Source organism: Amblyraja radiata, chromosome 4 (assembly GCF_010909765.2).
Source record: "Amblyraja radiata isolate CabotCenter1 chromosome 4, sAmbRad1.1.pri, whole genome shotgun sequence".
NCBI lineage: Eukaryota > Metazoa > Chordata > Chondrichthyes > Rajiformes > Rajidae > Amblyraja > Amblyraja radiata.
In genome coordinates this window covers 121,552,017-121,696,195 of record NC_045959.1, presented here as the reverse complement: position 1 = coordinate 121,696,195, position 144,179 = coordinate 121,552,017, and the positions used below count along the sequence as shown (strand labels likewise).

General features: G+C 46.4%; 2 protein-coding genes across 3 annotated transcripts; one reads left to right on the top strand and one right to left on the bottom strand.

Annotated features, from left to right (window-relative positions):
* The first annotated feature begins 28,891 nt into the window (after window positions 1–28,891).
* On the top strand, window positions 28,892–101,357 carry LOC116972546 (protein NDRG1-like). Of its 2 annotated transcripts, XM_033020370.1 has the most exons (16): window positions 28,892–29,046; window positions 45,647–45,730; window positions 50,242–50,277; window positions 72,343–72,448; window positions 75,638–75,758; window positions 77,701–77,763; window positions 83,199–83,259; window positions 85,355–85,441; window positions 86,519–86,575; window positions 87,898–88,001; window positions 91,760–91,822; window positions 93,097–93,148; window positions 94,691–94,738; window positions 99,999–100,034; window positions 100,911–100,962; window positions 101,059–101,357. In XM_033020370.1, exons 2-16 carry the CDS (start codon window positions 45,656–45,658, stop codon window positions 101,274–101,276), a joined length of 1,179 nt encoding a protein of 392 aa, XP_032876261.1. In that variant the 5' UTR covers window positions 28,892–29,046; window positions 45,647–45,655; the 3' UTR covers window positions 101,277–101,357. The 2 variants fall into 2 exon arrangements, with proteins under 2 accessions (XP_032876261.1, XP_032876262.1); XM_033020371.1 differs by lacking the exon at window positions 50,242–50,277.
* A 5,448-nt stretch (window positions 101,358–106,805) lies between these two features.
* ccn4 (cellular communication network factor 4) lies at window positions 106,806–142,494 on the bottom strand. Its single transcript, XM_033020372.1, has 5 exons — window positions 142,236–142,494; window positions 126,456–126,741; window positions 113,307–113,564; window positions 109,619–109,812; window positions 106,806–107,281 (listed from the first exon to the last, which is right to left on the bottom strand). Exons 1-5 carry the CDS (start codon window positions 142,281–142,283, stop codon window positions 106,982–106,984), a joined length of 1,086 nt encoding a protein of 361 aa, XP_032876263.1. The 5' UTR covers window positions 142,284–142,494; the 3' UTR covers window positions 106,806–106,981.
* Between the last annotated feature and the right edge of the window lie 1,685 nt (window positions 142,495–144,179).

Here is a 144,179-nt window from a genome sequence, read left to right as displayed (position 1 = left end):
ATAGAATCCGCATCTAGCAAAGCTCGAAAGAAGAAGTAATAATAAATGTAGTACCAATAGATCAGGGCAGGATTGAAACTTTTAATTAAAATCAGAAGGTCGAGTTGAAAGCATTTCTTTCATGTGACATCTGATCACATGGCTTTAAACAGTGTGGACTATATTTATCTTACAAAGACCAGGACCCATGTATAAAGAATATTTCACTTTGTGGTAGCATATAAAATATCAAACAGTGACTTGGTTGTTTGCATTCAGATCTGGCTTGCTCTTGGCGTATGGATAATATTCAGGCTGGAGGTCTGTGATCACTAGAGTTCTGCCAGGATCGGTGCTGGGACCTCTCCTGTTTGTGATTTTTATAAAAGACTCTGACCTAAATGTAGATTGGTTGGTTATTGAGTTTGCATATGTCACCAACATTGGTGGCGTTGTGAACTAAGTAAGGCTGTCAAAGTATACAGCGGGAGAAAGATCAACTACAGAAATTGATGGACCAATGCATGGCGTTTATTCCGAGCAAGTGTGAGGTGTTGAACTTTGAGAGGTCAAATGTAAATAGAAAATATAGAATTAATGGCATGACCCTTAACGGCATTGATATATAGAGGGATCTTGGGGTCTATAGAGTGGTAAAGAATATATATAATATCTGCTTACCTTCATCATTCAGAGCATTGAATATAAGAGTCAGGAAGTCATGGTATTTGGAGTATATTGTGCAGTTCTGGTCACCCCATTACAGGAAGGAATTGGAAGCTTTGGAGAGGGTGCAGAAGATATTTACCAGAATAATGCCTGGTTTGCAGAATATTAGCTACATGGAGAGGTTGAAAATATGGGGTTAGGGCAGTCTGATTAATAAATTTCAGATGAGACAAAGATTAGTGGAGTTGTGGACTGTAAGGAAGGTTGTCAAAGGATATAATATATACATTTGGGTGGAGCAATGGCAAGTGCCAATAAAAAGGGACAAATGGAGAATGTGTACAAGTAATGGCAGGGCTCTTGGGAGCGATGTTATACAGAGAGATCTTGAGTATAAAAACTGGGAAGTCATGTTGCAGCTTTATAAAACTTTAGTTGAGCCACATTTAGAGTACTGTGTGTAGTTCTGGTCACCCCATTACACAAAGGATGTGGAGGCTTAATCGATGAAGCAGGAGTGGTGCAGCAGTAGAGCTGCTGCCTTACAGGGGCCAGACATCTGGCTTGATCCTGACTACAGATGCTGTGCGGAGTTTACACATTCTCTGGGACCTCTGGGCTAAATAAATGGATGGTACCCAAGATGGTGAACGTTTGCTATGTCCATATCCTAGGTGACAAAATGGCCAGTCTGATTTTCTTCTTAGAAGTTTTATATAACAATTTATTGCAATACCTTTGATTTCTAGGCTTATTTAGGGGACAAATGAAAGTCAAAGAAAGCTAGTCCAAAGCCTCATATCACCCAGAATGGGTAAAGCACAGATTTATTTCAGAAAGGAAGGCAAATGGCTTTTAAGATCCCATTTTAGATGAATGTGTTTTACAACTAAAGATTAATGGGTTTTAAATCTAAAACATTATCATTGCATGAGTGGGCTTTTTATTTTACACAAGATTTATTCCATTAACTAAATTAAAATTCAGGTGGGATTTGAACTCCCACCTCCAGTTCATTCATTGTAGCGGAGTGCAGTTGGTGTGTTAATTAAATTCTGCATTGCAGTTTGATGAATAACCCGGTGCTTGAACCTGTAAAAGCTCAAGATTGTCTGGGGAAAGGTAGCCTGGTCGATTTACAGTACATCCATCTATCACTTTAAATATTCATTCCTTCTCCCACAAGTATCACAGTCACTTGTAACACTTGCAAGATGTACTTTTACAATTCACCAAGGATTCTGGGCAGCACCTTCCAAACCTGTTATTTCTGCCACTTAGGACATTTGCCACCATATTGAAGACCATCTCCTCCCTCCCCAGTTTCCAACCGTCCTGACTTAGTTACATATCATTCCTTCCTTGATCATTCCTTCTGTAAAACTCTGCAACTATTAACATTGAGGACATTTTCACATCCAGATCGCAGTAATTTCAGGAAAGCAGGTCATTGCCACAATCTCAAAGGAATCGCAATGAATTATGCTCATTCTCTGCGGACAGATAATAATGCAGGGGAGCTCATATTTAATGGTTCATTTTGTGCTGATTAGTGATAAACTATGAGGGTGAGATCTTGGAGGAATTTGAACTCAAGAATTTAAAATTTCAAAATCAAAATGCTTCAGGAGATAAAGGAATGAGAAAATTGTCAAAAAACAAGAATAGCTGAAAAATGACACCTTTTGCTGCTCTGTAAATTCTTGCACGTATCCAGAGTTGCTGACTGCACTGTTTATTGATGTGTGTCGTGTTTTGGCCTGGTTTTCTCTTTGACCTGACCTTGAACTGCATTAAAAAGTCATTAAAGTTTACCATTCGAGCGCTTAGAAATATATTCAAGTCTTGAACTCTAGCTGAAAGCTAAATCTGACTCTGCTCACCCCAAAGATGTAGGTTTGCAGGTTAAACTGCTTCTGTAAATTGCCCGCTGGAGTGTAGGGAGTGGATGGGATAACAAAGAATGCGTGTGAACAGGTGATAGATGGTTGGTGTTGGCTTGATGGGCCGAAGGGTCTGTTTCCATGCTGCATCTCAAAACTAAAAGTAAACATGTGCAGCGGTTGAGTTGCTGCCTTACAGCGATTGCAGCGCCAGAGACGCGGGTTCGATCCCGACTACAGGAACTGTCTGTACGGAGTTTGTACGTTCTCCCCGTGACCTGCGTGGGTTTTCTCCGAGATCTTCGGTTTCCTCCCACACTCCAAAGACGTGCGTGTTTGTAGGTTAATTGGCTTGGGTTTGTATACTTGGTATAAGTATAAATTGTCCCTAGTATGTGCAGGATAGTATTAATGTGCGGGGATCGCTGGTCGGCACAGACTCGGTGGGCCGAAGGGCCTGTTTCCGCACTGTATCTCTAAACTAAACTAAATTGCACAGACAGCACAGAAATAGGCCCTTTGGCCCAACTCGTCCAAGGCAATCAAGTTGTCTAACTAAGTTAGTCCCACTTGCCTGAGCCTGGCCTACATCTCTTCGAAACTGTCCTTACCATGTACCTAAACAAGTGTCTTTTAAATATCCTTTATCAACCAGCTTCAGCCTCCAAGTGGCTATGTGCATTCCACCACACATGTCGCTGCCAATGTCTTGTACAACTGTACAGCTGTAGCATGCCTTCTAAACTTCTGTACTCATATCCTGCCCGGTGCCAAATGTCCTGGTCACCACCCTTCGTTACTTTGTCTACCTGCGTCACAACTTTCAAGGAACCATTACTTGCACCCCAAGCTATTTCTGTTCTACAACATTCACCAGGGCCCGACCATTTACTGTCTGAGCCTTGCCCTGGTTTGACTCAACAAGATGCAGCACCTCACGATTATCTGAATTGAACTCAATTCCCAAGGGTGCAGATGTAAACCATTAGAGCACGTAGCTGAAGGTTAGAGGGTAAAGTTCAAAGGACTTGTGCGGAGCAAGTTTTTTGCAGAGGGTGGTGGGTGCCTGGAACGAGCTGTCAGGTGCGGTGGTGGAGGCTGATACAATAGTGGTATTTAAGAGGCTTTCAGATGGACACATGGATATGCAGGGAATGCCATAGGGTCAGACAGCACAGAAGCAGGCCGTTTGGCTCAATTTGCCCATACACTTGTATAGGTTTACTCCTCAGCCTCCTGCACTCCAAGGAATAAATTCATAGTCATACAGCATGGAAACTGGCCCTTCAGCCCAACTTGCCTAGGCCGACCAACATGCCCCATCTACACTAGTCGTATCTACCTGCGTTTGGCCCATATCCCCCTAAGCTTATCCTATCCATGTACCTGTCCCAATGTTTCTTAAACATTGTGTTAGTCGGAGGCAGCTCAACCTCTCCCTATAGCTCAGGCCTCAACGTCTGGCAACATCCTAGTAAACCTTCTCTGCACTCTTTCCAGCTTAACATCCTTCCTCCAGCAAAGTGACCAAAACTGAACACAATATTCCAAATTCCTACTCAACCTCTGCCTATTCCAAATGAGGGATTTGGGTCATGTGCAGACAGAAGAGATTTAACTTGGTATCATAGAGTCATAGAGTGGAAACAGGCCCTTCAGCCCAACTTGCCCAACATGTTCCAGCTACACTAGCCCCACCTCATAGAGTCATAGAGTGATAGTGTGGAAACAGGTTCTTCAGCACAACTTGCCCACACCGGCCAACATAAGGTCATAAGGTCGTGTGATAGGAGTAGAATTAGGTCATTCAGTCCATCAAGTCTACTCCGCCATTCAATCATGGCTGATCTGTCTCTCCCTCCTAACCCCATTCTCCTGCCTTCTCCCCATAACCCCTGACACCCGTACGAATCAAGAATCGATCTATCTCTGCCTTAAAAATATCCACTACAGCCTTCTGTGGCAAAGAATTCCACAGATTCACCACCCCCTGACTAAATAATTTTCCCCTCATCTCCTTCCTAAAAGTACGTCCTTTAATTCTAAGGCTGTGACCTCTAATCTTAGACTCTCCCACTAGTAGAAACATCCTCTCCACATTCACTCTATCCAAGCCTTTTACTATTCTATATGTTTCGATGAGAATTGAAAAATCACCCTCATTCTTCTAAACTCCAGCGATTACAGGACCAGTGCCGACAAATGCTCATCATAGGTTAACCCACTCATTCCTGCAATCATTCTTATAAACCTCTGGACCTTCTACAGATCCTTCCTCAGATATGTTGCCCAAAATTACTCACAATATTCCAAATGCTGCCTGACCAGCGCCTTATGGAGCCTCAGCAATACATCCCTGTTTTTGTATATTAGTAGTAGGCCCCTCGGTCATGACTGACCATGGGTGATACATCCTGGTCGGATGCAAGCCTGGGCGATGTCAAATGGAGGACAGGCTGTTGCCCATGCAGCATGTTCCCCTCTCCACGTCATTGATCGATCCAAAAGAACAGCAGGGCCATTACAGTATACAAGCCCTCTTGAAATAAATGCTAGGATTGAGTTAGCTTTCTTTACTACCGATTCAACTTGCAGATTACATTTTTGGTAATCCTGCACCAGCACTCCCAAGTTCCAATCCCTAAATAATTTGTCCAATCCAATAGCGCGTCCAATCCCTTAATAATTGTATATGTTTCTATAAGATACCCTCTCATCCTTCTAAATTCCAGTGAATACAAGCCCAGCCGCTCCATTCTTTCATCATATGATAGTCCCGCCATCCCGGGAAATAACCTCGTGAATCTACGCTGCACTCCCTCAATAGCAAGAATATCCTTCCTCAAATTAGGAGACCAAAACTGCACACAATACTTCTCACCAGAGCCCTGCACAACTGCAGAAGGACCTCTTTGCTCCTATACTCAACTCCTCATTATGAAGGCCAACATGCCATTAGCTTTCTTCACAGCCTGTTGTACCTGCATGCTTACTTTCAGTAGGTACACAAAAATGCTGGAGAAACTCAGCGGGTGCAGCAGCATCTATGGAGTGAAGGAGATAGGTAAAGTTTCGGGCCGAAACCCTTCTTCAGACTGCTTACTTTCAGTGACTGATGAACAAGGACACCCAGGCTCATTGTACTTCCCCTTTTCCTAACCTGACTCCATTCTGATAATAATCTGCCTTCCCGTTCTTGCCACCAAAGTGGATAACCTCACATTTATCCACATTACACTGCATCTGCCCACTCACCCAACCTGTCCAAATCACTCTGCATCCTCATAGCATCCTCTTCACAGTTTACACTTCCACCCATCTTTGTGTCATCTGCAAATTTGCTAATGTTACTTTTAATCCCTTCATCTAAATCATGAATGTATATTGTAAATAGCTGCGGTCCCAGCACCGACCCTTGTGGTACCCCACTAGTCACTGCCTGGCCTTCTGAAAGGGACCCGTTCTTCTTCTTCTTATCGAGTCCACACACAAGATTAGAAGTTGTTCAGTCGGAGCTGAACACACTTCTCGGCATCTGCATACAATGGTGTCTGTCTTGTTGCTTCTTGTGCTTCATGTGCGTGGTGGTGGAAAGATTGGTGGAAACAGGGCCACGACGTGAACGCTCTTTCCTTGACCCCAGGGACCCGTTAATCCCTCCTCTTTGTTTCCCAACCAATTTTCTATTCATGTCAGCTCTCTTCCCCCAATGCCGTGGGCTTTACCTTGCATTAAATGTTATTCCCTAATCTATACACTGTAAATGGATTGATTGTAATCATATATTGTCTTTCCTCTGACTGGTTAGTACGCAACAAAAGCTTTTCACTGTATATGCGGCAATACACTAAACTGGACTTGAACTGAACTAAAGGAGAACTTTGCATATTCCCTATCGAAGATGTCACCTACTTTCGGTCATCTGAAAACTTACTCATCATGTCTTGTACATTCTCATCCAAATCACTGATATCAGACTAGAGAGCATAGCTTTAAGGTAAAGGGATAAAGTTTAAAGACAATGTGTGGGCAGATAGTGGTGAGTGCAGGGAGCCAAACGTGGTGGTGAAGGTAGGTACATTAGTGCCATTTAAGGCTTTTAGATAGGTGCATGGAGATGCAGTGTGTGGAGGGATATGGATCACGTGTCATCTGCAAACTTATCTTATTTGCATTTTATATTTCTTTATTACAGGTGGAGATGACAAATGCAATGTTGTGTGCAAAGATCATGGGATAGGGAAACACAAAATGTTGGAGTAACTCAGTGGGACAGGCAGCATCTCTGGAGAGAAGGAATGGGTGACGTTTTGGGTTGAGACCCTTCTTCAGACTCTGCTGAATTCTCGTCTGAGATGGGATAGGATCATGGGATAGGGAGTCAGTATCTGCGGCTTTTATTTAAGCTGTAGCTGGTCTTTTCCGAGCTGCAATGGCTAACCTGAGCAAACTGCAGCAGGAGAGCTACAGCCTCCTTAAATTAGGTCGAGTCAGTCTGAAGAAGGGTCTCGACCCAAAACGTCGCATAATCGTTTTCTCCACAAATGCTGCCTGACCCGCTGAGTTACTCCAGCACTCTGTGAAACGTCACCTATCCATGTTCTCCACAAATGCTGCCTGACCCGCTGAGTTACTCCAGCACTCTGTGAAACGTCACCTATCCATGTTCTCCACAGATGCTGCCTGACCCGCTGAGTTACTCCAGCACTCTGTGTCTCTCTTTGGTACAAACCACTATCTGCAGTTGGCTATCTAGACTACACTCCTTCCCACCCTGCTTCCTGTAAGGACTCCATCCCCTACTCCCAATTCCTCCGTCTACGCCGCATCTGCTCCCAGGATGAGGTGTTCCACACCAGGGCATCGGAAATGTCCTCATTCTTCAGGGAACGGGGGTTCCCCTCCCCTACTATAGATGAGGCTCTCCCAGGGTCTCTTCAATACCCCGTAACACTGCTCTCACTCCCCATCCCCCACTCGGAGCAAGGGCAGAGTCCCCCTAGTCCTCACCTTCCACCCCACTAGCCGTCACATACAATAAATAGTCCTTCATCATTTTCGCCACCTCCAACGTGACCCCACTACTCGCCACATCTTCCCATCTCCACCCCTGTCTGCTTTCCCCAAAGACCGCTCCGTCCGTAACTCCCTGGTCAATTCTTCCCTTCCCACCCGCACCACCCCCTCCCCGGGCACTTTCCCTTGCAACCGCAAGAGATGCTACACTTGTCGCTTTACCTCCCCCCTCGACTCCATTCATGGACCCAAACAGTCGTTCCAGGTGCGACAGAGGTACACCTGCATCTCCTCCAACCTCATCTATTGCATCCGCCGCTCTAGATGTCAGCTGATCTACATTGGTGAGACCAAGCGTAGGCTTGGCGATCGTTTCGCCAAACACCTCCGCTAGGTCCGCATTAACCAACCTGATCTCCCGGTGGCTCAGCACTTCATCTCCCTCTCCCATTCCGAATCTGACCTTTCTGTCCTGGGCCCCCTACATGGCCAGAGTGAGCACCACCGGAAATTGGAGGAGCAGCACCTCATATTCTGCTTGGACAGTTTGCACCCTAGCGGCATGAACATTGACTTCTCCAATTTCCGGTAGCCCTTGCTGTCTCCTCCACTTCTCAGCTCTCCCTCAGCCCTCTGGCTCCTCCTCTTCATTTCTTCTTTCCCCCCCCCCCCCCTCCACATCAGTCTGAAGAAGGGTTTCTGCCCGAAACGTTGCCTATTTCGTTTACTCCATAGATGCTGTCTCATCCGCTGAGTTTCTCCAGCACTTTTGTCTACCTGCAATTCTTTGTTTCTTCATTAATTTCCACTCCTGGTGCTTCTCATCCTTCATTTATGTCTTTATAAAATCATTTAATGGTTAGGAGAAATATTAGGAGCATAAAAATGCCACAGAGGCGCTGAAGGCTGTCCAAACATCCCATTCAGTGATGTTAACCAGCAACTAAAAACACTGCTTTAAGATCTTTGTATTTGTTATTGCCAGTTATCTTTACAGATATGAACAAAACAAAGTTCAACATGTCCTGTTTATCAATAATAGAGTCTTTTTTTCAAAGGAAATTGGTTAAGCATGTACCTAAAGTGTTAAAACTCCTTCCATATAAAAGGATTCTTCAAACTGAGAAAACAACAAATTAAGGTATTTATTTAAGGTACACAAAATTGCTGGGGAAACTCAGCGGGTGCAGCAGCATCTATGGAGCGAAGGAAATAGGCGACGTTTCGGGCCGAAACCCTTCTTCACACAAAGGTATTTATTTAATCTGGAGAGCATCATCTTCTTCAAATTCACCTTAATTGGATACACATACATTTCAGTCCAAGATCCAAGATATACATCTTATCAGCTTTTCACCATTTCAATATAGAGCAGTTCAAATGAAGTTTATCAATGTTGACAACAGCAATATCCCATAAAGATTAAAGTAGGCACTTAAAAGGCATGAAAACGATTTATAATCTGTCATAAACCTGAGAAGTTTGGAAAATTAGAGGTTACTAGACTAGGTGCGGACCCGTTGGGCCCTGTCCATATTCCACCAATGTTCCACCACTAACCCATAGCCCCCAACTGCGCAGGTGTGGCTGACGGGGTTCCCGTTGTGAGGCCAGGGATCCCCGTTGTGACGCGAGTCACTATAACCATCCCCCAACTGCGCAAGCGTGGCCGGCAAGTGGGAGCACGACTGCGACGGTTTTAAAGTTCAAAATGGCAATAACTTGTAAAGAATAAGATCAATGTCAACGCATCTCCCTCTTCAGTTCCCTATTCCCCTCCTCAGTTATCCGCTCTCTCCCCACCCTCCACCAACCCTCCTCTGCTTCCTCCCCTCACCCCCTCTCTCCCTTCCTCCCTCTTCCCCCTCCGCTCCACCATTACCTCTCCATCCCTCTTCCTGCCCCTATCCTCCTCCATCCCCCCTCATCCCCAGCACTCCCTCTCCCTCCTCTTCACCCTCCCTCTTCTCTCCCCTCTCCTCCTCCCATCCCCCACACCTCTCCCTCCCTCTCCTTTCCCCTACCTGCAGACACTCCCTCCCTCCCTCCATAACCCCTCTCCCCTCTCTACCCACCTACTCTCGCTCTGTCCTCCTGATCCCCCACTATCCCACCCCCCTACTCTCCCTCCTCACCTCCCCCACTTTCCCCTCAATAGACAACAGACAATAGACAATAGGTGCAGGAGGAGGCCATTCGGCCATTCGAGCCAGCACCACCATTCAATGTGATCATGGCTGATCATCCACAATCAGTACCCCGTTCCTGCCTTCTCCCCATATCCCCTGACTCCGCTATCTTTTCCTCTTCACATACCTAAAGTAGCTTTTACTATCCTCCTTTATATTCTTGGCTAGCTTACCTTCGTACCTCATCTTTTGTACCCGTATTGCCTTTTTAGTTATAATCCCTCTCCCTTCTACCCTCTCTACTGCACTCCTCTCCCTCTATATCCCTGCTCTCCCACTCCTCACCTCCCCACTATCCCAATTGCCACATTGAAAATCACGATTAAAAAAAAGTGATTTTTGTAAAGTTTAAAATGTCAATAACTTGTAAAATATTACATCAATCCAAACTAAACTTATTTCATTGACATCCCAGGACAATGGTGACTAACGTGGGCCAAATATTGTAGCGCTATTGCGTACCGTTTTGGCAGGGTTAACAAGATGAAAGTTTTAGTAGACCAAGGGGGACCTGTTGGGTCCCGTCCCCTCAACGAGCGGTTGCGGTGGGGGGGGGGGGGGGGGGGTGGCCCGTGGCGTCACACACACACACTAACCATCCCCACACACACACCACCCCCCCCCCACACACACGAACAACCTTGATATTATATTAATATAATTCATTCTCTCCTTTTACCACATCCCTACCTATCCACCCACGCATAGCCCCCAACTCGCAGGCGCGTTTGGAGAGGGAGGGGGGCGGAGAGAGGTGGCAGTGAGAGAGGGGGCAGAGACAGAGAGAGAGGGGCAGAGACAGAGAGGGCCAGAGACAGAGAGAGAGGCGCAGAGAGAGAGAGGGGCAGAGACAGAGAGAGAGGGGGGGAGAGAGAGAGAGGGCAGGAGAGAGAGAGGGGGGAGAGAGGGGTAGTAGAGTGGGGGTGGGAGAGGGGGGGAGAGAGGGGTGGAGGGGGTGGGGAGGGGGAGAGAGAGGGAGGGAGGGGGTGGAGAGGAGGGGGGTAGGAGGAGAGGGGGAGAGAGAGAAGAGGGGGGCGTAAGAGAGGGGGAGAGAGGGGTGGAGAGAGGTGGGAGAGAGAGGGGGGAGAGAGGGGGTGGAGGGGGCAGAGAGGGGTGGCAAAGGGGGAGGAGAGCGGGAAAGGAGGGAGAGAGGGTGTGAGAGAGTGGGGGGAGAGGGGAGGGGGGGTGTGGGGGGGAGGGGATGGGGGGAAAGGGAGGGGGAGGGGAGGGGGAAAGGGAAGAGGGTGGAAGGGGGGAGAGGGGGGAGAAGGGGGGGGCGAGGAGGGGTGGAGAGGAGGAGAAGGAGGGAGAGGAGGAGGAGGGGAGGAGAGGACGAGGGGTGGAGAGGAGGAGGAGGAGAGGAGGAGGGGAGGAGAGGAGGAGGGGAGCCGGGCGAGCGGCCAGGTTTGCGAACAGTGCGGCCGGTCTTGCGAGCCGCACGGCCGGGTGACATCACTCGCAGCGCGTGAACACAGCATGCAGCCATTGTGTCGCCATCATGTTATCAGCCAAAGCTAGCGGTTTTATTTTCTAAGTTCTTTCAGATTTTTGAACATTTTGATTAATAACTGGAGAAATAATGCACACCCACACATCCAAGATCAGAGTTTTATAATTATAGAGGTTTAGATATCATTGGCCAGATCCAGATAATTAAAGAAAAGATAACTTTAGTTATTGATGGAGTCCAGAAATCAGGGGCCACAGTCTAAGAATAAAGGGGAGGCCATTTAAAACTGAGATGAGAAAAAAGTTTTTCACCCAGGCAGTTGTGAATTTGTAGAATTCTCTGCCTCAGAGGGCAGTGGAGGCCAATTCAGTGGATGGATTTAAAATAGATTTGGATAGAGCTCTTGGGGCTAGCGGAATCAAGGGATATGGGGAGATATGGGGAGAAGGCAGGCACGGGTTACTGATTGTGGATGATCAGCCATGATCACAATGAATGGCGGTGCCGGTTCGAAGGGCCGAATGGCCTCCTTCTGCACCTATTTTCTATGTTTATTATATCTGAAGAAAGGTCTCAGCCCAAAACGTCATCTGTCCATTCCCTCCACAGTTGCTGCCTGACCCACTCCAATACTTTACTCAATATTGCAGCTCCTGCAGTTCTTTGTGTCTCCACAAGTGGTGGGCAGCAGGGTCTGTTTCCACGCTGTATTTCTAAACGAAACTTTAATTTGCATGTTTCTCCTCAGTTTACTGATGTCACCCCAGGACTCCGATTGGCCTTGGCAGTTCCTTGCCTAAAAGTACTGTGGTAGACAAGTGAAGACGTTTCTCATTGCTATAGGAACCAGAATAGGACACTTAGCCCCTGGAGCTTGCTACACCTTTCTCTGAGGTCATGTCTGATCTCTATCTCAATCCCATTGATGTTTGATTATGAAGTTACAGTGAAAAGCATTTCATATTCTATTAACCTTCTGTGTGGAAGTAATTGCTTCCAATTTCCCTCTTCATTTTCCCAGCAATGGGCCAGAGTTTGTAGACGCTGCTGCTGATTCATCAAAATAACAGAATTTAGAAACAAGCTTAATGTTCCCTTAATGTTCTCTGTCCTGGTGTTAAAGTGTTTATTCCAACCGTCTTTGTCAGGTTGTGAGTAGTCACCCAAAGAGTCGTACCTTGTTCTGGTCGCCGCTGGATTTTCAACATGTTGAACATTTTCGGCGACCTGCAACGACCTATGAAAAAGTCGCGTAAGTGGGACAGGCATTTAAAGCTGCAGTATGTTTATGTGTTCCCCAGACACATACTTCAGTGGGCCGAAGGGCCTGTTTCTGTGCTGTATCTCTAAACTAAACTAAACTGAATTCTCATTTCCAATTTAAGTCTGAAGAAGGGTCTCGACCGGAACCGTCACCCATTCCTTCTCTCCAGAGATGCTGCCTGTCCCGCTGGGTTACTCCAGCATTTTGTGTCTATCTCATTTTCTATAATGTTTATAAAATCAGCATAGATGTCTGAGTTATTTGGTTCAAAACTCTATTTAATAATCTGGAATGTAAAAGAGAAAACAGCTTCCATTAATGTGTGCCTTTCATAATGTCAGGATGCCCTAAAGACGATAAACCTCAGAGATAAGTATTACCTACAATGCCTGGAATAAGTTGGCACTGATATATATTACATGTGCCGAAAGCCAGATGGATATTTGCTTCATTGTTTGGTTCAGTTAACATCCCCGAGCGCTGGGCTACTCGTGCACTCAAGGCTTCAGACGGGAACCTCTATCCACAACTTTCCCACTCAGAGGGCACTAGTTTCATCATTGAGTGAGACCTGACTCCACAGTTGGCCTGGAGATTATTTTACACATGTTGATGTTTATCTCCTCCAATGTTTGTGTTACAGTTTTATTGTGGTTGTGTGTTCTTTATTATTGTATCGCTGCAGACAACCCAAATTTCCACCAGCCTGGCTGTGTGGCAATAAATTATATCTAATCTAATCTCCTTCCAATGTGACTCACTAATAAGCATCTTTCTCATTTTAAACATTTCAACATAAGGTGAATCTTACAGAGTCAGTCATGGAGCTGTACAGCACAGCGAGAGGCCCTTCCGCCCACCTCACACATATTTTGACTTTGGTTTTATGCTTTTACTTGTAAAAGTCTTTAACATTTTCCGTAATTCATTCTTTGTCTTTATACTGTCTTCAGAATTCTTACTTTCTAACTTGTTATTTTCCATACCTTTATTTGTAACATATTTCCTAACCGCTACTCATCTAAAACCTGTTTATTTTCCCTTTGTCAGCTCTGGTGCAATCAGTGTCACACCTGCTTCCACATACCGTAAATTCTGCACCTAGGTCCCACCTGCCTGACATTCCAAAAGCTCAGCACTCTGCGGCCAAAGATACTCGAGCAAGAGTTGAGGCCACGCTGACCATTGCCCAGAGTCCAACTGCTTGAATTTTGCTCTGAAATCCCTTCATCCTATTACATTACGAGTGCAGTATTTATTTTGATGACAGGTTTAAATCCCATCTGCCAAGCAAACATTACAATGGTCACGTCGAGGTATCACAAGGGGTTTTATCATTGATTAGTTGAAGCTCGGACAGATTTATCTGAACAGAAGTTCAAGTAAGTGCTCAGGGGAAATACGAGGAAGATGGAGAAGGGCCGTGGAGGGATGCAAAGAAAAGGGTGAGACTTTTAACATTAAGGTGTGCTTAGCAGGATGAGTCAAGATTCAAGAGTGTTTTATTGTCATATGTCCCAGACAGGACAATGAAATTCTTACTTGCTGCAGCACAACAGAATATGTGAATATGTAAACATTGTATATAACGGGGAAAAAAAGAAAAAGATCAATAAATAACAAATATAGTGCAAATAACAAATAATAATAGTCTTTTGCAGTTCAGAGCTCATAGCTTATTCGTTGTGTTTAATAGCCTGATGGCTGTGGGGAAGAAGTTGTTCCTGAACCTGGACGTTACGGTCTTCAGGCTCCTGTACCTTCTTCCTGATGGCGGTGGTGAGTTGAGTGTGTGGCCAGGGTGGTGTGGGTCCTTTGATGATTTTGGCTGCCTTTTTGAGGCAGCAACTACGATAGATCCCTTCGACGGTGGGGAGGTCAAAGCCGGTGATGGATTGGGCAGTGGTCTTTTTGTAGTCTTTTTCGCTCCTGGACATTCAAGTTGCCAAATAAGGCCACGATGCAACCAGTCAGAATGTTCTCTACCGTGCACCTGTAGAAGTTTAGGAGAATCCTCTTCGACATGCCAAATCTCCATGGTCACCTTAGGATCAAATAGACACAGGGTTGAACACAGGATAGACACAAAATGCTGGAGTAACTCAGCAGGACAGGCAGCATCTCTGGAGAGAAAGAATGGGTGACGTTTTGGGTCGAGACCCTTCTTCAGACCCAAACCGTCACCCATTCCTTCTCTCCAGAGATGCTGCCTGTCCCGCTGAGTTGCTCCAGCTTTTTGTGTCTATCTTCGATTTAAACCAGCATCTGCAGTTGCTTCTTACACAGGGTTGAACACAGCCCTGAGGCAGAAGAAGGGATGTCGCCCATGTTCACTGCACTTCACATCACTCAATTACAACAACTCTGGCACGTCAGGCATCTTTACAAACCTTTGTTATTTAACATTAGTTCATTAATGTTTATATTTTGTCACCGCTTTATATAGTCTAACGTGATAGCACAAATAAGAGCAAAATCCTCTTAACAGCCAGCTGTACATTCCTGCTTATAATGTGGAGCTGAGAACATTACTGGGGTGATGAATGGTCAAGGTCAAACTGTGAGGCATCCCACCTGAAGCAGTATTTGTAGACCATTGGGAGCATTTGATACTCCGCACAGGATTCTACTTTTCATGAACATGGTTGTAAACATTTTGACCAGCTCTCTCCAAGTACCCAAGATGGGCTGGTATATAGACGACCACTACCTTGAACAGTTTGGGCTGCTTCCTCAGAACGGTCCTGTTCTTCATAAACCCAGAGCTCCATTGTCTGTTACAATGGGACAGAGCGTTGAAAAGGGTTTGGGAAAGAAATACACACACCACAGAACCGTAACAGGCACCGTGGTCCACAAGGTGTGTCTGACCCAAACATGATGCCAAGGTAAACTCATCTCCTTGGCCTGCACCTGCTCACTTCCCTATATTACAAAGGATTCTCTGCCCCAAGCAATGGTCTGAGCCACAGTCTGTAGGGTTCTGACTTTAGACAAGGCACCAGGGTGATACTTCCACCATCAGCTTCTGTGTTCATATGGAGTTTTCAGCCGACCCAGAGTGTTCACTCCAAACAAGTTTTCAGTTCAATCTTTGCATAGAAGTGCACTGATTAAACTGTACTGCCTGATCCATCCACAAAATTGTCTATCCGAGAACCTTCACAGCCAGGAGAGGTTTAAGCCTGTACAGTCACAACACATCTAGGGACTGTGCTTGTCCTCATCTCACCAGCAGAGATGTAGCATTGAGCTGAGAGGAACAACAACTAAAGACCAAGCCAAGTCTGTCACTTTCTCCTAACCCATGACCATGTTGCCACGTTGACCATTATGACACAAGAAAAGCAGATGTACAAAACTGTATCTTCCACCAGGACTGGAGACAATAAAGCCGGCAAAGTCACTGCAAACCGTGACTGCCTTTGCAGATTATTTTCCAATATCAGGGTTACTCAACGGTGTCGATACAGTAACAATGCAAAGGAGGAAATAACAAGTATAGCAGCGTTTTCTCGTGAAACATTGCACCTCAGTTGAGGGGCTGACGTTATACAGCATGTCTAAAACAAATATTTGATCTTTAAATGGAAGGAAAGTTAAAAAAATGTAAGTCTGTGCTTGTTATAGTATAGTCAACGGGCCAGACGCATTCAACTATTTCATTGTCAACATCTGCAAGAAGTTCTGACAGACATTTGATGTCCAGGACAGCAGCTTATCCTTCCCATCCACCCTGGTTCCACCCTGGATAGAACTACAGCAGGAAGGGATGATGTTGACTTGGATAAAGGGACAATGTGAATAACTTGGTAAAGCCTGCAGGCCATGATCACTTTATAGTCATCTATCAGTTAACTCTTTACCCTGAAACATGGAACAGTACAGATTAGGAACAGGCCCTTTGGCCCAAAATGTCTGTGCCGAACATAATGCCAAATAAACTAATATCCTTTGTGAACCACATCCCTCCATTCCCTGCACAGCCATTGAATCAAATGATGATCTCATTGTGCTTTAAAACACAATTAAAGAAAATTCAGACTATTGCACCATCTTTCCAAAGCACCGTCCTTTACCCAAACTATATTTCATTAAAGTGCTTAGGGCTAGACCAATTTACACAAAAGAATTTAATGAGCAAATCTCAGAAAGGTAATGTTAAAAGAATCTTATAACCATACAATATATGAATGACTGTGCCTTGTGTTTTCTCTCTAGGTTGCTTCACGTTTGATATGCCCCCTGACAGCTGAGAAGGAGGCTGGGAGATGTGCTGAGTATCTCCAAATACATCAGCCTATCTCTGTATATCTCTGTAACACTCACCCATGTCCTCTGGGGCAAGCCCTCTGGAAACTGAGCCCATTCACTTCTCCATCCTGTTGAAGCTGACCAGAATGAGGTATCCCTTCATTTAAACCCTTCATCACACAGAGAGTGGTGAATCTCTGGAATTCTCTGCCACAGAAGGTAGTTGAGGCCTATATTTAAGAGGGAGTTAGATGTGGCCCTTGTGGCTAAAGGGATCAGGGGGTATGGAGAGAAGGCAGGTACAGGATACTGAGTTGGATGATCAGCCATGATCATATTGAATGGCGGTGCAGGCTCGAAGGGCCGAATGGCCTACTCCTGCACCTATTTTCTATGTTTCTAAACCGCAAACCTATAATCCAGCCCGTTGTTGAAGTTTAGTTTAAAGATATAGCATGGAAACAGGCCCTTTGGCCCACCGACACAATGTCGACCATCGATCACCCGTTCACACTAGTTCTATGCTATTCCATTTTCACATCCACTCCCTACACACTATCGGTAATTTACAGAGGCCAGTTAACCTACAATCCCGCACATCTTTGGGAAGTGGGCGCAAACAAGAGCACTCGGAGGAAACGCATGTGGTCACAGAGAATGTACAAATTCCACACACACAGCACCCAAGGTCAGGATCGAACCCAAGTCTCTGGAGCTGTGAGGCAGCAGCTCTACCAGCTGTCCCATCATGCGGCCTTTTAATATGCAATGACACCAGATCCATCTCTGGCTCCTCATTCTTCTCCTGGGTGGGGTGGAGCATGTCTTTGAACCTGGGGGTGAACCCAGGTCCCCAGAGACTCAATGATGAGGGTAAACAGAAGAGCAAAATGATGGTGTGTGTCTGGTATTCGCAGGAATAATCCTCAGCAGATGTTCACGATTATAAAACATTAACAGAATCTTCATTGCCAGCATGGAAGAAATGATGGTAAACATAAGGTCATAAGGAATAGGAGCAGAATTAGGCCATTCTGCCCATCAAGTCTAGTCTGCCATTCAATCACGGGTGGTCTATCTCTCCCTCCTAACCCCTACCATCGTGTCGATTTTTCATGCGTTCCACAGCAATTACATCCCCAGCTACAGCATGGGAATGAACTCCCAAACTCAAACGCCATCAGCAAGTAGGACCTTTGCCCTGACCTAGTGAGGTTTTGGGGCTGGAGGAGTCCCCACTCAATGGGTTGTAGACAACTTTACCCTGCATGATAATGAGGAACGGTAGTTCCAAACCACTATGATGACATTGATGTTGTACCCAATTGTCATGACTTTCAATATGACAGATATGATATTGAGTGTTAGGCCAGCAGGTTTATAATAGGACAGTTGGGATAACAGCTGCCATTGAGGAATCGATCTGTGTGTGTCTTTGTGCATAATATGTCAAGGAATGGAAGATTTGAATTAAAAGATTCATAGAATCCAAGTCTTGTGGTAATAAAGTTGAAGATTATAAAATCATAGCAGTGTTTAACATGAACTAATGTAGGTCAGTAAATGTAGGACTTTGTAAAGATTGAGCATAGTTTGAAAAAGAAAACACCCAACAAAATATGCTTTTATGTGTTAGCAAAACAGAGAAGTTGTTGAGAGATGATGACAATAGCTGAAATGTCTTTGTGCCTCATGTTCATGCTCACAGGGCACAGTGAAGAAAGAAATACATTTATACAATGGTGGCCACTAATCTGTCTCAAAATGTCTTTGCAATCGATTATTCATGAAATGTCATAATTGTTTCAATGTGGGAAACAACAACGGAGCACAAAAACATACAAACTGGAACACAACGATACTCCCTCCTCCAGTCATGTTTGCTGACCGAGACGGTGGGAATTAATAATAATAATAATAATAATAATAATAATAATAATAATAAATACTTTATTGATCCCCTCAGGGAAATTCAGATGTCCAGAAGCCCCCAACCAACAAACCCACAGATTCAAAATGAACGCAGACAGAAAATACATAGAATACAATGTGAACACTACCTGAGAGCAATAAATACTTTAAAAGACCAATAAATAACAATTAAAAATTAAAAATTGCAAAATGCATCCCCCTACAGCCTAGCGGTCCGAATTATAAAATCTAATGGCTGCAGGGGTGAAGGATCTCCTGAACCGCTCCGTTCTACAGGGCAGGGAGAGAAGCCGGTTGTTGTTCCGAGTGCTCTTTTGACTCTCCAGAATTACATGGAGGGGATGCCCGGGGTTTTTCAGGATGACCTGCACCTTGTGCCTCATATGCCTCTCAAGCACATCCATCCCAGAGTCTACTCTCCCCTCCAGCACTGAGCCAGTTTGACCAGCTTCTTGTTGTTTTTTGCACTAATGCTGTTGCCCCAGCAGACAACAGCGTAGAAAATAACACTTGCAACCACAGTGTTGTAAAACATGTGCAGCATTTCATTACACACATTGAAGGATTTGAGCCTTCTGAGGAAAAAGAGTCTGCGCTGGCCTTTTTTGTAGAGGGAGTCAGAGTTGACAGACCAGTCCAGTTTGTTATCAAGGTGCACTCCAAGGTATTTATATGTCTGCACCACCTCAATGTCAGCCCCTGCAGCGTTGACCGGCTGAAGGGGGAGCTTGCACCTGCCAAAGTTAACTACCATCTCTTTAGTCTTAGTTGTGTTCAGGATGAGACAGTTCTCTTCACTCCAGGCACAAAAGGAATTGGTCAAGTTCCTGTATTCCTCCTCCTGCCCGTTCCTTACACATGCCACAATCGCGGTATCATCTGAATATTTCTGTACGTGGCATGTGTCAGACTTATAGTTAAAGTCTGCTGTATACAAGGTGAAGAGGAACGGGGCCAGAACCGGAGCACAAAAACCAAAACAACAGAGCACAAAAACATACAAACTGGAACACAACGATACTCCCTCCTCCAGTCATGTTTGCTGACCGAGACGGTGGGAATTACTCCCCTGTTTCTCTTCCATGTGGAGACGGAATATTTTAGGGCATTGGTCAGGACTGGTTTCCCTAGCTTTACGATGTCAACCCCTCTGACAGTCCAGGTCTTTCTCAGTATTTGTTATCATGCCTCTTGCTCAGCCATGCCAAAGTATTTCAAAGATTAGAGGGCTCAGCTTTAAGGTGAGAGGGGCAAAGTGTAAAGGTGATGTGCAGGGCAAGTTTTTTCACAGACAGTGCTGAATGCCTCGACTCCACTGCTGGGGGTGAGGCAGATATGATAGAGGTGTTTAAAAGGCTTGTAGACAGACACATGGAAATTGAGGAAATGGAGGGATATGGATCACGTGCAGGCAGATGAGATCAGTTTTTCATCAATTCATAAATCAGGAACAGATTGAGGCCATTCGTTCCATCTACTCTGCTCCACCATTCAATCATGGCTGAGCTGTCTCTCCCTCTTAACCCCATTCTCCTGCCTTTTCCCCATAACTCTTGACACACTAAATCAAGAATCTGTCAATCTCCATCTTATCAATACCCAATGACGATCACCTCAGCCGTCTGTGGCAATGAATTCCACAGATTCACCACCATCTGGCTAAAGAAATTCCTTCTCATCTCCTTTTGAAAGAAACATCCTTTTATTCTAAGGCTGTGCACTCTGGTCCTAGACTCTCCCACGAATGGAAACATCCTCTCCACATTCACTTTGTCCAGCCTTTTACCATTCTGTATGTTTCAATGAGGTCCTCCACAAACTCCAGCGAGTACAGGCCCAGTGCCCATCATACAATAGACAATAGACAATAGATTCAGGAGTAGGCCATTCGGCCCATCGAGCCAGCACCGCCAGCATACGTTAACATAATCACCCCCAGAATCATTCTCGTAAACCTCAGGACCCTATCTAATACCAGTACTTCCTCCCTCAGATATGTGACCCAGAACTGCTCACATTAACTAGGCATCATGTTCAGAACTGATATTGTGGGCCGAATGGCCTGTTCCTGCGCTGTACTGTACTATGGAGGCACAAGGAACTGCAGATGCTGCTTTACAAAAAATTATATAAAGTGTTGGAGTAATTCAGCGAGTCAGGCAGCATCTCGGGATAACATGGATGGGTGACGTTTTGGGTTGGAACCCATCTTCAGACTGATTATGGCAGGGTAGGGGAGAAAGGCAGCAGAGTGGATGGGGTTGTTCTGTGTTCCATGCCCGGGAAGAACCGCAGATAGGTAGGACCAGGTTTGAAAGGACAGTCAATTGGCCTCAGTATTCAAAAAAACTTTGTGTCACAGAGATATGATCAATGCCTCTAGACAATAATTTTTTTCCTTTTGTTTTGGCGATTATTACAAAAGGGATATAATATGTGATATTATCTGATATTGTGTGAGTGTATCGTGACCAAATGTCCCCTGTACACACAGGGCTAGAATGGGCAGAATAGCCTTTGCGGGTGTAATTGGAGGTAGTTACAGAAAAGAGTCCTGAAATTATAACGCATGGGAACATGCCCATCCCATCTGCCAGTACTCGGGCCACTGCTTCTGTGCCCAAGTGATTCATGTGCTTTCCTCAACACTTCTGAAATGTTGTCTTGCATGTTTCAACCATGTTCTCAGGCATTGCATGCCAGCTACTTACTGGGATCTCAGTGAAGAAAGTCCCCACAGATCCTTTCCATATCTCTTTCCTTTACGCTAAATCTTTGTAAACTAATTTTACTTCCTCTGAAATGGTTAAAGGTTTTCTGCAGTCTTCCCTATCTACACCCCTCATAAATTAATACGCCACAATCATGTCCCCTCTCAATCTCCTCAGCTTCAGAGAGTAGCTTCTCCTGTCTTTCATAAGTCATAACTGATTTGCTCCATCCGAGGCAACATTCTGGTGAGTCTACTCTGTACCCTCTCCAGCACGATCATATCCCTCTTATAGTGTAGTGACCAGTACAGTGTGGAGTACCACAGCTGACAGCTCTATCCCTCTTATAGTGTGGTGACCAGTACAGTGTGGAGTGCCCTAACTGATGGCTCACCAACCCTATATAAAAATGAAGCATAACCTCCCTATGTTTGTATTCAGTACCCTGACTAATGAAGGCAAGTATGCCACATCATCTATCTGTGACCACGTTACCTACCTCTGGGATTTATCTATTTGATCACAGTAGGGTTTGCTGGACTGAGTTTGCTACCGATGATTATCTGTCAATGAGGTGGGTCTCCCTAGCTAAGTTGCTCTTCATTCCCCACCACTGAGACTTGCCAATGCATCTGGACATCTGAGATGTGAGAGCCATCCGGATGACTGAGATCCTGGCCCACTCCAGGTCTCTGGAGCTCCTAGGCTGTGGGTTGGGTGGTGGTACGACTGGTATCAGGGGGCATTTGAACACGTGCCTCGTGCTTAGTGAGTACAGCTCATGTATTGTTTGCCCAGAATACCAGCCAATAATTATACAAAAATAGATGGTGATAATTCTGTGAATTAATAAAAAAACATATTATTTTAGAGACCAGGCGTTTGGAAGTGTTCATGATTGGGCAGTGAAATTTGTACGTCGCTGTGCATGTTATTGGGTGACACAGGTAGACGTCCCGTTGGACAGAGCTGCCCACGGTGTTATTGCTTGTGTTTGGTGAGCTGCGGCCAGTGGCCTGTCCGGCAATGGAACCAATCGGAATCCCTCTCTCTATCTCTCTTTCCACTTTGTCTCTTTCTCACTTTCTCTCCTTCTCACTCTAACTCTCTTTTTTGACTCTCCATCCCTCTCTCTCACTGTCTTTTTTCTCACACTCTCTCTGTGCTTCCTTTCTCTTTCCCTCTCTCTTCCCCCTCTCTCTCTTTTGCTCTCCCCCCCCCCCCCCCCCCCCTCCGCCTCTCTCTCTCTCACACACACTCGCTCACTCTCCTCATTTTTGTTTTTGTTGCCACTTTTGATGTTTTGGATGCTGACATTGAAACATTTCTTATATGGAAACATAGAAAATAGATACAGGAGTAGACCAAGTGTTAGAGAGGAGGTTGTGAATTAATAAAAAAACATATTATTTTTCTTCGCTCCATAGATGCTGCTGCACCCGCTGAGTTCCCCCAGCAATTTTGTGTACCTACAGGAGTAGACCATTCGGCCCATAGAGCCAGCACCGCCATTCAATATGATCATGACTGATCATCCAGAATCAGTAATCTGTTCCTGCCTCCCCATATCCCTTGAAACAGCCCTAAGAGCTATATCTAACTCTCTCTTGAAAACATCCAGTGAATTGGCCTACTGTGGCAGAGAATTCCACAGATTCACAACTCTTTGGGTGAAAAAGTTTTTCCTCGTTTGGGGAAATGAGCTGCGCCTGCGCAGTTGGGGGCTGTGGGTGAGTGGTGGAATATTGCATTGGGGGAGCGGATTGCATTGCGGAACCAGGCCTCCTGTGTGCAAAGGACGCAATGGGTCCCACTTAGTCTAGTATTTTCATAAGATTCCTTCTCATCATTCCCTCTGAGTACAAGCCCAGCCGCTCCATTCTTTCATCATGTCAGTCCCGCCATCCCGGGAATTAACCTGGTGAACCTACGCTGCACTCCACTCAATAGCAAGAATGTCCTTCCTCAAATTAGGAGACAAAAATTGTACACAATACTTCAGGTGTGATCTCATCAGGGCCCTGTACAACTGCAGTAGGACTAACTTGCTTTTGCACTCAAATCCTTTCGTTATGAAGGCCAAATAAATGAAGTAATCTTTGCACCCTAAAACCAGCAGGCGCTGTTAATCGCTAAAAATATCTGCTGGAAACCATGAGATTCAAACACAAATTGTCAATGTGGATGGAGCAGGTAATTTACTTCAACTTTTCAAGATCATTTTTCAGTTCAGTGAATGAACATTTTTAAGAAAGGTGATAAAAAATTGAGCTTAATTTTTAAATTGGCAAGTCTGAGGAAAACCCCAGCATCAAAGGAGATGGGATGAAACCTGTGCACAGATAAACATCCCTCATCTTCCCTTTTTTTGTGATCTCCTGAATACTCACTGTCTGAAACCTCTTCCCATGTCGGGCAGGAAGTAACCCCATTTTAATCACTCCGTAGAAACAAAGAACTGCAGATGCTGATTTACAGTATACTAAAGATAGACACAAAGTGATTGAGTAACTCAGCGGGTCAAGGCAGCATCTCTGAAGAAAAAGGATGGGAGACGTTTCGGGTTTGAACCCTTCAGAGTGAAGAAGTAGAAACAGTCTGAAGAAGGGACCTGACCCGAAACGTCACCCTTCCATTTTCTCCTGAGATGCTGCCTGACCTGCTGAGTTACTCCAGCACTCTGTGTTTATCTTTAATCACTCTTTCTTGGTAGCCCTGTTCTAAACTCTTAAAGGATTAAACCCCACACACTCCACTTCTCCTTAAATGCCCTGCTCGACCAAGCTTTTGCTCCCCTAACTTGATTTGCATGAATGGTGAATTTTATTTGATAATGTTCCCATGAAAAGCCTGTCTTTTTCTGAAGTTAAAACTGTTGTAGAAATGTAAATGTTTATTGAGATGGTCTTTCTCCTTCTTGTGCCATTGATGCTGCACTATATTGCTGCCATGTATTGGGGCTTTTCTAGGACAGTCACTACTTATTCTGATATGTACCGCTTTCCTTCCCTCACTATCTCTAATTTGTTTTTTCACATTCAAATTCCGACTAAAATATTTCCCTATTCAGCCTGTGATCTCTGTAACTCACACACCCAGTTCTTTGTTCCACTCATGACAGTGTCCTGTATATTTCACATTCTCCTCACCTCACTACCACAAGTTCTTCGCCTGGGCTCGTCAATTTAAATTCATCTCAAAGGTTATCTTTTCAACTCGATTTCTATTCACTTTTTCTAATTTGTGTCAATTATGCTTACCTCAGTTTGTCACTTGTCATGTTATTTTATGTAAAAAAAACAGATAAAACTAAGCCATTTGCCGTCTAATTTTCTCATGGTTGGAAGGGAAGTTATCCTTGGCCTAATTCTTTTCAATACAGGTTCCACAGCTGCTGACGATCTTGCAGTGAGAAGCTGCCAGAATTAGGCCAAGGATAACTTCCCTTCCAACCATGAGCTTGGGAAAGCATAAAATCTTCCTTAAGTAAAAGGCTGCACCAATAGCTGAGATCAGTCATGAAAGGCAAAAAATATTTCAAGATGGTGCCAAACTCAGGCGACTATTTGCAGTCTAGCCACAGAAGAGAGTGATGGGTATATGGAATGAGCTGCTGGAGGAGGGAGTTGGGCAGAAACTATAACAACATTTATAAGCCATTTGGACAGACACATGGATAAGAAAGGTTTAGAAAGGTGTGGGCCAAGAGTCAAGAGTGTTTTATTGTCATATGTCCCGGATGGGACAATGAAATGACAATATGTCCCGGATGGGACAATGAAAATGAGGGCAGGTAGGGCTGGTGTAGTTGGGGCACCTTGGTTGATATGGGCAAGCTGGGGCAAAGAGCATGTTTCCGTTCTGTATGACTCTATGACCTGATAGAAGTTCATAAAATTATCAGAGGCTTAGATAAGGTTGTCAGTGTTAATCTTTTTCGCCAGGGTGGAGATGTCAAAGACTAGAGGGCATAACTTCAAGGCAAGAGAGGCAAAGTTTAAAGGACATGTGCAGGGAAAGTTTTTTACAGAGTGACGAGTACTTGGAACACGCCGCCGGGGTTGGTAATGGAAGAAGATACAATATTGGCATTTACAAGGTTTTAGAGAGGCACATAAATATACAGGGGATATGCATCACATGGTGGCAGATGACATTACTTTAATTTAGCATCAAGTTTGACACAGACATTGTGGGCCGATATGCCTGTTCCTGTGCTGCACTGTCCTATGTTCTATAATCTATAATGTTTCTATAATCTATGTTCTATGTGAGTGACCTGGAGTTGATTCCACATGTGGTGAAGTTTCCATATGGCCGTTGCCCTTGTCCTTCTTGGTGGCTGAGGTTGTGTGTTTGGGAAGTACTTCTGGAGCAGCTTGGGTGAATTACTGCAGTAGATTTAGTGGATGATAGACTTTTAGTAACCGTACACCAGTCATGGGCATTGCATGTTGAAGGCTGTACCTCAGGAGCTGCAACAAAACAAAGTTCAAAAGACCTTTTCAAAAGAAAATGTATAGATATTTGAAAAACAAACAGTGTGAGAGACAGACCAAGGGAATTGTATTAAATGTAGATCTGACAGTCATCTACAGTGGGTGCTGGCTCAGACAGTTTCTGCAAGTGCTATAAGCTTCCATAATGTATCACACTTTATATCTAAACCTGTTGGCAGCAAACTAGCAAACATTTTGTGTTTCTTGCATTTGTAGCAAGTTCTAACAAGTTGGATGTTTCCGTGATGGTTCCAGAGCAGACTGGGATTGCTGACTGTGCTTGAACATGTTCTCTTGCAAAAGTAGTTTCAGGTTTTCCCAAGATGTGAACCAACATGGAAGAACATGGAATATGAGCAGGAAGACATTGGATGGAAGTGCAGTTGAATAATATAGTTTTCTTTTATTTCAAAAAAATAGTTGACTTATTTTAGTTGACAATTTGCTTGGGTAAAGCATCCCATGCAAGATCTTTCCAGCCTTCACCTCACTTCACACCTTCCATGGAGTATCCGCACCTGCAAACCAGCTGATTATTGCCATTAATCACTTGGGCCAGAGCTCAAGCAGTGTGTCCCCCTGTGAATATACAATGTGGCCGAAATTGTACAATTACATTTTAGGCTTTTTGATAGACACATGGATATGCAAGGAATGAAAGCATATGGGATTATATGCAGGCAGGTAAGAGTAGGTCTTGGCATCATGACATCCTGTGGCGCCGAAGGGCATTGTGGGCCGAAGGGTTTGATCCTGCACTCCACTATATTCCATGACATATTGTATAAAAATGTTAGCCACACAATGAAGCTTTAAATCTGGATACTGATTTGATATTAGAAACATAGCCTTCTTCTCAGTACTTTGTAACTGATATTACTGACAGGAAAACAAGCAAATGTGAAGAAATGTCAACAGAAGCGATGAATTTATTAGAATAGAAAATGGATTTGAAGGTGGAATGGAAACAAAGGTTACCCGGTCAAACAACAGAGACGTGAGCAGCAGGAGAAGCAGCAGTTTTACAGTTCAGTGAAGTCACGCTGATCTATAATCACTTTCCTGCTCTTTCCTGAATTTGGATTCATGTTCACTAAACTAAATGAGCAAGGATTTCAGAAGCATGTTTAAGAAATAAAATGTCCATGCAGCTTGAGAGACATTCACATCACATGTCAACTATAATGATAGTTCTCATGCTTTCTTGACATGGCGGAGGCCATTTGACCCACTACGTCTGTGCTAGCTCTCAGAACATTCTTATCCATCCCATGCTCCTACTTATTTCCCTGCAGCCAATTCTTTTCTCATGTGCTCATCAACTCTTCCTGATTCTCCTCTCAATCATCTGTAATTTACAATCACAAATTAACCCACCTCTAGTTTGTCTTTGTGATGTGGAGTAGGAGGATGCGTGGGAAAACCAGAGCAACTACTTTTGCGTGCGGCCACACAAGCGGTCACAAGCAAAGATCCTAGGATCTTTGGTCACAAGAAGAAGCCTACACGTCAGGCAACTGAAGTCAGGATCAGATGTGCGTCTCCACTGAACTTGATGGTGAGAATCATCACAAAGAAGCAATGAATGTCACCGAGATCTTTCCATAGTGAGGGGAATACATCTGTTCTTGCTGCATGCACTAATATTACATTAAAACTGTGCTAGCTCGAAGGGCCGAATGGCCTACTCCTGCACCCATTTCTATTATATTTTACATTTCTCATACTCAGCTTTCGAACCTTGGTTCTGGAGTTCTGGAAGCAGAGTACTAGGTGACACTTGGTTCACTGGCAGAGTACCAGGTGACACTTGGTTCACATAAAATGCTGGAGTAATTTAGCGGGTCAGGCAGCATTCTAGATAATGATGCCCAGAGATGCTGCCTAAACCCGCTGAGTTACTCCGGTATTTTGTTTCTATCTTCGGTGGAAACCAGCATCTGCAGTTCCTTGTTACACACTAGAATGAGCTACTCAGATTGAGCAACCTCAGGGCGACAGCATGAAGCAGAAGTATGGGGAACACCTATTCCATCAGGGAAGTTGTAGTGCTCCTACAAACACTGTCCAAAAGTGCTTTCACCCGCAAGTAAAAATAACAAATGATAAAATGACAAGTGATCCGAGGAGAGAAAGTGTGGTATCTGTATGCCTACGAGTTCAGAGTGAGGGACCATAAAAACACCAACCATGTGTGGTAACAGGGTAAGGAATGCCAAGAAAATGGAGTGATTGATTCGTCAAAGGGAAGCGAGTTGGACGCATACATCACGGGGGTTTTAATAATATAAAGCAGATACGAATAAGAAAGTTGGGCTGAGAATGGTCCCATGCGTGTAAACATCAGTGCAGTCCAATTGGCCGGCTGTTTGTTTCTGCGTTGTACTTTCTTTGTCAAGTAATTTTAAATTGTGAAAACTATTTTTTAAAGATCTGTTAGGTAGTGGGTATTGACCTACTGCGCCGTACAGCTACACACATCTCGAAACCAGGGAGTTTCTAGTCTGGATATGGATAAACAAAGTCTTCATTTGCGAAGTATCCCATCGTGATTGTATGGTAAACGATTTAGTGTATGCAAGATAAACATCTTCCTGGGTTTTAGTAATCTCTTCCAAATTACATCATCCCGACTACGTGAGGGAATGGCAGGGTGTATGTGCGGACAGTCATGTGCCTGCTGTAATCTGAGAAAATAATTTACATCAGCGCGAACAACATTTAAATTGCATTTGCCTCCTGACCAAAGATCTCAGAGCGGCTACTGACTGCCTTTATTGCCCCAGTCCGGGAATGTTTTCGACAGCACATCCGCCCTTGCGACTAATTCTAGATTTTTAAAATAATCCACAAATATAACTTTCGCGAATTTAATATATGGGTGCTTTTAATATATATTTCAAAACGTTTACGTTGTAAATGAATTATTTTGGTGGTAAATAAAACTGGGGTGAAATGTAAAATATTTGTATTTTCTAATGAAAACCACGTGTGGGTGAGCTGTAAAGCAGGGGCAGGACTGGGGCAGCGAGTGCTTTATAAACCTCCCACATCCGCTCACACCAAAACAGACAGGCACGGGCAAAGCAAAGCAGCGAGCGGAGCGGGGAGGAGGAGAAGAAGGAGAGGAGAGGAGCAGATTGCAAACAGGCGGGGTGCCAGCTGTCTGACTTTACCTACAGATCTTTCTTGAATTCGAGGTAAGTTTAAAACAACTTAATTTTGACAACTTTGAGCAGTTTTAAGTTGTTTTAGACAGATGAATTTCAACCGACGATCGCCAAACCGCGATATTCTTTCAAATGCCACCAATATTTTTCAGAATAAGAAAAGTTCCTTCGAGCACATTTGTCGAGACAAACGTTCTCGTTGTTTCAAAGGGTCAACAACGCAACGCTTGGGAAATGAAAATGTGTGTTGGGGGTGGGGCGGGAAAAGTTGTTTGTGTTCCTCGTTCTGGCCACATGAAGGCTTCGTCAACACTAGGAACTTTTCAAACTGCTCACATCGATCCAACTGTCCGCAGTCTGACTGTCCAGAGCAGTGGTCACAGTGTGACTGTCCAGAGCAGTGGTCACAGTGTGACTGTACAGAGCAGTGGTCAGTGACTGTCCAGAGCAGTGGTCACAGTGTGACTGTCCAGAGCAGTGGTCACAGTGTGACTGTCCAGAGCAGTGGTCACAGTGTGACTGTCCAGAGCAGTGGTCACAGTGTGACTGTCCAGAGCAGTGGTCACAGTGTGACTGTCCAGAGCAGTGGTCACAGTGACTGTCCAGAGCAGTGGTCACAGTGTGACTGTCCAGAGCAGTGGTCACAGTGTGACTGTCCAGAGCAGTGGTCACAGTGTGACTGTCCAGAGCAGTGGTCACAGTGTGACTGTCCAGAGCAGTGGTCACAGTGTGACTGTCCAGAGCAGTGGTCACAGTGTGACTGTCCAGAGCAGTGGTCACAGTGTGACTGTCCAGAGCAGTGGTCAGGGTAACGTAGACAATAGGTGCAGGAGCAGGCCATTCGGCCCTTCGAGCCAGCACCGCCATTCAATGTGATCATGGCAGATCATCCCCAATCAGTTCCCCGTTCCTGCTTTCTCCCCATATCCCGATTCCGTTAGACCTAAGAGCTAAATCTAACTCTCTCTCTTGAAAAGTGTGAGTGGTCAGTGTGAGTGTCCGGAGCAGCGACCCACGCGTCTTTGGGATGTGGGGGTAAAGCCAGGCCGGTGCCGGGTGCCGGGGTGAGTGAGGGTCGCCCCCTGGCCGGCCGGGACTCAGCAACTCCACCACAGCTGGTGCTGGTGACTCTCCAGCTCGGTTATACAGTGTGAACATGGGCCGGCCCTCACTCCCGAGTAGATGCGGCTTGTACCCGGACTGTGGGGACCCTGGCTCGGTACAAGTGGCCCACTGCTAGTCCGGGGCAGTGATACACACACATAGTGAGTGCTGGGGTAATATTGTCAGTGTGGGCACACACTGCTGCAGGCAGTCCTCGCTGTCCCGGGTTACCGGCTGCAGCTGGCGGGAGGCGGCCAGGGATGGGCGGCTGTCCCCGTTACCGTGGGGTGGCACAGAGACTGGGGACTGTTACAGGCACAAGGTGACAGGTTGGGGCGGGAGGGGAATGGCCAGTCGGGTCGGGTCGGGTTGGGCTTCCCGCCGCCTCACCTGGTCCGGAGTTGAGGTGCTGTTTACACCAAGTGCCGGAGTGAGCGGATCGTCGAGGCTGCTGTTGGCGGGAAGACAGGGAGCGCGGGCACGGGCACGAGGGGGGGGCACGGGCACGGGCACGGGCACGAGGGGGCGTGGTGGGCACGAGGGGGCGTGGTGTCCACGCTCGCCACACACATGTCAATCTAATGTGGCCATTCTATTATACTGATGCTGTGAGCCGTTGGGGCGGGTTCGCAGCGCGCGGCCGTTGGCCGTTGGGGGCGGGTTTGAACGTTTGAAGCGCGCGGCCGTTGGCGGGACGGATCCGGATCAACGGCCGCCGCTGCTGCCTGCGCGCGCAGCCGCCACGTGCCCACTGGTGGGGGCGGAGTCACTGCGGCGCCCCCGCCTCCCCCACTAAACTCCATTGGCCGAGGCGGGACAAAGGGTGCGCGGCGGGGTCAGGGCGGGGTCACTCGGTGAGAAACATCAGCGCGCGCCCGTTCCCCCTCAACCATCGTCTACACCGTGCCCGCTCCCTCCACCACAACACCCCCGCTCCCGCGTCCCCTCAACACCCCCGCTCCCCCTCAACCACCATCACCACCGTGTCCGCTCCCTCCACCACAACACCCCCGCTCCCTCCACCACAACACCCCCGCTCCACCACAACACCCCCGCTCCCTCCATCACCACCTCACCCCGCGCCCGTTCCCCCTCAACCACCATCACCACCGTCCTCTACACCGCAACACCCCCGTTCCCGCTCCCTCCCTCCACCTCAACACCGCGTCCGCTCCCTTCACAGCACCCCGGTTCCCCCTCAACACCCGCTCCCTCCCTCCCTCCCTCCACAACACCCCCGCGCCCTCTACACCACCACAACACCCCCCGGCTGTCGGTGAGAAACATCCCCGCATCAGCGGCCGCGGGCTGACGGCGGCGAGTCGGTGAGAAACGGCAGCGGGATCATTAGTGGCTGTGGGTGATAAAGACCAGCGGGACAGCGGCGTATATCGGTGATAAACTTGCCCAATACCCGCGGGCTCCCGGCATCAACATCTCCGGGCACTCCACGCCACAAAACCCGCGGCAACATCGCTGTGAAAACTTCACCCCCGGTCTGTCTGCGCCCTGAACATTCCCGCTCCTTCCCTACAACTTCACGTCTGTTTCCACAGCCAACGTTGGTGATCTCTCTTTGTCAAACGTTAGTGATCTCTCTGGCCAACATTAGCGATCTCTCTGTCTAATATTAGTGATCTCTCTCTGTCCAACAATAGTGATCTCTCTTTGTCAAACGTTAGTGATCTCTCTCTCTGGCCAACATTAGTGATCTCTCTCTGTCTAATATTAGTGATCTCTCTCTGTCTAACATTAGTGATCTCTCTCTGTCTAACATTAGTGATCTCTCTGTCCAACATTAGTGATCTCTCTCTGTCTAACATTAGTGATCTCTCTCTGTCTAACATTAGTGATCTCTCTCTGTCTAATATTAGTGATCTCTCTCTGGCCAACATTAGTGATCCATCTCTGTCTAACATTAGTGATCTCTCTCTGTCCAACATTAGTGATCTCTCTCTGGCCAACGTTGGTACGGGATGGGGTCCATTTGGGAAGAGAATGGGTTAATTGGGGAAAGTCCACATGACTTTATACAGGGCAGGGTTTGTTTTACTTACACGGTGGAGCTTTTTGAAGAGGTGACCAAGGCGATTGATGAGGGTAGAGTGGTGGATGAGTTGCAGACAAGGTTTGGTGGAGTTGCCAACAGTGAGTTTGTCAAAGGATGCAACTGTATATCAGTTGGAAATTTGGGCAGAGAATTGGCAGATTAAGTTTAAATTGTACAGGGGGTAAAGTGATGGATTTGGCAGGTTAAATGCAAGAGGGACGTATTCATAATATGGTATGACCCTTAGGGTGATATGCAGAGAGGTCTGAATCCATTACACCTCAAAATTGTCAACACAATAGATGCAAGGTGATCAAAGACCGTTGGTTGGTGAATGTATCTACATGTTTTTTAGTAAGTCATTTGATAAAGTCCCTGATAGGCTGACCCAGAAGTTTAAAACAGGATTAACAATAACTTGGTTGTATGGTTTACTGAAAGTATTCAGGCTGAGGTTTGGAATGAATGGAGTTCCATTGGGATCTGTGCTGGGACCTCTGCTGTTTGAATGAATGAATGAATAATTTTATTGGCCAAATATGTACACATACAAGGAATTTGCCTTGGTGCTCCACTCGCAAGCAACATCACGACATACAGAATAAAACATTAACAACAAAACACCATAGCTTAAACGTGAATGAAACAAAATACCAGAGCAAAAGGTGGCTGCAGACTTTTGGTTATTGCGTAGAGCTACTACTCGTGGAAATAAATTGTTTTTATGTCTGGCTGCGGCGCCTTTGACAGTCTGGAGTCGCCTTCCAGAGGGAAGTGATTCAAAGAGTTTGTGGCTAGGGTAAGAGGGGTCAGAGTTGATCTTACCCGCTCGCTTCCTGGCCCTTGCAGTGTACTGTTCATCAATGGGGGGAAAGGTTGCAGCCAATAACCTCTGCTGATCGAATGATTTGCTGCAGCCTCCAGATGTCGTGCTTGGTGGCTGCGCCAGACCATGATGGAGAAGGTGAGAACAGACTACAATGGCCGTGTAGAATTGGACCATCATTGCCTGCAGGAGATTGTGTTTCCTCAGCTGCCGCAGGAAGTACATTCTCTGTTGGGCCTTTTTGCCTGTGGAGTCGATGGTGGGCCCCCCCATTTAAGGTCCCTGGAGATGATGGTTCCAAGGAACTTAAAAGACTCCACAGATATGTCTGTGGTGTTGTTGATGGTGAGTGGGGTGAGGGGAGGGGGAGCTCTCCTAAAGTCTGCAATCAATTCCACCATCTTAAGAGCATTGAGCTCTAGGTTGTTGCAGTGGCACCAGGACGCCAGCTGTGTCACTTCCGGTCTGTAGGCAGATTCCTCCCCATCCTGGATCAGTCCAATCAGGGTTGTGTTGTCCACAAACTTGAGAAGCTTGACCGAGGTCGGTGTAGGTGCAGTCGTTGATGTAGAGGAGAGAGTATGCAGCCTTGCGGTGCTCCTATGCTGAGGGTCTGCGGGTCCGAGATGTGCTTTCCCAGCCTCACATGCTGCTTCCTGTCTGTCAGGAAGTTGATGATCCACTGACAGACGGGTTCAGGCACATTCAACTGGGAGAGTTTGGAGTGTAGTAGCTCTAGCACAATGGTGTTGAATGCAGAGCTAAAATCAACAAACAAAATCCTTGCATAGGTTCCGTGGCGGTCTAGGTGCTGGAGGATGAAGTGCAGGCCAAGGTTGACTGCATCATCCCTGGAGATGATGCAGTCAATTGGCCCGGTATGCAAACTGCAGAGGGTCCAGCAGAGAGTTTATATTTTTCAGCTTGGCCAGCATGTCTTTCAAGGGTCTTCATGACTACAGAGGTCAGTAGTCATTAAGATGTGCGATGTTATTAAGTTTGCAGATGACACCAAGATTGCTGGGGATGTGGGATGTGAGGAAGGCTGCATAAGGTTACAGTTTAGCATTTTACAGATACAGCAGGATGTTGACCAGCTACAGAAATAGGCAGAGAAATGTCTGATGGATTTTAATCCGAGCAAGTGTGAGGTGTTGCACTTTGCGAGGTCCAATATAACGGGGAAAATATACAATTAATGGCATGAGCCTCAACAGCATTTATGTACAGAGGGATCTTGGGGTCCAAGCCCATAACTCCCTGTAAATAGCTACAAAACTAGATTTGGAGTGTTAAAGAAGACATGATAAGTAAGTAAGTAAGTAAGTAAACTTTATTTATACAGCACATTTTTAGTCAACTTGCATTGACCCCAAAGTGCTTCACATAATTTAAATAATAAGTTCCATTGCAAACCATAGAAAAAGGTTTAAAAAAAAGAGAATAAAAATGGACACAACATATTATAGAGTTCAACACAAACGTTCCCCCACAGCAGAATTAAAACATTTCCACTGTGGGGGAAAGGCACCAGAAAGTTAAGTCCTCTTCCTCTGTGAAACACCCGAGGTCGGGGCCCATCTGTGGCCGTGCAGCCAGTCCGTTGATTTTCAGGGCCCTCTTGCCGTAAAGATGGAACATCGGTGTCGGGTGGAACATTCCTCAGCGGCTTGGAAAAGTCTGGAGCGGCCGTCCCCTTCCCGGAGACCGGAGACCGCGGCACTCGTAGTCTTCAGGCTGCGCCGGCTGGAGCTCTGACCCCGGCGAACTCGATCCCTGGCTCTGCAGCGCTCATAATCCAGCGCTCATAATAAGCTTGCTTTCAATGGTCCAGGCGTAGAGTATCAGAGGTAGTCATGATGCTACTTTATAGGACTTTGCTTATACCACATTTGGACTATGTGCATTTCTGGTTGGCCCATTACAGGAAGGAAGTGGTTTGTTTGGAAAGGGTGTAGATGAGGATTACCAGAACGAAAGACACAAAACTCAGTGGGACAGGCAGCATCTCCGGAGAGAAGGAATGGGTGACGTTTCGGGTCGAGACCCTTCTTCCGATGCCTGGATAAGGGGATATTAGGGAGAACTTGGACAGACTTGGAATGTTTTGGGTCGAGACCCTTCTTCAGATGCCTGGATAAGGGGTATTAGGGAGAAGTTGGACAGACTTGGAATGTTTTCTCTGTAATGTCGGAGGTTGTGGGAGCATGCACTTGCAGTTTAGTTCTCACTTTAAAACCTGCCTCCAATTCACCCCCGCTCCCCCAGCAGAACATCTCTGATCTGAAGCACAGCTGGATTTTGTATATAAACCATCCTTTTATTATTTATGTCCTTTTTTGTTATTGTATGTTCCTTGGATCCTTATTCATCTGCCAGTGGGAACTCTTTCTCTCCATCTACACTGATTTAATTCTGCATAATTGAAAATACTTGATGTAAATCTTGGATTTGCTGCCTCCACCTTCTCTCTCTTGTTTCCCCCCCCCCCCCCATGTAATTAAGATGGCCTCATCCCTGAAGTAATTCTGGGGAATCTGCACTGTATTGTCTTAACGGTTTCACTTGACTGATTTCTCAACCAGCCGTGGCACATTCATGATTTATTCTCATGCACCCCAGGTCCTCTATTCTTATAACCCTTTGGGTATTGTGCCCTCCAGTTTATATTATTGCTTCTCCTTGTTCCTACTGCAATGTAAATTTGCACTGTTGAGTTTCAGCTCCAAGATTTTGATGTACCACCAGCTTGTCCATATTCTCTTGCACATCAATGCACTTCTCTGATGACCTGCAGCCTGTCAAGAAGCTGGAAGTGTGGTCCTGCATTAATATCCTGCATAATTAACTGAGATAAACCTTCTAGCGTATGCATTAGTATTGCTCTTATGGTTACATCTTGGGGGAAAGTAGAAAATCAAGTTAGTTAAATAGTTTTAGCCTTCAGTCTGGTGGCTTTTTATTATTGCTTATTCAAATTATTATAAATTAGAAAATTTTGTAGAAAGCTCAGTGCTCTTATTTTTAAACTTGTATGTTTATCAATTCTATATTTTCATATTTCTTTACAGTATAGAAAGAGACCTTTTGGCCCATTGATGCTGTTCTGAGACTCAGAGCAACCCTATTACCTGACTATTTCCCCCCAAAAAATAGTATCCTCAGAAGTTCCTGAATTATTGTTTGGATTCTTCTACCACTCACTTGCACTAGATGTATTTTTCACGGGTGAATTAACATGTCGACCAGCACGTGTTTGGGATGTGGGTGTAAACTGGAGCACCTGGGTATAATTCATGCCGGCCAAGGAAGGATACGGGCTTGTTTTCTTTTTAGAATTTGGTAAGACTAATTACAGCAGTAAAACTAAATTCAGTGGATTTCAGCAATTGTCTCAGGCACTAAAAATGGCTATGGTATAAAAAAGATAGCATAGATAAACCCATGGTGGAAATGTCACATACCAGAGGGCATAGCTTTAAGGGGAGAGGAGGTAAGATTAAAGGAGATTTGAGGAATGTTTCCTCTGCAGAGAGTAGGTGCCTGGAGCACGATGCAAGGGGAAGTGGTGAAAGCAGATACGATAGTGGTGTTTCAGAGGCATTTAGCCAGGCAGAGCATGAAGGGATACAGTCCATGTGCTGGCAGGTGGCATTAGTTAGGTGAGCATCATGGTGTCAATGAAAAAAGTCAGTTTGATGGGATTTTTCATGGATGGCAGAATCAAGATCCAAGAAGCATGTAAGTTATTAATAATTTAAAAGCAGTAAATAGGCAAGTGGTGTTGATGGGTAAACCCACTTGTATTGTTAAGCATAATAATCAACAAATGAAGTACGACTGTATAATGTTAAAAGCACCCAAAATAAAAGGAAACTGGGAATCGTTTGACATTCAAATACACGTGAATAAGACATAGATGAGGTTAATAAAATATGTTGCCTTGAACCACAGTAGCCCTTGTAGTGGAGGTACTCATGATGGTGCTGTAGGTAAAGATTTTCACAACTTTTATTCCAAAGTGTTTCCAGTTGGAATGACATCATATGCAAAGGGAAGTAATAAGATTTTATTGTTGGAAATAATTGTTGTCGGATAATAGAAATTCGCCCATACAGAATTAACAAATATCTATGAAAAATCAGAGATACAGATAAAAATTTGCTCTCAGAATCTTAGGCCCTCTTCGGTCATGGCTGACCACGGGTGTCTCCAGGGTGTTATTCCCTATATGGAGGATGCCAGTGCGTGACTTTGTTTAACATGTGGAGAGTGGTGCAGACAGCCACCCCACGGTCCTTGACAGTACTGGGTCAGGATCCAGTGGCATGGAGTCCAAGAGACCGGAGACCCTTTTCTGCTGTAGCCTTCATCTGCCTTCCCAGCCGTTGTGACGCTCCACTAAGGTCAGCCATCGTCTTCTGCCAGTCCCACCGTTGAGGTATTGGTTGGATTGCTCTTTGTCAGAGATCTCTCCCTCGAACTTACCGCTATGGGTGGCCCTACCAGGAGCGTAGCTCCAGACGGCATCGCTCTCAGGATCTCAGGTCCACACAAGCTTCTCCACCACGAAGATTGTTCTCAGAATATTAGTGTCAATTTATACTCTTTCTTGTCAGCTCTGCGCAAGGAAATGGCAGGCGAGTTCAATAGATACTTTGGATCCGTCTTCACTAAGGAAGACACAAACAATCTCCCTGATGTACTAGTGGCCAGAGGGTCTAGGGTGACGGAGGAACGGAAGGAAATTCACATTAGGCTGGAAATGGTGTTGGGTAGACTGATGGGACTGAAGGCTGATAAATCCTCGGGGCCTGAAGGTCTGCATACCAGGGTACTTAAGGAAGTGGCTCTAGAAATCGTGGACGCATTGGTGATCATTTTCCAATGTTCTATAGATTCAGGGTCAGTTCCTGGGGATTGGAGGGTAGCTAATATCCCACTTTTCAAGAAAGGCAGGAGAGAGAAAACAGGGAATTATAGACCAGTTAGCCTGACATCGGTGGTGGGGAAGATGTTGGAGTCAATTAAAAAAGATGAAATAGCGGCACATTTGGATAGCAGTAACAGGATTGTCCGAGTCAGCATGGATTTATGAAGGGGAAATCATGCTTGACTAATCTTCTGTTATTTTTTGAGGATGTAACTAGGAACATTGACAAGGGAGAGCCAGTGCATGTAGTATACCTGGACTTTCAGAAAGCATTTGCTAAGGAACTACATAGGAGATTAGTGGGCAAAACTAGAGCACATGTATTGGGGTAGAGTGCTGACATGGATAGAAAATTGGTTGGCAGACGGAAACAAAGAGTAGGGATTAACAGGTCCCTTTCAGAATGGCAGGCAGTGACTAGTGGGGTACCACAAGGCTCAGTGCTGGGTCCGCAGCTATTTACAATATACATCAATGATTTAGTTGAAGGGATTTAAAGTAACATTAGCAAATTTGCAGCTGACACAAAGCTAAGCATTCAGGGTTTGGACACACTAGAGGCAGGAAACATGTTCCTGATGTTGGGGGAGTCCAGAACCAGGGGCCACAGTTTAAGCATAAGGGGTAGGCCGTTTAGAATGGAGATGAGGAACCCAGAGAGTTGTGAATCTGTGGAGGCCAATTCTCTGGATGCTTTCAAAAGAGAGTTAGATAGAGCTCTTAAAGATAGCGGAGTCGGGGGATATGGGGAGAAGGCAGGAACGGTACTGAATGTGGATGATCAGCCATGATCACAGTGAATGGCGGTGCTGGCTTGAAGGGCCGAATGGCCTACTCCTGCACCTTTTGTCTATTGATGACACATGCACAACAGACATGGCTTCACTTCACCAAGAATGGTGATACGGATGGTTTTCTGTAATGTGACTATCAGTGAATGTAGTTGCCTGTATATCATTGCCTGTATCTTGTCCAAGCCCAGCAGCAGCAACACCTCGGCATTTTCACATAGTCTTGAGACGTGTAGGGAACTGAACTGCTTTTTGAAGATGTTTGGACATTGAGCAGCGTCTGACAGGATTTCTGTTGAGAAGGTTCATTTGCAACATTTATTTTATGCCAGGCATAACTAGCCACGTTTCCCATTGATTTCTCTCACTGGCCTCTTGGTATTAGGATAATCACTGTCCAGTCTTCCATATTTCACGAAATTCACTCTTTTGAGGAAGTTTAGAGATAGATAATGCTAATGGAGCCCATATTTGATGGAATATTTTGAATATCATATTTGAAGGAACAAAAATGGAAATTGAGGCTCTGGTTAAGAGTAAGAAATAACATGGAGCAGGTATAAGCAGCTGAGATCAAGTGCATGCCTGGAGGAGTTTCAGGATCAAAGATGCAAGCTAAAAAAGGAAATCACGAGGGCAAAAAGGGGACAGGAGATAGCTCTGATAGAAAGCATTAAGGATAATCCCATGAGATTTTAGAATTAGGGTTACCATAGAGAGAGAGAATGTGGGACCCTTCAGAAACCAAAACGGTCAACTCAGCATGGAGCGACGGCATGGCATGGGTGCAAATCCTGGGGGGGGGAAACGACATGCTTTGAGGCTCCCGATGTTGAAGCCCCCGCCGGCGCGAACGGGCCGATTCAAGCCCCACGATTCGGGGCAGACACTCCCGGTCTTGTTATTGTCATTTGAATCTGGCACCAGGATGGTCTGTAGGTTTGCACACAAAATGCTGGAGTAACTCAGCGGGATAGGCACCCTCTCTGGAGAGAAGGAGAAGGAATGGGTGACATTTCGGGTCGAGACCCTTCTTCAATCAGTAGATTTATTGTCTTGCCAAAATGAGTGCCTGTCAATCCATTTTTAAAGGGCAATTGAAGAGCCAAGCAGCTTGCTGTGGGACTGGAGTCACACAGAACACTGGGGAAGAATATTGCAGGACAGCAGTGAAGTGTTTGATTAATGCAACCATGTGGTGGTTGTATTATAGATGAGCGTTTAAAAAAAGATTTTTTTTTTTTAAATCTGTTTCTCGGCCACCAGTGAATTCTATTTTGGAATCTTTAATGCAGGGTTTTTGGAGTATTAGTCATGATGTGAATGGCTTGTAAACCATTCAGTGATTCTTCCTCAATGATGAGAAGTTGAGAAACAAAAGGTGTCCTGAAACACACGACTGAATTCCAGTGCACAATTACTGAATTTGTTCAGGAAGGCTAATAGATTGTGGAACTTGCTTTCCCCGGAAGTGATGGTCAAATAACATGGATCATTTCACACAGAAAATAGTCTGAATGGAGGACTTGTTGAAAGATGAAGTAGATGGTTTGTAATGAAATCAGTGTGCAGTGGGAAACAAGTACATTGACAATCGGACCAATGATCTTACTGTTTTATAGTGCTATCAAAATGCTAAAATGCCAGTCACATCATTTCATTCTTTGTTTGTGTGTATCAGCACTTTATCCTCAACCCCCTTTTCCAAAAAATCTTTTGGATGCAGTGACTAAAGTTGGCTGGGCCTGTTTCCGTACTGCACCACTCTATCACCCTTTGTTTGACTCCTTTCTCCAAGCCAATTTTGAATCCAATTGGCTAGCTCACCTTGGATTCGTTGTGTTCAATCCTTCCAGGTAAGGCTACTATATTTTACCTTGTCAAAGTTAATGTAGTAACATCCTTTCCCTTATTGAGCCTTTTATTTAAAAAAAAACTATAAGTCCACGCTGACTGTCTTTAATCAGTCCCTGCTTATCCAAATGCTGGCAGATCCCTCAGAATCCCTCCAACAAATCTCCACCACTGAGGTCCGCAAGTTCCCTGCTTTTCCTTGATGCCCTGCTTGCTGACGATTCTACAAATATAAATATAAATATAAATAAACTGAGTACAAGAATGAACATTTTGTTTGATGGTTCCAGTGTGACTAAATTGGCAGCTGTCTTTGCCAAAGGAATTCAGTGACCCATACTAAATTCTTACCATTTTTATCAGTGCAGGATGTTTACATTGTTCAATGCACATGCAAACATTCAACAGTGCTATTTATTATAGAAGCAGAAATGACAAGTTGGAATTGCTTAAAATCTCTGAAGTGCATAGCCAGTAGTTTTTCCATGTCATTGGTTTGACAGTGCGGTTCAGCGTTAATTCTGGACCTTATTTAATTGAAGCTGATGCATTTATAATGTTGTAGACATCCATTTTGCATATTGTGACTATTTTAGTTCAAATATCCCTAGACAGCAAATGCGAGACCATCTGTAGGGAGGGACATTTTGTATATCTGACCTCGCTAGCATAAAAGCAACATCTGAAATTCCCTGTATGGGCTGCATCTGTGGTGAGAGAAATTGAGAAATCATAAGACCACCCCTCCTCCTTTGCTCCAATGAATAAAGTCCTAGCCTGCTCAACCTCTAGGCTCGAGTCCTATCAACATCCTCATAAATCTTTTTACCGTTTCCAGCTTAACATCTTTCCTATAACACGTTGCACAGAACTGAACGCAATACTCTAAATGCGGTCTCATCAACATCTTATTTAACTACAACATGATCTCCCAACTTTTATACTCAATACTCTCTGACTGATGAAGGCCAATGTGCTGAAAGCCTTCTTGACCATCCCATCTCCCTGTGATTCCACTGTCAACAAACTATGTACCTGTTCTCGAATTCTCTGCTCCACAACACTCCTGAAAGCCCTGCCATTCACTGTGTAGGTCCTTCCCAAAGTGTAACACCTCGCACTCTGTATTCAATTCTATCACCCATTACTCTGCCCAACTGACCAACTCATCAAGATCCTGCTGCAATTTTTGACAACCATCTTCACTATCTACAATACCACTTTAGTGTCATCTGCAAACTTGCTCTTCATTCTCATCCAAATCATTGATATAGATAACAAACAGCAATGGGCCCAGCAACTACGCTTTTTGGTCACATCTTCAAAAACTCAAGATTCCTGAGACATTATCTCACACATACAAAGCCACGCTGATTATCCCTAAACAGCCCTTGTCATATCCTATCCTTCAGAATACTCTGTAGTAACTTTCTGACCACAGATGTCATTCGCTACTTTCCCAGGCTTTTCACTGCATACCTTCTTAAATAGAGGCACAAAATTTGCCACCCTCCAGTCCTCAACCACCTCACCTGTATTTAATGAAGACTCGTAAATATCAGTCAGGGCACCTACAATTTCCTCTCTAGCTTCCTACAATGTCCTCGGATATATCCGATAGGCCCTGAAGATTTGTCTCCCTTCATGCACATTAGGACCTTCAACAGCTCCTTGACTGTAATAACCTCTGCCCTCAAGATACTTCCATTGACTTGCCCCAAACTCCCTGGTCCTCATGTCATTCTCCATGATAAAACGATGCAATACAATAGAACTTTATTTACTGCAGATGTTGAAAGAGGGGGGACGTCTCTGACCCTTCTGATACAGCGCCTCACCGTTCCTGGACCAGTCCAGTTTACCGTCCAGGTAAACTCCAAGGTACTTGTACTCCTTGGTAAACTGCACATCCACACCTTCTCTTCCTAAAGTCCACCGCTAACTCCTTACTCTTGTCAGCGTTGAGCTGCAGGTGATAAAGGCCAAACCACTCAACAAAATCGTTGACTACAGCTCTGTATTCAACTTCCCTCCCCATACTGATGCAGCCCACAATTCCAGAGTCATCTGAAAACTTCTGCAGGTGGCAGGAGTCCGATTTGTATCTAAAGTCCGGGGTGTAGATGGTGAACAGGAAGGGAAAGAGGACCGTCCCCTGTGTTGCTCACTGTCATGTCTGAGACACAGTTTTGTAGCCTGACATATTGTGGTCATCCAGTCAGGTAGTCGGTGATCCAGGACACCAATGGAGCATCCACTGGCATCAAAACCAAGGAGAAATACTCATTGAGGACTTTGTCGTGCCTTATCCTTGCCTTAATCCTGTGGCTCCGCACAGTTGAAAGCTTTGATTCTTGAGGGTTCCCTTTCTCCCTCTGGTTACTCTTTTTTCCTTAATGTACATATAACATCTCTTAGGATATCCGTAATGTCATCTGCCAGAGCCATCTGTCCCTCTTTTGCCCTCGTGATTTCATTTTTTAGCACACTCCTCATTTCCTAAAACACCTCCAGGGATACACTTGATCTCATCTGCTGATACTTGATCCATGCCTTCTTATTCTTCGCTAGACTGTATCCTTCATTCTTTCTTAGCTCAAACCAAACTGCTTCTATCTTTGACCTCTTTGTTTTACCCACCCTCTACTCTGGTAATTGAATATTTTTTTTAATCTTTACTTGCTGTACCTTGCCTTTCCATCCTAAACACTTTGCATCCAGGAATATTTTTCTTTTAAAGCCACCACATAATTTCCATTTGACTATCTGTACCTGTAGTATATCAATCTATTTACCACACCCTCTGCACATTCATTTGCTTTGTAAACCAAATTTGGTTGTTACTTCATTTCCGTTTTCACTGACCCCATTAAAATCCTTAGTGATCTTGTTTCTTTGTGCTGCCTTTGCCTTTCCTTCCTCCAGCTGAATCTATGAACGGGATCCCACCACTAGCCACATTTTGCCATGTCCACCCGTTTCCGTCTTCCGCAGAGCCGTTCCCTCTGCAACTCCCTGGTTAAACTCCTTTCCCAGTCAAACCACCCCCTCCACAGGTACCTTCCCCAGCAACTGACTCTGTCCAGGGACCCTGACAGTCCTTTCAGGTTAGGCAGAGATTCACTTGCACCTCCTCCAACCTCATCTATTGTATCCGTTGTTCAAAATGTGAACTCTTGTACATCGGCGAGACCAAACGCAGACTGAGCAATCGTTTCGCGGAACACTTTCGCTCAGCCCGCCTGAACATAGAAACATAGAACCTTCCTGATCTCCTGGTTGTCTGACACTTTAATTCCCTTTCCCAATCCAATACAGACCTTTTTATTGATTAGGAAACTGTTTTTGCCACAAATCAACATTATAATATTAATCTTTGCGTTGATTCTCTGATTCATGCCAATTATATGGAGGTGCATGTGGCTGGCAGTGACTGATGTGTGCTGAAGTTAAACTGCTTCCACCTATAACAAGAAGATTTGAGTATAGGAGCAAGCAGGTCCTACTGCAGTTGTACAGGGCCCTGGTGAGGCTGCACCTGGAGTTTTGTGTGCAGTTTTCATCTCGTGTGAGGGAGGACATTCTTACTATTGAGGGAGTGCAGCGTAGGTTCACCAGGTTAATTCCCGGGATGGTGGGACTAACATATGATGAATGGATCGACTGGGCTTGTATTCACTGGAATTTAGAAAGATGAGAGGGGATCTTATAGAAACATATAAAATTCTTAAGGGATTGGACAGGTTAGATGCAGGAAAAATGTTCCTGATGTTGGGGGAGTCCAGAACCAGGGGTCACAGTTTAAGAGTAAGGGGTAGGTTATTTAGGACTGAGATGAGGAAAAACCTTTTTCACCCAGAGTTGTGAATCTGTGGAATTCTCTGTCACAGAAGGCAGTGGAGACCAATTCACTGGATGTGTTTAAAAGATTATTTTTTTTGGAGCTCTAGGGGCTAGCGGAATCAAGGGATATGGTTAGAAGGCTAGCACGGGGTACTGATTGTGAATGATCAGCCATGATCACATTGAATGGCAGTCCTAGCTTGAAGGGCCGAATGGCCTACTCCTGCACCTACTTTCTATGTCTAGAACATTAAAGACTCCTTAAGATACAATATACTCAACAGTAAAGCTCCAGCCAATCTGCAACATTAAACATACAAGTAATTAAGAAATCCAGTGTGGATTCCATTCATAGGGGTGAGGTTGGAGTGGGTAAGGGGATAGAGAAGTCGAGTCGGTTCATGCACCGGCAATTGGAATAAAAGTCTAGAGAGGGTAGAAGGTAGTCTGAAGAAGGGTCCCCTGGTCAATAGACAATAGGTGCAGGAGTAGGCCATTCGGCCCTTCGAGCCAACACCGCCATTCATAGCTGATCATCCACAATCAGTACCCCGTTCATGCCTTCTCTCTATATCCCTTAACTCCGCTATCCCTAAGAGCTCTATCTAACATCTCTCTTGAAAGCATCCAGAGAACCAGCCTCCACCGCCCTCTGAGGCAGAGAATTCCACACACTCACAACTCCCTGTGTGAAAAGGTTTTTCCTCATCTCCGTTCTAAATGGCTTTCCACTTATTCTTAAACTATGGCCCCTGGTTCTGGACTCCCCCAACAGGTATCCATCAGCTCTCCATGTTCTCCAGGATGCTGCCTGATCTGCTGAGTTACTCTTGCACTCTTGTCTATTTAAAATTAAGAACCCCATTGGAATAACAAATTCTTTTTTTAAACCATTGAAGTCTCCTGCGCCTAATGAGGCATTGGCTGAATCATTATCTTGGAAGCACTAAGCTAAGTCAATATACAGAAAAATTGACATTATAAAAGCTGTCTCTGCACTATTTCTGCCAATTCATCAAATATGTTGCACAAGCCTCATTGTACTGTCATGGACAATCTTAGAACAACTAGATATAGGTAACTGTGATCAGCAACTCGGGTTGTGAAAGGTTTTACATTGAGCCTCCATTTTTGTATTTTTGCATAGATATGACAAAATTCGTATAGGACAGTAAATATTTCCATTCATTTCATTGTCATCCATTTTGTGCTTTTTTGTGTGTCCCTAGAAAGCGAGCATGATGGCTCAACAAGATATCACCCTCTCAGAAGTCAAACGTCTTCTAGTAGAGAATGCTGGTTTCTCTGAAACGGTAAGAAAGTTTTTTTTTTTCTGACAGCTGTTTTGGGAGGAGAAAATCAGAAATGATAAATTAAGTGGCTTTTAATCAATACCAAAAGTGCGGTTTAAATGCTTTTCAACAGGAGCTTTTAAATATGTACATAACCTCAGGGTCGTAACACAGAAAGGTTATTGATTAAATGATTGAAAGTTAAAGGCCCTTCAGCCCATTCAAGTCCATGACACCTGTCAATAACCCACTCACCCTAGTTATGTTATCCTGCTTTCTCATCCACTCCATACACTACAGAAAATTTACAGAGGCCATTAAACCGACAAACTCGCACATCTTTGGGGTGTGAGAGGGAGTTGCCTTCCGGAGGTGCTGCCGTGGCAGACGCCTTCTGGAAGTGCAGTTGAAAAGCCGAGGTCGCAGCCTGGGCCTCACGGGGACGGAGGTGGAGTCTCGTGGATCAACGAAGCCCAGGGCCATCGGTGCCTGGGTCTGCGGAGCCCATGGCTGGGGCCTGGGTCTGCACCACAGATGCGTCCGAAGAGGACCCTGCAGAGGTCGCTGCGGTGGTCGATGATGGCGCTGACCGACGGACGAGGTCAAACGCGCAGAAGCGAGGACGCCGCTGCTGAGGGAAGGAACAATGACGATTCGGCGTGGTGGAAGGAGAGGAACAATGGGGACCCAGTGTGGGACCACTGAGGGAAGGGGGAAGAACTGTAAACGGGAAGACCTGGCCTGGGGAGACTGTTGTGAGGGAGGGGGAAAGAACAAAGGGGGACTGTTGGTGGGGGGATTAGTAACTGTGAGTGCCCTTTATGGGTGACTATTTGCATACCTTGGATATGCAAGCATAGACTTTCACTGTGACTTGTCACATGTAACAAAGTATTCAATTCAAAATCAAAGTCGGAGCAGGGAGAGAGTGCAAACTCCACAGAGACAGCACCCGAGGTTGGCATCAAACCCGGGTCTCTGGTGCTGTGAAGCAGCTGCTCTACCAGATATGCTGTTGTCCCACCCTGAAAAAAATTGTGCTTTAAGGCTAATCCCATTTTTCAGATCTTGGTCATGTTATCACAGTACCTTAAATGCTTGTCCAGGTATTTATTTTAAATTTATCAATAAATAAATCTTCAACTGCTAACACTTGTTTTAAATAAGCATTACATTGTAGAAGGTAGGCACAAAATGCTGGAGTATCTCAGTGAGACAGGCAGCTTCTCTGGAGAGGAGGAATGGGTGATGTTTCGGGTTGAGACCCTTCTTGAGACCTGACCTGAAACCTTGCCCATTCCTCTCCAGAGAAGCTGCCTGTCCCACTGAAATACTCAAGCATTTTGTGTCTACCTTCGATTTAAACCAGCATCTGCAGTTCTTTCCTATCCATTACATTATAGAACTTTGTTTTCTGGTTAAAATATTTCCTCGTAATGTCATCCTTCCCCTGTTCCTTGAAATTTGTGCCCAGACTGCTCACATTCACATACCTTGCTCAAGGCCTCCACTACTGAAGAAAACCTCTTCTGTGGTAACTAAACTCCTTTTCTGTGGTAACTACACTTCTTTGAACATAATAATAATAATAATAATAAACTTTATTACGGACTCGTGGTCCAGACAAGGGGCAACAATAAGTCCACTCAAAGCAACATCCTCGAATTTGCTCTGCACCCTCCTTGTACTATTACACTTTTCCTGTGCAGAGTGTTCCCTAAAATGACCTAATCATGTTTTCTAGGTTTTCCATGAACTCTCTACTCTATTATTTTGTGCTCTTGTCAATAAAGACAAATCCTTTATCCAGTTGCTGCCTTTTAAATCTACCAGTCTGCTGCCATCTGTGATTTTAAATATGTCCCCCTAACTTCTCTCTGCATGTCTCGACCTCCTCATCATTTGCCTGTCCTTTTTTTCTTTCCTCAAATGTTTTGTCCTCACTTCTCTGAATTGAATCCTCTTTACTGTGTCCTTGGTTCACATTTTGTAGTGTGTGACAGCCTACCTCAGTATTAATCACATGATTAGTTTTTGTACATTCTGCAAACATTTTTAAACCTTATTTTCCAGGACCATAAAGAGCAAGGATAGGGCCTATCACACAGCCTTATCAAACCTCAAAACCACTGTTTGAGTCAACATCCTGTAAAACCTTATTGCTGCCCAAATCTTGAATTCAATACACTTTTCCTTGAGTTCTTATTTCTCTGATAAATCTACTGTGCAGAACCTTATCACTGTGATTTGCATGTTGATTGTTTCTGGTACAATCATTCATGCTATTTTCAATTTGTTTTCTCTGAATTTTTAAAATTATTGCAAAGATTTGGTCTACGTTCCCATTTTTCCAAACATGGACATTTAGGACAAAAATATTGAACCCTGTAATATTCTGTGCCCTTATCCTATAGCAATGTTGCAGTTAGGAGCTATCTATAGTTTGAAACCCTGTAGGGAGCCACTGGGTGTGTGCTAGAACATTTATGTTGACATGCAGAAGTCAAAGATGAGTTGCAGATCCAATACCTGTGCAGGTGTACTGAGCTGAGGAGCCAGACTCATTTGGTATCCAGTTCCTTGACTTCATACCATGGGTGGATGATATATACGTGCTGTGAACCTATTCCTTTGAATGGGATTGTTACTCTTTCTTTTCTCAAAGGGTAAGATGTTATTTTTTATACAGGTCCTTGACGGGCACAACACCTGGGTTATTGTGTGCAATTTAGTCTCCTTTCCCAGGATAGTGGGACCAAGAGAGAGTGGGAAGAAATAGCCAGGAAGTTTAAGATAACATTATTTAACTTTCAATAATAACTATGATGTTAGACACAAAATGCTGGAGTAACTCAGCGGGGCAGGCAGCATCTCTGGAGAGAAGAAATGGGTGATGTTTGGGGTCGAGACCCTTTTTCAGTCTGATGGCCTTCTTCAGACTATGATGTCTTGCCTTCAAGTGCTTTTACACCTTGCTCACTATTTTTATTTCTGGACCTTTTGTGTTAAAACAAGTCATCAAGTATTGCTGAACCTACCTTTTGTTTTTTTGAATATCCAACTTTTTCTCATGTTTGTGTAGTTTTAGTACCCCTACCATTAGTGTTAAAAGTCCTGCTGATAAAATTCCAGTTTGTAGTCGCTCAAATGCTGATTAACTTGAACTTGGTTTTTATCTGTAAGTTCTGCTGATGAAGCTTGCCGTAAGACATTATTTGAACAAGGAAAATACTAAGATTCTAGAAATTCAATGAGACCAGTGTAATTTCCTCTGGTCTTTTCAAGCATTGTGCAGTAGAGGATGGAAATAGTTTTAAACATGGCATTTAATTTGCTTTGTAGTTAGAACCTGTAGGATTTACTCACCAATATGTAAAGACCCTCCAACTAAAAGCTTGATGTTTGAAAAGCATTGATCTATTTGAAGAATGAATATATACTGTATTACAAAGCACATAATTGAAAACTTCACCAGTGGCAAAAAAAGATAATCAAGAAGTAATGTTTATACAAAAAAGCAAAAATGGCTAACAATAAGATGAGTTGTCAAGCTGTTTTGACATCAGGAGAATAAACTTGTAGAACAATGTGAATTTCAACACTTGGATTTTGAGTGAAGTGAAGATCACATATAGCATCACATTTAAAAATCAGAAGAGGAGACACTTTGGAAGCACTACCAATAAATATACGCTGACCTAAGTGTTGGACTGCAGCAGAATCCTAGGTGCTGATACTTTGGTTGGTTTCCTTATCCTGAACTGCTGCAAGAGAATTTCTAGGCTGGGAACAGATTTCCAAATTGAATCACGGCTATTAGCCCCCAATTTTTCAAGAATTAGTACTGAGAGTGAAACTACTTGAAGGCAACTTTATGATCGGAATCATTCTTTTGAAGATAAAATGCATGGCAAGAGCAAGGATGTTCTACAAAGAACTACTTTTCAAGTTCTCTTCCTCAAAATGTGAGGGAAGCAGAGTTTGAATATTTTAGGTATATTGGTTTCTGAATTTGCAGATTGAACAATTACTGGAGGCAGGGAGGACCAGGAATGTGTTGGAGTTAGTCACATCAAACATGTACTTATTGAATGATGCTGAAGGCTCTGGGTTGTGCTGCCTCTAATGTGCATATTCATTTAAGTTATCAAAAAACAAATTGGAGGGGGAAAAGTGGCTCTTCTTTGAACAATAAATGGAGTGATTCTGCTGTTCTTTAGCTAGAAAAGCTGCCATGAGCTGAGAGCAAACAATCCAAAGAAAGTTGATATTATAAAGAAAACAATCAGCAGCAAAAAGATAAATCCTATTAGAAAGTAAATGGAGAAGATTTTACTTTGAAGAGTAGGACAGCCTTGGAAAACCAATCAAGAGTCACATTTGGTCCAGCACAGAACTATTTGCATCGCAGATGATCAGCGCAGACCAGGATTGAATCTAGGAGCTTTGGTTCTAATAACCAAGTTACTTCATCCAGGAACTTTGTTATTTATCTTTTATGAATTCTACATTTATTTTTTCTTTTGCAACAGGCAAATGCCAGCAGCATCCAAGCGCTTGATACGAAGGTAACATTTACGTTTGAAATCTGTGTGAATCAAATGGATGATTACATTCAACGTAATTGAAAATCATGAAATTGCAGATGCTGGAAATCTGAAATGAAACTGTAAATATTTGTGATACTCGGCAGGCAAGCACCTGTACAGAGCAACATTCAATTAACAATTCAGATCAATGACATTTCATCACAGATTCTTGCTGAGTATTTCCAATATTTTATCATTTCTTTGCTGATTGCTTTGCAGTGGATGTGATTTTTTTTGATTTTTTTTTTTGATTTAAAAAAAATAAAATAAAACCCAGTCTATGTATAATGCATATAACTATTAGGCAATTCATGAAGTTTTTCCTTTCTTGCATTCCTTTATTTTGGTTCCATGGATATCTGTCTTTATTTAGTACTTTGTTCAAACAATTGTACTTCGTATGAGCCCGAGTTGAATATCAGCTGTGAATGAAAATCGAAGAACAACTGATGTTAGGAATCTGAAATAATAACAAAAAATGCTGGAAACACTTAACACATCAGGCAGTATCTGCAGAAAGAGAAATTATGCCATTTTGGGTCAAACAGCTTTCATCTGTTTATTGGTTTAAAAAAAAGGCATATGCTGTGTGTAGATCAGTGTCATGCTATGAATCATACTGTGGCTCCGCCCACTGGTTTAATAGAAAGCCCTTTTCCCCTTCTTCCCCAGTCTTGAGAAGTGCTTTAAGATGAAGTCACCTATGCTGTATCTATCTATATTACTAAAAGTCTGATCTTGACCACTTCCTGTTGTTCTGTATATTGATTTTAGAGATGACGCTGCCAATTACGGCTGTGATTTTTGGCCATCTTACTCAGTCCCCCTCCGCTGCGCAGGACAAGAGGATTTTTCCCATTGATGAAAAATAAAAGAGTTATTAGTGTTTTAAAAATGTTGAGATTCTTTCTCCTGAAGGCCACGCCCCTTCCGGTGGGACTATAAAACCCGGAAGTGTTGAGTGCCACAGACAGTCTCTGCAAGATGGGGGAGCGAGAGAGTCACGTCTCTCACTCTGAGCTGTGAATAACACTGAACACATGTCTACTAAACTGAGTGGTTTTACTGACCTGTCAGTGCCCTCAATGTGGTTTGAAAATATAATTTTGAAATGCTAAAGCTGTGTTGCCTTTGGTTTGGAAATGCTAAAGCTGTGTTACCTTTGGTTTGGAAATGCTAAAGCTGTGTTGCCTTTGGTTTGGAAATGCTAAAGCTGTGTTGCCTTTGCTGTCATATGCTGAGAGAATGGAGCAGCTGCTTGTACACTCTGGAGTTTAGAAGGCATCTCATTGAAACATATAAGATTGTTAAGGGCTTGGACATGCTAGAGGCATGAAACATGTTCCCGATGTTGGAGGAGTCCCGAACCAGGGGCCACAGTTTAAGAATAAGGAGAGCCATTTAGAACTGAGACGAGGAAACACTTTTTCCTCACAGAGAGAGGTGAGTCTGTGGAATTCTCTGCCTCAGAGGGCGGTGGAGGCAGGTTCTCTGGATATTTTCAAGAGAGAACAAGATAGGTCTCTTAAAAATAGTGGAGTCAGGGGATATGGGGAGAAGGCAGGAACGGGGTACTGATTGAGGATGATCAGCCATGATCACATTGAATGGCGGTGCTGGCTCGAAGGGCCAAATGGCCTACTCCTGCACCTCTTGTCTATTGCCTATTGCTTTGGTAATGCTAAAGCTGTGTTGCTTTTGGTTAGGAAATGCTAAAGTTTTGTTGCCTAATTAAAGTTGCCATGACTAATTAAAGTAGCCTTGCCTAATTAAAGTTGCCTTGCATTATTAAAGTTGCCTTGCCTTCTATATAATTAAAAGTCTAATCTTGACCACTTCCTGTTTGCGCTTTATATTGATTTTAGAAAAAAATCCGCTACCACGTATGGGTGCGATTTTTGGCCATCTTACTCAGAGTCCCCCTCCGCTCATCAGGTGCCGAGGATTTTTCCCATCGATGAAAAATGAAAGTTATTAGTGTTTAAAAAAATGTTGAGATTCTCTCTCCTGTCAATCACGCCATGAAGGTCACGCCCCTTCTGGTGGGGGGGGGGGGGGGCAGCGGTTTTCAGCAGTCTCTAGAGTAAGTTCAGTATTGCGTAGTAATTCGTCTCATAATTTATCATTGACGGTCACGGACTAAGCTGTCACATGAATCACTAAAAGCACACCGACTGGCAATGTGTTTCAAAGCACTAACATACGTTCCAATAGGTTCTCCATGTCTCTGGCTTCGTGAAAAAAACAAGTGTCTCTCCATGACTAAGTTAGTACGTAACTCGCATAACTGTCGGAATTTGTATAGCAAGCAGTCGGGATCCTGGATGCATTCAGCGGGAGCAATCTGGACACCAGCCAGGTCAAACCTAGCTGGTTGATAATGAAATCTTCTGGCACGCTGGGCAGCTTCTGTGCCTGCTAGGTTGAGGAGAATTGAGGCACGAACACCTGGAGCAGCAGCCGGGTGAGCCGCGTCTATGTAAATGGTGAAATCTTCTTCAAATATGCGGCACCGTTCTGCGAGGTCTTCATCAAACACCAGGATCTCTGGCTTTCTGAGAGCAAAAAAAGCTAAAATAAAAGCAATAGAATTAGGCAAGGAGTGAGTCTTTGTGACACCATGTTGGAATGTCTTAACTCACATACAGTGATTTAGTCAATGGTTTTTTATTGACATTTAATTCTTTTAAGAGGGAGGATGTAGATCAGTGTCATTCATGCTATGAGTTATACTGTGGCCCCGCCCACTGGTTTAATAGAAAGCCCTTTTTCCTTTTTTCCCCAGTCTTGAGAAGTGCTTTAAGATGAAGTTACCTATTGCTGCATTGCTAATAAAAGTCTTTGGATCTTAATCACTGTATGTGAGTTCAGACATTCCAACAGTGTGTTAGCCTTCATCTTGACAATCAGGGAAATGTGAGGTGTTGCATTTTTGGAAGACTAACATGGGCTGGATCAACCCAGTGAACGGCAGGGCTCTGGGGAGTCTTGTAGAGCAGAGGGATCTAGGAGTGCAGGTACATAGTTGATAGTGATAATACAGGTAGATAGGGTGGTCAAAAATGCTTTTGACACATTGGCCTTCATCAGTAAGAGTATTGAGAAGAGAAGTTGCGAGGTCATGTTGTAATGTTCGTGACCATGTAATGTTCTCTGTGAGACCCTGTTGTGACTAGCACAAAGAAAACACGTCCGCCACCGAGTAAGATATGTTTAATCTGCAAAGACCGAAACTTCCAGAAGGTCACTTGACCTCAGTCACGAGGCACAGGTACATTTGCCAGCTTCTACTTTTTGGCCTCAAAGGGCACTGGCATTTACATTATATATTACATTACATATGTTACATATAGTACATTCCAAAGACATCACATCTCTCCCATCACTTTAAAGATATCACATCTCCCCCTACTGTCCACTTTAACCTCAAACTATAGAAACAAAGGGCCTGTCTCGTTGCGTTTTGCTGCGACTGGGAGACTGGCTCCTACCTCTCGCTGCATCTCGGCGCATCGTGTCTTCTGGGAACTTGCCCCTTCTGTGAGACTACTTCTGGCTTCTGGGCAACTGGCTCCTCTGTTCAGATTTCTCACCTCTGGGAGACTGGCTCCTCTGTCTAGGTTTCTCACACTCTTAAAGACCCTTCTGGGAGATTACTTCTGGCTTCTGGGAGACTGGCTCCTCTGTCCAGGTAGCCAGACGCCCAACCCATTTGGGCGTCTGGCTACAGGTGGTCCATCCACGGCTACACAGGGGTCTTTCCACGGCTACACAGGGGTACACAGGCGTCTATCCTGGGCTACAGGTCTCTATCCTGGGCTACAGGGCTCTATCCTGGACTAGACATCTCTATCCTGAACTTACTCTCCTTTCAAACATAAAAACTTAGACAGTCAATACTAGCAGTCAATACAAACAAATTTTCATTCTTTCAATTTATTTTGTTTTGACTGTTAATGGAAAACATTGGATGTGTGTAGCAAAGGTACAGCGGTTATTATCATGGTTGACTAATCTACATATAGATTGGCCTAACCACATTGGTAGCAGTGCTGAGGAGGAGGATTTCCTGGAATGTATACGGGATGGGTTTTTAAACCAATATGTAGAGGAACCCACTAGTGGGCAGGCCATACTAGACTGGGTATTGTGTAATGAGGCAGGATTAGTTAGCGAGCTTGTTGTACAAGGCCTCTTGGCAACAGTGACCATAATATGGTGGAATTCTGCATTAGGATGGAGAGTGACACGTTTATTTTAGAAACTAGGGTGCTGAACTTGAATAAAGGAGACTTTGAAGGTATGAGACTGGAATTGGCTAGGATAGACTGGCAGATTATACTTGAAGGGTTGATAGTGAAGATGCGATGGCGAAGATTTAAAGACCGCATGGATGAACTCCAGAAATTATTCATCCCTGTCTGGTGAAAAACTAAAACGGGGAAGGCGGCTCAACCGTGGCTAACGAGGGAAGTCAAGGATAGTGTTAAAGCCAAGGAAGGGGCATATAAATTGATCAGAAGAAGCGGCAAACCAGAGGACTGGGAGAAATTTAGAACTCAACAGAGGAGGACAAAGGGGTTAATTATGAGGGGGGAAAATAGCATGAAATAAAGCTTGCGGGGAATATAAAAACTGACTGTAAAAGTTTCTAAAGGTGTGTTAAAAGGAAAAGATTAGTGAAGATGAATGTAGGTCCCTTGCAGTCAGACTGGTGAATTTATAATGGTAAACAAGGAAATGGAAGAACAGTTAAACGAGTACTTTGGTTCTGTCTTCACTGAGGAAGACACAAACAATCTCCCGGAAATAGTAAGGTACCGAGGATCTCGTGGGAGGGAGGAACTGAAGGGAATCCACATTAGTCAGTAAATGGTGTTGGGCAAACTGTTGGGACTGAAGGCAGATAAATCCCCAGGGCCTGCATCCCAGAGCACTCAAGGAGGTCTTGGATATATTGGTGATCATTTTCCAATGTTTTCCAAAGCAGCGCATTGGATAAACTCCAGAAATTATTCATCCCTGTCTGGTGAAAAACTAAAACGGGGAAGGCGGCTCAACCGTGGCTAACGAGGGAAGTCCAGGATAGTGTTAAAGCCAAGGAAGAGGCATATAAATTAATCAGAAGAAGCGGCAAACCAGAGGACAGGATCGGTCAAAGTCAGCATGGCTATATGAAGGGAAAACATGCTTGACTAATCTTTTGGAATTTTTTGAGGATGTAATAAGTAGAATGGATAAGGGAGAGCCAGTGGATGTGGTGTATCTAGACTTTCAAAAAGCCTTTGACAAGGTCCCACACAAGAGATTAGTGTGCAAAATTAGAGCACATGGTATTGGGGGTATGGTATTTACATGGATGGAGAACTGGTTGGCAGATAGGAGGCAAAGAGTAGGAATTAACGGGTCCTTTTCAGAATGGCAGGCAGTGACTAGTGGGGTGCTGCAAGGCTCGGTGCTTGGATCCCAGTTGTTTACAATAAATATTAACAACTTACACGAGGGAATTAGAGTAAATGTAACATCTCTAAGTTTGCGGATGAGACAAAGCTGGGTAGCAGTGTGAGCTGCGAGGCGGATGCTATGAGGCGGCAGGGTGATTTGGATAGGTCGTGTGAGTGGGCAGAAGCATGGCAGATGCAGTATAATGTGGATAAATGTGAGGTTATCCACTTTGGTGGCAAGAACAGGAAGGCAGATTATTATCTGAATGGTGTCAGATTAGGGGAAGAGGATGTGTAACGATACTTGGGTGTGCTTGTACATCAGTCACTGAAAGTAAGCATGCAGGTACAGCAGGCAGTGAAGAAAGCTAATGGTATGTTGGCCTTCCTTGCTAAAGGTTTAGGAGCAAGGAGGTCCTACTGCAGTTGTAAAGGGCACTGGTGAGACCACTGGTGGAGTATTGTGTGCAGTTTTGGGCTCCTAATTTGAGGAAGGACATTCTTGCTATTGAGGCAGTGCAACGTAGGTTCCCCAGGTTAATTCCCGAGATGGCGGGACTGACATATGATGAAAGAATAGGTCGACTGGGCTTGTATTTGCTGGAATTTAGAAGGATTAGAGGGTATTTTATAGAAACATAAAATTCTTAGAGGATTGGTTGGGTAGATGCAGGAAAAATGTTCCCGATGTTGGCTGAGTCAAGAACCAGGGGCCACAGTTTAAGAATAAGGGGTAGGCCATTTAGGACTGATGAGGGAATATTTTTCACCCAGAGAGTTGTGAACCTATGGAATTATCTGCCTCAGATGGCAGTAGAGGCCAATTCTCTGGATGTAGCGATGTTACAATACTTACCTTCAGCGGCGCTGCAGTTCTGCCACTGGCCGTGCGCGCGACTTTGGCGCCTTTGTGGGGGGGGGGCGGATTAAAATCCAGTTTTCGGCCGCCTGCCCGAGGCCGATTTCCTCGGGCTGCTAGCTGCTGAAGAAAAATCGTTCCGACTTCCATTCCCGATTTTTTAAATTTAATTAAATTTTTTATTTTATTTTAATTTTATTTTTAAATCGCGAGACAATTTAATGATTATATTAAAATAAAAAGCGACTTCTAATGCCATCAACACCTACAACGTGATAGATCTCACGTACGGGATAAAACAAAATGTAAGTCGTCTATTTTACATATAAACTTGCTTCTTGGGATGACTTTAATCAATCCTCTACAGGCGAAAATGTGATTTGGGCCCCATACGAACCGGCAGTGTTTTTCCTGCTGATATGGGGTTGAACCGCAAATGCAACGTTCCAATCGATTGCGTTCCAGAAGCAAGATGATTAAAATGCCCTTTTTGTTTTTGAGATAAGCCGTCTAAATTGTCTATATTTTGTGTTATTCTCTCTCTCCATGATCATTATTTTTAAACTAAACATTCACAGTTTGAGTCATATGTATTGTGCAAAAAACAATAATTTGATTATATTTTGGGTGGATGTTTCTAGATTATTTATGGGAATTAAACATTAAATTCCTTCCATCAAATTCATGACAGTGAGATATAAAAATCATGTTATATTGTGAATTCTTCTCCATAAAGACGGTCTATTGCTAGAAATTGTAATTTATTTACCTATCTGTTACGGATTTACAGCATATAATACAATAATATTAAAGTTCTGATCTTGAGAATATCACATTTTTGAATATTCAAGGCAGTCTGGGTGTTTATTACTATTTCCGTCACAATGGTCAATTTTGTAATTAACTCCAATTAGGTAATTAACTAATTATATGCTTTAATTTCAGGTCATCCAAGTAAGATGTGTTATATTTGTTTCACAATGCTTCAATCTATAATAACTGAAAATTGCATTCAGTTTGATTTTTAAGAAAGTTATGGGCTTTTGACGGTCCTCGATCACAGCTTTTGTGTTAAGTCAATGGAAAAGCAATAGGGAACAAGATGCTAATTTCCGAGTATGAAAATGGCCATAAGTTTTTTAATACTGAAGATGTGAAAGTGAATTAGGTGTCAAATTAAACTTCTTTTTATGCTTTATCTGATGGGATAAATTGCAGACTTGATTTTTTAAATCTCAAAATTTTGTAACATTGCTACTGGATGCCCTCAAGAGAGAGTTAGATAGAGCTCTTAAAGATAGCGGAGTCACGGGGTGCCGTGAGAAGGCAGGAACGGGGTTACTGAATGTAGATGATCAGTTGATGACGGTGCTGGCTCGAAGGGCCAAATGGCCTACACCTGCACCTATTTTCTATGTTTCTCTTTTTTTCTTTTTTAATATTGTGTAGTCTTTCCGCTAACTGGATAGCAATCAACAAAAAATTGCTTCCGTAGACAGGGGTGAGGAAAAAAGAGGGGGCAGGGTTGCATTGTTGGTTAAGGAGGATGTCACGGCTGTGTTCAGAGGTGACATTATGGATGGTTCGTCTAGTGAGTGGAGCTGAGGAACTAGAAAGGGATGATCACCTTGTTGGGGGTGTACTACAGACCCCCGAATAGTCAACGAGAATTAGAACAAATGTGCCGGGAGATTGCACGCAGCTGCAGGTCAAATAAGGTTGTTGTAGTAGGGGATTTTAACTTTACCAATATAGACTGGGGGAAATCATAGCGTGAAGGGTTTAGATGGGGTGCAATTCCTCAAAATAAACAATACAATAAACAATAGGTGCAGGAGTAGGCCATTCAGCCCTTCGTCAGCATCGCCATTCACCGTGATCATGGCTCATCATCCACAATCAGTACCCCATTCCTGCCTTCTCCCCATATCCCCTGACTCTGCCATCTTTAAGAGATCTATCTAACTATCTTAAAAGCCTCCAGAGAATTGGCCTCCACTACCTTCTGAGGCAGAGAATTCCACAGATTCACAACTCTCACAAAAAAGTTTTCCTCATCTCCGTTTTAAATGGCTTACCACTTATTCTTAAACTGTGGGTCCTGGTTCTGGACTCTCCCAACATCGGGAACATGTTTCCTGCCTCTAGCGTGTCCAAACCCTAAATAATCTTATATGTTTCGAAAAGATTCCCTCGCATCCTTCTAATTTCCAGAGTATACAAGCCCAGTCGCTCCATTCTATCAACACTTGACAGTCCTGCCATCCTGGGAATTAACCAGGTGAATATTCACCTTTTTCAGTCTTCAAGGGTCCAACTTTGGTCTTAACTAATGTTTTCCTCTTCACATAGCTAAAGAAGCTTTTACTATCCTCCTTTATATTCTTGGCTAGCTTACCTTCGTACCTCATCTTTTCTCCCCGTATTGTCCTTTTAGTTAACTTCTGTTGCACTTTAAACATTACCCAATAGGCTGGGTCTCTATTCCGTGAAGCGCAGGAGGGGCTCCCGCCAGGGACCTACGCCAATAGGGGCACTGTTTTCCAAGGTCAGAATTCGACCAGAAACACTGTTGGGTCCCATTCTCAGACGGGAGGCCTGATCCCCCAACGCAATATTCCACTTCTCCACCAATTCTAATATTCCACCACTCACGCATAGCCCCCAAGTGCACAGGCGCGGCTGACGGGTTCCCGTTGTGAGGAACCCCCCCTCCCACATCCACTCTTGGCTCTCCGGCAGCGCAGCCATTCCCTTCCATTGGGTTCCCATTGTGACGTAGAACACGCAGGTGTTACTGCGCAGGTGCAGCTGACGGGCACGGCAAGTGGAAAAGGGATATATTAAAACTTAAAATGTGAATATCTCTTAAAATATAACAACAATTTAAACATTAAAGACGAGATTTATTCAGTCCATTCTTTCTTGTTGCGTCTCTTGTTGCGTTCTGCAGCCAGGGAAGTGGTCGGCTTCAGGCGGGGGCCAGTGGGGGGAGCGTCCTGCAGCCTGGGGAGGGGCATGGCTTCAGGCGGGGCTGGTGGGAGAAGGGGGAGCGTCCTGCAGCCGGGGGGAGGGCGACGGCTTCAGGGGGAGGGCTTTCTGGAGGGCTAGTATGGGTGCTGTGGGCCGAAGGGACTGGTTTCCCGAGGGCTAGTATGGACATTGTGGGACGAATGGATTCTTGGGCTAGTCCTGCAGCTGGGGACGGGGAGGCTTCAGGTGGGGGCTGGAGGGAGCGTTCTGTAGCCGGGGAGGGGGATGGCTTCAGGCAGGGGCTGGTGGGGTGGGGGGGTGCTCCCGTGGCCTACCGCTGCCGTGGCCTGTCGCTGCCGTGGCCTGTCACTGGGGGGGGGGGGGGGGGGGGGGGGGGGGGTGTGTGTGTGTGCGTGCGAGGAGAGGGGGATGGGAGTTTGTGGGCGGGGTGGTGAGCCCCGCCAGCGCCCAGATCCCTCATTTCCCCCCACACTCACTCCTCACTTCCCCAGGATCTCGAGTTTGCAGCATTCGGGCAGGCTCCGCGCACCGGGCGGCTTCTGGACTCACTCATGGCTTCTGAACTCACAGTTCACTCATTCACGACTTCTGGACTCACAGTTCACTGACTCACGGCTTCTGGACTCACAGTTCACTGACTCACGGCTTCTGGACTCACAGTTCACTGACTCACGGCTTCTGGACTCACAGTTCACTGACTCACGGCTTCTGGACTCACAGTTCACTGACTCACGGCTTCTGGACTCACAGTTCACTGACTCACGGCTTCGGGACTCACAGTTCACTCACAGCTTCTGGACCCTCAGTTCACTCACGGCTGCTGGACTAAGTTCACTCACGACTCTCACTCACTCACGGCTTCCGGGCTGACTGACTCATGCCCGACTTCTGGACTCAAGCCTAGCTTTCGGGGCTTTATTCTCTTCGTCCCGGTGATTGACAACGAGTGCCGGAAGGGGCTTGGTGATTGGTGACTTGGTGACTTCATGGTGATCGACAGGCGAGAAGACCAATCTGCTGATCTCATGATTTTTAAAACTTCATAACTTTTATAATATTCCACCGATCAGAACAAAACTTGGTGCACTTGGCGCAGAGGAGAACGGTGAGTAAGGTGGCGAAAAAATCCTAGCGATATAGGGTACCGTTTTTGCGCAAATTTTAAAACAATGCAAGCCGTAAGAGGACAAGACGAGAGTTTTAGTAATAGTACTAGACTAAGTGGGACCCGTTGGGTCCCAGTCACACGGGAGGCCTGGTCCCCCAACGCAACCCATTCCCCAATGTAATATTCCACCACTCACCTGTTCCCCGAACGCAACGGCAGGAGCATTCTGTAACCGGGGGATGGGGACGGCTTCAGGCGGGAAGCGTGTGTGGGGAGGTGGGGGGTGTGTGTGGGCTCACTGGTTCCCGGCTCTGGCTCCGACCGCACTCCAGGACACGGCTCCAGACTCACTCAACGGCTCCCGTCCCCAGCGTCTGTCGGGCTCACAGCCCCCGCCCGCGAACCCAGCCCACACTCCGCTGCCTCAGCTTTATTCTCGGCGCCGGTGGACAGGCGGCTTCTGGAAGTGCTCACGTCTCAGCCCGGCCTCTGGGGCTTTATTCTCTGCCCCGGTGATTGTCAGCGGGTGCCGGAAGGGGCGTCACCGTCCCGGCGAATAACAGACCAATAACGTTTCTAATATTTCACCGATTGGAGCAAAACTTGGTGCGCTTGGACAGAGGAGAACAGTGAGGAAGGTGGTGAAAAAATCCTAGCGATATAGGGTACCATTTTTGCGCAAATTTAAAAACAACGCAAACCGGAAGAGGACAAGATGAGAGTCTTAGTAATAGGATGGATGGATGGATAGATAGATAGTGGAAAATGTCAATGTAGGGTTGGCAATGTGTGACTGAGTCAGGGCTCTTGGTTACTGTGGGAGTAATCGCTAAAAGCGGTCATCTACAACGCGTCGGACGGGTCTCGGTGCATCGCGCACATAAGTGCACATTGCAATAGGCATCTTTGTAAAATTATATACATTGAATATAATCTTCTAATTCACCTTGACAGATAGGAGCTGTGTATCAGGGAGAAAGTTTGTCAGTGAGTCCTGTCCCTCGATGAAGCGTCCCGTCTCCACGACTGTCCCGACCATCTCATGCTGACAGGGCCAGCCTTAAGCCGATCGGACCGTTGCTCCCAATTGGGCCCCGCGCTAATTTTCTGTATTTCGTACGGAAATACGAATTTGCGTTAAATACAGATTTTAAAAAAACGAACATGGATAAAAACCGCTGCACCAGCCATCAGACAAAAATGATTTGTTAACTACTACTGTTAGCACTTGTTAACAGCCAGTAGCTAACACGTAGTTAAATGTGTCATCAATGCATCGATCCACATTCCTCAGTAAATGTAATTGTGTTTTGACCCAGTATTTATCCTTTGAATAAAATTCACGGGACGTCATTAATACTCGGTCAAAACACAATTACATTTCCTGAGGAATGTAGATCGATGTATTGATGACACATTGAGAATTTCTTAAAACTCAATATCATGATTGAGACCTCCGGATGGCGAGCACGGGCTTCTTCTTGGTGTGCAGGTAAAGTCATTCACCTACCCGACCCACGTTATGTCTCTGTCTTTCGCTCTCTCCCTCCCTCTCTCTCTCTCTATCTCACCCGCGCTCTCTCTCCCGCTCCCCATCTCGTCTCTCTCTCTCGCTCTTTCTCTCACTCCCTCTCTCACCGTGTTGCCTCGGCATTCCAGGAATCATTTGACATTTTGCGGTGACAGCTGCATCTGCGGTTCCTTTCTGTTGGGGGGGGGGGGTAATCCTGGTCCGTTCCCTCCGCGGGTGCCACCTTGCCCGCTGAATTCCTCCAGCACTCTGTTTTTTATTGGCTCTGGAGTTGAAGGTGGACACAGGGGGCTGTAGTGGCTCAGTGGGACAGGCAGCGGCTCTTGGGAGAGGGTTGCATTTCTGTTTGAGATCCTTCTTCAGACAATCACTGACGAGAGTTCAGTTGAGTCTGAAGAAGGGTCTTGTCTTCAGTCACTGCGAAAGTTAGGTTGTTAGCCAAGAAAGATAGACAAATAACAATGTTGCTGTACTGAGGGATAGCCAAATCTATCCTTCATTGCTAACAGCTGATGGGAATCAGCCGCAAAAGGACAGCGCCGCTGGGGGGGGGGGGGGAGTTCAGAGTTCTGTTCACAGCGTGTGGGGAGGCAGCATCTATGGAGCGAAGGAAATAGGCGACGTTTAGGGTCGAGACCCTTCTTCAGACTGATGTGGGGGTGGGGGGGGGGGAAAGAGACAGTGGTCTGTGAAAGAGCTGGGAAGGGGAGGGGAAAGAAGGAGAAAGCAGGGACTACCTGAAATTGGAGGTCAATGTTCATACCGCTGGGATGTAAACTACCCAAGCGAAATATGAGGTCCTGCTCCTCCAGTTTGCGGTGGGACTCGCTCTGGCCATGGATGAGGCCCAGGACAGAAAGGTCGGATTCGGAATGGGAGGGGGAGTTGAAGTGCTGAGCCACCGGGAAATCAGGTTGGTTTTTGCGAACTGAGCCGAGGCGTTGGGCGAAGCGATCGCCAAGCCTACGCATGGTCTCACTGATGTAGAGCAGCTGACATCTAGAGCAGCGGATGCAATAGATGAGGTTGGAGGAGGTGCAGGTGAACCTCTGCCGCACCTGGAAAGACTGCTTGGGTCCTTGGATGGAGTCAAGGGGGGAGTTAAAGCGACAAGTGTAGCATTTCCTGCAGTTGCAAGGGAAAGTGCCAGGAGAGGGGGTGGTTTGGGTGGGAAGGGACGAATTGCCCAGGGAGTTACGGAGGGAGCGGTCTCTGCGGAAAGCCGAAAGGGGAGGAGATGGGAAGGTATGGCCAGTGGTGGGATCCCATTGGAGGAGGCGAAAATGTCGGAGGATTATCTGTTGTGGTAGACAAAAATGCTGGAGTAACTCAGTGGGTGAGGCAGCATCTATGGAGTGAAGGAATAGGTGACGCTTCGAGTCGAGACCTGTAGACAAGGATAAAAGTCAGGGATTGGATAAGTAAATAACCTCTACTGAGAAAAGTGAAAGTAGTTTTCTGTGGTAATTAAAATCCACTGTTGCCATGCACTGAATCCTTATTCTTCTATTATTTTCTCGGCTTAAATATTTAATTTTTAAATTCCACAACAGCTGATATTGGACTACAGAGTCCAAAATAATAATAATAATAATGGATGGGATTTATATAGCGCCTTTCTAATACTCAAGGTTACATCCAACAATTAAAATCTACCCTGATTCAAGAACGGTAGAGAGCTGGACTCCAAGCTAGAGATTTATTCCCATCACAGAATGTTGGGATAATACCAGAATAACAGGTTAATATCCAGAATCTAGACACAAAAGGCTGGAGTAACTCAGCGGGACAGGCAGCATCCTGGGAGAGAAGGAATTGGTAACATTTCGGGTCGAGACCCTTCCTCAGACTGGTCTGAGGAGCGGTCCTGACATAAAACGTCACCCATTCCTTCTCCCCTGAGATGCTGCCTGTCCCGCTGAATTACTCCAGCTTTTTGTGTCCATCTTCGGTTTAAACCAGCATCTGCAGTTCCTCCCTACAGGTTAATAGCCAGTGCTATATAAAGTGTGGAATTTAGCCTAAGACAAAACAAGTTAATTAATCCTGACCAACATTAAACCCCCGATCCGACCACAAATTAAAAAGATCACACTGCAATAGCCCACCATGGCAGTATTTTTACCGCCAATTTTAGTAAAGCAGTTTCATACACTGGACAATTTGAATAAATGGGCTGCTGCAACAAATTGCTTGAAAGTTAGAACCAAGACACTAATGGATAATCTTGAGCATGTGCTCATTTATAAGGTATATAAAGCTGCAGATCATGGATATAAATGAATGTCAAACAGAGCCAGCCCCATCTGAATGCAGGATCCGTATTGCTGAGCCCATACAATGAACAATGCAATTGATTCAACATATAAACCTTACAATGCATGATCCACATGAGTTACACTTGGCAGTCGCTGATCACCACAAATTTTCCAGTACCTTCTTTAATCCGGACATGAGAGTGCCCTTAACATCTCACCCGGAAGTCCCCCCAAATAATGTGGCGCCTAGGCCGGTTCTCGACTTCATCGGGACTTCCTCAGCTGATTGGCGGGTGGAATTTGCTCTGGATGATGTGCTGGCTGTGGCAGTGTGCATGTGCAGGGGGAGGATGTGCAGGCCGTGGTTGTGCGCATGTGCAAGGCGGCCGGCCGTGCCGGCGGATGAGGAGCGGTCGGAGAGCGGAGACTCGGCAGCCCGGACACGGATGGCGGGCGGAGACACGGAGAGTGACAGAGAGAGAGATAGAGAGTGGGGCCAAGCCGGGCAAAATGATGGCTTTTAGGTTCCCTGGCGGGACCTTTGGTGGCCATTGGCACCCGGGCAACTGTTAATTTCGAGCCCTGCGGGTACTTTATGATGGGCTTACAAGCACGACCAGCATGGGTACGGTACAGTCCTGCACCTCCTCCTTTCACCTGAGGCACGATCGGTGGTGAAATAAGAGTCGGAGATTGAAACGGCACTCCCCGGGACGAAACAGGAGACTTTGCACAGGTGGAGGCGGCGTGGCCATCGGCAAAGTAACCAGATCAGAAACAGGTTGTTGTGCTGGTGCAGTGGGGCCAATGCCACTGGATGTGGATGGAAGTACACTTGTGCGGTCAGGATAGTACGGAGGTGGTGCTGTCTCATTCATAGGCAGGAAATGTTGCCTATTACGTCTGTAGATGCCGCTATCGGCATTGACCAAGTGTGAACGTTGCTCGAAGGCAGTTCCAGAAATTACACCGAGGCGGTTGTGACCTTTGTCGGTTTGCAGACGCACCACCTGTCCCTCGGCTAGTGGTGGAAGCGGTCTGCTTGTCTTGTCATACCACCCTTTCTAAATGTCGCGCTTTTGTTGTAGTCTGGACTGGACTTCTGATGGTGGGAACACATGCAAGAACATCATGCGGGAACATCAGACTCACACATAGTGATTAGAATCCATAGTCTTTTATTAGCAACTCTGGAGGAAACACAAGGCGCTTTCGTCTCCATTCATTCAGATAGTCTAGAGAGAGAGAGCTCACTATCAAGCAAGTGGGCGGACCAGTAGTATGAGTGACATAAGGAATGTGCAGCATGCATAATCTGTGTGGTAACATATATATATAGTGTCGACACACTAATCTACAAATACCAACAAACCAACCACCTTAGTACAACTCTTAAATATCAAATAGATTGAGTATTAAACAACTTACAATCCTTGTCAAGGATACATTCCACCCCCCGCGGTGCCCAGCGGACCCGGAAATCCCCCAGGGCGCCGGTGGACAGCATGTAGTCCCTCTCTAAAACCACCCGGGTGCAGATATAACCCCGGGAAAGGGGCAGCCATCCGGCTCGGGCAGAGCCCTCTTCCGCCTGGACCCCACCAATCTTAGTGTCATCCACAAACTTGCAACCCAACCTGTCTGCGTTTATCTTCGAGTCGTTGATATCTGTATATCACAAACACAGAGATCCCAGCACAAATCCCTGTGAAACTTTGTTGGTCACAGACCTCCAGCCATAATAGCACCACGCTCAACCACAACCATGTGTATTCTATCAGTAAGCCAGTTCAAAATTCAAATGCCCAAGTCGCCGTGGATTCCATGCATTTTAATCTTCTGGATCAGCCTACTGTGAGGAACTTTATCAAAATCCTTACTAAAATCCACCTTCATCAATTACTATGATGACTTTCTCAAAAAACTAAATCAAGTTTGGAGTCATGACCTGCTTGAGACAACGAAAAGTGGACTGTCCCTAATGAGCCCACTCTCTTCCGAATGTGAGTAAATCCTATCCTGAAGATATCTTTCCCAACCACTGACATGAGGCTCACTGGCCTATACTTTCCTGGGCTTTCCTTTGTAAACAACATTGGTGACACTTCAGTCCTCTGGGATGCCGCCTGTGGCTAGAAAAGATACAAATATCTTTGTCGAGGCCACTACAATCCCCTCACTAGTCTCTCTCAGTAACCTGGCACAGATCCCAAAGGACCCTGGACATTAAGGAAAATGTTCCAGAGCTCCAATACCAGTACCTTCATGATGTCAAACAGCTCTAGCATATTGGTATTCCCCATACTGATCTCGCTGCCCACTATTTCCTTATCCTTGGTGAAGAGATGCTGCATACTTGTTTAGTTCCTCGCCTACATCCTCGGACTCCAAGCACAAATTCCCACCTTTATCCTTGAGTGGTTCAACCTTCTCCCTGACTACCATCACGTTTTTAATGCACGTATAAAAAGCTTTCTTGATTTTCTTTATTCTGATTCACCGATAAGATTTTTTGGCCATTTAGATTCATTCCTGCTTATTTTATTTTCCTCAGGTCCTGACTGATTTCATCTTTCTAATTTACAAAATCATATTAAGATAGAAGGTGTAGGAAGGAACTGCAGATGCTGGTTTAAACTGAAGATAGTTTCAAAATGTTGGAGTATCTCAATGGGACAGACGGTATCTCTGTAGAGAAGGAATGGGTGACATTTTGCACCAGGACCCTTCTTCAGACTGAGAGTCGGGGAGAGGGAAACGATAGATACGGACAGTTATGTGGGGAGAGAAAGAACAAATGAATGAAAGATATGCAAAAAAGTAACTATGAGGAAGGAAACTGGCCATTGTTAGCTGTTTGCTAGGTGAGAACGAGAAGCTGGTGCGATATGGGTGGGAGAGAGATGGAGAGAGTGATAATGCAGGGGTTACTTGAGGTTAGAGAAATCAATATTCATACTGAAGATGGACACAACAGCGGGACAGGCAGCATCTCTGGAGGAAAGGAATGGGTGACGTTTCGGGTCGAGATCCTTCTTCAGACTTTGGCCTCATTTTGCAATCAGAAATTGGGAATTAAAAAAAAAAAATGTAATTGAGTTTGAGATTAGAGTTAATTTTGATGCAGATATGTTGTTTTGATGACATTTCCTTTCCCAAAAGGTGGATTTTTTAATGCTAATTTAGCCTTTTGAATTTCCTTCTCTTGTTGATAACTGCGGTTCATTGCCTTTCCATTTAGGTCTCATTTGAAACTTTCTATCTACCTATTGGGCTGCAACTAATATTTTTGAGGAATGAAGCACCAGATGGAAGTGGGTTAATGCCACTTGGTGACCTTCCTTTACCCTGGATTATTGTGTTTCACACTTCCTGCTAACAGGACAGTGCTTGATATTGATTCATGTGGTAAACTGCCTGACACAGCTGCCACCATATGCTCACCTTCCCTTGTATGGACACAACACGATCATTTATAATTCACTAATGAGATTGCAAACTGTAAGCTGATTTCATGGGATGGTTAGATGGGAGATGTATTGGGAAGCAAAAGCTACAGATCCTTAATTAACCCAGACAGACAACACTTGGTATCTGTGATACTGCATACCCTTTGTAAGTAGCTTAAGCTGCCTATTATGCATTTAGCAGGAACTACCAAGTACAACTGTTTATTATAATTTGAATGAACTACCATTTTATTTTACTGGACAAAATGCTAAGCAAGGAAGGGGGTGACCAAAGCATTTAAGGTGGAGGTGAGAATAGGGCAGCTTAATACTCAGTCTCTCTGATACCACTCAAGCAGAATCAAGGAGAGGTTATTGGGTCTGAAGAAGGGTTTCGACCCAAAATGTTGCCTATTTCCTTCGCTCCATAGATGTTGCCTCATCCGCTGAGTTTCTCCAGCATTTTTGTCTACCAGAGGTTATTGTCAAATGCATGTACAGCAAGGTACAGGTACCATGACAATCTTCCAGCAGGATCACACCTAGATCACTTCAGACACTCACAAAAAAGAAAGAATCAGACTACAAAAACAAAACAAAAGTTTAGATTTATTATTGTCACATATACTGAGATAGAGTGAACAGCTTTGTTTTTCAGATAACGCTAAACAGGAAAATAACCAAGTACAATAGAAAGAAAGCTAATGGAATGTTGGCCTTCATAACAAGAGAATTTCAGTATAGGAGTAGAGAGGTTCTTCTGCAGTTGTATAGGGCTCTGGTAAGACCACATCTGGAGTATTGCGTACAGTTTTGGTCTCCTAATTTGAGGAGACATCCTTGTGATTGAGGCAGTGCAGCGTAGGTTCACGAGATTGATCCCTGGGATGGCGGGACTGTCATATGAGGGAAGATTGAAAAGACTAAGCTTGTATTCACTGGAGTTTAGAAGGATGAGGGGGATCTTTTTGAAACATATAAAATTATAAAAGGACTGGACAAGCTAGATGCAGGAAAAATGTTCCCAATGTTGGCCGTCCAGAAACAGGGGCCACAGTCTTAGAATAAAGGGGTGGCCATTTAAGACTGAGGTGCGAAAAATCTTTTTCACCCAGAGGGTTGTGAATCTGTGGAATTCCCTGCCACAGAGGGCAGCAGAGGCCAAATCACTGGATGGATTTAAGAGAGAGTTAGATAGAGCTCTAGGGGCTAGTGGAATCAAGGGATATGGGGAGAAGGCAGGCACTGGTTATTGATTGGGGACGATCAGCCATGATCGCAATGAATAGCGGTGCTGGCTCGAAGGGCCAAATGGCCTCCTCCTGCACCTGTTTTCTATGTTTCTATGTTTAATAGGTCGAGCAAATGCAGAGACTAGAGACACCGAGTGCAGAATATGGTTCTCAGCATTAAGGCATAACAGTTGCAGAGACAAGTCCAATGTTTGCAATTGTGCAGGTTGGAGAATCAGTATTGTAGCCTAGCTTTTTGAAGGACTATCCAGAAACCTGACAACAGAAGGGAAGATGCTGTTCCTGAGTCTGGTCCTGTGTGCTTTTAAGGAACTTCAAGCTCTGAACCATTTTTGCTTCAGCATCATTGCTGTTCATTGCGGCATGTACTCCACCATGCTTCCTGATGTTTATAGACACAAAAAGCTGGAGTAACTGAAGTTGATAACTAGCTCCTTTTTGCAAGACATTGAGGGAGAGGTTGTCCTGACACCATGTTACTAAGGTCTCTATCTCCTTCCTGTACTTTGCCTCATCATTGTTCATGATCTGGCCCACCACAGTGGTGGCTTCTGCAAATTTGTTGGAGTTAGAGTCATATGCCCGCACATTGTATAGGGAATATAGTAAGGGACTGCGAACACATCCTTGTAGGGCACTGGTCTTTGTGTCATAAAGCGTGCAAACGAGACCTTCATCCTAACTTGTTCATGCTGACCAAGTGGCCAATCTAAGCTTGGTGCATTTGGCCCGCATCCCTCGAAACAGTTCCTATCCATATTTCTGAAAGTCCAGGTGTTTAAATATTGCTTTTGTACCTGCCTCAGCTTTTTCCTCTGGCAGCTCATTACATCAAAAGGTTGATCCTTTCTGGATTATCTGTTTTTCCGGCCCAACAGAGGTCACGTGGTAATGAAATGGCAATACACCCTGGCCCACTAATGACATCCCTCCTGTGCCTCAAACATCAGGGAATCCAGAAACTTAAATAAAACAAATATAAAAGGTGAATGGAATGAGCTACCGACGCATCCGCGGCTCCCTACCCCACTCCCCACTCGCAAGGTGCTCCAGCGAGCCCTACTTCACCTGTCGCACAGTCCAGTGACACAGCAGTTGTTGCGGCTCACATTGTAGCCCCTGGGGACAGCGGTTTCTTTGGGCAGCCGCCACCGACAGAATGCGCTTGGTCACCATGAAGCTCCCTCCCCCTCACCTGTGTTTCGTGCTGCCTGCAGTGGCTTTATCCGCTCAACCTTCTCCCATCACTCTGTCCAGTTCGCCTCTAGATACAGCAAATGTACAGTCTTTTTCCCAGGGTAGAGGAATCAAAAACTGGAGGCATAAGTTTAATATGAGGGGAAATATTTAATAGGAACCTGAGATGCAACTTTTTCACATAGAGGGAGGTGGGTATGTGGAATGACCTACCAGGAGAAGAGGCAGATACATTAGCAACATTTAAAAGACATCTGGTCAGGTACATGGATAGAAAAGGATTAGAGGGGTATAGGTCAAATGCGGCAAATGGGACTGGCTTTAATGGGCGTCTTGTTTGGCATGTGCACGGTTAGGTGAAGAGCCTGTTTTTGTGCTGTATTACTCTTAACTTTGTACCTTCAATGGTCATAAAATACAGATCTCTTCAATAGACAATTTGGAGAATTAGTTCTCAGGAATCAACTTTTGTGTGTCTGACATACTGAAATGTCGTATCTTTGACCTGTCGTTCCCAGGTCATAGAGTGATACAGAGTGGAAACAGGCCCTTCAGCACAACTTGCCCACACGGAGGTCATGCCCCATCTACACTAGTCCCATCTGCCCGCATTTGGCCAATATCCCTCTAAACCTGTCCTATCCATGTACTTGTCTTACTGTTTCTTAAACGTTGCGATAGTACCTGCCTCAACTACCCCTTCTGGCAGCTTGTTCCATACACCTACCACCTCCTGTGTGAAAAAGTTACCCCTCGGATTCTTATTCAATCTTTGTCCCTTCACCGTAAACCCATGTCCTCTGGTCCTCGATTCCCCTACTCTGGGCAAAGAGACTCTGTGCATCTACCCGATATATTCCTCTCATGATTTTGTACACCTCTATACGATCACCTCTCATTCTCCTGCGCTCCAAGGAATAAATCCTAGCCTGCCCAACCTGTAGCCCAGACCCTGGAGTCCTGGCATCATTCTAGTAAATCTGTTCTGCACTCTTTCCAGCTTGACAACATCATTCCTATAACGGTGCCATGGGTTCTAGACTCATTACTTAAAATATGTATTTGACTTTCATGGTGGAATTCCATTCAGCGGAAAGATTGTCAATGTATACATTGGGATATAGATTGGCTCTAGAGCACGGCAGATGAAGTTTAAAAGGAGCAAGTGTGAGTTGTAGGTAGATAAAAATGCTGGAGAAACTCAGTGGGTGAGGCAGCATCTGTGGAGCGAAGGAATAGGTGACGTTTGGGGTTGAGACCCTTCTTAAACATTTTGTCTACACTGTTCTTAAATTTTTCATCTACTCCACTGCGTCTTAAACAAGTGTGAGTTGTTACACTTTGGGAAGTAAAATGTAAGGGAAAGTATACAGTTGCTGGCAAGACCCTTAACAGTATTGATATACAGAGGGATATTAGGATCCAAGTCCATAGCTCCTAAAAGTGGCAACACAAATCGATAAAGTAGTAAAGGAGGCATATTTTGTCTTCATTGGTCAGACCATTAAGTATAAGAGTCAGGTAGTCATGGTGCAGCTTTCCATGACTTTGAATTGGTTATATTTGGAGGATTCTGTGCAGTTCTGGTCGCCCCATTACAGGAAGGATGTGAGTGCTTTGGAGAGGGTGCAGAAGAGGTTTACCTGAATCATGCCTGGATAAATGGGTGGCTATAAAGAGAGATTAGACAAACTTGAATTGTTTTCTCTGGAGCATTGGTGATGATAGAAGATACGATAAAAATATATAAAGGTACGAGAGGCATATATAGAGTTAGAAGCTATTCCCCATGTGGAAATGTCATCGACTAGAGGGCATAGCTTTAAAGTGAGCGGGGCAAAATTGAAAAGAGCTGTCGGGAGAAGTTTTCACAGACAAATTTGTAATCTATTAACATTTGTATGGACATTGACATGTAATAAATGGCTACTATTGCATTTTTCTTTCATAGGAGTATGATCTTGAAACTCCTTATGGGATTATACGCATCGCAGTGCGTGGTTCATCTAAAGGAGCTCGGCCAGTCATACTCACTGTTCATGATATTGGAATGAATCGTAAGTATATTGACTGCATTTCTCATATTCTTGTATAATAAATTGCAGATTAAAACATTTTTTCTTTGGTTTGCAAGCTATTTATATTGACAAGGATATGCTCTTCTGAATATTTGCAAGATATGTAAATTACTTTGCATTGTAGTATATATAAACTTGCTGCTTTGTACCACCAAGTACCTTCTGTAAATGATTCTTCCAAACTTTTGAAATGTAGTAGTTGCAGCTAAAAAGTTAACATGTTCTTTCATAATGGATAAGCCAATTGTAATTGTGGCTGTCTAAACCGATGTTTCAGCTGTGGAATTTTCTGTAGGTTGACAAATGTTAATACTTTCCATATGTGGGCTTTTAACCCAAAATTATATTTTAGAAAGCAAATCCACACAAAATTTGAGGTCACAATTCTGAATATGGGGTGGGGTGATGGGGAGGTGCGGGGGGCTGGGGAGGTAGGTGGGGGTGGGGAGCTGTGTGACTCACATGATTTGATACTAGAAGACCATTCCTCAGTTTCCTGTGCCCCAGTACTAGCCTGCCTTCTACTCAGTCCCTTGAGTCCTGGCAACCAGAACACCTGTTCGAGTGGTGCGGCAACAGTATTCTCTTGTTCAAAACCAACACAAGCAAGGAAAGTGACCTCCATTTCCTTCCACCTAGATTCCCCCCCCCAGCTTTACATTTCATTCCTTGTCTCTCCATAAGGCATAGGAACAGAATTACGGCATTCGGCCCACCGAGTCTGCTCCGCCGTTCGATCATGGCTCATCTATTTTTCCCTCTCCACCCCATTTTCCTGCCTTTTCCCCATAACCTTTGACGCCCTTACTAATCAAACACCTATCAACCTCTGGTCCTAGACAAGGCTACATAAAGCTAACAATTCCATCATCTAGATCATGAACATATAACATGAGAAGTAGCTGGAACCTGCAAGAACACTGACCCCTGCGGAACACTACCACTCACTGGCAGACAACCAGAAAGGTTCCTTTCATTCCCACTCTTTGTCTTCTGCCAGTCAGCCAATCTTTTATCCATGCTAGTATCTTGCCTCTTATACTATTGCCTCCTATCTTGTTAGCAGTCTCATGTGTGGCACCTTACCAAAGGCCTTCTGAAAATCCAAGTAAACAACATCCACTGAATCTCCTTTGTCTATCCTGCTTGTGAATTCCTCAAAACCATGCTGACTTTGACCTATTGAATCATGTGCTTCTAAGTGCCCCAAAACCTCATCCTTATCTGACATCCTTGTGTCCCTTTGTCTTTATGGCCCCTTTTTCCAAAATCGAGCATGCGTTTTATATGCTGAAGAGAAAACTGAAGAGGACTAGCCCCCAAAACAAGCATAAGCTAAAGATGGCTGCAATACAGGCCTGGCAGAGCATCACCAGAGAAGACACCCAGCAACTGGTGATGACCATGAATGGTAGACTTCAAGCAGTTATTGCATGCAAAGGATATGCAACAAAATACTAAAGGGTCTGTCCCACTTACGCGATTTTTCAGCAGACTGTTTGCGACCTTCAAGCTCGGGGGCACACGCCTGAAAAACCGCGAGCTGGAACGACCGTCAGCGCAGAACACACACACACACACACACACACACACACACACACACACACACACACACACACACACAAACACATCGCAAAGGCGGGGGCCAGGGAAAGCGGGGGGAGCGCTGTCTGAAATTCACATGGTGCAAAGCCAAGGTGATACCCACGATGAGCAGGAAGGTTAAAGACGGCTGGTACAGTGTACGGTAAGTCCTTTAAAAGAGCGGGTAGGGAGGGTAGGGAAGAAGGCGGGAGAAGGGGGGTTGAAGGAGTGGGACACATTTTAAGAAGCCAGACAACTTTTAATAAGCCAGAGATACACAGCTTGAAGTTTAGTGGGCATTTAACATTACCGGTCCCAATGAGCCAATTAAAATGCCCGGTCAGCAAAGGAGATTACCTACGGCTACCTCGACTACCTACAACGACATGGCAACCCTACTATCACTGCACTACAACGTCAAAAGTATCGATTTTCTCCATGGTGACCAACACGTTGAAAAATTTTGCGCTACCATACTGAGGCCGCGAATAGTTACCACCATGCGGCAACTCCTCGACCATGAAGGAGACTCACCAGAGACCACCTGCGAACATGTGGCGAGCTGGTGGAAGGTTGCTTCTCGGACAGGATGCCGATGACTAGTGGTGTGCCTCAGGTTTCGGTGCTGCGCCCGTTACTGTTTGTCATCTATATCACTGAATTAAATGATAACATACATGGCAAGATTAGCAAGAAATGAGGATGCTGGTTTAAAACTGCAGATGCTGGTTTAAATCGAAGAATTGAATCAAAGTCTAAATCTAGACTGAAGAAAGGTCTTGACCCGAAACGTCACCCATTCCTTCTCTCCAAAGATGCTGCCTGACCCGCTGAGTTACTCCAGTATTTTGTGTCTTCCTGGCATGATTAGCAAGTTTGCAGATTATACAAAAGTGGGTTGTTTTGCAGATAGTGATGGAGTGGGAATGGGAAGGAGAATGAAAGTGTCCTGCAACCGGGAGATCAGGCAAGTTCAGGCGGGCTAAGCGAAGGTGTTCCGCGAAACGATCACCCAGTCTGCATTTGGTCTCGCTGATGTACACGAGTCTACAGTTGCTGCCTTACAGGCCAGAGACCCGGATTCAATCCTGACTACGGGTGCTGTCTGTACGGAGTTTGTATGTTCTCGTGACCTGCGTGAGTTTTCCCCGGGAGCTCTGGTTTCATCCCACACTCTAAAGACGTACAGTTTTGTAGGTTAATTGGCTTGGTAAAATGTAAATTATCCCTAGTGTGTGTAGAAGTGTTAATGTGCGGGAATCGCTAGTCAGCGCAGACTCGGTGGCCCGAAGATCCTGCTGTATCACTAAACTAAGTTGTAAATTGACAGTTGTGTATAATTTGGAAAATTTCATGAAACTATGATGATTGTTGCAAATGGTCTGCAGTTAAGAAGATTCCAGGTACAATGCTCTCATGGATTTCCTTTATCCATTGATTTTGAAAAGGAAATAATTTGCAGCTTTCCATTTACAATTTGCAGAGAGACACTGGATGATATTCACTGTTAGTAATCGGCACTTGTAATATTGGCTGCATCATCTTGTTCATTTAGCCTTTTGAAGTATGTTCCTCTTTTTACAGATAAATCATGCTTTGACACCCTCTTCAACTCTGAAGACATGCAAGAAATAATACTTCATTTTGCAATTTACCACATTAATTTACCAGGTCAGCAGGAAAGAGCTCCATCTTTTCCACATGGGTAAGGTTGAGCATGTTAACTGTACATAGTAATATTCCCAACATATGTAATATAATCACTAGCTTATTAATATATTGCTGCGAGTAGCAAGTAGATGATGGATTGACCAGGCTGAACGGGCAGATGTTTCCAAACTGAGACAATATCCTGGAGAGATTGTCCAATGACATTGTGCAATTAGAAAATAGAGGTTGTTATTCATAATATTGCCTAGGATTGTCTCAGTGCAAGAATGTCAGTGCTCTCACCTCGGGTTCTTTGAGAGAATATATAGGTAGCCTATTGGATATGAGGCTGTATTCTGCATTGGAAAAATGAAACTGAAGGTGGTGCAAATGTTGGTGGGGAGCAGTTTGAGAACAGGGTCAGAGCTATACAGCATGGAAATGGGCCCTTTGCACTAGCTTGTTCATCCAGACCAAGTTGAAATTCTGGGCAAGTTCCATACGGTTGCATTTGTCCAATATCCCTCTCAATCATTCCTACCCATATATCTGTCCAAATGTCTTTTGTCCAAATCTGACCATATTTTTCAAAGTAATTATGGAAAGAGTTAAGAAATTACCTCAAGTTCAGGGTCTAATTGGGAAAAGGCTGACTTCAAAAGTGTAAACATAGAACTTTGGCCCACAATGTTGGTGCTGACCAACTGCCTGCTCATAATCCATATTCCTACATTTCCTGCATATTCTTATGCTTATCCAAAAGGCTGTTAACTGGCACGATTGTATATAGGCAGTCTGAATATTCCCTTGCACCATAATCCTCAGTCGTCTATCAGTAAGAATGTTCTGAATCCATATGACCATTACTATGAATCTTGTGAATCCAATCTTCTAGACCAGCCTGCCATGCAGGACTTTATCAAATTCCTTTAAAATCCATGTAGATGTTCTCTACCCTCGCTACCCTCATCAATCACCTTTGTTACCTCCTCAAAAAATTACAAGTTCATAAGACAAGAGCTGCCATGTGTAAAGCTATGGTACATTTAGTTGGATAAGAGCTGATTAAGGATAGTCAGCATGGTTTTGAAAAGTGGGAGATCGTGCCTCAAAATAAACCCTATTGAGTTTTTGAAGATGTGACCAAAAAGGTTGATGAGGGGCAGAGCTGGATTCTGCAAGACATTTGACAAGGTTCCACATGGTAGGCTGCTCTGGAAGATTAGATCACATGGGATCTAGGGAGAGATGGCTGACCAGGTAGAAAATTAGCTTCATGGAAGGAAGCAGAGGGTGGAGGCCTGTGACAAGTGGTGTGCCTCAGGGTTCGGTGCTGAGCTCTTTGCTGTTTTCATCTATATCCATGATTTTGATGAGAACGTACAGTGCATGATTAGCAAGTTTGCAGATGACAATAAAGTGGGTGGTATTGTAGATAGTGATGATGGTTTACAAACATTGCAGCAGGATCTTGATTGCTTGGGCAGGCGGGCTGAGTAATTGGTGTTGGAATTTCATATAGAGATGTGCGTGCGATGTGTTGCATTGTGGGAAGTCTACCTAAACTGAATGGCAGGGATCTGGGGAGTGTTGCCGAGGCATCTAAGAGTGCAGGTATATAGTTCCTTGAAAGTAGCGTCACAGGTAGATAGGTTGGCAAGTAAGCTTACGGCGCAATGACCTTCATCAGAGTATAGAAGTTGGGATAAGTTGTACAAGATATTAGTGAAGCCACATTTAGTGTATTGTATTCAGTTCAGTTTTGGGCACTCCATTATAGGAAAAATGTTATTAGCTGGAAAGGGTGCAGACAAGATTTATGAGGATGTTGCCAGGACTCGAGGGCCTGAGCTATAGTGAGAGGTTGATCAGGCTAGGACTCTGTTCCTTGGAGAACAGGAGAATGAGGGGTGATCTTATGCTAGTATACCAGCATGCTAGTATATCATTTAACAATTTATCCCAAAATAATTTCCAACTTTCCATTTGATTTGCAGATATGAATATCCATCATTGGACCAAATGGCTGAACTACTTCCAGCTGTTTTAAAGCATTTTAGGTAACATTTACAATGTCAACAATGTGTTTAATCAAAAATAGAATTAGCAGCAACCTAATAATGTGCTGCAGTTCTCAACTGTCTAACTGTGATTTCATGAAAAAAAACTATTTAGCAACTGACTTTGCAACAGTTTTCATGCACTTTTGTTTGGGAGGCAATAAATATGGCACGATTGGAATTTATTTTCCTTGAGGATGATGAGTCACGATAGTCCTTGTTGAAAGCATTGTGTGGTTGCTTGGGATTTTTAATTCAGTAATGAAGGAATGGCTCTGTATTTCTAACTGCAAGTAGGTGCAGAATCTTTATTTGAGTTGTATTCGCATGTATCTGATGTCCTTGTGCTCTTTCAATGGAGTGCCATTCACGAATGTTGCTTTTCTCGGAATAGTGGCAGGTTGCTTCATTGATAATGAAGGTATACTCATTTCGGCAAGTTGAGGGTGTTTCATTATACTCTCGAGCTGTGCCTTGAATACGTAACATCAATCAGTAGATAGGTGAAATGCAAGGGAAAATTTATGAACTTTTTTATAGTGTCCAGATTTATTAATTTATTCAATTTTGCATCCACTTGTCCTTAAGGTACAAGTTTCTGAGGCTAACCCTATTCTTGCCCTAATTTCAATGCATACTTGAACAGCAATTGCATAAAATTGGGTTAGAGCCCTTTTGTTTACCCCGTCCCACTTTTCCCAAGACTCGCACAGGGCTCGAAATTAACGGTTGCCGGGTGCCAATGGCCACCTAAAGTCCCGTCGGGCAACCTAAAAGCCCAGTCATTTTGCCCGGCTTGACATATACTGAAAATAGACACAAAAAACTGGTGTAACTCAGCGGATCAGGCAGCATCTCTGGAGAAAAGGAATAAGTGACATTTCTGGTCAGCAGCGTCGACGGCTGTAGTGCGGGGTGACGGAGCGTTGGAGAGAATGATGGGCCCGCACAGCAGCAGCGGCGACGGCTGCTCCACCTCCTCTGCCTCAGAGAGAGCTAGATAGGGCTTTTAAAAATAGCGGAGTCAGGGGATATGGGGAGAAGGCAGAAACGGGGTACTGATTGGGGATGATCAGCCATGATCACATTGAATGGCAGTGCTGGCTCGAAGGGCCAAATGGCCTACTCCTGCACCTATTGTCTATTGTCCCGCACCCCGCCTGCCCTGATAGCGGCCGCTGCATGCCACTCCGCCAACAGCGATAACTGCTTTTGAGGCCCCCTTCCGCTGTCTGAAGCACCTGCACCGCTCGGCCCCACACCTTCCTGTTGGCTGGCGGAGGAGCAGAGGCGGTGGCGAGGAGATCCCAACTGCCTCCCCCTTTGTCGGCGGCACTTGGCGGTGGACAGGGATGCCTCTCTCTCTCCCCCCCCTTATCCTGGGATCCCTCCTCCATCCCGCACTGATCCCCATTCCCGCCTCTATTCAGTCCTCATTGACATCCCCTGTGCTCCCTTCCCCGTCTTCCACCCCCCACCCCCCCCCCCCCCCCCCCCCCGATCTATTCATCCTGCACTGATCACCCTATCCACCTCGCATTGCTTCTACTGCCACTCCCTATCCATCCTACACTGGTACACCCATTCATCCTGTTCTGATCCGCCCATTCATCCTATACTGTCGTCGTCCTCCCATTCATCCTGCACTGATCTCCCAATCCATCCTGTACTGACCCCTCCCCCTCCATTTATCCTGCACTGAACCCCCCCATTCATCCTGTACTGATCCTCCCCATTCATCCTGCACTGATCCCCCCCCATACATCCTGTAGTGATCCTCCCATCCACCCTGCACTGACCCCCCCATCCATCCTGTAGTGATCATCCCATTCATCCTGTAGTGATCTCCCATTCATCCTGTAGTGATCCCCCCCATCCATCCTGCACTAATCCCCCCCATCCATCCTGTAGTGAACCCCCTATGCATCCTGCACTGTTCCCCCCCATCCATCCTGTAACGACCCACCCATCCATCCCGTACTGATCCCCCCCCATTCAATCCCCTCTGACATCCCCCGTGCCCTGCCCTCACAATTTTACCTACTCCAACCAACACGCACTAATTCCCCTGCCTCAATCAATCCATCCATCCCTCCCCGATTGCCTTCTCAACCCCCCATCTATCCATCCCGCACTGATTTACCCTCCCCCCCCCCCCCCCCCCCCCCCGACCCTACTGCGCTGGAAATGTCTTCAGAGCGAACATTGACTATGTTTGATAACGGAATGCAATCAAATGTGTTTTAATTCCCAATGTTATTATTTGTTTTAATCCATAAAGATGGATTAAATTGTGAACACGTGAAACATTAATACCGCAGTGTTCGATTGTCACTGCTGTCATTGACACCTTATTACAGAATTCATTTTAATGGCAAATCAATGCTCTTAATATGGAGTATCAGTACTGTAGTTATTTAATGAGCAACATTCACAACTATACGTTGGATTTATCCAGGTTTTACTTCTACAGTCGGTCATATACATCACAAATTTGGTCAGGAGATATTTCAGTTGAAATTTTAACATTAATTCTGAAGTGGGAATGGTGGAAACAGCGTTTATCAATAATTTTGCTGCATTTATGCCTTTTGGCCATTTAACAGCTATTATCATAAAATGCCTTTAGAAATTTTCTTGCAACCTGTATATTTTGTTATGGATAAATTATGTGGGAAGCGAGAGTGTTTCTGTACCAATAGCAATAAAGGCCCATGCTACGTTCATGTCATGATAATTTTCGGTCCTTCACAGAAAACATGCTTGTATCAATCTGTAGTGTGCATGGTTAAGCATATATGTTACCATGGTCCAGGATTTATTGACACAGGTTGATCATAAACTGAATAATCCAACCACATTTTAGTTTGGAAGTGCAAAGAAATAATAGAAATTGCATTCATTGCAACGTGTAAAAAGAGTTGAGATACTGTATTGTAATTTGCTGCATGTCATTGTGGTATATATCATGTCTTGATTGGTGAATATGTTTAGTTTGTGACTTTATTTGAAGCAGAAATAATATGCGAATGCTTCATTGAGCATAATTCCGACTGGTAACTACGCACTTCGTCCGAGCACATTATCCACGCGTCATGCAAGCCGTCTTAAATGACCACCTAAACTGTCATTTGGCAACTTAAAAAGCTGCCACGGTTGCCCAGCTGACAACAGAGAAAAAAAGTTAAGTGAGAGCCCTGCTGGCACCATTGAAATCAACATAATATTTGCAGGAGAGGTGTGCTGAGCTTTCCAGAAACCAGAAATGAAGCCTGCAATATTTTGACTGAATAAAATGATATTGGAAAAGAGATTTTCTCCATCAATGCAAATGCAAAATGTGCTACGGTGATGTTAACAAATTTACACTGTACATTTCAGGAAAGTTCATGGTAGTTCTAACAAGGGAATTTCTGGTGGTATTGTGGGACTTCCAAAAGAGCAGGCATTCATTAGGCTCCCATGTCCTTCTAGATACTTCTTGGCACCTGCCTGCCTTCCTGCCAAAAATGCTTCTGCATCTGAAAGGTGCAAAACTGTTTTTCAGCCTGTGCAGATCCTACCAGCTCCCTAGTGTTGATTGACCATCAGGACTGGTGCATGACAAGACTGCATGCTTAGCCCCCTCAATTACTCTCTTTATATCCATGAACAAGTGACAGCACTGGTGCATCACAAGACTGCAACCCTCGGAAAACACCTGGACCTGATGGTATATCCGGTCGTGTTCTCATAACCTGTGCAGACCAACTGGCTGGAGTTTTCACAGACATTTTCAACCTTTCGCTTTTGAGGTGTGAGGTTCCCACCTGCTTTAAAAGGGCATCAATAATACCGGTGCCCAAGAAGAGCAAGGTGACGTGCCTCAACGACTAGTGGCACTAACGTCTGTGGTGATGAAGTGCTTTGAGAGGTTAATTATGGCGCATATCAACTCCTAACTCGACAACCTCGACCCACTGCAGTTCGCTACTGCCACAACAGATCAACGGTGGATGCGATCTCACTGGCTCTCCACTCCGCTCTGGACCACTTGGACAACAAAAATTCTTATGTCAGGCTGTTGTTCATAGACTACAGCTCGGCATTTAATACCATCATCCCCTCCAAGCTGGTTACCAAGCTCACGGATCTGGGTCTCTGCGCATTCCTCTGCAATTGGATCCTCGACTTCCTCATCCACAGACCACAGTCTGTCCGTATTGGTGGAAATGTGTCATCCTCGATAACAATCAGCATGGGAGCACCTCAAGGCTGCGTGCTCAGCCCCCTGAGGCACATCAGTGCCTCTACTTCCTGAGAAGATTACGGAGAGTCGGTATGTCAAAGAGGACTATCTCGAACCTCTACAGGTGCACAGTAGAGAGCATGCTGACCGGTTGCATCGTGGCTTGGTTCGGCAACTTGAATGTCCAGGAGCGGAAAAGAATGCAGAAAGTTGTGACCCAGTCCATCATCAGCTCTGACCTCCCCACCATTGAAGGGATCTATCGCAGTTGCTGCCTCAAGAAGGCAGCCAGCATCATCAAAAACCCACACCATCCTGGCCCACACTCATCTCTCCGTTGCCATCGGGAAGAAGGTACAGGAGCTTGAAATCTGGAACAGTTTCAAGAACAGCTTCTTCCCCACAGCCATCAGGCTACTAAATAAAACTTCAAACAAGCTCTGAACAATAACAGCCTATTGCACTTTATCTGTTTATTTATTGTGTATATATATGGTCTATGCTATATAGACACATTGAACTTTTATCTCCTGTTCTGTATTATGTTTACATATTCAGTTGTGCTGCAGCAAGCAAGAATTTCATTGTCCTATCTGAGACACATGACAATAAAACACTCTTGTCTTGTCTTATCTTGCTTAGTCCCCTCATGTACTCTCTTTATATCCATGAGCAAGTGACTCAGCACTGCTCCAACGCCATTCGCTGACAACAGCTGTGTGATCGGCCGAATGACAGGTGATGACAAGTCACAAAAGGTGCTACAGGGAAATTCTACTCTTAACATCCAGTAATTTTTAAACAATATTGTTATTTAGAAGTTTATTGTACCAATTTGCAATATCTCAGCTGTAGTTTTTTCAGAGGTTTTGTAACGATACATTCAGAAAAATGGTTGTTTCATGCTGGAAAAGCAGACAACAAACTTCTTGGCTAATGCATACATTGAACCGTTCCATCAACAAAGTGGCAACAATTCTGCCCAATATTTTCATTGTAAAAGTTGCTTTTAGAAAGATCACCAGCCTGCTCTCAAAGCTTCGGCTTTATATTGTGTGAGTTTCTCATCATACAATAATTTCTTACATTTGACGAATTGATACAATGTTTTAACTAAGTCTTTGTATAGAGAAAATATGTAAGACCAATTGTTAGGAGCAAACATCTTGTCTGGTCTTTGTCTAAAATAGCCTGATTTGTCTTTCAGTTTGAAGAGCGTTATTGGATTAGGAGTTGGAGCTGGTGCAAATATCCTGACTAGATTTGCTGTAAGTTTGACATGACTTCTAATTCCATGACATGCTCTAATGGTAACTTTGTAGGTCTATTCGGCCAGAGAGAGGCCAGCAGTAAAACTCGGGTGTCAATGGGATTCTTCTATATTTATTCTATTTCTCATTTCAGTAATTAGAACATAGAAACATAGAAAATAGGTGTAGGAAGAGGCCCTTCGAGCCATAACGCCATTCATTGTGATCATGGTTGGTCATCCACAATCAGTAACCTGTGCCTGCCTTCTCCGCATATCCCTTGATTCCGCGAGCCCCTAAAGCTCTATCGAACTCTCTTTTAAATTTATCCAGTGAATTGGCCTCCACTGCCTTCTGTGGCAGAGAATTCCACAAATTCACAACTTTCTGGGTGAATTTTTCTTTCTCATCTCAGTTTTAAATGGCCTGCCCCTTATTCTTAAACTGTGACCCCTGGTTCTGGACTCCCCAATCATTGGGAACAATTTTCCTGCATCTAGCTTGTCCAGTCCTTTTATAATTTTGTACGTTTTTATGATTGCCTCTCATCCTTCTAAATTCCAGTGAATACAAGCCCACTCTTTCCAATCTTTCCTCATATGACAGTCCCGCCATCCCGGGGATTAACCTCGACTATGAAACATTTAAACTGCTTGAATCCAGAAGCTGGATTGCAGTGCAAGTGATAGATTTCATAAAATTGTGTTTAGATATTTACACTGACTACTGTAATTTTTTTACCTTGCTGTACTACCTCAATAGCAAGGATGTCCTTCCTCAAATTAGGAGACTAAAAGTGCGCACAGTACTCCAGATGTGGTCTCACCGGGGCCCTGTACAACTGCAGAAGGACCTCTTTACTCCTATACTCAAATGCTGTTGTTATGAAGGCCAACATGCCATTAGTTTTCTTCACTGCCTGCTGTACATACATGTTTACTTTCAGTGACTGGTGTACAAGGACACCCAGGTCTCGTTACACTTCCCTTTTTCCTAATATGATACCATTGAGATAATAATCTGACTCCCTTGTTCTTGCCGCCATATTGGATAACCTCACATTTATCTACATTATAGTGCATCTGCCATCCATCTGCCCACTCACTCAATCTGTCCTAGTCACCCTGCAACCTCCTAGCATCTTCTTCGCAGCTCACACTGCCACCCAGCTTTATGTCATCTGCAAATTTGCTAGTGTTACTTTTAATCCCATCATATAAATCGTGAATATATATTATAAATAGGTGCTTTGTTTCCTGTCTGCCAACCAACTCTATCTATGTCAATACTCTACCCCAATATCATGTGCTCTAATTTTGCCCACTAATCTCCTGTGGGAACTTATCAAAGGCTTTCTGAAAGTCCAGATACATGACATCCATTGGCTCTCCTTCACCTATTTTACTTGTCACATCCTCAAAAAATTCCAGAAGATTAGTCAAGTAGGATTTCCCCTTCATAAATCCATGCTGACTTTTTACTGCTATCCAAAAGGGCCATTATTACTTCTTTAACAATTGACTCTAGCATCTTCCCCACCACTGAACATAGAACAACACAAGACAAGAACAGGTCCTTCGGCCCACAATGTGTGTGTCGAACATAATGCTAAGACCAATTCTTATCTGCATGTACATAATCCATATCCCTCTATTCTCTGTGTATCATGTTCCTATCCAAAGGTCTGATCTGCCATTCAATCATGGCTCATCCATCATTCCCTCGCAACCCCATTTTCCTGCCTTCTCCTTGTCACCAATGACACTCTTACAAAGCAAGAACCTTTCAAAATCCACTCTAAAAATTCCACAGATTCACCGCCCTCACCCTTCTCTCTCCCTATCTATCATGTCTGAAATATCCAAATCCTAGACGATTTGAGCTGCCAATTCCGTCTGACTTGTAACCACGTTTCCACAATGGCCACACAGCTATGGTTCCAAAGAACTGATCCAGGCTCTGTTCTTCTGCAAGGATAATGGTTTCCCTCCAGTTCCGATACCACCTGTAAGTCACCTCTGTCCCAGGAGAGGTCCAAATAGTCTAAAAGTTAGAGTAAAGCAAAAATGCATGATATTATTTACCTGATCTCTATTTTTTCTCTCTATTCCAGTTGAATTATAATGATCTCGTTGAGGGACTGTGCCTCATTAATATTAATTGCAATGCTGAAGGATGGATGGACTGGGCAGCAACCAAGGTAAAGGAAGCTTTTTATTCAATGACGAGCAATACATTTTAACTCTTTGACACTTTGAAAAAGGAAGTTAACCTAAATAAGATGTCGTCCAAGCATGACAGAAGGTAGACACAAAATGCTGAAGCAATTCAGTGGGTGAGGCAGCATCTCTGGAGAGAAGGAATGGGGACGTTTCAAGACCCTTCTTCAGACTGATGACAGAAGGTAAGTAGTAATCTGCTGAGCATGTAAATCTTCAACACTTGAAGATTCTTCATGGGTGTTGGTAACAGTTCATGTTTTTACAATAAAGATTGAAATGTGACGCCAGAAGATGTTGACTGCATTCAACAAACAAGGCTATTTAGATCCTGTTTTTAATTGTTATCTCTCTGGCATTCTAAACTAAACAGATGAAAGATCCAAGATTTTTTTGTGCATATGAAGATTTGACTCACCACGGGTAACATGACAAAATCGGTTATTTGCATTGAGCGTGGAAACAGGCCTTTTGGAACCAACTTTCCAACGCTGCCCAACATGCCCATCTACACTAGTCCTATCTGCCTGCATTTGACCCATATCCCTCAACCTATCTACCTGTAACACCACTTGCAATTGGTGAAAGGATTATTACTGAGTAAACCAACCAGCTGTGTACTTTGTTATCAATTTACAAAAAGTATACTGTAGATGTTTAATTGTTACATAAAGTATTCTATGGAAACTCTCCACATGACTAAAGATGCCTACATTTGATATGATTCTAGTAAATCATCTTTCTACTCAAGACATGATATTGTTGTTAAGTGTTGTGCTGAGAGGTGGAAAATAACAGATTGAATGACATTTACACTAAACCTCAAGACAATAAAGGTCATCTTTGCCATCCGTTTATAAAGACTCTAAATGCACATGTATTTTGTGTACATCAGATGATAACCCTCTTGAAATTTACTACTGCCTTTCCCCGCACTTTCATTGTTTCATGAAAAGATAGTTGCAAAAAACTTTTTAACGGTTGGTTTTTGGAGGTGAAAATAATTGGGATGTAATGTGAGGATTAAGTTAGTGATTTTGATTTTGTTTTTCTTCCAGCTTTCTGGTTGGACCTCCAACTTGACAGATATTGTAATCAGTCATCTGTTTAATAAGGTAAGTTTATATATTTCAACTGCATCAAAGTATAGATGGAGTATTGGACTGTTGCAGGAAGATGTACAAAAAACAGTACTGGGCATCCCAAAACTGAGGCACGATATCTGAGGCCCAGAACACTTGGTCTCGACGCAAAACATCACCAATTTCTTCTCTCCAAAACAAAATCTGTTTTAATCAAATTCTTCCGTTTTCATTAACAAACATTGCGTTTAGGTTATTTAAAGGAAAATCGCAATTTTGATTGGGGGGGGATAGGGGGGAGGTTTCATTAAAAAAAAAAAACACGATTTTCATTGTGGTGGGGGGGGTGGGGGGGGGTAGTGGGGGAGCAGGGGAATAGAGGGAGGGAGGTAGGGAAGGGAAAGTGGGGGAGAGTGTGGGACGATCGGGGTAGAGGGAGACGAGGGGGGAGTGGGGGATAGAGTAGGAGGAGGACAGTGAGGGAGGGGAGAGTGGAGGAGTGAGATAGGAGAGGTGAGGAGTATGGGAGCAGGGAGATGGTGGGAGAGGAGGGGGGTAGGGAGGGGAGAGGTTATGGAGGGAGGGAGGGAGGGAGTGACTGAGGGTAGGGGAAAGGAGAGGGAGGGGGACAGGGGAAAGAAGAGAGAGGGTGAAGAGGAGGGAGGGAATGTTGGGGTTTGAGGGGAAATGAAGGAGGATAGGGGTTGGAAGAGGGATGTAGAGGCGCTGTTGGAGGGTTGCCGTGAATCGCGTCACAACAGGGATCTCTAGCATCACATAGAGTACCCGCCAGCCGCGCCTGTGCAGTTGGGGGCTTATGGGTCAGTGGTGAAATATTGCCTTGGGGGACAGGGCCCAACGGGTCCGCACCTGGTCTAGTGTTTCTATAAGATCCCCTCTCATCCTAAATTCCAGAGTGTACAAGCCCAGTCGCTCCGTTCTTTCATCATATGACAGTCCCGCCATCCCGAGAATTAACCTCGTGAACCTACACTGCACTCCCTCAATAGAAAGAATGTCCTTGCCCAAATTAGGAGACCAAAACTGCACACAATACTCCAGGTGTGGTCTCACCATGGCCCTGTACAACTGCAGTAGGACCTCCTTGCTCCTATACTCAAATCCTGTATGAAGGCCAACATGCCATTTGCTTTCTTCACTGCCTGCTGTACCTGCAGGCATACAAATCTAAACCTATACATTGTTTTGCTGTTCATAGCAATTGTACTATATGTAATTTATTCATCCTTGACCAATTCTCACATTGTGCTATTTGATAAGATAACATTTCCTGTATTTAGGTATATTACAATAATGGTTGTGCATCTATTTAACATGTATGTAATCCATTTTAGGACGAAATACATACCAATCCTAATTTGATCCACACATACCGCAATCACATTTCTACTGGTCTTAATCACCACAATCTACAGCTTTTTGTTAATTCATACAACAGGTAAAGTAACATTGGATCTCTCCTTACATTCATTTTCGTATAAACATTTGCTTTGGACAGTTCCAGACGATTGGAGGGTAGTTAATGTTACCCCAATATATAAAATAGAGAGGAAACCGGCTGCGGTACGCAGTGTGTTTAGCATGAGTGATTGAGGAGGAAATGCTAGAGTTGATTATCAAAGATTTAACAGCAGAGTGACTGCAATGAACAAAGTTGGCACGGTTTTGTGAAAGAGAAATTGTGCTTTGCAAATCTACTGGAATATGGAACTAATAAGATAGCTGAAAGATAATACAATACAATACAATACAATACAAATTTATTGTCATTTGAGCCCCAGTGAGACTCAAACGAAATTTTGTTTCCACAGCCATACAAACAAAGACAATGTCCTACAGACATACACACAATTAAGTTCACACAAACATCCATCACAGTGAACCCACTGTGATGGAAGGCAAAAGGAAGGCAATAATTGGCCAATGTGGTGTATTTGGACTATCAAATACTTTCCATAACATCCCCTGTAAGGAAGTTACATGCCAAAATGAAGCTCATCTGGTTGAGGAAAGGTGCTGATCGGTGTAGAGAGCTGGTTGCTGAGGAAGAATAACGATCTTAGTAGCAGGCAGTGGCTAGTAGAGTACCGACAGCTACAGGAATCAGTGACGGTACTCATTCATATATGTTAACGATTTGGATGAGGAAATCAATGGTATATTGCGGAGCATATGCGGCTTCTAATTTTTTCTCTGCTTCCACCTTTTCTGATGGCGTCATGGTCTAGGTAGTACATGCTACAATAATGGTCATCTCATAGAGATTGAGGACATCGAGGATACAGAGCTTTCTTGTCCTTTAAAAGTGAACAATTTTCAGTCTATTTAAGTAATTGGCTGTAATGTTTAATAGATGCCATTGTGGCTATGCTAAGATGTAGGTATCATATTTGCAGCAGTTTCAGGTAAGAATGTGCGTTAAAGGCATGAATCCACGTTTGGTTGGTGGACAAATAATAGGGATTTGTAAGGTTGAGCAATTCTCTTGGCCCAGTAAGATCTACAGTGCATTCTCAAAATATTCACACCCCTTCACTTGTTCCTCATTTTGTTACATTACAGCCTTATTCTAAAATGGATTAAATTCATTTTTTTATCATCAATCTACACGCAATACTCCATAATAAAAAAGCGAAAACAGGTGTTTAGATATCTTTGCAAAGTAATTAAAAAGATTTAAAAAAGCTGGCCGCCGTCCAGTTGGGTATGGCTGCCCTGCCTGCAGCTGTCCGTCCTTTCACTTTTTTAAATTTTTAGTACGTTAAAATAGTGTTGTTTGGAGGTCTATTCTTTTTATGTGCGGGGGAAGGGGAGAAGGGGGAAACTATTTCTCAGTCCCTACCTGGTCGGAGAGGCAGGCTTTCCTCCGAGCAGCATCTCGAACCGTCCTCGCGGCCTACCATCGGGGTCTGGAGCATCGTTTCCTGACGGAACCGGCCAGAACCTCGGCTTCAGCGGCGGCGCAGTGCTGGAGCGTTATCGCGGAGCGGGCGATGCCTCGCCCGGGTCGCCTCGCTGGAGCCCGCCGATTGAACATCGCGGAGTGTGGGACTGTGTTGTATTCTTATTAGTGTGATGCAATGGCAACTTGAATTTCACTACACCAATTGGTGTATGTGACAATAACTGAACCTTTGAAAAAGAGATAACTGAAATATCACATTTAGGTAAGTATTCAGACCCTTTACTCAGTACTTTGTTGAGGCACCTTTGACAGCGATTACAGCCTCAAGTCTTCTTGGTATGACGCTACAAGCTTGACACACCTGTGTTTGGGTAATTTCTCCCATTCTTCTCTGCAGATCCTCTCAAGCTCTGTCAGGTTGGATGGGGAGCGTCGATGCACAGCTATTTTCAGGTTCCTCTAGAGATGTTCAATCGGGTTCAAGTCTGGGCTCTGGCTCAAGGACATTCACAGACTTGTCAAAAGTCACTCCTGCGTTGTCTTGGCTATGTACTTCGGGTCGTTGAACTGTACAGTTCCAGTCTGAGGTCCAGAACGCTCTGGAGCAGGTTTTCATCAAGGATCTCTCAGTACGTTGCTCCTTCGTCTTTCCCTCGATCCTGACTAGTCTCCCTGTTCCTGCCACTGAAAAACATCCCCACAGCATGATGCTGCCACTGCCATGCTTCACCGTAGGTATGGTATTGGCCAGGTGATGAGCAGTGCCTGGTTTCCTCCAGACATGACGCTTGGCATTCAGACCAAAGAGTTCAATCTTGGTTTCATCAGACCAGAGAATCTTGTTTCTCATGCCTTTTGGCAAACTCCAAGCGGGCTGTCATGTGCCTTTTACTGAGGAGTGGCTTCCGTCTGGCCACTCTACTATAAAGGACTGATTGGTGGAGTGCTGCAGATATAGTCCTTCTGGAAGGTTCTCCCATCTCCACAGAGGAACTCCGGAGCTCTGTCAGAGTAACCATCGGGTTCTTGGTCACCTACCTGACCAATGCCCTTCTCCCCCGATTTATCAGTTTGGCCAGGCTGCCAGCTCAATGAAGAGTCCTAGTGGTTCCAAAGTTCTTCCATTTAAGAATGACGGAGGCCACTGTGCTCTTCGGGACCTGCAATGCTGCATAAATTGATTTATACCCTTCCCCAGATCTGTGTCTCGACACAATCCTGTCTCGGAGGTCTACGGACAATTCCTTCATATTCATGGCTTGGTTTTTGCTCTGACATGCACTGTCAACTGTGGGACCTTATATAGACAGGTGTGTGCCTTTCCAAATCATGTCCAATCAATTTAATTTACCACTGGTGGACTCCAAGTTGTCGAAACATCTCAAGGATAATCAATGGAAACAGAATTTGAACCTAAGCTAGATTTTGAGTGTCATAGCAAAGGGTCTGAATACTTATGTAAATGTGATATTTCAGTTCTTTCTTTTTAATTACTTTGCAAAAATTTCTAAACACCTGTTTTCACTTCTTCATTCTGGGATATTGTGTGTAGATTGAATTTAATCCATTTTAAAATACGGCTGTAAGGTAACAAAATGTGTAAAAAGTGAAGGGGTGTGAATACTTTGTGAATGCACTGTAACATTTGATGAGGCATTTGGTGGCCTTGAACACACAATGAGGACGCTGTCAGGACCATCTCTGGGTGCAGCATGCCACTCACCTCCAAACTGTTTGATGCTCTCTCTGCTCTCTCAGGTTACCTGCCCTAGTTTCTACTTTTTTCTACCAAGGCCTGTGAATTGTCTGAAAACACTTTTTCAATCCTATTTCAACTCTTGCACAGCACCAGTTACTTTTAAATAAAATGAACAGCTGGAGGAGCTGAATGGATCAGGAAGGAAGTGGACAGACAATGGTTTGGTTTGGTTTGGGACGTTTCTCAAACAAGGAGTAGAGGGAATATAATTGGTAGAAGGCAATAAGGGGAAAGGGTGCAGCAAGAGCTAGTGATAGGTGGATCGGGTCAGGGTTCAGGTAGGAGAGAGAAGGCTTGAGAATATAATACAGTGGCTTTGGCTGGTATTCATTACTCTCAGTTGCAATTCTGCTCCTGTGGACAATGCTAGTGGAATTTATCTGAGGTAAAGTTGTGTCACCTCTATCTTACACTAAATGTGAAGAAGGTACTTATGCATTGTACCTTACACCCATTTTGGGGGGAAGGGGACAGAGAAGTAATGGGTGTCACATGCACTGACTGTAATTAATTCTTCATTAATTTTCTGCAGTCGAAGAGACTTGGAAATTGGGCGCCCTTTTCCTGGACAACACAGCCACAGAGCTACTTTACAGTGAGTACTGACTGGATGATCAGCCATGATCACATTGAATGAAGGGCCGATGGGCCTACGCCTGCACCTATTGTCTATTGTCAAAGGCCGTTTATAACCACAGAGCTATTTTACGGTGTCAAAGTCCGTTTATAACATCTCAGGCTAAAGGTGCAAATGGTGTATGAAACTTGATTATGTATGGGGCATCTTGGTTGGCAACTTGGTTATGTGTGGGGCATCTTGGTTGGCATGGGCAAGTTGGGCCAAAGTGTCTGTTTCCATGATGTATGAATCTGTGACTCCAAGTCTGGCTAGACATTTAGAGATGTAAATATGTCATAAGGTCATAAGTGATAGGAGCAGAATTAAGCCATTTGTCCCATTGTCTACTCTGCCATTCAATCATGGCTGATCTATATCTCCCTCCTAACCCCATTTTCTTGTCTGCTCCCCATAACTCCTGACACCCATACTAATCCAGAATCTATCTATTTCTGCCCTAAAAATATCCATTGATGGCCTCTATAGCCTTCTGTGGCAAAGAATTCCACAGATTCACCACCCTCCAAACTAAATAAATTCCTCCTTATCTCCTTCCTAAAAGAACGTCCTTTAATTCTGAGGCTGTGACCTCTGGTCCGAGACTCTCCCACTTGTTGGAAACATCCTCTCCACATCCACTCTGTCCAGGCCTTTCACTATTCAGTTTCAATGAGGTCCCCCCTCATTCTTCTAAACGCCAGTATGTTCAGGCCCAGTGCCAACAAACATGTTAACCACTCATTCCTAGGATAATTTTTGTAAACCTCCTCTGGACCCTCTCCAGATCCAGCACATCCTTCCTCAAATATGTTGTAGGCTTTTCCTGCTATGACTGAAATAACTGCTCAAGTGCACCCTAATTGAGCTGGCTGGGGTGTGCGTGAGGCAGCTGGGTAAATGGTTGAGAACTGTGAGCGTGCTGTTCCAGTGCTACAGTCCTGGGACCACACCTCTACTTTCCCCAGCATAAGGAGTGGGCCCTGAAGTACCAGGGTGGCTTGTGGCCACTCAGATTTCTGTGGTGACATGAAACAGCGCTGAGTAATTATTGCTATGTGTCAGTCTGTGTTGGGGATTGGTGGGGTAATGTGAGGAGATTCACATCATGCAGTTACATTTCAGGGCATACTGTCATTCTTGCAGATTTCAAACTGGATTATTTGCTCTTATAATGCATTAATTATTAGTGAAATGATGATCTTTACATTGGTGTGGCTGAAATCATGAACATGTTTTGGTTTTGCCTATAGATGTCCTTCTTTGTTGGTGGTTGGAGACAATTCACCTGCGGTGGATGCTGTGGTAAGTTGATGTCATTGAGAGCTCTTAGTTACATGGAAAGTGGAGCATGTTTACATTTCATTCAGTTATACCTGTGTGGCGTTGTCCAGATTTTTGAATTATTTGTGTAAATACTCTTAATTGGTGAGAATTTATTCATAAGAATATTTAATGGCTCAAATATTGTGGTACTTTTAGAGATAAAATAATCCTTGCCATAATATGCATTATTTTAAAATTCATGTTCGGGTATCTGAAATGTTGGCGTCATATAATAACTCCATCCAATAATATGGCATATAAGTTTTGCTGTTGCCAACTCCAGCAAACCAAGGTTGATCCTGATCTCGGGTGCCACCGTTTGTGGACTTTTACACATTCTCCATAGGACTAAGTGGGTTTCCCCTGAGTATTCAGTTTTTTTCCACCTCGCAAAGCCATGCTGGTAGGTAGCTTCAGTTACTATTCTAAACTATCCTTGATATAAGTGGGTGTTAGGAGAATTGAGAGTGTTGAGAGCAAGTAATACTATAAAGAGTGGGGAAATAGGATTGATGGGCAAGTTAATGGGTCAAATTGAGAAAATATAAGAAAATATTTACGACTTTAAGTGTTGAAAACAGTGCAGGTTTCTATTCTCTCCATCCACCTCCACTAAGACCTTCACCATGTGTTAAATCTGTCAAAGATTAATTTTGTTCACCAAGAATATTGCATCCAATTTAGTTCACTAAACTATCCAAGACCAGTACTCTATTGACAGTGAAATATTTCATCTAATGATTGGTTTCAAATAGGAAGGCATTCACAATAAGTATAAGGTTTGAGAGTTTAACCAGGCAAATGCAGAAATATTTCAAACACATATTTGAGAACTTATATTTTTAATGTGAGGAAATGTATTTAGAGCAATCTTTCTTCCTATTATGCTTCCTACTAAGTCACTTCACTTATTCAATGGACCAAGAAGGTTCCAGTTAGGAATGTGATTATTAATGCCAGACACAATTTGTGTAATGCTTATTTTGGTGGAGTTTGAAACTATCTTTTCATTGCTGGGGTAACTTGCTAACTGGTGCAAGTATGGTTCACATTTGAATGTGTTATTGAAGCAGATATGACCGTTGCAAATGTATACCAGTGGTGTTTTGAGCAGAGAAAAGGGCCTGTCCCACTTTCACGACCTAATTCAAGACCTGTTTTACTCGTGGACATTTTTCATCATGTTGAAAAAACGCCCCGACCTACTTGATGCCACAAGTACCTACGACTAGCATCATGACCTGCTACGACCTACGTACGACCTCGTGACGAGCATGCTGCGAGTGTGAATTAGGTCGTGAAAGTGGGACAGTCCCTAAACTTGGCAAGAAACTATTGTGAAACAGAACTAATATTTAAATTGTCTTCCTACACAAAGTAGGTCATCCCTCTTTGTACATGTTTCTTCTGTTTCAATACCCAGATTTTCACCTCTTGAGATTGGGCAAAACATATTTAAATGAGGGCCCATTCCTGGTTGGACTGTTATACAGTGCTAAATATGAAATGTTTTGTTTTCAGGTTGACTGTAATACTAAACTTGATCCAACAAAGACTACTCTGTTAAAGGTAATGCAATGTGGGTTCAAACGCAACTAGTAGAGACAAGTAAAGTTTTCCTCACTGCAAAAGATCAGTTTACAGAAGACTATTACTATCAACCATTTCAACCTAATGTTCCCCTCTGTGTAAGATAGGAAAGTCTTGCAACTAGCAAAATCATATCCATTAGTTTTGATCTTTGGATAATGTTTTTGGAAGTGAAAAAGGGTGGCTAAGGTGAACGTTGGTCCATTGGAGGGTGAGACTGGAGAGTTGTTGGTGGGGAACATGGAAATGGCAAAGGCATTAAACGAGTATTTTGTATCAGTCTTCACCATAGAAGACACAAAAAATATTCCAACGTTGGATAAACAGGGGGCGGTAGGAATGGAGGAGCTAAATACTATTAAGATCACCAAGGAGGTGGTATTAGGGAAATTAATGAGACTGAAGGAGGATAAATCCCCTGGGCCTGATGGATTACATCCAAGGGTCTTGAGGGAGATAGCGGTGGGGATTGTGGATGCATTGGTGATAATTTTCCAAAACTCCCTGGAGGCAGGAACGGTCCCAGTGGATTGGAAAATGGCCAATGTAACACCTATATTTAAAAAAGGAAGTAAACAGAAAGCGGGTAACTATAGACCGGTTAGTCTAACATCGGTGGTGGGTAAAATGTTAGAGACAATTATTAAAGAAACACTAACGGGGCACTTGGATAAACATGACTTCATCGGACAGAACCAGCATGGTTTTGTGAAGGGGAAGTCCTGTTTAACGAATTTGCTCGAATTCTTTGAGGAAGTAACAACCCGGGTGGATAAAGGGGAACCGGTGGATGTGGTATACTTGGACTTCCAAAAGGCTTTTGACAAGGTGCCACATAAGAGACTATTGCTAAAAATAAAAAATTATGGAATTGGGGGTAATATATTAGCATGGGTAGAGGATTGGCTAACAAATAGGAAGCAGAGAGTGGGGATAAATGGTTCATACTCGGGATGGCAACCGGTAACTAGCGGGGTTCCGCAAGGGTCGGTGCTGGGACCCCAGTTGTTCACAATTTATATAAATGATTTGGAGGAGGGAACCAAGTGTAATATATCAAAATTTGCGGACGATACAAAAATGGGAGGAAAAGTAGGGGATGAGGAGGATAGGAAGAGTCTGCAAAAGGATATAGATAAGCTAGGTGAGTGGGCAACAACTTGGCAGATGAAGTTTAATACTAATAAATGTGAAGTCATTCACTTTGGGAAAAAAAATGATAGGGCAAGTTATTTTCTAAATGAGGAGGAGCTGCGTTGTAATGCAACGCAAAGGGATCTAGGGGTATTAGTACATGAATCACTAAAAGTTAGTATGCAGGTGCAGCAAGCAATCAGGAAGGCCAATGGAGTTTTGGCCTTTATTGCTAGGGGGATTGAGTATAAAAACACGGAGGTCTTGCTGCAGCTGTACACAGTATTAGTGAGACCACATTTGGAATACTGTGTACAGTTCTGGGGTCCATACTTAAGAAAGGATGTACTAGCCCTGGAGGCAGTGCAGCGAAGGTTTACAAGATTAATTCCTGCAATGAGGGGATTGACATATGAGGAAAGGTTAAGTAGGCTGGAACTCTACTCTTTGGAGTTTAGAAGAATGAGAGGCGATCTCATTGAAACATATAAGATCGTGAGGGGCCTTGATCGGGTGGATGCACCGAGGATGTTCCCAAAGTCATAGTACAGCATAGGATCAGGCTCTTGTCCACAAGGTCTGCCTGTGTCAAACATGATCTCATCTGCCCCCATATGATCCATTCTTCCCATTCCTAGCATAGCCATGCACCTATCTAAAAGCTTCTTAATCACTATCGTATCTTACTCCAAACTCTAGTATTTGACATTTCCACCCTGGGGAAAAGGTTCTGGCTGTCTTCCCCATTTATGCCTCGTATCATTTGATGTACTCCTTTCAGGTCTTAGCCTCTGATGCTCTAGAGAAAACAATGCATGTTTGTTTAACCTCTCCTTATCCTCCTACCCAGGGGGGGTTCTGATAAACTTCCTCTGCACTTTCTCCAAAGCCTCAACATCCTGCTCATAATGGGGCCACTAGAGATGGGCGTAATCCTCTGGCCATTTTGTAGGTGATCTATGTCCTGTTGTATACTTTGACAACCTTCCTCACAGTCATCTCATCAGCCATGATCACATTGAATGGCGATGCTGGCACGAAGAGCCGAATGGCCTACTCCTCCTATTGTCTATTGGCCAAAATGCCAGCAATCTTGGTGTCACCTGCAAACTCAATAATCAACCCAATAGCAATTATATCCAAGTCACAGTCACGCAGTGTGGAAACAGGCTCTTGCCAACCAACATGCCCCATCCAAGCTAGTCCCACCTGCCTACATGTGGCCCATATGCCTCCAAACCAACTCTATCCATGTGCCTGTCTAAATGTTGCTTAAACATTGCAATAGGACCAGACTCAACCAACACCTCCGCAACTTGTTCCATACACCTATCACCCGATGTGTAAAATAAGTTATGCATTGTGTAAAGGTCCCCATTAAATCTTTCCACCTCACCTTAAACCTGGTTCTCGATTCTCCTACTCTGGGCAAGAGACTCTGTTCGTCTACTGATCTATTCCTCTCATGATTTTGTACACCTCTACAAGATCACCGCAAAGTCCTCCTGTGCTCCAATGAATAGTGAGATGCAAAGTATTTGTTTAGTACCTCGCCTATATCTCCAGACTCCCAAGCACAAATTCCCCCTTTTATCCTTGAGTGCTCTTATATTTTCCCTTGTTGGCCGTTTGCTTTTAATGTTCTTTAATCCAACTCACTAAAGCTATTTCATGGTCCCTTTTGGTCCTTCTAATCACCCACTTGAGTTATTTCCTATTTGCTTTATATTCCTCAAAAGTCCTGTCTGATTTCATCTAATTAAACCTTGTATGTGCTTCCTTTTTCTTTTTGACCAAATTTACAAACACTTTGGTCGCCCAAGGTTCCCTTACCTTGCCATTCGTATCCTCCCTCCTTCTTGGAACATGCTGGACATTGACTTTGATCAATTGACTTATAAATGATACGCATTTGTCAGATACCCTTTTACCCAATAACAACGGCTCCTAATTTACTCTCCCTGGCTCCAATATAATAACGTCATAAACTGCCTTCCCCCAAGGTCCAGATTTATCTCCATTTAGAGCAAAAAGTATGGAGTAAAACGAAAAGTACTGGAGTAAATCAGCGGGTCAGGCAGTATCTCTGGAGGACATGGATAGACGATGCTCAGAAACCAATAGACCGTACCTTACCCCGCCATTACTCTCCGCTCAACCTGCTCGCCAAAGCCTCAGCATTTACCCTCAATAAAGGACTACCTCAGCACAGTCTCCCTTCATGCCACTCCCACTAAGCTGCTCTCATACACCTTTTTATAATTCTTATCTAAATCTCCTGCTGCTTCACACAGCTTGATATTGACTATCCAATGGTTTCCATTTTTGAGTGATTTTCGAGTGTCAAACACTGCCAAATGTTCCATATAAATTCCAGGAACCTAGGCTAAGGTGGAATAAAAGTAGAAAATGTAAGAAATATTAAGTAGATCAGAAGCAGAGATGTATTGAAACAGCGATCCTTCATCCAAACAGGTAAAGTTATGAATGGAATAATTCCTGAAGTTATAAATGTACAAAATGTGTGAGCGGATTTGGAGTAGTGGGTAAATAAATAGCCTTAGTCAAAACTGGTAGTTGAGCTGATGGTAGCAGATGGGTTGAGTATAATTTGAGTATAGAAGTTGGGAGGTCATATTGCAGTTGTATAAGAGAGTCAAGAGTCTTTTATCTTCATATGTCCTAGATAGAACAAGTACATTCTTACTTGCTGCAGCACAACAGAATATGTAAACATAGTACACTGGAAACAATATGATAAATGAGAGAGCGAAAAAAAAGGGGTGGGGGGGGGGGGGATAATTAAATAATACGACGTTGGTGAGGCTACATTTAAAGTATTGTGTTCAGTTCTGGGCACCATGTTATAGGAAAGGTATTGTCAAGCTTGAAAGGGTTCAGAGAAGATTTACAAAGATGTTGCCAGGACTAGAGGGTGTGAGCTATAGGGAGAGGTTGAGTAGGCTGGGTCTCTATTCCATGGAGCGCAGGAGGATGAGGGGAGATCTTATAGAGGTGTATAAATCATGAGAGGAATAGATCGGGTAGATCCACAAAATCTCTTGCCCAGAGTATGGGAATCGAGGACCAGAGAACATAGGTTCAAGGTGAAAGGGAAAGATTTAATAGGAATCTGAGGAGTAACTTTTTCACACAAAGGGTGGTGGGTGTATGGAACAAGCTTCCAGAGGAGGTAGTTGAGGCCGGGACTATCCCAACGTTTAAGAAACAGTTAGACAGGTACATGGATAAGACAGGTTTGGAGGGATACGGACGAAACGTGGGCAGGTGGGACTAGTGTAGCTGGGACATGTTGGCCTGTGTGGGTGAGTTGGGCCGAAGTGCCTGTTTCCACGCTATCACTCTGACGTTAATTTTTATAAGATTTTTCCTGACTAGCATTTGACTGGAATAGAAGGGAACTTTTGAAGAGAAGCCACATGGAACAATGCAGGTCATGGTTAGCTTGAGTGAAATGAGCATCCTCAGCAACTGAGCTCTAACCATAACTAGACACCTGTTTTTTTTGCCCAACTAGTGATTTCCAGAGAGAATTCTCCAAATTGAGTCATTTTGAATTTGTAGATTAGAATATTTGTGCAATAATGGCAAATTAATTAAATGAATAGCTTTTTAAATGTTGCAAGTGCATTTCCTGTGTCCTAGGGTCGTGTAGCACACGACCCTAGGCCCCACATCCCCACTCATCCATGCTGACCTACGCTAGATTGCTTGCGTTTGGCCCATATCCCACTAAACATTTCCTATCCATTTACCTGTCCAAGTATCTTTTAAATGCTGTTCAGCACATGCCTCTGACAGCTTGTTCCATATACCCACTTCCCCTGTGTGTAAAAAGGTGCTACACAGGTTTCTATTGAATATTACCCCACTCACCTTAAACCTGCATCTTCTGGTTCATGATTCCAATAGCCTGGGTAAAAGACTGCATCATCTATTCCCCTCATGATTTGTCCCTGAACCTCTTGCACTCCACTTGTCTGACCAATCTCCCTGCAGCATAATGACACAATGGCACTGGTAATTGGCTTTAAATTCTGATGTGACGTTGTGGAGTAACTCTTTTCTCTTCTATTTAAAATAGATGTCTGATTGTGGAGGCCTGCCACAAGTTGTCCAGGTGTGTTTAATGTAATTCTTTCAATTGTTTGTTCTTCTTTGCCTTCTCGCATTTACTGAATATGCCTCTGTTCAGGCGATAGTTTTTGAAGGCAGAAGCAAGTGCAGTAGGTTTCCTACTTGTACATGACTACGGAGCATGATGATAAAATGCATGGTATCTACAGTGACATGCTCACCACTGTTGCTGTAGCACTGAACACTGCGCCAGGTGCAGCTATGCATGCACAGTATCTACAGTGCCGTGCTCACCACTGTTGTTGTAGGACTATGAACACTGGGCCAGGTGCAGCTATGCATGCACAGTATCTACAGTGCCGTGTTCACCACTGTTGTAGCACTGAACACTGCGCCAGGTGCAGCAGTAGGTATGCATGGTGTCCACAGTGCCGTGTTCACCACTGTTGCTGTAGCACTGAACACTGCACCAGGTGCAGCTATGCATGCACAGTATCTACAGTGCCGTGCTCACCACTGTTGTAGGACTATGAACACTGGGCCAGGTGCAGCTATGCATGCACAGTATCTACAGTGCCGTGTTCACCACTGTTGTAGCACTGAACACTGCGCCAGGTGCAGCAGTAGGTATGCATGGTGTCCACAGTGCCGTGTTCACCACTGTTGCTGTAGCACTGAACACTGCACCAGGTGCAGCAGTAGGCAGCCCAGTGTTACGCCAGCTTCTTGGCACATGTGGTGACTCCTTTACACTAATTCATTACCATTCTCAATCCGCGCAACAACATTCGGCTTGCACTCTTCCCGCGTAATGAAATTAGCAGCATTATTAAAATATTCAGTCTATGACTAAGATGGTATTTATTTAAATGCAGTATTTTAAATCAGTTTAAACTTGAGCTTTTTCTGTCTCACACAGCCAGCAAAACTTACAGAGGCTATTAAATATTTTGTGCAAGGAATGGGCTACAGTAAGTAGAATGAATATTGCTGATGAGTCTGACACAGCAGCAGTGTGTAGTCACGTACTTGCTTAACGCTATGTCTTTGTCATCATTCATTGACAGTGCCTGCAGCCAGCATGACCCGTCTAATGCGATCTCGTTCAGCATCTGGATCCAGTGTAGCATCTATGGATGGCAACAGGAGCCGCTCTGCCACCGGTGAGGCCGCCAAGTTTTACAGTCACCCCAGTTTGGGCCTACAGAACATAAACAAGAATGCTAATGCTAATGTCGGAGTTGTTGAACACTCTGGCCCTCAGTCTGCAGAGATTTCCTGTTAAAGCCCATTCACACCACCTCAAACCACTTGTCATTCTATGGGGATGGCAAAGGACCAATAAACACACATGGAAACAAATGTAGAGATTACTATCGTTTGTGCATACTTTCCTGCATGGTACTTTTAATTGGTGCCACATTTGAACACAAAGGCTCCAAGATTTGACCATATGACAAAATGCATAGCAGTGCATTGTGGGTAATATTATTCTCGACATACCATTCGTCTTGTGAAGCTTGGGTTAAATTTTAAGATATGTATATAGTTGATAATTTCTTCATGAGAGGTTATATCTTAGTTGCTGTAACTTTTTGTAAAACTAATTGAATGTTGACTTTTCTACCTTGATGTACTGTTGCTTTTTAAACCATAAGTATAAAGATGACATTGTTTTAATGCCGCTGTTGCATCTTGATGCAAACTGGAACTAGGCAAGTCAAATTTTGATCTGTTTTTAAATTGTGCTTAGATTCTTACTTGATAGATTTTGATGATTCTAAAGTGTTTATACTCTACCAAATTTGTATTGTTGGATTCCCTCCCAATCTCCCTTTGAATGACATTGAGATTTACAGCAAACGTGTATGTTTTGTGGTCAGACAACCAAGGTGTGAATTCTGATTGGGTGCTCAGTGATGCGGTGTAAATGTTCATATTCCATGATTTTTCTTCATCTGGAATCTTTTCTGAGCATATATCCAGTTTACATGATCCTGCAATCTGCGGATCAATATGAAGCATACAACCTGATACTATATAACGGTGGCAGCATTTAGTACGGTGCCACACTTGTATCTTGCTTTCCCTTGCACCCAACACTCTTGTGCAGCAGAGAAGGCAGATTATCAGCTTATTAGCTAAAAGACCCATTTACCAAGCTGTAAAATTCCACGCCCAAAAATGCGGGAGAGAAATGATGAACATTCACATTGTTGACATGTTTCTGCTCAGAGGGGACCTGTGTACTGCTTTCATTATTTTGTATTTAAAAGTTTCCAAACAAGAACTTCCTCCTAATTGTAATTTTGTGCAATGAATGCTGTGGGAAGCTGCAAATACGAAACATGCTATGGGGGTGTGCAACTGCTATGTAAACATGACACTTAATCATTTGCTCATTGCTTAATTAGATATTTGTATCATCCTTAGAAGCATATCTTTTTCAATCTTATAGCCTTTGAACTAAATTTTACAATGTTATGTAGTCTAAGTTGTACTATCCTAGAATACTGTCCTAATGTGATTACTTATTCTGTTGTCCTTATAAAAAACACACTAGAGGCCTGTTCAAACACTAGTATCAAGAAAGCTTAGTTCTGTCCGTTTTAACAAATTACAGACCATATGCCCTCCTTAACCCAGTAAAGATGCCTCCAACAGCCTGGAAATATTATTACAACAGCAATGTAGCAGAGTGTGAAACGCTAAAGGGGTTGGAATAAATGCTGCTCAATAATGATTGTAAAGGACAGCGACATCAAAGATACATTTCAAATAGTATTTAGTCGGTTAATCATTTCAGTTTTACCTACAAGCAAGTTGGATTACTTCACATTACAGCAGATGTATTGTTGCGGCTTTATTAAACGTTGAGAATAGGGGGCATCAGGTGCCAGGCTTCCACCGATATTTGCTTCATTAAAGTATGGGAAATGACATGAGGGGTGAGGAGATTGCGGCGTATTCAAACCGTATTTGTTACCTATATTGAGTATAACATTTCTTATACTGTTTTTTGTCAACATCTATAGATTGAATTTATCAATAGATTTTAGCTTTAAAGGTTGTGATCCTTTTTGATCTTGCAAAGGACAGCATGGAACAGTTTAGAAAAGTTAAATTGACAATGACTTGCACATTTGTATTTATTTTCAAAATAAATTCATGAAACTATAAAATGCACGCCTTTAATGAGTGGATTCTGAATTTCTTATTTGAATTCTGATTTATAAATGAATAAGTATTCCAGAAACATCAACAGCATTCAGTTGGGGGTTTGGAAAGCGAGCTTCAACAGACCAGGATAGGATGGGGTTAGAACCCAGAATGAAATATTTGAGCTTGGTATATCGCTTAACAAGTTGCCACCTAGAGCAACTTCTTAAACTATTGCAGTGTCATTCACCCTTGAGTCTTTATCACAACATTTCATTCACCCTCGACTACATTCTCATTTTTTGGGGGTAATTTTCGGCTTTGTGTATAATTTTATATTTTATTCAACTTCTTGAACATCCTAAAAATATGTAAAGAAATCTAGGAGTGAAAAAAATGTTTAATTACCACTGAAGTTGGAAAATCATTCGATTAGAATGATAAAAACCCATTCCAACATCTAAACATTGGGCTTCAGCCCCATCCTACCCTTTCGGGCTTTGATTACTGCACTTTTTTTCTTGGAAAACGAGCTCAAAAAGCCATGGAGTATGTGATTTAGTATATTAGTATCCAACTAATATAACTTTCCATAACTCTCTGACAAAAGCTCACAATACCACCAAATATCAACTTTGGGAGCTAAATTGCTACACAAAGTAAAGTTACTGTTCAACAGTTGCCTACGGCGATCCTCCAGTGTTGCCATTAATACATTTATGATCCCACTAGCTCGTCTGGTCTTCCCTAAAAGGTTATATTACGGTAAATTTGGGAAATATCCTGCTACTTTGAAATTAGAAAACTATATATAGAGAGAAAAAAACATATCAAATTTCCAACCCGCTGCCATTAAAACCAATAAGGGCTTACCAACCACTTTCATGGCAATGCCTTTTTTAAGTATAGAGAAAAATATATAAATATCTGAATAAATTAAGTAATTCACCCTTCATTCACCCCTCTTGTTTCATTCACCCTTGGGTGAACCATTCACCAGTTTAAGAAGCACTAACCTTGAGCCATATAGCACAAACAACAGCTCTTCCTCCCAACTTGCCCACGCCAACCAAAATGCCCTAACTACCCCAGATGTCCCACCTGGCTGTGTTTGGCCCATGTCTCTAACCGTTTCCTATCCATGTACCGTCCAAATGTCTTTTAAATGCCTCAACTACCTCCTCTGACAGCTCGTTCCATATACCCACCTGTGTGAAAGAGGTGCCCTTCAGGTAGACAAAAGTGCTGGAGAAACTCAGCGGGTGCAGCAGCATCTATGGAGTGAATGGGGGTGGGGGGGGGGGGGGGGGGGGGGGGAGAAGAAAGGAGAAAGGAAGAGGAGGAGCCCGAGGGCTGAGGGAGAACTGAGAAGGGGAGGAGACAGCAAGGGCTACCGGAAATTGGAGAAGTCAATGTTTATGCCGCTAGGGTGCAGACTGCCCAAGCGGAATATAAGGTACTGCTCCTCCAATTTCCGGTGGTGCTCACTCTAGCCATGTAGGAGGCCCAGGACAGAAAGGTCGGATTCGGAATGGGAGGGGGAGTTGAAGTGCTGAGCCACAGGGAGATCAGGTTGGTTAATGCAGACCGAGCGGAGGTGTTCGGCGAAGCGATCGCCAAGCCTACGCTTGGACTCACCCATGTAGATCAGCTGACATCTAGAGCAGCGGATGTAATAGATGAGGTTGGAGGAGATGCAGGTGAACCTCTGTCGCACCTGGAACGACTGCTTGGGTCCTTGAATGGAGTCCCCTTCAGGTTCCTGTTTAACCTTTCCCCTCTCACAAACCTATGTCCTCTGGTTCTCGAATCCCCTACTCTGGGTAAAAGACGCGAGGAGGAAGTGGGATAAAGACATAAGGAGGAAGTGGGATAAAGTAGAACGGGAGTGAATTTGGTGGGCCAAAGAGCCTGTTTCCACGCTGTATCAAGAACTAAACTAAACGCTCCAGGTCCCCTTCACCTCTTTTCAAACTCATCCCCCGCACTGCAATCGATCTGAAGGGCCCAAAATGTCACCTGTCCATGTCCTCCAGAGAGGCTGCCTGACCTGCAGAGTTACTCCAGCACTCTGTGAAATGTCACCTATCCATGTTCTCCACAGATGCTGCCTGACCCGCTGAGTTACTCCAGCACTCTGTGTTTTACTCAAGTCCAGCATCTGCAGTTCTGTGTGTCCATTCTATACTCAATATCCGTATCATGCTATCTTCTAATTGTCTTTTTGGTATCATGGAGACATGGACAGTAGAAGTAAATACATTTTCTTTATTAAAGCGTTTCTTTAGTGTGATCCTGATAACAAATCGTACAGTTTGTTATTTCACTTTGATGTTGTGCGCTGAGTAATTTGTACTGTCTCTGAGAAAATCATAGTGAGAGTGAGGACAGGCCACAGTCAAAGCTCATCCACCTGAACTCCTGTTCATTACCTGACTCATTCACCTTTCTTCTCTGTGTAGACTGCTCTCATTTACAGATTAGCATCTTCCAGAGGTGAGGGATGGAAGTCACATCATGTCTGAAGTTTGTATTTCCTAGCAGAAACCTTCGTTGAAAAGTTCAGCTAATTAAAATTAATTTGTCATTGGAAAAAATACGAATTATATTTATCAAGTTCACAGCACAAAGGAACTAACTACCTAAGGTGGGTTGTGGGTGTGATCTGTGCTGGGACCTCTGTTTGTGAAATATAAAGAGCTTGGACATAAATGTAGTAAATCTGCAGATGATACCAAGATCACTGGTGGAGCGGACTGAGGAAGATTGTTAAAACATACAACGGGATATGGAACAGCTACTGAAATGGGCGGAGGAATGGCAGGTGGAGTTTAATTCGAGCAAGTATGAAGTGCTGCACTTTGGAAAGTCGAACATAAGGGCAACATAAATGTGCAGAGGGATTTTGGTGTCCATGTGCAGCGCTCCTGAAAGTGGCAACTCAAGTAGGTAGATTACTTGCCTTCATTGATCGAGGCGTTGAGTAAGTCATGACGCATCTCCAGAGGACTTTGGTTCGGCCACATTTGGAGTATTGTGTGGATTTACCCCATTACAAGAAGGATGTGGATGCTTTGGAGAGGGTGCAGGTTTCCCAGAATGCTGCCTGCATTAGAGGGTATCAGCTACTGGTCAGGTCGGGGGAGTTCCCACCGCCACGGGTACCATGTCATCCTGCGCTACCTACTCCATGTTCGGATAGTCGGCGACTAAACCGTCTCCCCCACCTGGTTTGCCAGGTGAGGAGGGGGCTGTGGACCCCCAGCAGGACCAAAAACAAGACATGTCAAAGGGTGGATGAGCTTCTAGCGAGCCAACGGCCATCCACACTTCAGTAGAAGCTGCGATCACTGTCGTACACGGCATTGTAAGGAATGATGATAAAACACACACACACCAAAATCCTATACTTCCAGCGGTGGAAGTCCGCAGGAACTGGAGGACAGAGATGTGTGGTGCGTCCGTCACCATTCCCATCGGAAACCAGAACTGCTGTGTTGCTAATGTTTTCAACGATGAATGGATGAAGGAGAGGTTGGGCAGACTTGGATTGTTATCTCTGGAAGATGCAGACAAGTGCACCATGCAATTATCCATGGATGCTGCATCTTGAATTAAAGCGACATCTCAGTAAATAATATCTTCAAACCTTTGGTGAATATTTTCATTCATTAAATAAATTTATCTTAATTTGACAAAAATAATAATTTCTCAGAGCTGAGATACACAACTGGTATCTTTCAGGCAATTGATAAAAGGTACAATGTTTCCATTGTAACTTCAGCTGTGCATATATCCCTGCATCCAACAAAGGCCATCCATCTTGAACAGTTAGTTTGAGATTTCGGAATAGTCAGGATAATACAATAGATCTGCAAATATGTCATTGGGATTCTTGCACCTTAAGTTGCAGAAACAGGAGTTTATCCACATTAGATTCTTGGAGAAGGCCAGACCGTCAGGGCAGTCAAAGTTCACCTGGATGGTCTTTGACTTGTAGGGAGTGCAGCAGCGATTGTCCGTGCAAACACCACAGTACTTGGGCCGATATGTTCGTCTACTCACACACCCCGACAGGGTAAAGTTGATGGGCTCCACCTGCTTCACCACGCTGCGGCACTTTTTCCCCTCCTGCACGAAGAAGCAAACAAGTTATGTTCATGCTTGTTACTTGCCTGCACCATGCAAATATCATTCCAACACTTTCCTTTCTCTGCTGCCCTGGCTGTGTGAATGACTAACAGGGACATGTGCTAAACTAACTGACAAGGGCAGTTGTTCTCAATATCATCGACCTTTGGAAATGTCAGTCTCTATTGAAGGTAGACAAAAAGCTGGAGAAACTCAGCGGGTGAGGCAACATCTCTAGAGCGGAATGGGTGACGTTTCGGGTTGAGACCCTTCTGCAGACTGAAGAAAACTCTCGACCCAAAATTCCTTCGCTCCATAGATGCTGCCTCACCCGCTGAGTTTCTCCAACATTTTGTCTACCTTCGATTTTTCCAGCATCTGCAGTTCTTTCTTCAACAAGAATCGATGTTGTATCGTTTGGAAGTCACCTCTTTCAAAGAACATTTTGGTTTCAGGATTTTTAGTCACCTCTACGGGATTTATTTTTCATGGAATTCAGAACAAATAAACTTTATGGACACAAGATGACCTTGTGTTTGTTCAATGTTCGATCAATAACCAGTGGTTGGTAGGTGTAAATCGATCTCAGTTAACTATTGAAGGCTTCTCTTCTATTTGAAGTTGAGATTGCTACATTTACAGTAAAATGAAGTTGTAGCAGGGCAATGTTTCACCAGATATATATTTGCACATGTAAACACCTCACCTCTGATGTACACTGAAGACAACCAAAGTCAGCTATGTTTTGTTAAAGTCAACTCCCCTCTCCAAATATCAAATATTTGAGTGCAGAGTTGATGCACTTATTACACGTTTCTCGATTTACAAAAACATGCTTATAATTTTCATACAAATTAAGATCAAAGGGAATGATTCGAGTTTATTGCATCTATCAAGTCAGTCAAGCTTAGCTGGGTTTGGTTTTAGCTTTTGGCTCATTGTGATATTTTACAAATTTTCAATCTGCCGTGGCGGGTTGGAACAAAGTGGTGTCCACTTGCAAAAGGATGACGTAATCTAATGAAGGGGGGATGCTCTCCATCACTGCATACAATACTAACAATATGCTTCACATCTTGGACCAGAAAAACGTTTTGTCTTAACCAAAAATAAATATTAAAAGTTTACCAGGACAAGCCACCATTCTGTTATGGCGTCTCAGTCTGCGCATGTGTGAGGGATGAGTGGCAGGCTTTGTGGGGAGACTAGGTCTAAGGTCCTATCATCTGGATACTGAGGGGCTGGGTCCTGTGTCACTTCTAGCTATGATGGCACAATTAATGATAGGACATGCACTAGTTAGAACATAGAACACAACTGCACAAGAATGGCTCTTTGTGCCAACATGATGCCAGGTTCTTGGAGGAGAGGTTTGATCTTATAGAGGTGTACAGAATCATGAGGGTAAACGCACAGAATGTTTTGCTTCTGTTGTATCTCCTGTTTACATTTTCATGAATAAAAGGGTTTTATTGGAATAAAATAAAGCTGTGAACGCATTCTAAAACCGAGTATCCACTAACAGGCCCTACATTGTCAATCAAGCCTTTTATATTAACTCTAAGCAGACTCACTAATTCATGTAATTGGAGCAGAATTAGGCAATTCGGCCAATCATGTCTACTCCGCCATTCAATCATGGCTGATCTATCTCTCCCTCCTAACCCCATTCTCCTGCCTTCTCCCCATAACTCCTGACACCCGTACTAATCAAGAATCTATCTATCTCTGCCTTAAAAATATTCATTGACTTGGCCTCCACAGCCGTCTATGGCAAAGAATTCCACAGATTCACCACCCTCTGACTGAAGAAATTCCTCCTCATCTCCTTCCTAAAGGAACGTCCTTTAATTCTGAGGCTGTGACCTCTAGTCCTAGACTCTCCCACTAGTGGAAACATCCTCTCCACATCCACGCTATCCAGGCCTACAACATTTTTTTACTGACATTGAAAATCTTAAATGTAATTCTTGGCAATTCTAAGGGTACAGATAGAGCCTGCATTAGTACCTGCAGGTGTTAAACAGGAGACCAGTTTTGGATTGAGAGCTGTCTGTGATCTAACATTATCCAGCCCTGAATGTCCGCTCACCTTCAGTGAAGAAAAGACAACCCTTTCCCTTTATCTCGGGGGAGGTTCCCACGATCAGCTCGTGGTGTTTAATCAGCTGATCAGAGCCAGCCCTTGGTCTTTGGAAAGGGTAAGAAATGAACCAAGTTTCTATCCAGCTGTAGTTTGAGAACGACAGCAATACTGGAACAAGATGACGTTCTCCTGGTTTATTTAGGGGGTGATTGCGAGGCTCTGGGTGAAGGATTCCAGCCTGAGAAAATTACCTTGATGTGCTTGGTGATGTCAATGTTGCAGGGCCTTAAATAGCAAAGGCGCCGTTCTGGCACCACTTTACACTGGTTGTTTTCATTGGAAATCCTGGTTGATATTCCCATTCCACAAGACATTGAGCAAGGACTCCATGGCGTAGTCTGCAGCAGACAGTTGTGATGCCACACCTCCGATTCCCCTGTGTAAGCTAAATTAACAAAACCATCTAAACATATTCTCCATTGGATCACAATATTGTACAATTTATATCACAACACTTATATACTTCCTCTAAATCAGGTTGGTACTGGACCCCAAGAAAGGGAGTTTGTAGAGTGCCTCCGAGATGGATTCTTAGAACAGCTTGTACTGGAGCCTACCAGGGAGAAGGCAATTCTGGATTTAATGATGTGTAATGAACCGGATTTGATAAGGGAACTCGAGGTAAAGTAACCACTAGGAGGTAGTGACCATAGTGACCAGATAAGTATTAATCTACAATTTGAGAGGGAGAAGGTTAAATCAGAGGTGTCAGTGTTGCAGTTGAACAAAGGGGACTTTGGAGGCATGAGAGAGGAGCTGGCCAAAGTTGACTGGAAAGATACCCTAGCAGGAATGATGATGGAACAACAATGGAAGATATTTCTGGGAATAATCCATCAGATGCAGGATCAGTTCATTCCATTTCTTGCTATTGAGGCAGTGCAGCGTAGGTTCACAAGGTTCATTCCCGGGATGGCGGGACTGTCATATGCTGAGAGAATGGAGCGGCTGGGCTTGTACACTCTGGAATTTAGGATGAGAGGTGATCGTATTGAGACATATAAGATTATTAAGGGTTTGGACACGCTAGAGGCAGGAAACAATAGACAATAGGTGCAGGAGTAGGCCATTCGGCCCTTCGAGCTAGCACCGCCATTCAATGTGATTATGGCTGATCATCCCCAATCAGTACCTCGTTCCTGCCTTCTCCCCATATCCCCTGACTCCGCCATTTTTAAGAGCCCTATCTTGCTCTCTCTTGAAAGTATCCAGAGAACCTGCCTCCACTGCCCTGAAGCCATGATCACAGTGAATGGCAGTGCTGGCTCGAAGGGCCGAATGGCCTATACCTGCACATATTGTCCATTGGCAAAGATAAGAAAGATTCTAAGGGGAGTAAGAGGTGACAGGGAAAATCAAGGACAGTATAAAAATAAAAGAGAAAGATGAGCGGGAAGCCAGAGCATTGGGAAATTTAAAGATCAACAGAAGATAACTAAAAAGGCAATACGGGGAGAAAAGATAAAGTACGAAGGTAAGCTAGCCAAGAATATAAAGGAGGATAGTAAAAGCTTCTTTAGGTATATGTGGGTCCCTTTTGAATTTATTATGGGGAACAAGGAAATGGCAGAAGAGTTGAACAGGTACTTTAGTTCTGTCTTCACTAAGGAAGACACAAACAATCTCCCAGATGTACTAGTGGCCAGAGGATCTAGGGAGACGGAGGAACTGAAGGCTGATAAATCCCCAGGGCCTGATGGTCTGCATCCCAGGGTATTCAAGGAGGTGGCTCTAGAAATCATGAACGCATTGGTGATCCTTTTCCAATGTTCTATAGATTCAGGATCAGTTCCTGTGGATTGGAGGGTAGCTAATGTTAAAATGCTAAAAAGTATTTGATAAGGTCCCACATATGAGATTAGTGGGCAAAATTAGAGCACATGGTATTGGGGGTAGAGTGCTGACATGGATGGAAAATTGGTTGGCAGACAGGAAACAAAGAGTAGGGATTAACGGGTCCCTTTCAGAATGGCAGGCAGTGACTAGTGGGGTACCGCAAGGCTCGGTGCTGGGACCACAGCTATTTACAATATATATCAATGGGACCGATGAAGGAATTAAAAGTAACATTAGCAAATTTGCAGATGACACAAAGCTGGGTGGCAGTGTGAACTGTGAGGAGGATGCTATGAGAATGCAGGGTGACTTGGACAGGTTGGGGGAGTGGGCAGATGCATGGCAGATGAAGTTTAATGTGGATAAATGTGAGGTTGGATAACGGGTGGCAAGAACAGGAAGGCAGATTATGAAATAGGCAAGTACAACGAGACCTGGATGTCCTTGTTCATCATTCACTGAAAGTAAGCATGCAGGTACAGCAGGCAGTGAAGAAAGTTAATGGCATGTTGGCCTTCATAACAAAAGGAGTTGAGTATAGGAGCAAAGAGGTCCTTCTGCAGTTGTACCCTGGTGAGACCACACCTGGAGTATTGTGTGCAGTTTTGGTCTCCAAATTTGAGGAAGGACATTCTTGCTATTGAGGGAGTGCAGCGTAGGTTCACCTAGGTTCTGCCTCCATCACCACCCTTGGCAGAGTGTTCCACACTCTCTGCAAAATACTTGCCCCGCACATCTCCTTTAAACTTTTCCCCTCTCACCGTAAAGCTGTGCACTCTACTAATTCATATTTTCATCCTGTGGAGAAAGGTTCTGACTGTCTACCCTCTCTACGCTTCTCATAACTTTCTATATTTCTATCAGGTCTCCCCTCAACCTCTGGCGTTCCAGAGAAAACAATCCCAGTCTGTCCACCCTCTCCCTGTAGCTGAACCCCTCTAATCCCGGCACCGTTCTGGTAAACCTCCTCTGCACCGTCTCCAGAGCCCCCACATCCCCCCTGTAATGGGGGCGACCAGAACTGCCCGCAATACTCCACATGCGGCCTGACCCAAGTGCTATATAGCAGCATCGTGACCTCCTGACTCTTGTACTCAGTGCCGCGACCGATGAAGGCAAGCGCAACGCACACCTTCTTCACCGCTCTGTCTACTTGTGTTGCCACTTTCAGGCAATCATGGACAGAGCTCGATCCATCTGCCTGGAGACATTGGGAAAACCTGGGGAAGCGGAGTAGAGGGAACATGAAGCAAAGAATCACGGAATGAGACATCACAGATCATCTGGGAATCTTTGTAACAATTATCCAATTAATCACTGCCCTGCTCCACAAATGAGGGGGGACCTCATTGAAACATACAGAACAGTGAAAGGCCTGGATAGAGTGGATGTGGAGACACCCACTAGTGGGAGAGTCTAGGACTAGAGGGCACAGCCTCTGAAGGACGTTCCTTTAGGAAGGAGATGAGGGGGAATTTATTTAGTCAGAGGGTGGTGAATCTGTGGAATTCATTGCCACAGGCGGCTGTGGAGGCCAAGTCAGTGGATATATTTAGAGCAGAGACAAATAGATTCTTGATTAGTACGTGTGTCAAGGGTTATGGGGAAAAGGCAGGAGAATGGGGTCAGGAGGCAGAGATAGATCAGCCATGATTGAATGGTGGGATAGACTTGATGGGCCGAATGGCCTAACCTGCTCCTATCACTGAAGACCTTTCACCGTTCACGTATTTAACTGATTCTCATTTGCACGTTCTCTCAGTCTGAGCCTCTGCTGCCCCGTCAGAGAGGGGTTGGACACCTCGCTGATCAGGGTGGTCTACCTGACATGGACACCTGGACAGGTGCTGTGTACGGGGTGGTCTACCTGACATGGACACGTAGACAGGTGCTGTGTACGGGGTGGTCTACCTGACTTGGACACCTGGACAGGTGCTGTGTACGGGGTGGTCTACCTGACATGGACACCTGGACAGGTGCTGTGTACGGGGTGGTCTACCTGACATGGACACCTGGACAGGTGCTGTGTACGGGGTGGTCTACCTGACATGGACACCTGGACAGGTGCCGCCTTCAGCAGCTTCATGGACTGGTCACAGATCCACAGCTCGCAGCATCGTCCCAGCATCTTCACACGTTTGGGGTTGTGGCACCAGACCAGAGGTGGACGAGACCGTCTGCAGACGGGGACGCAGCCAATCACCCCGTTCATACACGTACATTTATACTTGCAGGTGGGCTGGAAACTCTGGCCGTTGGAATAAATCGCTCCGTCCAGCTCACATCCAACTCCACCCAGATCTGAAGAAGCAAAGAGTTCATTCATGTTTCAAATACCCGACCTTCACCGTATAAAAACCACGAACGCATTTGTCTTCCCTCGACAGCGACATTAGTCCAGTCCAACCCACCGGGAACTGTTGTACTTCCTGCCATTCGGAGTTTATCCACAAGATGGCACCAGCTGACCAACACTCAGCGGGTCAGGCAGCATCTGACCATGGAGAGACCAGGTCAACAGTTAACAATGACAGAGTTCTGGGTCCCAGTTAGACTTTCAACTTTAGAGATACAGCGTAGAAACAGGCCCTTCAGCCCACCGGGTCCGTGCCGACCCCGTACACCAACACTATCCTACACACACTGGGGACAATTTATATTTATACCAAGCCAGTTAACCTACAAACCTGCACGTATTTGGAGTGCGGGAGGGAACCGGAGAAAACCCACGCAGGTCACGGGGAGAACGTACAAACTCCGTACAGACAGCGCCCGTAGTCAGGATTGAACCGGGGTCACTGGTGCTGTGAGGCGGCAACTCTACCCGCTGGGCCACCATCTGTCCCACCCACTGCACTGATTCCCAGCTTCGTGTGATTGTTATTCCCAATCTCACACTGTCCCCACCCCTCTCAGCATCCATCACGTTTCAGTTGACTTCAGTGTCGTTTGTTGTCATGTGTTGTCACGTGTACTGAGGTACAGTGAAAAGCTGCTGCTAGCCAGTCAGCGGAAAGACAATACTTGATTACAATCGACCCGTCCACAGTGTACAGATACATGATTTAATGCCGGGTAAAGTCAGTAAAGTCTGACCCTGGCCACATCCCCGTGACACGGCCAACACTCGCATTAAACTCTCAACTGGTCAAGTATTTGCAGCTTTGACTCAGGCATTGGTCGACCAAAGATGTATCTGTGGAGCAGGTGAGTCCGTCAGTGACATTCCCCGCAGATCCCCGACTCTATGTTGGTCGAAGATATCTGAGACCTTTGCTTTACGCCCTGCCCCCCTCTGTTCCACACTGCCCCTCTCTGTTCCACACTGCCCCCCTCTCTACACCACACTGCCCCTCTCTACACCACACTGCCCCCCTCTGTTCCACACTGCCCCTCTCTACACCACACTGCCCCCTCTCTGTTCCACACTGCCCCCTCTCTGTTCCAAACTGCCCCCTCTACACACTGCCCCCTCTACTCTACACACTGCCCCTCTCTACACCACACTGCCCCCTCTCTACACCACACTGCCCCTCTCTACACCACACTGCCCCCTCTACACCACACTGCCCCCTCTACACCACACTGCCCCCTCTCTGTTCCACACTGCCCCCTCTACACACTGCCCCCTCTACTCTACACACTGCCCCCTCTACACCACACTGCCCCCTCTACACCACACTGCCCCCTCTCTACACCACACTGCCCCTCTCTACACCACACTGCCCCCTCTACACCACACTGCCCCCTCTACACCACACTGCCCCCTCTACACCACACTGCCCTCTCTACACCACACTGCCCCCTCTACACCACACTGCCCTCTCTACACCACACTGCCCCCTCTACACCACACTGCCCTCTCTACACCACACTGCCCCCTCTACACCACACTGCCCCCTCTACACCACACTGCCCTCTCTACACCACACTGCCCCTCTACACCACACTGCCCCCTCTACACCACACTGCCCCCTCTACACCACACTGCCCCCTCTACACCACACTGCCCCCTCTACACCACACTGCCCCCCTCTACACCACACTGCCCCCTCTACACCACACTGCCCCCTCTACACCACACTGCCCCCTCTCTACACCACACTGCCCTCTCTACACCACACTGCCCCCTCTACACCACACTGCCCCTCTCTGTTCCACACTGCCCCTCTCTACACCACACTGCCCCCTCTACTCTACACACTGCCCCTCTCTACACCACACTGCCCCCTCTCTACACCACACTGCCCCCTCTCTACACCACACTGCCCTCTCTACACCACACTGCCCCCTCTCTACACCACACTGCCCCCTCTACACCACACTGCCCCCTCTCTACACCACACTGCCCCCTCTACACACTGCCCCCTCTACACCACACTGCCCTCTCTACACCACACTGCCCCCTCTCTACACCACACTGCCCCCTCTACACCACACTGCCCCTCTCTACACCACACTGCCCCCTCTCTACACCACACTGCCCCCTCTACACCACACTGCCCCCTCTCTACACCACACTGCCCCCTCTACACACTGCCCCCTCTACACCACACTGCCCTCTCTACACCACACTGCCCTCTCTACACCACACTGCCCCCTCTACACCACACTGCCCTCTCTACACCACACTGCCCCCTCTCTACACCACACTGCCCCCCTCTACACCACACTGCCCTCTCTACACCACACTGCCCCCTCTCTACACCACACTGCCCCCTCTACACCACACTGCCCTCTCTACACCACACTGCCCCCTCTCTACACCACACTGCCCCCTCTACACCACACTGCCCCTCTCTACACCACACTGCCCCCTCTACACACTGCCCCCTCTACACCACACTGCCCTCTCTACACCACACTGCCCCCTCTACACCACACTGCCCCCTCTACACCACACTGCCCTCTCTACACCACACTGCCCCCCCTCTACACCACACTGCCCCTCTCTACACCACACTGCCCCCTCTCTACACCACACTGCCCCCTCTACACCACACTGCCCCCCTCTACACCACACTGCCCCCCTCTACACCACACTGCCCCTCTCTACACCACACTGCCCCCTCTACACCACACTGCCCCTCTCTGTTCCACACTGCCCCCTCTACACCACACTGCCCCTCTCTACACCACACTGCCCCCCTCTACACCACACTGCCCCTCTCTGTTCCACACTGCCCCCTCTACACCACACTGCCCCCTCTACACCACACTGCCCCCTCTCTACACCACACTGCTCCTCTCTACTCTACACTGCCCCCCTCTACTCTACACACTGCCCCTCTCTACTCTACACACTGCCCTCTCTACACCACACTGCCCCTCTCTACACCACACTTCCCCCTCTACACCACACTGCCCCTCTCTACACCACACTGCCCCCTCTCTACACCACACTGCCCTCTCTACACCACACTGCCCCTCTCTACACCACACTGCCCCCTCTACACCACACTGCCCCCTCTACACCACACTGCCCCTCTCTGTTCCACACTGCCCTCTCTACACCACACTGCCCCCCCTCTACACCACACTGCCCCTCTCTACTCTACACACTGCCCCCTCTACACCACACTGCCCTCTCTACACCACACTGCCCCCCTCTACACCACACTGCCCCCTCTACACCACACTGCCCCCTCTACACCACACTGCCCCTCTCTACACCACACTGCCCCTCTCTACACCACACTGCCCCTCTCTACTCTACACTGCCCTCTCTACACCACACTGCCCCTCTCTGTTCCACACTGCCCTCTCTACACCACACTGCCCCCCTCTACACCACACTGCCCCTCTCTGTTCCACACTGCCCTCTCTACACCACACTGCCCCCTCTACACCACACTGCCCCTCTCTACACCACACTGCCCCTCTCTACACCACACTGCCCCCTCTACTCTACACACTGCCCTCTCTACACCACACTGCCCTCTCTACACCACACTGCCCCTCTCTACACCACACTGCCCCCTCTACACCACACTGCCCTCTCTACACCACACTGCCCCCTCTACACACTGCCCTCTCTACACCACACTGCCCTCTCTACACCACACTGCCCCTCTCTACACCACACTGCCCCTCTCTACACCACACTGCCCCTCTCTACACCACACTGCCCCCTCTACACCACACTGCCCCCTCTACACACTGCCCTCTCTACACCACACTGCCCCCTCTACACCACACTGCCCCTCTCTACACCACACTGCCCCTCTCTACACCACACTGCCCCTCTCTACACCACACTGCCCCCTCTACACCACACTGCCCCTCTCTACACCACACTGCCCCCTCTACACCACACTGCCCCTCTCTACACCACACTGCCCCCTCTACACACTGCCCTCTCTACACCACACTGCCCTCTCTACACCACACTGCCCCTCTCTACACCACACTGCCCCTCTCTACACCACACTGCCCCCTCTACACCACACTGCCCCCTCTACACCACACTGCCCCTCTCTACACCACACTGCCCCCTCTACTCTACACTGCCCCCTCTCTACCCCACACTGCCCCCCTCTACACCACACTGCCCCCTCTCTACACCACACTTCCCCCTCTACACCACACTGCCCCTCTCTACACCACACTGCTCCTCTCTACTCTACACTGCCCTCTCTACACCACACTGCCCCCTCTACACCACACTGCCCCCTCTACACCACACTGCCCCTCTCTACACCACACTTCCCCCTCTACACCACACTGCCCCCTCTACACCACACTGCCCCCTCTACACCACACTGCCCCCTCTACACCACACTGCCCCCTCTACACCACACTGCCCTCTCTACACCACACTGCCCCCTCTACACCACACTGCCCTCTCTACACCACACTGCCCCTCTCTACACCACACTTCCCCCTCTACACCACACTGCCCCCTCTACACCACACTGCCCCCTCTACACCACACTGCCCCCTCTACACCACACTTCCCCCTCTACACCACACTGCCCCCCTCTACACCACACTGCCCCCTCTACACCACACTGCCCCCTCTACACCACACTGCCCCCTCTACACCACACTGCCCCTCTCTACACCACACTGCCCCTCTCTACACCACACTGCCCCTCTCTACACCACACTGCCCCTCTCTACACCACACTGCCCCTCTCTACACCACACTGCCCCCTCTCTGTTCCACACTGCCCCCTCTCTGTTCCAAACTGCCCCCTCTACACACTGCCCCCTCTACTCTACACACTGCCCCTCTCTACACCACACTGCCCCCTCTCTACACCACACTGCCCCCTCTACTCTACACACTGCCCCTCTCTACACCACACTGCCCCCTCTACACCACACTGCCCCCTCTACACCACACTGCCCTCTCTACACCACACTGCCCTCTCTACACCACACTGCCCCCTCTCTACACCACACTGCCCCCTCTACACACTGCCCCTCTCTACACCACACTGCCCCCTCTACACCACACTGCCCCTCTCTACACCACACTGCCCCTCTCTACACCACACTGCCCTCTCTACACCACACTGCCCCTCTCTACACCACACTGCCCCCTCTACACCACACTGCCCCCTCTACACCACACTGCCCCTCTCTGTTCCACACTGCCCTCTCTACACCACACTGCCCCCCTCTACACCACACTGCCCCCTCTACACCACACTGCCCCCTCTACACCACACTGCCCCCTCTACACCACACTGCCCCCTCTACACCACACTGCCCCTCTCTACACCACACTGCCCCTCTCTACACCACACTGCCCCCTCTACACCACACTGCCCCCTCTACACCACACTGCCCCCTCTACACCACACTGCCCCTCTCTGTTCCACACTGCCCTCTCTACACCACACTGCCCCCCTCTACACCACACTGCCCCCTCTACACCACACTGCCCCCTCTACACCACACTGCCCCTCTCTACACCACACTGCCCCTCTCTACACCACACTGCCCCTCTCTGTTCCACACTGCCCTCTCTACACCACACTGCCCCTCTCTACTCTACACTGCCCTCTCTACACCACACTGCCCCTCTCTGTTCCACACTGCCCTCTCTACACCACACTGCCCCCCTCTACACCACACTGCCCCTCTCTGTTCCACACTGCCCCCTCTACACCACACTGCCCCTCTCTACACCACACTGCCCCCTCTACACCACACTGCCCCCCTCTACACCACACTGCCCCTCTCTGTTCCACACTGCCCCCTCTACACCACACTGCCCTCTCTACACCACACTGCCCTCTCTACACCACACTGCCCCTCTCTACACCACACTGCCCCCTCTACACCACACTGCCCTCTCTACACCACACTGCCCCCTCTACACACTGCCCTCTCTACACCACACTGCCCCTCTCTACACCACACTGCCCCCTCTACTCTACACACTGCCCTCTCTACACCACACTGCCCTCTCTACACCACACTGCCCCTCTCTACACCACACTGCCCTCTCTACACCACACTGCCCCCTCTACACCACACTGCCCCTCTCTACACCACACTGCCCTCTCTACACCACACTGCCCCCTCTACACCACACTGCCCTCTCTACACCACACTGCCCTCTCTACACCACACTGCCCCTCTCTACACCACACTGCCCCCTCTACACCACACTGCCCCTCTCTACACCACACTGCCCTCTCTACACCACACTTCCCCCTCTACACCACACTGCCCCTCTCTACACCACACTGCCCCTCTCTACACCACACTGCCCCCTCTACTCTACACTGCCCCCTCTCTACCCCACACTGCCCCCCTCTACACCACACTGCCCCCTCTCTACACCACACTTCCCCCTCTACACCACACTGCCCCTCTCTACACCACACTGCTCCTCTCTACTCTACACTGCCCTCTCTACACCACACTGCCCCCTCTACACCACACTGCCCCCTCTACACCACACTGCCCCTCTCTACACCACACTTCCCCCTCTACACCACACTGCCCCTCTCTACACCACACTTCCCCCTCTACACCACACTGCCCCCTCTACACCACACTGCCCCCTCTACACCACACTGCCCCCTCTACACCACACTGCCCCCTCTACACCACACTGCCCTCTCTACACCACACTGCCCCCTCTACACCACACTGCCCCCCCTCTACACCACAACTGCCCCTCTCTACACCACACTGCCCCTCTCTACACCACACTGCCCCCTCTACACCACACTGCCCCTCTCTACACCACACTTCCCCCTCTACACCACACTGCCCCCTCTACACCACACTGCCCCCTCTACACCACACTGCCCCCTCTACACCACACTTCCCCCTCTACACCACACTGCCCCCCTCTACACCACAATGCCCCCTCTACACCACACTGCCCCCTCTACACCACACTGCCCCCTCTACACCACACTGCCCCTCTCTACACCACACTGCCCCTCTCTACACCACACTGCCCTCTCTACACCACACTGCCCCTCTCTACACCACACTGCCCCTCTCTACTCTACACACTGCCCCTCTCTACACCACACTGCCCCTCTCTACACCACACTGCCCCTCTCTACACCACACTGCCCCCTCTCTGTTCCACACTGCCCCCTCTCTGTTCCAAACTGCCCCTCTACACACTGCCCCCTCTACTCTACACACTGCCCCTCTCTACACCACACTGCCCCCTCTCTACACCACACTGCCCCTCTCTACACCACACTGCCCCTCTCTGTTCCACACTGCCCTCTCTACACCACACTGCCCCCCTCTACACCACACTGCCCCCCTCTACACCACACTGCCCCCTCTACACCACACTGCCCCTCTCTACACCACACTGCCCCTCTCTACACCACACTGCCCCTCTCTACACCACACTGCCCCTCTCTACACCACACTGCCCCCCTCTACTCTACACACTGCCCCTCTCTACACCACACTGCCCCCTCTACACCACACTGCCCCTCTCTACACCACACTGCCCCCTCTACACCACACTGCCCCCTCTACACCACACTGCCCCTCTCTACACCACACTGCCCCCTCTACACCACACTGCCCCCCTCTGTTCCACACTGCCCCCTCTACACCACACTGCCCCTCTCTACACCACACTGCCCCCTCTACTCTACACACTGCCCCTCTCTACACCACACTGCCCCTCTCTACACCACACTGCCCCCTCTACACCACACTGCCCCTCTCTACACCACACTGCCCCCTCTACACCACACTGCCCCCTCTACACCACACTGCCCCCCTCTACACCACACTGCCCCTCTCTACACCACACTGCCCCCTCTCTACACCACACTGCCCCTCTCTACACCACACTGCCCCTCTCTACACCACACTTCCCCCTCTACACCACACTTCCCCCTCTACACCACACTGCCCCCCTCTACACCACACCGCCCCCTCTACACCACACTGCCCCCTCTACACCACACTGCCCCCTCTACACCACACTGCCCTCTCTACACCACACTGCCCCCTCTCTACACCACACTGCCCCTCTCTACACCACACTGCCCCCTCTACACCACACTGCCCCCTCTACACCACACTGCCCCTCTCTACACCACACTTCCCCCTCTACACCACACTTCCCCCTCTACACCACACTGCCCCCCTCTACACCACACTGCCCCCTCTACACCACACTGCCCCCTCTACACCACACTGCCCCCTCTACACCACACTGCCCCTCTCTACACCACACTGCCCCTCTCTACACCACACTTCCCCCTCTACACCACACTTCCCCCTCTACACCACACTGCCCCTCTCTACACCACACTGCCCCCCTCTACACCACACTGCCCCCCTCTACACCACACTGCCCCCTCTACACCACACTGCCCCCTCTACACCACACTGCCCCCTCTACACCACACTGCCCCTCTCTACACCACACTGCCCCCTCTACACCACACTGCCCCTCTCTACACCACACTGCCCCTCTCTACACCACACTGCCCCCTCTCTGTTCCACACTGCCCCCTCTCTGTTCCAAACTGCCCCCTCTACACACTGCCCCCTCTACTCTACACACTGCCCCTCTCTACACCACACTGCCCCCTCTCTACACCACACTGCCCCTCTCTGTTCCACACTGCCCTCTCTACACCACACTGCCCCCCTCTACACCACACTGCCCCCTCTACACCACACTGCCCCCTCTACACCACACTGCCCCCTCTACACCACACTGCCCCCCTCTACACCACACTGCCCCTCTCTACACCACACTGCCCCTCTCTACACCACACTGCCCCCTCTCTACACCACACTGCCCCCTCTACACACTGCCCCTCTCTACACCACACTGCCCTCTCTACACCACACTGCCCCTCTCTACACCACACTGCCCCCTCTACACCACACTGCCCTCTCTACACCACACTGTCCCTCTCTACACCACACTGCCCCCTCTACACACTGCCCCTCTCTACACCACACTGCCCTCTCTACACCACACTGCCCCTCTCTACACCACACTGCCCTCTCTACACCACACTGCCCCTCTCTACACCACACTGCCCTCTCTACACCACACTGTCCCTCTCTACACCACACTGCCCCCTCTACACACTGCCCCCTCTACACCACACTGCCCTCTCTACACCACACTGCCCTCTCTACACCACACTGCCCCTCTCTACACCACACTGCCCCTCTCTACACCACACTGCCCCCTCTACACCACACTGCCCCCTCTACACCACACTGCCCTCTCTACACCACACTGCCCCCTCTACACCACACTGCCCCTCTACACCACACTGCCCTCTCTACACCACACTGCCCTCTCTACACCACACTGCCCCTCTCTACACCACACTGCCCTCTCTACACCACACTGCCCTCTCTACACCACACTGCCCCTCTCTACACCACACTGCCCTCTCTACACCACACTGCCCCCTCTCTACACCACACTGCCCCCTCTCTACACCACACTGCCCCCCTCTACACCACACTGCCCCTCTCTGTTCCACACTGCCCCCTCTACACCACACTGCCCCCTCTACACCACACTGCCCCTCTCTGTTCCACACTGCCCTCTCTACACCACACTGCCCCCCTCTACACCACACTGCCCCCTCTACACCACACTGCCCCCTCTACACCACACTGCCCCTCTCTACACCACACTGCCCCTCTCTACACCACACTGCCCCCTCTACTCTACACACTGCCCTCTCTACACCACACTGCCCCTCTCTACACCACACTGCCCCCTCTACACCACACTGCCCCCTCTACACCACACTGCCCCTCTCTGTTCCACACTGCCCTCTCTACACCACACTGCCCCCCTCTACACCACACTGCCCCCTCTACACCACACTGCCCCCTCTACACCACACTGCCCCCTCTACACCACACTGCCCCTCTCTGTTCCACACTGCCCTCTCTACACCACACTGCCCCCCTCTACACCACACTGCCCCCTCTACACCACACTGCCCCCCTCTACACCACACTGCCCCTCTCTACACCACACTGCCCCTCTCTACACCACACTGCCCCCTCTACTCTACACACTGCCCTCTCTACACCACACTGCCCCTCTCTGTTCCACACTGCCCTCTCTACACCACACTGCCCCTCTCTACTCTACACTGCCCTCTCTACACCACACTGCCCCTCTCTGTTCCACACTGCCCTCTCTACACCACACTGCCCCTCTCTACTCTACACTGCCCTCTCTACACCACACTGCCCCTCTCTGTTCCACACTGCCCTCTCTACACCACACTGCCCCCCTCTACACCACACTGCCCCTCTCTGTTCCACACTGCCCTCTCTACACCACACTGCCCCTCTCTGTTCCACACTGCCCTCTCTACACCACACTGCCCCCCTCTACACCACACTGCCCCTCTCTGTTCCACACTGCCCTCTCTACACCACACTGCCCCTCTCTACTCTACACTGCCCTCTCTACACCACACTGCCCCTCTCTGTTCCACACTGCCCTCTCTACACCACACTGCCCCCCTCTACACCACACTGCCCCTCTCTGTTCCACACTGCCCCCTTTACACCACACTGCCCCTCTCTACACCACACTGCCCCCTCTACTCTACACACTGCCCCCTCTACACCACACTGCCCCTCTCTACACCACACTGCCCCCTCTACACCACACTGCCCCTCTCTACACCACACTGCCCTCTCTACACCACACTGCCCCCTCTACTCTACACTGCCCCCTCTCTACCCCACACTGCCCCCTCTACACCACACTGCCCCTCTCTACACCACACTGCCCCCTCTACTCTACACTGCCCCTCTCTACCCCACACTGCCCCCCTCTACACCACACTGCCCCTCTCTACACCACACTGCCCTCTCTACACCACACTGCCCCTCTCTACACCACACTGCCCCCTCTCTACACCACACTGCCCCTCTCTGTTCCACACTGCCCCCTCTCTGTTCCAAACTGCCCCCTCTACACACTGCCCCCTCTACTCTACACACTGCCCCTCTCTACACCACACTGCCCCCTCTCTACACCACACTGCCCCTCTCTACACCACACTGCCCCCTCTACACCACACTGCCCCCTCTACACCACACTGCCCCTCTCTACACCACACTTCCCCCTCTACACCACACTGCCCCCTCTACACCACACTGCCCCCTCTACACCACACTGCCCCCTCTACACCACACTGCCCCCTCTACACCACACTGCCCCCCTCTACACCACAATGCCCCCTCTACACCACACTGCCCCTCTCTACACCACACTGCCCCCTCTACACCACACTGCCCCCCTCTACACCACACTTCCCCCTCTACACCACACTGCCCCCTCTACACCACACTGCCCCCTCTACACCACACTGCCCCCTCTACACCACACTGCCCCCCTCTACACCACACTGCCCCCTCTACACCACACTGCCCCTCTCTACACCACACTGCCCCTCTCTACACCACACTGCCCCTCTCTACACCACACTGCCCCCTCTCTGTTCCACACTGCCCCCTCTCTGTTCCAAACTGCCCCCTCTACACACTGCCCCCTCTACTCTACACACTGCCCCCTCTCTACACCACACTGCCCCTCTCTACACCACACTGCCCCTCTCTACACCACACTGCCCCCTCTCTACACCACACTGCCCCCTCTCTACACCACACTGCCCCTCTCTACACCACACTGCCCCTCTCTACACCACACTGCCCCCTCTACACCACACTGCCCCCTCTCTACACCACACTGCCCTCTCTACACCACACTGCCCCCTCTCTACACCACACTGCCCCCTCTCTACACCACACTGCCCCTCTCTACACCACACTGCCCCTCTCTACACCACACTGCCCCCTCTACACCACACTGCCCCTCTCTACACCACACTGCCCCTCTCTACACCACACTGCCCCCTCTCTACACCACACTGCCCCTCTCTACACCACACTGCCCCCTCTACACACTGCCCCTCTCTACACCACACTGCCCCCTCTACACCACACTGCCCCCTCTACACACTGCCCCTCTCTACACCACACTGCCCCCTCTACACCACACTGCTCCTCTCTACTCTACACTGCCCCCCTCTACTCTACACACTGCCCCCTCTACACCACACTGCCCCTCTCTACACCACACTGCCCCTCTCTACTCTACACACTGCCCCTCTCTACACCACACTGCCCCTCTCTACTCTACACACTGCCCCCTCTACACCACACTGCTCCTCTCTACTCTACACTGCCCCCCTCTACTCTACACACTGCCCCCTCTACACCACACTGCCCCTCTACACCACACTGCCCCTCTCTACTCCGTTGCCTCTTCCTCACCTTCCCTTTATCTAATAACGGAACATTCTACATTTCTTGACAGAACTGCAGGTGCTGGTTTAAAGCGAAGAGACAAAGTGCTGGATTAACTCAGCGGGACAGGCATCATCTCTGGAGAGAAGGAAGGTGATGTTTCAGGTCAAGACCCTTCTTCAGACTAATCAGGGGAAAGGGAAACGAGATATATAGACAGTGATGATATAGAACAAATGAATGAAAGATATGCAAAAAAGTAATGATAGAGGAACCAGGCCATTGCTGGATGGGAACGAGAAGCTGGTGCGACGGGTGGGGGAGGTATGGAGCGAGAGAGAGAGAGAGAGAGAGAGAGAGAGAGAGAGAGAGGGGGCTGGTCTCACACACTCACGTGCATGTACTGGGGATGAATATTTCACTTACATGCACATACTCCCACCTCGTAGCGAGGTCTGTCACCACTATAGTCACAGTAGAGCCCTCGATGGTAATCACAAACGTCTGCCTCCGTGCAGTTGTCCCTCAGCTGCTTGGCACAAGTCCTGCAACACTCGCAGCCGTCCAGCACCAAGCTGACCCCTGGTGGGCATCGGGGCAAGAGTCTCGGACACCTGCACGGCCAGTGGCACAACTGCGTTCGGTTATTCGGGTGGACAAAGTCCGGCCAACTCACACCCTGGACAATTGTGTTGGAATCCTGTGTGTGGGCCTAGGAGGAAGAGAGAATTAGTAACGTGTTATCCCTGACAGGGTCCAATGGCCCTTTGGCCCATCATGGTCGTGCTAGCCACTAAACGACCGTTTACACTAATCCTGCATTCTCATCAACTGCGCCCAGTATCTGCCACTGTGAGCAGAGGGCCAGTAAACTTGCACACCCGCATGTCTCTGGGATGTGGGAGGAAACTGGGGAAAACCCACAAGGTAACAGGAAGGACATGCAAACTCCACACAGACAGCACCCGAGGTCAGGATGGAACCCGAGCCTGTGGCTCTCAGGCAGTGGCTGGGGCAGTCTATGTACATTAACTAATGTCATTGTCCACCATAGTGCATCTGCGTTCACTGGTTGATCACAGAGCTCTCAAACTGCAAAGGATGCAAGTCGAGAAGATTGACAATTCCAGTCAGGATCCGGTGCTGGAGTAACTCAGCGGGTCAGGCAGCATCTGTGGAGAACATGGATAGGTGACGTTTCACAGAGTGCTGGAGTAACTCAGCGGGTCAGGCAGCTTCTGTGGAGAACATGGATAGGTGACGTTTCACACAGTGCTGGAGTAACTCAGTGGGTCAGGCAGCATCTGTGGAGAACATGGATAGGTGACGTTTCGGGTCAGACCTTCTTCAGATTTAATTGTCTCCCACCTGGCTCAACACCTGGAGAGGAAGGGTCAACATTTCAATGGTCCATGGATAAAACAGGATCCGTGTGGATGGGCCATGCTCAGCCTTGACTGTTAGAGACCTCCTGGGTGTGGCAATTATTGTGATCCAACTCAAGTCCAGACAAGCCAGCAAGATATTACTTTAAATGACGGTGAAATCTCCAACTTCTCTCCAATCGCCATGCATGGTAGAGTTATACAACACAGAAACAGGCCCTCCATGCCAACATGCCCCATCTACACGTCCCACCTGCCCGCGTTTGCCCCATATCCCTCTAAACCTGTCCTATACATTACCTGTCCAAGTGTCTTTTAAATGTTGTCATAGTCCCTCAACTACCTCCTCCAGCAGCTTGTTCCAGACACCCACCCCCTCTGTGTGAAATAGTTGCTCCTCAGGTTACCATTAAAACTTCCCCCCTTCAACTAAACCCATGTCTGGTTCTTAATTCCCCAACTCTAGGTTAAAGACCTGTATATTCCCCTCGTGAGTTTGGACACCTCTATCAGATTATCCCTCATCCTCCTACACCCAAGAAATAGTGTCCTAGCCTTTCCCAACAGCTTCCTGTAACTCAGGCCCCTCGAGTCCAGAATCACCAGTTTATCAAATATAAGTAAATATCAGGCAGAACTAATATCACACAGATATTAACATTGACTTTCTGAACGACAAACTTGTGCACATACTGTTGCCACACACTGTATTTCACTAACTCATTCCCATCTCCCCTTTACACCACTCACTCAGTGAGCATCCGTTCTATAATTTCCTGAAAGCCGCAACACGTTGACAAAGTGGTGAAGAAGACGTTGGGTACGGTCACTTTCATAGATCCGGATATAGATAATAAGGCATGTTGCTGCTATATAGGACTTGGGTCGGGCAGCATGTGGAGTATTGCGGGCAGTTCTGGTCGTCCCCATTACAGGGGGGATGTGGGGGCTTTGGAGACGGTGCAAAGGAGGTTTACCAGAACTCTTTAGATTCTGGAGTAGTTCCTGAGGATTGGAGGGTAGCAAATGTAACCCCACTTTTTAAAAAGGGAGGGAGAGAGAAAACGGGGAATTACAGACCAGTTAGTCTAACATCGGTAGTGGGGAAACTGCTAGAGTCAGTTATTAAATATGGGATAGCAGCACATTTGGAAAGTGGTGAAATCATTGGACAAAGTCAGCATGGATTTATGAAGGGTAAATCATGTCTGACGAATCTTATAGAATTTTTCGAGGATGTAACTAGTAGAGTGGATAAGGGAGAACCAGTGGATGTGTTGTATCTGGACTTCCAGAAGGCTTTCGACAAGGTCCCACATAAGAGATTAGTATACAAACTTAAAGCACACGGTATTGGGGGTTCAGTATTGATGTGGATAGAGAACTGGCTGGCAGACAGGAAGCAAAGAGTAGGAGTAAACGGGTCCTTTTCACAATGGCAGGCAGTGACTAGTGGGGTACCGCAAGGCTCAGTTCTGGGACCCCAACTATTTACGATATATATTAATGATTTGGACGAGGGAATTGAATGCAACATCTCCAAGTTTGCGGATGACACGTTAGCTGGGGGGCAGTGTTAGCTGTGAGGAGGATGCTAGGAGGCTGCAAGGTGACTTGGATAGGCTGGGTGAGTGGGCAAATGCATGGCAGATGCAGTATAATGTGGATAAATGTGAGGTTATCAACTTTGGTGGCAAAAACAGGAAAGTAGATTATTATCTGAATGGTGGCCGATTAGGAAAGGGGGAGATGCAACGAGACCTGGGTGTCATGGTACACCAGTCATTAAAAGTAGGCATGCAGGTGCAGCAGGCAGTGAAGAAGGCGAATGGTATGTTAGCATTCATAGCAAAAGGATTTGAGTATAGGAGCAGGGAGGTTCTACTGCAGTTGTACAGGGTCTTGGTGAGACCACACCTGGAGTATTGCGTACAGTTTTGGTCTCCTAATCTGAGGAAAGACATTCTTGCCATAGAGGTAGTACAGAGAAGGTTCACCAGACTGATTCCTGGGATGTCAGGACTTTCATATGAAAAAAAACTGGATAGACTCGGCTTGTACTCGCTAGAATTTAGAAGATTGAGGGGGGATCTTATAGAAACTTACAAAATTCTTAAGGGGTTGGACAGGCTAAATGCAGGAAGATTGTACCCGATGTTGGGGAAGTCCAGAACAAGAGGTCACAGTTTAAGGATAAGGGGGAAATCTTTTAAGACCGAGATGAGGAAAACTTTTTCACACAGAGAGTGGTGAATCTGTGGAATTCTCTGCCGCAGAAGGTAGTTGAGGCCAGTTCATTGGCTATATTTAAGAGGGAATTAGATGTGGCCCTTGTGGCTAAGGGGATCAGGGGGTATGGAGAGAAGGCAGGTACAGGATACTGAGTTGGATGATCAGCCATGATCATATTGAATGGCGGTGCAGGCTCGAAGGGCCGAATGGCCTACTCCTGCACCTATTGTCTATGTTTCTATGATGCCGGGATTAGAGGGGTTCAGCTACAGGGAGAGGGTGGACAAACTGGGATTGTTGTCTCTGGAACGCCAGAGGCTGCTAAAATTTATTAAATGATGAGAGGCGTAGATTAGATAGATAGAGGGCGCAGCTTTAAGGTGAGAGGGGCAAAGTGTAAAGGAGATGTGTGGGGCAGGTATTTTACACAGAGGGTGGTGGGTGCCTGGAACACACTGCCAGGGGTGGTGGTGGAGGCAGATACCATAGTGGTGTTATTAAGACTCTTGTATAGAGACATGGATATGCAGGGAATGGAGGGATATGGATATGGATCACGTGCAGGCAGATAAGAGTTGGGCTTGGCATCATGTTTGGGCCGAAGGGCTTGTCCCTGTGCTGTAATGTTTCATGTTCCATGTCTACGTAAATATCCACTCAAAATTATACGCAAATACTACTTTCCTCGAATGTATTGAAACGGACTAGGATTACAATTTGGAAATTAATGCTAATGTGTTGTAATCTAAAATATTACAACTGACCAAGTTAAACAGGTGTTCAAGTATTCAGTGATTTATGTAACTCACAGGTTTTGCCAAATTCTTCGCCTCAATACAACATATAAGTTTGACTCGTGCGAAATCCCTCCACTCCTTATCCTGGCACTTACCTGAGATTAAGCTGGCCATAGAACAATATTCAGCAGCTCTAGACTAAAGGGCTTTACAGCTTATCATAAAGAAATGTATAGATGGAAAAGATGAGCAGGTTTCAGATTCTGACGTGTGATGGATCGCTCAGTTCTTCACTAACAGACCTGTGTTGTGGTCGACCAAGAGAACGTCCCAGGTCCACACGTTCACACTCAGCACCGATCTGCACTCGCAACAAAGGTCATCCCCTAAAATGCCCCACCATGATCAGAGGTCAGAGAGCTGTAGTAACTCAGCGGGTCAGGCAGCATCTGTGGAGAACATGGATAGGTGACGTTTCACAGAGTGCTGGAGTAACTCAGCGGGTCAGGCAGCATCTGTGGAGAACATGGATAGGTGACGTTTCACAGAGTGCTGGAGTAACTCAGCGGGTCAGGCAGCATCTGTGGGGAACATGGATAGGTGACGTTTCGGGTTGAGACCCTTCTTCAGACCCGTGTCTAACTTCAAGTTCCTGAGTGTCAATATCTCTGAGCATTTACCCTGGACCCAGCACGTTGATGCTATCATGAAGAAAGTCCATCAATGCCTCTACTTGTTTAGCAGATTGAGGAGATTCATTGTCGACAAATAGTCTCCTCAACTTCTACGGGTTGCATCACAGCCTGGCTCAGCAACTCAAATGCCCAGGAACAAAGGAGATGACAGAGAGCGGTGGACACTGCCCGCTCCATCACGGATACTGACCTCCCTACCCCACACTGCCCGCTCCATCACACACTGACCCCCCCTAACACCAGCGAAGGGATCTACAGGAGGTGCTATCATCAGAGACCCACACCACCCTGGCCATTCACTTCTGCCATCAGGAAGAAGGTACAGGAGCCTGAAAACTGTAACATCCAGACTCAGGAACAGCTTCTTCCCTACAGCCATCAGGCTATTTAACACAGCAAACACCAACTAAACCGAACTACATAGAAACATAGAAGAATTGTTGCAGGAGTAATCCATTTGTCCCTTCGAGCCAGCACCGCCATTCAATATGATCATGGCTAATCATCCAAAATCAGTACCCTGTTCCTGCTTTTTCCCCATATCCCTTGATTCCTTTAGCCCTAAGAGCCCTAACTCTCTCTTGAAAAAATTCAGTGAATCGGCCTCCACTGCCTGCTGAGGCAGAGAATTCCACAGATTCACAACTCTCTGGGTGAAAAAGTTTTTCCTCATCTCAGTCCTAAATGGCCGACCCCTTATTCTGAAACTGTGGCCCCTGGTTCTGGACTCCCCCAACATGGGGAACATGTTCCTGTATCGAGCCTGTCCAGTCCTTTAAGAATGTTATATGTTTCGATAAGAACTCCTCTCTTCCTACAAAAAGTTTAGTGAATACAAGACCATTTGACCCATTCTGTCATCATACGTCAGTCTCGCCATCCCGGGAATGAACCTGGTGAACCTACGCTGCACTCCCTCAGTAGTAAGAATGTCCTTCCTCAAATTAGACCCAAAACTGCACAAACTACAAACTGTCCTGCTCGCACTAAGGGCTTTGGGCTTTTTTGTACTAATATTGGAATTTTTAATTTATTCTAATTTTCTTGTTCATATGTCATGGAGTCATTAAGCACGGAAACAGGTGGTTTGTCCCAACTTGCCCACGCCGACCAATGTTGTTTCCTGCGTAACTGAACGGTTATAATGCAACAAAAAGGAAAATGATGGCCTTGTGGATTTGTGAGTCCCATAGTTTTAACTCTGCCAGAGGTTAAAATGTCAGCCAGTCAATGTCAAACCGAGTTTTACAGCCTTTCCTTTGTAAATCATTGGTTCAATAGTAAGACAACACTAGTCTTATTCACTCTTGTGTCAAACTATGTCCTTTGGTTTAACCAAGGTGTCCCTGAGACTTCTCGACTTCAAGTCGAGACCAAGAAGGGTGAGAAGTGAGTATTGGCTGGGCACTATTACAGGCACCAGATCATTTAAGTCATAGAAACGTAGACAATAGGTGCAGGAGTAGGTCATTCGGTCCTTTGAGCCAGCACTGCCGTTCACTGCGATCATGGCTGATCATCCCCAATCAGTATCCCGTTCCTGCCTTCTCCCCATATCCCCTGATTCCGCTAGTCCCTAGAGATCTATCTAGCTCTCTTTTAAATTAATCCAGTGATTTGGCCTCCACTGCTTTCTGTGACAGAGAATTCCACAAATTCACACATGCACGCGCACACACACGCATGCACACACGCACGCACATGCGTACACACATACACACACATGTGCACGCACACACTCACGCATGCACATGCGTGCCCACACACGCAAACACGCGCGCGCACACATGCATGCACACACACCTGCGCACACACATACACCTGCGCACACACACACACACACAGACACGCACGCATGCACACGCACACACATGCACATGCCTTCTTACCGAGATGACAGACCAGTTCTGAGCTACAGAGCATGACTGTGGTTGTACAGGCACCTTGGCACAACCCCTGGACACCTGTGCTGCAACCCTCAGGCAGATGTGATCAACCCCAGTATTGACCCATAACGTCACCTGAGTTACTCCAGCACCCTGTGAAACGTCACCTATCCATGTTCTCCACAGATGCTGCCTGACCCGCTGAGTTACTCCAGCACTCTGTGAAACGTCACCTATCCATGTTCTCCACAGATGCTGCCTGACCCGCTGAGTTACTCTAGCACTCTGTGAAACGTCACCTATCCATGTTCTCCACAGATGCTGCCTGACCCGCTGAGTTACTCCAGCACTCTGTGAAACGTCACCTATCCATGTTCTCCACAGATGCTGCCTGACCCGCTGAGTTACTCTAGCACTCTGTGAAACGTCACCTATCCATGTTCTCCACAGATGCTGCCTGACCCGCTGAGTTACTCCAGCACTCTGTGAAACGTCACCTATCCATGTTCTCCACAGATGCTGCCTGACCCGCTGAGTTACTCCAGCATTTTCTGTCTATTCCTAATATCTTCAGATCCGTTACCATCGACCTCTCACTCACTGTCCCACACAACATCTGGCTCTTTGATGAATCGCCAACTGCTTTGGACAGAATGATAAGAAGCAGAGAGATACCTGGCAATTTGGATGAAACCTGTGGCAACAAGTTGAACTTGCTCACAATTGCATAGATCTCCTTGTGTTTTGAGGAGAGGTGAACTCTGCGGTGAAATTACTGCTTCTGTTGTGAGACTTCAGCAGTGGGTCAGAGGTTTAAAGTTAACCACATTCTAAATGGTCACACACGTTAACACTCCCTTTAAGTAAGTAACTACACATTCAATATTTGGTATTGTCATGAAAAACTTGCTAATATAAATTTGAAGAAGCTCGTGGGCATCACAGTGGGGCAGCGGGTGGAACCGCTGGTGATTTAGTACGGGAGACAAGTGTAGGAGAGGTGTACTGACTGTATGTGCAGACACTTTGATAGTGATTGTCCAAGAGGTTCACTGTCGAGGACTTCATAATGCAGAGAGCATTATAAACAGTGGAGCGATTAACCCTGGAAAGGGGGGAGACTTCTCTCTGAGTTGGACCCAGGAAACTGAAGCAGGCTCGCGTAGACTTCATATTTTCTTGAGGTTATTAAGGACAGTCCTCGACAGTGAACCCCATAGGCAATCACGTCTGCCCACACAGTCAGTGCACCTCACCTACACTTGTCTCCCGTACTTTAAAGGTACACAAAAATGCTGGGGAAACTCAGCGGGTGCAGCAGCGTCTATGGAGCGAAGGAAATAGGTAACGTTTCATGTCTCGTTTGTGTGAAGTGTGGCTGGCGATGTTGCTGTTGTGACCCGGGGCCACCAGATGGCGCCAATGTGCAGATTATGGCAGCCTTGACCCAACCCAACATTGGAAACTATCTGCTCCTGGAGTGGCTTCACCTCAACGTGGGAGTTGTGGACATCACCTCAACGTGGGAGCTGTGGACATCACCTCAACGTGGGAGCTGTGGACATCACCTCAACGTGGGAGCTGTGGACATCAGCTCAACGTGGGAGCCCTGACCCTCACACACACTGCACCCGAGACACACTGCACCACACACACACTGCACATGACACACACTACACCTCACACAGACTTTGTAAACTAGCACTTGCAGCTCCTGGAGTGGACATCATCTCAACCTGGAAGTTGGGTTTTTTGGACAGATTGTGGGAGTTTGGAATTGGGTCGCTGTCTATGTTTGTTATTTTAGACTTTAGACTTAAGAGATACAGCGTAGAAACAGGTCCTTCAACCCACCGAGTCCGCGCCGACCAGCAATCCCTGTACACTAGCACTACCCTACACACACTAGGAACAATGTACAATTTTATCGAAGGCAATTAACCTGCAAACCTGTACATCTTTGGAGTGCGGGAGGAAACTGGAGCACCCGGAGAAAACCCACGCGGTCACGGGGAGAACGTACAAACTCCGTACAGACAGCGCCCGTAGTCGGGATGGAACACGGGTCTCTGGCGCTGTGAGGCAGCAACTCTACCGCTGGGCCACTGTGATGCACTAATTTCAATAAATAGCAGTCGATAGACTAGAGAATATGATTATTGGGTAACATGTTATAAATGATCATCTGATGAAAGAGTAAACTACACACAAACTTACAACAAAAAGAACAGTAAATGCTGGGGTAACGTCTCTTCACGATAGAGTCATAGAGTGATACAGCACGGAAACAGGCCCTTCAGCCCAACTTGCCCACACTGGCCAACAATGTCCTACCTACACTAGTCCTACCTGCCCGCGTTTGGTCCATATCCCTCCAAACCTGTCCTATCCATGTAACTGTCTAACTGTTTATTAAACGTTGGGATAGTCCCAGCTTCAACTACCTCCTCTGGCAGCTTGTTACGTACACCCACCACCCTCTGTGTGGAAAAGTTACCCCCCAGATTCCTTTTAAATCTTTCCCCTTCACCTTGAACCTATGTCCTCTGGTCCTCGATCCCCCTACTCTGGGCAAGAGACTGTGCGTCTACCCGATCTATTCCTCTCATGATTTTATACACCTCTATAAGATCACCCCTCATCCTCCTGCGCTCCATGGAATAGAGTCCCGCTAAATCACCAGCGGTTCCACCCGCTGCCCCACCATGACACCCACTAGCTTCTTCAAATTTATATTAGCAAGTTTTTCATGACAATATCAAATATTGAATGTGTAGTTACTTACTTATAGGGAGTGTTAACGTGTGTGACCATTTAGAATGTGGTTAACTTTAAACCCCTGACCCACTGCTGAAGTCTCACAACAGAAGCAGTAATTTCACCGCAGAGTTCACCTCTCCTCAAAACACAAGGAGATCTATGCAATTGTGAGCAAGTTCAACTTGTTGCCACAGGTTTCATCCAAATTGTCAGGTATCTCTCTGCTTCTTATCATTCTGTCCAAAGCAGTTGGCGATTCATCAAAGAGCCAGATGCTGTGTGGGACAGTGAGTGAGAGGTCGATGGTAACGGATCTGAAGATATTAGGAATAGACAGAAAATGCTGGAGTAACTCAGCGGGTCAGGCAGCATCTGTGGAGAACATGGATAGGTGACGTTTCACAGAGTGCTGGAGTAACTCAGCGGGTCAGGCAGCATCTGTGGAGAACATGGATAGGTGACATTTCGGATGGGGACCCTTCTTCAGACCTGAAACATCACCTATCTGTGTTGTCCACAGATGCTGCCTGATCTGCTGAGTTACTCCAGCACTCTGGAGTAACTCAGCAGATTTTTGGTAAACCAGCATCTGCAGTTCCTTGTTTCTACACTAAATGATAAGACTGATGGACATGACGGTATTTACCGCTGTCTTCATTGCTCAGTGGCCTTCCTCCCTCTCTGAAGATCATAAACTCCTGCACTCTCAGTCCCATGTGCTCCCAGCGTTGGTCTCATGTGGTCTGGACCAGCCCGCTCTGTGGTCTGGACCGTCCCGGAACTAACTGTGGACAGAGGAGAACAAACAGCACAGAAAAAGCTCCAATAACATGGGCTCCAGGATGTTGGTCCCCATTAACTCCAGGAAGTGGTGGGCGTGTTGTGGATCCAAGGCTGAATATACCTTGAAAAAATAAACCAGCAACACCGTGCTGTGTCCTGGCTCTACCCCTCCGCTCATCCCCACACCAAGCCCATCCCCCCACACCAAGCCCATCCCCACACCAAGCCCAACTCCCCACCCCACCCCGGCAACAGTGAGATGGTAAAAGCAAATTTGCTCCCCCCACCCCACACACACACCCCACACAAACACCTCACCCCACACACACACCCCACACACACACCCCACCCCACCCCACACCCCCCACACACACCCACCCCCACACACACACCCCACACCCCCCACCCCCCCACACCCCCCAAACACCCCCCACCCCCACACCCCACCCCACCCCAACACACACACCCCACACACACACCCCACCCACACCCACCCACCCCACACACACACCCCCATACACACCCCACCCACACACACCCCCACACACACACCCACCCCACACACACCCCCACACCCCACCCCACACCCCACACCACACACCCCACACACACACCCCCACACACCCCACACACACCCACACACACCCACCCCACACACACCACACCACACACCCACCACACCACACACACCACACACACACACCCCACACACACACACCCACCACACACCCACACCCACACACCCACACACCACACACACACACCACCCACACACACCACACACACACCACACACACCCCACACACACACCCACACACACACACACACACACACCCCCACACACACACCCACACACACACACCCCACACACACACCCCACACACACCACCCCACACACACCCCACACACACACCCCACACACACACCCCACACACACACCCCACACACACACCCCACACACACACCCCACACACACACCCCACACACACACCCCACACACACACCCCACACACACCCCACACACACACCCCACACACACCCCACACACACCCCACACACACACCCCACCCACACACACACCCCACACACACCCCACACCCACACCCCACACACACACCCCACACACACACACCCCCCACACACCCCACCCCCCCCCCCAACACACCCCACCCACACACACACCCCACACATACACCCCACACACACACCCCACACACACACCCCACACACACACCCCACACACACACCCCACACACACACCCCACACACACCCCACACACACACACACCCCACCCCACACACACACCACACCCCACACACACCCCACACACACACACACACCCCCACACACCCCACCCCACACAAATGCGATGCCCATCAACGCTGGTCCACATTAGGCCCATTGCCCTCGAGGCCTCTCCTCTCAAGTACCTGTTAAAGCATCTTGTAAATGCTATTACTGTGTCTGGCACCACCATCACCTCCATCACCAGGTATTCACAACCCTCTTTGTGAACAACCTACTCCGCACATAGTCATGTACATACACCCACCAAATTATCTGAATGGTGGCCGATTAGGAAAGGGGAGATGCAACGAGACCTGGGTGTCATGGTACACCAGTCATTAAAAGTGGGCATGCAGGTGCAGCAGGCAGTGAAGAAAGCGAATGGTATGTTAGCATTCATAGCAAAAGGATTTGAGTATAGGAGCAGGGAGGTTCTACTGCAGTTGTACAGGGTATTGGTGAGACCACACCTGGAGTATTGCGTACAGTTTTGGTCTCCAAATCTGAGGAAAGACGTTCTTGCCATAGAGGGAGTACAGAGAAGGTTCACCAGACTGATTCCTGGGATGTCAGGACTTTCATATGAAGAAAGACTGGATAGACTCGGTTTGTACTCGCTAGAATTTAGAAGATTGAGGGGGGATCTTATAGAAACTTACAAAATTCTTAAGGGGTTGGACAGGCTAGATGCAGGAAGATTGTTCCCGATGTTGGGGAAGTCCAGAACAAGGGGTCACAGTTTAAGGATAAAGGGGAAATCCTTTAGGACCGAGATGAGAAAAACTTTTTTCACACAGAGTGGTGAATCTCTGGAACTCTCTGCCACAGAAGGTAGTTGAAGCCAGTTCATTGGCTATATTTAAGAGAGTTAGATGTGGCCCTTGTGGCTAAAGGGATCAGGGAGTATGGAGAGAAGGCAGGTACAGGATACTGAGTTGGATGATCAGCCATGATCATATTGAATGGCGGTGCAGGCTCGAAGCGCCAAATGGCCTACTCCTGCACCTATTTTCTATGTTTCTAAATAGATACAGCACAGAAACAGGCCCTTCAGCCCAACTTGTCCATGCCGACCAATATGTCCCAGCTACACTAGTCCCACCTGCCTGCGTTTGGCTCCAAACCTGTCCTATCCATGTACCTGTCTAAGTATTTCTTAAACGTTGGGATAGTCCCAGCCGCAACTACCTCCCCTGGCAGCTTGTTCCACACACCCACCACCCTTTGTGTGGAAAAGTTGCCCCTCAGATTCCTATTAAATCTTTCCCTTTCACCTTGAACCTTTAACCTTGATCACCTGTAATGGTCACCGTGCCCCAAGCACAAGTATTGGCAGCAGGGCCGGCAGCTTGACATTTACATCGTGCAGAGGTCAGGCAAGCAAGTTCATGTCATCCGTCTGCAATAACCTCCACGTGGAGGTGACTGAGGAGCCCTGTAACTCGCTGGGTCATCGCCCATACACATCCTTGCCACACATGGTTTGAATGTTACTGAAGAAACAAACACAAGTCACAGCGGATTTTAGAAAAATATATGAAGCAAGCTTGGATTCAGACCAATGCCTGGGTGATCAAAGATTCTTGGAGGGGGAGGGGGCTGGTGGGGTGGGGAGGGGATGGTGGGGGGGTGTGTGGAGGGGGTGGGGGCGAGTGGAGGGGAGGGGTGGGGAGGATGGTGGAGTGGGGAGTGGAGGGGGAGAAGGAGGTGGAGAGGCTGGTGGGGGGGGGGGGGGGGGGTTGGGGGGTGGTGTGGAGGGGTAATCAAAGGTTCTTGGAGGCAAAGTTACTGAGATCGTGGCCAGAAAGGCCTAAGCTCAAACATTCCATAATTTAACAATTTTACAAAGGATTCTTGAAAGAATGCAGATTTATTAACAGTGGTAATTAAACAAGACTTTTTCATTCTTATTGAAGGAATGATGTGGCCCGTGAGTCCATTGGCAGGTGACCCCTTTGTGCCGTGTTGTGTGTTGCCTCTACCTGCACCTCCACTGGGTAACTACTCTCCACAGGAGTGAAACATTACCTGTCACACATCTGTTTAAGGGCCGACTGCTGTGCAGACGCAAAGAATGTTATACATTTCCTGGAGATGATAATATATTTCTGGCTGACAAGAGTCTGTGAGATCAAGGAGTCGGGAAAGTTAATCTTTTAGCAGAGGGGTGGTGGCCTGACCAGACTCCGCTGGGCTCATCTCCCTGAGAACATTGTCAAGCAGCAGTGGGCAAACCCGTGGACCCATCTCTCCTAGACCATTACTCGGTCTGAAAATTAATTCACAGGTCAGCACGGTGGCGCAGCGGTAGATTTGCTGCCTCACAGCGCCAGAGACACGGGTTCCATCCTGACTACGGGTGCTGTCTGTACGGGGTTTGTACCTTCTCCCCGTGGCCTGCGTGGGTTTTCTCCAGGTGCTCCGGTTTCCTCCCACACTCCAAAGATGTACGGATGTTTGGGTTAATTGGCTAGGTATAAATGTAAAATTATCCCTAGTGTGTGTAGGAAAGTGTTAATGCGCGGGGATCGCTGGTCGGTGCCGACCCGATGGGCCGAAGGGCCTGGTTCTGCATTGTATCTCTAATCTAAACTAAACTAAACACAAAGAAACTGCAGCTGCTGGAATCTTGAGCAAGACGCTGGTAAAGAGGCCGTGGGGACAAACACAGGTGACTGATGGGTGGCCACAGGTGAGGGGGTGATTGGCAGATGGGTGGAGAACAATCTTCAGGTTTGTAGGTGTGTGTAGGGTTGTGTTAGTGTGTAGTGTGTGTAGGGTTGTGTTAGTGTGTGTAGGGTTGTGTTAGTGTGTGTAGGGTAGTGTTAGTGTGTAATGTGTGTGTAGGGTTGTGTTAGTGTGTAGTGTGTGTAGGGTTGTGTTAGTGTGTAGTGTGTGTGTAGGGTTGTGTTAGTGTGCGGGAAGGGTGAGGGGGAGAGGGAGTGGTGGGGGGGGGTGGAGGGCAGGGGGAGGGGGAGGAGTTGGGGAGAGGGAGTGGTGGGGGGGGGGGGGGGGGGGGGCAGGGGGAGGGGGAGGAGTTGGGGAGGGGGAGGGGTGGGGGGTGGGAGGTGGGGGATAGTGGAGGGGAGGGGGAGGAGTTGGGGAGGGGGAGTGGAGTGGGGGGGGGGGGGGGGATGGTGGAGGGCAGGGGGAGGGGGAGGAGTTGGGGAGGGGGAGTGGAGTGGAGGGAGGACCCACGTGGCAGCTGTGTGCTGAATCCGCTCCAACATGTTGTGTCTATTTGTGGTGTTTCCATCTCCAGACTCTTGTTTCAGATTTGATCTTTGATAACACTGGAATGTTCCTCAGCCTGATGTTTACCTTGGCTTCAAGTGGAATCAGTTGTGGGAATCTCAGTGGGGTTGTTGCCGGTACAGTTGGTGTCTCAGCACCAGTAGCGGTGCCTGGAGGAGCAGAGAAACTACCACATGGTTTAGTTTAGTTTAGAGATACAGCGTGGAAACAGATCCTGCACACAACTTGCCCACACCGACCAACATGTCCCAGCTACACCAGTCCCACCTGCCACTAGTCCCGTCCATATCCCTCCAAACCTGTCCTATCCATGTACCTGTCGAACAGTTTCATAAACATTGCGATAGTCCCAGCCTCAACTACCTGCTTTAGTGTCTGAAGAGTCTGAAGAAGGGTTTCGGCCCGAAACGTCGCCTATTTCCTTCGCTCCATAGATGCTGCTGCACCCGCTGAGTTTCCCCAGCAATTTTGTGTACCTTTACCTGCTTTAACAGTTGGTTCCATACACCCACCCAGAATTGTAATCCCAAAGCGAGCTGACGTTCCTGCTGTTATTCGACGCCGGTACATAATTGTTGACTTTCTTCTCTGTAAAGTACAGCGGCTGGAACAGACACTGGATGTCCCTGTGTACAATGTCCCATCACGTGGACAAGGGGGTAGCATGAATATGGTGGGGCTGAGGAAGGGTCTCGACCCGAAACGTCGCCCAATCCTCTCACCCATCACCCTAACACCAGATGGAAACAACAAAACCTCTTGTTCAACCACACAAAACATCACTGAATGTGAAGCATCAACTCGCTAATATTCTGTATGTGATTTAAAATAAATAAAGACAAGTTGATCAAATTGATGAAATGATGCAATAATAGACCGTAATAACCTTTATATTGAAAACAATTAACACTGGAGAGAAGGAATGGGTGAAATTTTTTTGGTCGAGACCCTTCTTCACCCCCCCCCCCCCCCCCCCCCCCCAATCCGCCAACTACATTGTAGTGGGGTTATCTGGTGAAGGGTCTCGACCTGAAACGTCACCTATCCATGTTCTCCACAGATGCTGCCTGACCCGCTGAGTTACTCCAGCACTCACTCTGTGTTATGTAGAGGTGACCCACACCTACTTCACACACTCTCTCTCTATCCTCCAGAGAATGAACCCCAGCCCGGGTCACAGCTCACCTGGGGAGTGACGGCGGCCACCAGGCAGCAGAGGAGAAGCCGCTTCATCGCCGGCGCCCGCGGGAAGATTCATGGACAAACTTCAAGTGTCCGCGCCGCTCGCAGCGCCCGTCTCGTCTCTCCCCTCCTCGTCTCTGCCCGTCTCTCTCAGTCTCTCTCCGTCTTTCTCAGTCTCCAGCGCTAAAGCCCAGCCCTCAGTGGCTCTGCTGACGTCAGGGAACTGGTCGCCCCCACCTCCCTCTCTCTGTCTCTCCCTCTGTCTCTCCCTCTCACTCTCCCTCTCTCTCTGTCTCTCTCCCTCTGTCTCTCTCTCCCTCCCTCCCTCTGTCTCTCAGTATGTCTCTCTGTGTCTCTATCTCTCCCTCTGTCTGTCTCTCTCCCTCTATCTCTCCCCCTCTGTCTCTCTCCCTCTGTCTCTCTCTCCCTCCCTCTGTCTCTCTGTGTCTCTATCTCTCCCTCTGTCTCTCTCCCTCCCTCCCTCTGTCTCTCTCCCTCTGTCTCTCTCCCTCTGTCTCTCCCTCTGTCTCTCCCTCTCTCTCCCTCTGTCTCCCAGTCTCTCTCCCTCTGTCTCTCCCTCTGTCTCCCAGTCTCTCTCCCTCTATCTCTCCCCCTCTGTCTCTCTCCCTCCCTCCCTCTGTCTCTCCCTCTGTCTCTCTCTCCCTCCCTCCCTCTGTCTCTCAGTATGTCTCTCTGTGTCTCTCTGTCTCACTCCCTCTATCTCTCCCTCTGTCTCTCTCTCCCTCTATCTCTCCCTCTCTCCCTCTGTCTCTCTCCCTCTGTCTCTCTCTCCCTCCCTCTCTCTCTATCTCTCCCTCCCTCTCCCCCTCTCTCTGTCTCCCCCCCTCTGTCCCTCTCCCTCTGTCTCAGTTGCTGTGTTTCAGATTGCAACACCTGTATGTGTTGCTTGTCCACTCGCTGGCGCTGTGGTGGTGGCTGATCGCCACATGCCACGGATCTGTTCCCGTTGACCACGCCTGCTCCACCGCGACCAGACCCCCCTCGGGAGGGAGAGGGAATACCGGGGGCGAACGACCTTCTCCCAAACCCCGCCGCACTTCAGACTTGACTCCAGAGATCGCCCTTTCTGCTTCAAACATCGTTGAATGGAAATCTCATGAAAACTCCCGAGAAAGTAAAACATGCAGAATAATAAGCTGAGCTAAAAGCACATATTGGCTTCATTACACATGTGGGGAGCGTAGACGGATTATAATGAAGGAGATATAATGAGGAAAGAACTCAGCCCCTTCATCTGAAACAACGGCAGCATTTGTAGATGGGGTTTGTTGGGCGGCAAGGGCAGGTAGGGCCGAAGGGCCTGTTTCCACACACTGTATGGGTCTATGACTCTAGTCTGTCCTCCCCACTCACCCCGTAGATACTCAGGTGCTCACACCTGTAAATATTCTGGTGTCTACACCTGTCCCCAGGTGTGTAGATACTCTGGCCTCTATACCTGTCCCTCATTCTGTAGACACATCGCTACCCTAGGACCAGGAGGTGAGGTGCCACCACCCAGGGCTGGCAGCGTCAGTGATTCATCCAGTACTGTCTTGGACCTCCCCCTCCCCCGGGCTGTGGCTCCGTAAACCCTCTCACCACCTGTTCCCATTTGCTGTTCACAGCGTTAAATCCTCCTATCTGCACCATAATAATAATAATAATAATGGATGGGATTTATATAGCGCCTTTCTAATACTCAGGGCGCTTTACATCGCATTATTCATTCACTCCTCAGTCACACTCGGTGGTGGTAAGCTACTTCTGTAGCCACAGCTGCCCTGGGCAGACTGACGGAAGCGTGGCTGCCAATCTGCGCCTACGGCCCCTCCGACCACCACCAATCACTCACACACATTCACACACAGGCAAAGGTGGGTGAAGTGTCTTGCCCAAGGACACAACGACAGTATGCACTCCAAGCGGGATTCGAACCGGCTACCT

Excerpts from the sequence above, each read along its gene's own strand:
- LOC116972546 (XM_033020370.1), top strand. The coding sequence starts at position 45,656 with ATGATGGCTCAACAAGATATCACCCTCTCAGAAGTCAAACGTCTTCTA. Across the intron at positions 45,731-50,241 it reads ATGCTGGTTTCTCTGAAACG|GCAAATGCCAGCAGCATCCA; the intron begins GTAAGAAAGTTT and ends CTTTTGCAACAG. Across the intron at positions 50,278-72,342 it reads TCCAAGCGCTTGATACGAAG|GAGTATGATCTTGAAACTCC; the intron begins GTAACATTTACG and ends TTTCTTTCATAG.
- ccn4 (XM_033020372.1), bottom strand. The coding sequence starts at position 142,283 with ATGAAGCGGCTTCTCCTCTGCTGCCTGGTGGCCGCCGTCACTCCCCAG. Across the intron at positions 126,742-142,235 it reads TGGCCGCCGTCACTCCCCAG|GCCCACACACAGGATTCCAA; the intron begins GTGAGCTGTGAC and ends TCTTCCTCCTAG. Across the intron at positions 109,813-113,306 it reads TGTCCAGGTGTCCATGTCAG|CTTACACAGGGGAATCGGAG; the intron begins GTAGACCACCCC and ends TTGTTAATTTAG.